Consider the following 141,622-nt stretch of genomic DNA (forward strand, 5'->3'; position numbering starts at 1 on the left):
GATACCCAGGAGTAAACCTAACCAAAGAGGTTAAAGACCTGTACTCTGAAAACTATAAAACATTGATGAAAGAAATTAAAAATGGCACAAACATTCCACTCATGGATTGGAAGAACAAATATTGTCAAAATGTCCATATTACCCAAATTTGGGCTTCAACTTGCCACTGGGTGGTAAGGGGCAACAATCCAGTTTATAATAGTCTCCACTGACTCTTGAACTAGGAGCACTACTTGTTACTGATGGAAGGGTATGGGAGTTCTGGTTCCCCCTGTACCTCCGTTGCTAATGTCCTGGATGTAAGGGGCAGGTAGGTCTCCTTACTGCTCCCCATATGGCCTCCATTTACACTAGACTATTCAGGATAGTGGTAACCTCTGGAGTGGAAAGAGGGGATACAATTTGGGAGGAGACAGAAGAGGCTTCAGGGAACTGGGGATTTTCAATTTTAGTTGGATAATAGGTATGCAGGTATTAATTTTGTTATTATTTAAACTATACATATATGTTATATAAGGCATACTCTTTTGTATATATGATATATTCTAAAATTTAAAAAGTAAAAAAATTGAAAAATCCCCACCCCCCCAAAATAGAATAACCCAACTACAATGAAACAGAAATATGGTTTCTTAGACTATTTATAAATGGATCTATTCAGGATCTGAATAATATTTTTCCAAAGAAGACATACAGATGGCCAACAGGTATATGAAGAGGTATTCAACATCACTGATTATCAGAGAAATGCAAATCAAAACCACCATGAGCTATCACTTCACATCTGTTAGAATGGCTGTTATCAAAAAGACAAGAAATAACAAGTGTTGACAATGATATGGAAAAAAGTGAACCCTCATGCCGTGTTGATGGGAATATAAATCGGTGTGGCCACAATGGAAAGCAGTATGGAGGTTCCTCAAAAAATTAAAAATAGAGCTACCATTTGTCCCAGAAATTCCACTTCTGGATACTTACCTGAAGAAAACAAAAACATTAATTCAAAAAGATATATGCAATCCCATGTGTATTGCAGAATTATTAGCAACAGCCAAGATGTGAAAGCAACCTAAATGTCCCTCAATGGATTAATAGATGAGGAAGATCTGGTATATATGTACAATGGAATATTATTTAGCCATCAAAAAGAATGAAATCTTTGCCATTTTCTACAATATGGCTGAAACTTGAGGCAATTTTCCTAAGTGAAATCAGTCAGGGGAAAACAAATACCATATGATCTCACTATATATGGAATCTAAAACAAAAACAAACAGAAACATCAAGCTCAGAGATATAGAGAACAGAGAGGTGGTTTCCAGAGGTGGGGACTGGGGGTGTGGACAATGGGTGAAGAGAGTCAAAAGGTATACAAACTTCCAGTTATAAATAAGACATGGTGGTGTCACGTAAAGCAGGGTGACTATAGTTAATAATACTGTCTTGTATATTTGAAAATTGCTAAAAGAGTAGATCTTAAGAGTTCTCATGAGAAAAAGAAAATTTGTAAGTGTGTATAGTGTTGGGTGTTAACTAGACTTATTGTGGTGATCATTTCACAATACATACAGATATTGGATCATTATGTTGCATACCCAAAACTAATATAATTTATTTCAATTATCTCCCAATTTTAAAAGGAATACTTACAGCAGAGCTCTTCAGAAATAACAATCTCACATCTGTGTTGTTAGTAGACATTTTTTATGTGCTAGGCAGTGTGCTAAGCACTTTACATACATCATCTTATTTATTCCTCACCACACTCTAGAAGGTAGATATTAAACCATTTTACAGATGAGTAAGTTCAGGCACAAAAAGGTTAAGTCACGTGTCTAGAATCACAGAGATGGGATTCAAGCCCAGGCCTGCCTGCAAAACCTGTATTCTTCAATCCCATAGCACACAGAGCAAGGTTAAAAACCAATTAATATCTTTGAGCATAATCACTACATGTCAGGCATCTGCCATAGCTTATAAGGTCTGACAGGGAATATTAGACTCCAGCAAGATAGATAATGACTCTTGGGAGTACAAGTGGGACCTGTACCCAAATTAGTCCAGGCTATGACCTGAAGTGGATCAGGATCCACCCAGATGAGCAAGGCTTGGGGCTGGGTGGACAAGAGCTGTGACTGAGGCCTGTCAACCCACATGGCCTTGAAAAGCAGAAGAATGGGGAGGAAAGGGAGCCAGCGATGGAGAACCATGAAAAATATCTCATTTCTTCTATCAGAGGGAGGGATCCCGACAGTGGGGCAGGAACAGCTGGACTTTGTAGGATGGAACGGTGTCCAAAGGAGGAAAATACACAGATCAGAGCTAACAGCTGAGGCAGAGGCTAGATCTAGAGCCACAGAGACCCAGATACAATGTAGCCTACCCTGTCCCATACCTTCTCTGAAGCATCGAAGAGGGATGTCACAGAAATCCAGCGATGATGTGCTAAGGTATATCAGTCATGAACTGTGGCCCTACTGGGGAGTTGCAGGTCCTGCCCTACACAGTCTGCACAAGTAGGTGGCAAAGACTTGCTTGTCCACGAGGGTGACGGAATAGCCTGAGCCACCAGTCAGGAGCACACATGGTCACTGTCCATGGGAACGGTGGCTAAGGCCAAAGAGATAGGATTTTCAATCCCCACTCTAAGGCTAAAGGTCCTGGGATGGACTGTAGCTCAGATCCAAGCTTGGAGTGTTTATGCACCCCAGATTCAGGCTGAGTCCCTAACAGAGGAGAGCCTGACTAGGATGAGGGAAACATATATGTGGGTACCATTTTAGACATCAAACATGGGATGGGTGGGAGCAAACCAGAGTGATCAGGGTGGCAAGTGGCCCATACCTTTCTACTCAGAGTTGCTGAGAGGGTAGTTCTCCCAGCCCCAGTACTTGGAACTTCTGTCTGGCTGTACAAATGGGCCAAATAGTCCCTTAGGAATTTTATTATTATGAAATATTCCTCTTCCCTTCATAATACTTCTTAAAGCCTATATTTCCTTTTCTTAAGATTTATTTATTTATGTGAGAGACAGCGAGCACTGGGCAGGGGTGGGGGCAGAGGGAGAGAGAGAAAATCCCAAGCAGACTCCCCACTGAGCATGGAGCCCAGTACAGGCCTTGATCCCACAATCCTGAGATCATGACCTGAACTGAAATCAAGAGTAGGATGCCCAACGAAATGAGCCACCCAGGCATCCGAAGTGTATATTTCTAATATTAATGTATCCATATCAGTTTTCTTTGGTTAATGGTTGCAGACATACTGCTCTATAACCTTTCACTTTGACTTTCTGTGTTTTTCTATTTAAAGTGAGCCTTTTGTCAACAGCAGGGATGAATTGTGTGTGTGTTTTTTTTTTAATCAACTCTAATAATCCTTCTCTTTTAATGGCATATTTATACTATTTACATTCATTGTAATTACTGATACAATTGGGTTTATTTTACTATTTGTTTACTACTTATTCTTGGTATTTTTATTCCTTTTTTCACTTTATTTTGGGTTAATCAAGTTATTATTGTTGTTGTTTTATTCCATTTTGTTAGACTATTGGCTTTTTAAATTTTTCAATTTTTTATTTATTTTTAATTTTTTTTTAGATTTTATTTATTTATTTAACAGAGAGACACGGCGAGAAAGGGAACACAAGCAGGGGGAGTGGGAGAGGGAGAAGCAGGCTTCCCACTGAGCAGAGAACCCAATGCAGGGCTCAATCCCAGGATCCTGGGATCGGGACCTGAGCCGAAGGCAGCTGCTTAATGACTGAGCCACCCAGGTGCCCCTACTGGCTTTTCTTAATTAAAAAAAAATTTTTTTTAAGTCAGCTCCATGCTCACCAGGTCTTAAACTCACAACCCTAAGATCAAGACCTGAGGGACTTAACTTACTGAGCCAAACAAGTGTCCTCTGACTATTAGCTTTTTAATTGTATCTTCTTCTATTGTCATTTTAGTGATCATCCCAGAGATTGCAATATACATTCTTATTTCAATTTATTTTTTTAACTTTTTAAAAGTTTATTTATTTATTTTTTTAAATAATCTCTACACCTGACATGGGGCTCAAACTCACAACCCCAAGATCAAGAGTTACACACTCCACCAACTGAGCCAGCCAGACATCCCCTTATTTCAATTTACTTTAAATTAATACTTTTTCAGTTAGTACTTAATGCAATAACCTTAGAACACTTAAGTCCATTTAGTCCCCTCCCATCTTTGGTACTATTGTTGTACATTTATTTTTATGTTTAATTATTATGAAATATTGTTATTTTAAATAGTCAATATTAACTTATAATCATATACATGCTTACCCTTTACCAAGCTCTTCATTCCTTTCTGCAATTCCATTAGCGATCATTTTCTTTCAGCCTGCAGAACTCCCTAAGAATTTCCTGTAGTACAGATGTCTATTATCGACAAGCCAAATTCTTTCAATTTTTTGTCATCCAAATACATTTATTTTGTTTTCATTTTTGAAAGATATTTTGCTGGGCATAGAATTCTAAGTTGACAGATTTTTTTTCTTTTAACTCTTTAAAGATGTCATTTTATTGTCTTCTGGCTTCCATAGTCAGCCATCAACTGTATTGTTTCTATTCTGTCTCTCTCTGCTTAAAAATGTGGTTGCTTTCAAGATTTTCTGGTGTCTGAGTTTTCAGAAGCTAACTATGATGGGTCTATGTATAGTTTTCTTTATACTTATCCTGCTTGGAGTTCACTGATATTCTTGAATCTGTGGCTTGATGCCCTTCATCATATTTGGAAAACTTTCAGTCATTAGGTCTTCAGATATTTCTTCTGTCCTATTCTTTTTCTTTCCTCCTTGTGAGATTCAAAACACATTAGACCTTTTGAACATGTCCTATACATCTCTTATGCTCAGTTCTGTATTCCTTTATTTTTGTTCATTCTGTGCTTCGATTTGGATAATTTCTATTGACTGGTCAGTCATCCTGTCTTCTGCTGTATACAGTCTCCTGTTAAACCCATCCAACGAGTTCTTTTTTTTTTACAGTAATTTTAAAATATTTATTTATTTATTTATATTTATTTATTTTTGAAGAGCGTGTACGTGAGCAGGGGGAGATGCAGAGGAAGAGGGAGAGAGAATCCTCAAGCAGATTCCCCACTGAGTGTGTTGTCTGACATGGGGCTTGACCCCAGGACCTGAGATCATGACCTGACCCAAAAACCAAGAGTCAACTGCTTAACCAACTGAGCCACGAGTGCCCCCCCACAGTGAGTTCTTAATTTCAGATATCCTATCTTGTACCTTGACCTCCAGTTTTTCATTTTTATAGATTCAGTGTTTCTGTTTACATTGTCTTGGGACACCTGGGTGGCTCAGTCAGTTAAGTGTCCAACTCTTGATTTCGGCTCAGGTCACGATCTCAGGGTCATGAAATTGAGCCCCTCATCAGGCTCCACACTAATTCTCTCAATTCCTCTGCCCCTCCCCCCTTAAAAAATACTCAGTCTTTTCACCCATTTTACCCATCTTTTGTTTTATTCTCTTCAATATATTAATCTTACTTATTTTAAAGCTGGGTTTTTTTTTTTTTTTTTGCTAAATTCAACATCTAGATCATCTCTCAATCTATTACCTCTTTTATCTTTTGATTTTGTGTAACTTTTTCCTGCTTTTTCATATATCTAGTAATTCTTTTTTTTTTTTTTTTAGATTTTTAAAATTTATTTTACAGACAGAGATCACAAGTAGGCAGAGAGGCAGGCGGCAGGGGGGCGGGGGAAGCAGGTTCCCTGCTGAGCAGAGAGCCTGATGTGGGGCTTAATCCCAGGACCCTGAGATCATGATCCAAGCAGAAGGCAGAGGCTCAACCCACTGAGCCACACAGGGCCCCCTATCTAGTGATTCTTGATTATAGTTGTTACACTTTAGAATCTGTGAATCTTATTACCTTCTTCTGACAAGTTTTAGGTTGTGTTCTTGTAAGCATTTAAATTACCAATGGGCCAGGGATGCCTGGGTGGCTCAGTTGTTTAAGCCTTCAGCTCAGGTCATGATCCCAGGGTCCTGGGATTAAGTCCCACATGTGACTCCTTGCTCAGCAGGGAGACTGCTTCTTCCTCTGCCTCTGCTACTCACCCTGCTTGTGCTCGCTCTCTCTTGCTCTCTCTCTCTCTCTCTCTGACAAATAAATAAATAAGATCTTTTAATAAAATAAAATACATTACCAGTTACATTACCACTATTCTGATGAAAACCTTCATCTCTAGAGACTTGGTTTTAGGCTTTCTTAAGGTGGTCATTTCAGTTTTGCCCTTTCTCCTAGAGTTTACCCTTTATTCCCAGGGTACATAGCTTTTCTGGAATCCTAATTGGAGCTCTGGTACATTCACCAAGATCTCCTCTTTGCCTGGGCCTGAATTTTAAAATCTCTCCGGGACTGTTTGGCCTCTGAAGTCTCCCCAGCTCTCTAGCTTCTCAATGGCTGTTCTCTGCTGAATCTTTTAAAGCCTCACTCCGAGCATGTGCAGGTTAAGAGTTGGCCAAGGAACCAAAGGTAATCTTTACAAAGATTTTTGTATCCTACAATCCAAATTCGATTACAGATAGATATTTTAAAATTATATATTATACATAAATATACATATATATACATTTTCCCCCCAGTGAGATACTCCCTGTATCTGAATATCTCAGATACAGTGAGATACTCACTTCCTGCTTGGTTCAACTCCCTGCACCTCATTTGGGGAAATAGCCACAGGGGGAAAGCTAGGTAAATATAGGGCTCACCTTGTGTGCATCAAAGCAGTGTCCATCAAACACTGGATGCTGTCAAGTGTCTGCAAACTCTTGTTATTTTTTGCTTAGGATTTATAGTTGTTTACCAAAGAAAATTCAACTCTAAAACCAATGACTGCTGCCATGGTAGGAAGTTCCTCTCTTTGGGATTTAAGAAGTTGGGGCTGAGTAAGTTGACAAGGTACGTATCAAAGAGGCCATGAAGCTATGTCTGAACTCAGAGGTCATGCCCAGCAAGCTAAAAGATGAAGTAGAAACAATGAATTTGTGGAAGCTATGAGGAAGAGACAGCTGAACATATGGGGGCTGTGACAGAAGAGGAAAAACCTTGAAGGAGGGCAGTAAGTGCCATAAGAACATAAGCCATGCCTCCCTCTCTTGACCCCATAGTGCCCTACACCCAGTGCCACACTTCGGTGCCAGAGTCCATGAAACAAGGAGAATGGAGTGTCAGGGCAGAGGCAAGAGCCTGGAGTATCAAGCCCTAGGATCCTGTGAGCCACTGTGGCCTCTATGGATGGCTGAAAGAGGGAGTAAGGAAGTGAGAACAAGCTTTGGGCCTGGGTCTCTCATCCAGAAGGGCCAAGGGGAGTCCCTGGAAGGAGGATGGGACAGCTTTCTTGGAACTATCCTCCACCAGAGGAACTTGGTATCTCTTGTCTACTAGAAACACCAGGGTCCTCACCACTGTCCTCATTTATTTGCACTTTTTGCTTGTCATTTGTCATTCATTTTCATGGGGTCTCATTTTGTGTCAAATTTATAGTTTCTACTTATTCTTTATTTGCATAAAAGAAGAAGTGGACCTTCAGCTAAATCCCCTTAGGGGAATTTCATTTTAATTCACAGTATACCATCAGGGGATTAGACCCAATTTTAATTTTTTTTTAATTTTTATTTTTTTCAAATTTTAATTTTTAAGTTTATTTTTTGATTTCTAATTATGCATAAGGATTGATATTTTATAACTTTTATTCTTTCACAGAGGTCTTCCAAAAACCAAAGTGAAACTTCAATTTTTTTTAATAGAATGAGCTTATTCTCTCTCATAATTACCATATCAATCCATTGGATCCTTGATAAATCTAAAACATATTGTCCTTTCATGAAGATGGCACTGAAGGCGAAGAAGGAAATCTCTGCCTCTCCCAAAGCTGAAGCCAAAGCAAAGGATTTGCAGGCCAAGAAAGTGATGCTGGAAGGTGTCCACAGTCACAAAAAAAAAAAAAAAAGATCCACTCATCACCTACCTTCTGATGGCCCAAGACACTAGGTCTGTGAAGGCAGCTCAAATATACTACAAAGAGCGCCCCCAGGAGAAACAAGCTTGACCACTATGCCATCAAATTCTCCCTGCCTACTGAGTCAGCTATGAAGAAAACAGAAGACAATACACTTGTGTTTGTTGAGGATGTCAAGGTCAACAAATATCAGGTCAAACAAGCTGGGAAGAAGCCGACATGGCCAAGGTCAACACCCTGATTTGGCCAGATGGAGAGAAGAAGGCATATGTTTGACTGGCTCCTGACTGATGCTTTGGATGTTGCCCAAAAAATTGCAATTATAGGGGCGCCTGGGTGGCTCCGTGGGTTAAGCTCACGGGTCCTGAGATCGAGGCCCGCATCGGGCTCTCTGCTCAGCGGGGAATCTGCCTCCCTCCCCCGCCGCCTGCCTCTCTGCCTGCTTGTGATCTCTCTTTCTCTGTCAAATAAATAAATAAAATCATTAAAGAAAAAATTGGGATTATCTAAACTGAGCCTAGCTGACTAAATCTAAATATAAATTTTATCACCATTAAAAAGGAAACAAAACATATTGAACTTGCTGATCTTATTTTTCCTAGATCTTTTTTTAAAGACTTTATTTATTTATTTGAGATAGAGAGTGAGAGAGAGAGCACAAGTGGAGGGCAGAGGGAGAAGGAAAAGCAGGCTCCCCACTGAGCAGGGAGCCCAAAGTGGGGCTCAATCCCAGGACCCTGGGATGATGACCTGAGCCAAAGGCAAGTGCTTAACCAACTGAGCACCCAGGTGCCCCTATTTTTCCTAAGTCTTAAAACATTTTGCTATTTCATCCTCCTAAGAACTATTTCATCACTCATCAATTATTCCCAATCATGCTCTAAAATAAGAGAAGGAGACACTAAAATAAGAAAACAGAAGAATGATGGAGGTGCCTGGAAGTTTGATTCAATAGTGATATGAATCATTACTATTCTACCATCCTTCAGTTTTCTTATTGCTTGGTCCAAAGCATTAGACCATCTTTTAAGAATGTGTAAAAGAAGTCTGGAGACATTATAGTTGTATTTTTTTTTTAGCTTCCATTGCACACAGATGAGAATTCAGAATATTTCATTTTCCTACAGATAAGAAGAAGAAGAAAATGGACAGAGGAAGACAATTCACAGTTATTACAGGAATCAGTAGATGAATGCAATGTGACAGACAGCAGCTCCCTAGACTGTAATGATGATGGTTAAATTATTGTATAAGCCAAGTCGCAGACTGTGAGTCTTCAGGTGAGGATATCCAAGATACATTTGCTCAAATTCAAGAATTGCCCCCGTTTTCCTGGGGGATCAGGGAGAAGGGGACCAGAGAGCTGTGGTTCTTTTCCCAGGGTCTTGTTCTTACTCTGTTACACAGAGATCTGTGACTGAGCCATTCTTTCTTAAGGCATACAATAGGTTCTGCCCTGCCAGATGGGACAGGGACGGTTCTTGAGGTGAGGAGACTGTCCAATTGCTCACTTCCTGTATGCTGGCTCTTGCCTAGCTCACCTGCCACCTCTCCTTAAGCCTTCGGGCTCTTGAAGCTGTGGTTTTCCTCTGGGTGGTGATTCGGTGGCCGGGGCTCACCCTGTGAGTGATCCTTCCTTCCCCTGGGCCTCACTGACCACCCTGAGGAGGAGGCAGCTGTGGTTTCCCCTGAAGCAACAAAACCACAAACTGCCAAGCCCACCCCACCTAGCCTCCATTCCCCTCCCCACCCCTCAGTGCCCTAGCCCTGACCTCACGGTGTCAACTGTTAAGAAGTGGCAGAACCTCATACATTCATGGGCTGTGGTGTTTTTAATGAGCTTTGCCTTTCACAGCATGAGTGTAGAAGATATACCCATTAAATAATGGACAGAATGAGGCTAAAATGCTTTAGGGGTTTCTTTCAAAGTAGTTCCTTCATTCACTCACTCATTCATTCATTCGTTCATTTAGCATTCCTCAAAAGTCTGCTAAAATCCAGGACAGTGGGCACAGAGTTGCAATGCCTATATTCCCCTTCAAGGAAAGATTTGGTGCCCAGGAGAGGTGGAGAGTCAGGGTGGGGCAATGGCAGATGCTGGGTCTGGTCTGGGCTACCTGGCAGGGAGAAGACAAGGGGTCAGCAGGGAACAAGCACAGGATCATGGTCTTAATATATCACTGAGTCATAAAATGTCAAGGCAGTCAGCAAGCTGTTAAGACTCTTCCCTGCCCCTGCACCAAAGTGAAAATAGTGAGGTCCCCAGCAGAAATACTTTCCTAAGATCCCACAGTGACCTAGGAGCAGAGTAGGTGCCCCCAAAGTGTGGATTCTTGGTGCTAAAGATCAGCCTTGGGCAGAGGGGCAGACCACAAGGCCCCCTGAGGCCAGCAGAGGACTCTTAGAGAAGGCCCAGGGAGACAGAAGGAAGGGGCAGAAAGAAGTCCTTCCTAATTATCTGACTTGTCCAGCTCTAGGACCTCTCCTGGGATCTCGGTCTTCTCTCCCAACTGACCCTAGCCAACTACCTAGAGGAGGGTGTCTGTCATTAAGAGCAGGGCAGCAACTGAAACAAGCCAGTCTTCTGGCAACTCCTGGAAATCATGTTGGAGAAATACTGACTTGGTGAGGGACAGAAGTGGAGAGTTCAAGGTGGGAAACAGCCAATTCAAGGTTGTACTTTAACATTTTGATTGGTGAGTTTACTCCCTTGCAGCAGAGAAGCCATAAAAAGTGCTTTCCATGCCAGACTTCTTTGTTTTGAGCAAGGATGACTCATCATGGAGAGCACCATGGGCCCCACAATCCTCCACCCGCACAAGGAGGAGCAGTGGGAGGGGACAGAAATGGACTGGACACAGATTGTGGCTTTGAGTCTAATCCAGGATGGAGGGAAACCACGTCAGAGAGTTTAGCCAGGCCACAGCTGCACCAGCTCTGCCCCTGAGACAGCACTGGAAAGGGATGGAACCCAGCCATCCTTGTCTTTTAGGCCAGGCCCAGCTCATGTTCAGTTGTAAACAATTATTAAGGAAGCTAGTAGCGAGCAGTGAGGGCTCGGTCTACAACCAGCATCAGGACTGTCTATGACTGGGATCGGGGCTCTGTCTGTGATGACATCAAGGCCCTCACATTAAGGATCACCCTCCGCAGAAGGTGTAGACAGTGTCTGAAGGCGAGGGGTTGCCAGTTGGGGGAGAGGGGAGAATTAGAAGCATGAGCACCAAGACATAGCTGGGCCTGATGCCAGCTGAGTGGAAACAGGACAGGGGGTCAGAACTTCAGCTCTGCCATCACCAGGATATGTGATTTGAGGAGTGGGAGGGTCTCTATTTTTGTGTGTGTAAAATGAGGATATTTCCTTCAGTCATGCCTGATATCAACCATCTAAACAACATGCAACTTCCTATCTTGCAAAGCACCCTCTCCTGGTCCTCACAAGAACCCCATCAAGGCCTGCCTCCCAGGAACACTTATGAGGATGAGAATGCACTTTATGGCACGATTGAAAAACTATAGAACTGTTAGCTTAGTTTTAGAAGGGGAATTGCTTCAGAGGACAGGAAACACTCAAAAGGGAAGACCCTTATTGTTGTCATGGTTTCTCCTCATACCTCTTTTAATTAATTCTTATTTTCCCAAAGTAATACATACAAAGCACTCACAGTCAAACTGTGCTAAAGGGCTATGACAAAAATAGCACTCTCCTACCCCACTCCCTTCTGCTCTCCAAAAGCAACCACTCCAATTCATTCGGTTATTTCCTCTGGTTTTTAGCTCTGCAATAAAGTACTTACCGCTATTATTGCTATCTCCAGAGTGGTCCGATTTAGATACTGTCTCTTTGGCCTTCCTACCATGACAAATGAAGTTCACTTACATGCTTTTTCCTCTCCTTTCAATGTCACAACACTACATTTCCTAGTTATAGTCTCAGTCAGTAAATAGTATTCATTGCTGTCAATGCAAAATGAACAAAGCTTTTCTTTTTTTTTTTAAGATTTTATTTATTTATCTGGGAGAGAGAGAGAGAGCATGAGAAGGAGGGACAGAGGAAAAGGGAGAAGCAGACTCCCCACTGACCAGAGAGCCCAACACAGGGCTCAATCTCAGGACCCTGAGATCATGACCTGAATGGAAGGCAGATGCTTAACCATCTGAGCTACCCAGGCACCCCATAAACAAGGCTTTTAGAATTTCTTAAAAAAAAAAAAAAAAAAAAAAAAAGGAAGGGATGCCTGGGTGGCTCGGTCCTGGGATCGAGTTCCATGTCAGGCTCCTTGCTCACCGGGGAGCCTGCGTCTCTCTCTGCCTCTTCTTGCCATTCTGCTTGCTTGTGCTTGATCTCTCTTTCTCTGACAAATAAATAAATAAATAGAATCTTTTTTTTTTTTAAAAAGGAAGAGAGTTTTATTGGAACCCAAGTTAGAACAGCTGCCCAGGTACACAATCTTCACAAAGCAGAGTGCTCCAGCAAAGGAAGATTTGGTGTGGGGTTATAATTTTTTACATGAAAAGACAAAGGACATTTCCAAAAGTTGCAGACCTTATCCTAAGTTTCTAGCATAAGCAGGGCTATATCAATTTAATCTTATGGGGACCAAGGTGATTGATTCTTTGTTCTTATTTTTCAAAATGCTCCTTTTTAGTTATTTTCTTTAATTAAGGAGATGTATAGAATGTGCTCAGGGCAGATACAGTGCCCATGCTTAGAGGTTTTCCCGAGTTATTTTTGACCTTGGTAAATGTTAAAGTACAGCTTCTCTGGGAGCCCAGGGGCAGTGCCCACAAGCACTAAATTTTGAAAATTTTCTTTATCACTGCTGAACCAACTAATATGCTATAACTACCTTTCCTTTCATTGTAAACTTCTTTTCCCCTACAGAGTTAATCATTGACTCATTTTGTTTTTGCTTTGCTTAAATATATATATTTCTGACCCATAGTTAAACCTTCTCACATCCTGCAAAAGCCCTACAAAATGACTGTCAATACACATTTTCACTATCAGTTCCAGTTCCTTTAAAATATATGTATATTTTCCTCTGAGACACCCCTCCTGGAGCCTTTGGTTCTCCTGCCTCCACCTGAACTAAAGGCTCTCTAGATCAGCTACACAACAGTCATCCTAAAATTTTTCTTTGCCATATCCTGAAACTTCTTTTTTTCTCTTTCCTTAATGGATCTCTGGGTTCTCTGGATTCCATTTCTTTTTCTTCATTTATGCCCTTCTATGCCATCCTCTAGTAGCTTCTTGAGGAAATTTGCTTGGAAAATAATTTTTTCAAACCTTGCATATCTGAAAATATCTGTATTCTACTTTCATGCTGTATTGATACTTTGGTTGGGTACAGAATTCTCAGTTGAAAATTATTTTCCCTCAGCATCTTTAAGACATTGTTTCAGACTTCCAGCTTCTATGTTGCTCTTGAGGGGTTTAATGTTGGTCTGATTCCTGATCATTTGTATAAGATCTGATGTCACTTTCTGGACTCTTTTAGGATCTACTTTCCATTTTTAAAAATAGCTTTATTTTTTTAAAGATGTTATTTATTTAATTTGAGGGATCACAAGCAGACAGAGAGACAGGCAGAGAGGCAGGCAGAGAGATGGGGGAAGCAGGCTCCCCGCTAAGCAGAGATTCCAAAGCGGGGCTTGATCAAAGGACCCTGGGACCATGACCTGAGCCAAAGACAGAGGCTTAACCCACTGACCCACCCAGGTGCCCCTAAAAATAGCTTTATTGAGAAGCAAGATGGCAGAGGAATAGGACACCTAAATTTCAGGGGGTCCAGGAATTCAGCTAGATAGTTATTAAACCATTCTGAACACCTACAAACTCAATAGGAGAGAGAAGAAAAGAATAGCAGCAACTCTATGAACAGACAAGCAACCACTTTCTGGAAGGCAGGACATGGGCAGAAGTGAATCTGAGGCGATATACACAGGAAGAGAGACCACAGTGGGAGGGGCCAGCCCCGGCAAGTGGTAGAGCAGCAGAGCACAAAACCAGAATTTTTAAAAGTCTGCTCCACTGAGGGACGTCCACGAGGGGTGGAGCCCTCGTGGGGACAGTGTGGTCTCAGGACCTGTGGGGTCACAGAAAGACCAGGGGTGCCTGAGTGTGGCAGAGCTCCCAGGTATCAGAGCAGGGAAGCCGGCTGCAGAGACGGAGCCGAGGAGTGAGCTCTCAGCTCAGGGTTACCTTAAACTGTGATCTGTGGCACATTCGGGCCACTACTCTTCGAGCAGGGACCCCACAAGTGGCAGATCCAGGGATACTCGCCTTCCTCCTCTGTGGGGAGCACCACAGGAGTGCACGGCAGGAATCTGCTGGGTTTGGAGACTCCAAACGGGGCCGTGCACCAGAGACAGAAACGCTCAGTCACAGGCTGGGTGAGCATGGAGTGTGGCCAGAGATCAAGGAGACGGGAGGGATTGACTGCTTTTCTCCAAGGGCACACTGAGGAGTGGGGCCCAGAGCTCTCGGCTCCTCCAGGCTGGAGATTGGGAGGCCACCATTTTCATTCCCACTCTCCAAAGCAGTACAGGAAAGCATTCAGGGAACAAAAGCTCCCAAGAATGAACTGAGCAGATTACTTAGCCAGGCCCCTGGAAGGGCGGTGCAATTCGCCTTGGGCAAAAACGTTTGCGAATCACTGCAACAGGCCCCTATGCCAGAAGGTCAGCAAGAACATCCAGCCAAGACTAAGTTCATCCATCAATGAGAACTGCAAAACTTCAGAGCTAGGAGAATACAACACAAAGAATTCATGGCTTTTTCCCCACGATTCTTTAGTCTTTCAAAGTTAAATTAAAAAAATTTTTTTTCTTACTCTATTTTTAAAATTTTTTCCTCTTTCCTATTTTAACCTTTTTAAACTATTTTATCTTCTCAATACCTTTTTAAAAATCTTTTAAAATTTTCATTGTTATAGTCATATTCTATCTCTTCATTGTATTTAACCTTATTTTTTGTATACATATAAGTTTTTCTTTCTTTAAAATTTTGGGGGGTGTCGGGTGGCTCAGTGGGTTAAGCCTCTGCCTTCAGCTTGGGTCATGATCTCAGGGTCCTGGGATAGAGCCCCACATTGGGCTCTGCTCAGCAGGGAGCCTGCTTCCCCCTTTCTCTGACTGCCTCTCTACCTACTTGTTGGTCTCTCTCTGTCAAATAAATAAAATCTCTTTAAAAATTTTGGGATACAGGGGTACCTGGGTGGCTCAGTGGGTTAAAGCCTCTGCCTTCAGCTCAGGTCATGATCCCAACGTCCTGGGATCAAGCCCTGCATTGGGCTCTCTGCTCAGTAGGGAGCCTACTTCTCCCTCTCTCTCTGCCTGCTTTCCTGCCTACTTGTGATCTCTTGTCTGTCAAATAAATAAATAAAACATTTAAAAAATTTTGGGATACACTTTTTTCTAACAGATCAAAATATACCCTAAATCTAGCATATGGCTTTCTTTTAGTCTCCAGCCTGATCACATTCTCTCCTTTTTTTTTCTTTTTTCAACCAACTTTTTATCTTATCAATTCCTTTTAAAAATCTTTTTTATTTTCATCTTTACAGCTATATTCCATCCATCCATCGTGTTTACCCTTATTTTTGTATATATATAAGTTTTTCTTTCTTTAAAATTTTGGGAGGCATTTTCTTCTAACAGACCAAAATATACCCGAAATCAAGTTTGTGGCTCTGTTTTATTCACCAGTCTAAATATATATATATATGTATATAGATACATATATATATTTAATAATATATATATATATATATATATTTTTTTTTCCTTTCTCCCCCCCAGCCCCACCCCCAGTTTGGGGCCTTTTCTGATTTGTTTAGTGTATCTTTTTCTGGGGTTGTTGCTACACTTTTAGTATTTTGTTATCTCATTCATCTATTCTTCTCTGGATAAAATGACAAGCAGAAAAATTCACCTCAAAAAAAAAAAAGAACAAGAAGCAGATTGTTAGGGAACTAATCAATAAAGATGTTAATTAGATGTCAGAACTAGAGTTCAGAATGACAATTATAAAGATGCTAGCTGAGTTTGAAAAAAAACCATAGAAGATACTAGAGAACCCCTTTCTGGAGAAATAAAATTCATTTCTGGAGAAATAGAAGAACTAAAATCTAACCAAGTTGAAATTTTAAAAGCTATTAATGAGGTATAATAAAAAATGGAGACTCTCACTGCTAGGATAAATGAAGCAGAAGAGAGAATGAATGATATAGAAGACCAAATATGGAGAATAAAGAAGCTGAGAAAAAAAGAGATAAACAACTACTGGACCAAGAGGGGAGAATTTTAGAGATAAGTGATACCAAAAGATGAAACAATATTAGAATAATTGGGATCCCAGAAAAAGAAGTAGGAGAGAAGCAGGCAGGGGGTATATTGGAACAAATTATAGCAGAGAACTTCCCTAATTTGGGGAAGGGAACAAGCATCAAAATCCAGGAAGCACAGAGAACTCTCCTCAAAATCAATAAAAGTAGGTCAGCACCACGTCATCTAATAGTAAAACTTACAAGTCTTAGTGACAAAAAGAAAATCTTGAAAACAGCTCAGGACAAGGGGCCTTTAACATACAATGGTAGAAATATTGGATTGGCAGCAGACCTATCCACAGAGACCTGGAAGGCCAGAAAGGACTGGCATAATATATTCAGAACACTAAATCTATAGATTGTCTTTGCACTTTCTTGACAGTGTATGTTATGTGTTGAATTACGGTCTCCAAAAAGATATGTTGAAATCCTAAACCCCCAGTATCTCAGAATGTGGTGACCTTATTTGGAAAGAGTCAGGGTAGTTGTAATTAGTTAAGCCAAGATCAGATTGGAAAGAGGGGGCCTTAATCCAATATGAATGGTGTCCTTATAAGATGATGTAAAGTCACACATGGAAAGTCTATATCCATTACCAGTCACTGTGATGTCAGAGAATACCAGGATATCACAGAGGCAGAGATTGGAATTCTACAGTTGCAAGCCAAGGAATGCAAAGAATTGACAACTAGAAGCTAGGAAATGACAAAGAAGGATTCTCTCTTACAGGTTTCAGAGGGAATGGCCCTGTGAACACCTTGATTTTGGACTTCCAGACTCCAGAACTACAAGAAAATAAATATCTCTTATTTTAAGCCACCTAGTTTGAGATACTTTTTAACGGCAGCCCTGGGAAATTAATGTAGTGTCCTTGTAGTGTAAATGCCTGACATTAAGCTTTTTGTTGTTGTTGTAATATAAGCCTGTGGTGTTAAGCTTTTGATGGCTGAGGCATCCATTTCAAAGACATCCATCTTGAATAAGCATACTGCCAGCTGTATGATGTAGCTACTAGCTAAACAACTAGATAAGGAGAGGCTCCTGGGTGGCTCAGTTGATTAAGTATAAGCCTTTAGCTCAGGTCATGATCCCAGAGACCTGGATTTGAGCCTCAAGTTAGACTCCCTCCCCAGTGGGAAGTCTGCTTCCCCCCTGATGGTTATTGCTGAGGTACATCTCGAAATCATAACAAGACCCACCAGGGCCAGTCCAGCCTCAAAACTTGCTCCAGAGAGAGAAATGTCGGGTGGGGGGCAGTACAGTAGTATGGGCTGAGGCAAGAACCTTGGGCCTTTCTAGTCAATAGTATCACTATTGACAGACTGAAACCAACAGAAAATGGCCCTTTGAAGCAGAAAGGATTTTAATTTTGATGGTCTAAGGCATCTATTTTTTGTTTTGTTGCTCATGTTTTTAGTGTCATATCTAACAATACTTTACCAAATTCATGGTCATGAAGATTTACCTTATATTTTCTTCTAAGAGTTTTTTAGGTTTAGCTCTTATATTTAGGTTTTTGATCCATTTTGAGTCAATTTTTGTATAAGGTGTGAGGTAAGTATTCAACTTCATTCTTCATATGTGGATACCAAGATTCTCAGAACCATTTGTTGAATAGACTATTCTTTCCCCATTTGATGGTCTTGGCACCTCTGTGGAAAATCAATTGATCATAGATATATGGGTTTATCACTGGACTGTCAATTCTATTGCATTTAACCATGTCTATTCTTGTATCAGTACCATGTTGTCTTGATTACCATTGACTTGTGGTAAGTTTTGAAATCAGGAAATGTGAGTCTCCCAAGTTTGCTCTTTTTTCAAGACTGGCTACTCTGGGTTCCTTGAATTTCTATATGAATTTTATAATCTACTTGTCAATTTCTTCAGAGATGCCAACTGTATTAAATCTGCAGATCAGTTTGGGGAATATTACTATCTTAATATTAAGTCTTTCATTCACAAACATAAGATGTTTTTCTATTTATTTATATCATCTTTATTTTTTAAAAGATTTTATTTTTAAGTCATCTCTACACTCAACATGGGGCTCAAATTCACAACCCCGAGATTAAGAGTTGCATGCTCCACTGACTGAGCCAGTCAGGTGCTCCTAAGATCATCTTTAATTTCTTTCAGCAATGTTTGAGTTTTCAGAGTAGAAAACTTATACTTCTTTTTAAAAATTTACTCTTAAAGTGGTGCCTGGGTGGCTAAGTCTGTTAGGCATCTGACTCTTGATTTCTGCTCAGGTTGTGATCTCAGGGTTGTGGGACCAAGACCCACACTGGACTCTATGCTCAGTGTGGAGTCTGCTTGTCCCTCTCCCTTTGCTCCTCCACCTTCTCTCTCTCCAAAATAAATAAAATTTTAAAATCTTAAATAATAATAATAATAATTTAAAAATCTATAAAAGTAAAAATTTACTCCTAAATATTTTACCCTTTTTAAAAATGTTATAGTAAATGGAATTGTTTTCTTAATTTCACTTTTACATTGTTCATTGCTAATGTGTAAAAAGACGGTTGATTTTTGTATATTTTTTAAAGCTTTCTTTTTTTTTTCTTTTTTTTTAAGATTTTATTTATTTATTTGAGAGAGGGAATGAAAGAGAGAGTATGAGAGGGGAGAGGGTTAGAGGGAGAAGGAGATTCCTCACTGAGCAGGGAATCCGATGTGGGGACTCAATCCTGGGACTCCAGGATCATGACCTGAGCTGAAGGCAATTGCTTTACCAACTGAGCCACCCAGGCACCCTGATTTTGTATATTTTTCTTATACTCTGGAAACTTACTGAACTTATTTATTAGATATAGCAGGTTTTTTAGTGGATTCATTAGAGTTTTCAATATTCAAGATCATGTCCTCTCCAAATAGAAATTCCTTTACAATTCAAAGTCTTATATATCCATTTTTTTGGTGAATTGCCCTGGGAAAACCTTCAATGCCATGTTGAATAGAAATGGTGAGAGTGAACATCCTTGTCTTGTTCCTAATCATAAGGCGAAGTTTTCAGACTTTTACCATTAAGTATGATCTTAGCATTCATAGATGCCCTATATCAGGTTGAGGCAGTTCCCTCTCCCAGTTTACTGAGTGTTTTTTTTTTTTTAAGATTTTATTTATTTATTTGACAGAGAAAGATCACAAGTAGACAGAGAGGCAGTCAGAGAGAGAGAGAGAGAGAGGGAAGCAGGCTCCTGCTGAGCAGAGAGCCCAATGTGGGACTCAATCCCAGGACCCCGAAATCATGACCTGAACCAAAGGCAGCGGCTTAACCCACTGAGCCACCCAGGTGCCCTACTGAGTGTTTTTTTAATCACGAAAGGATGTTGGATTTGGTCAAATGCTTTTTCTGCATCTGTTTAAATGATTGTGGGGTTTTTGTTATTTATTCTATTAATATGGTGTATTTTATTGTTTTTTATATGTTGAGCAAATCTTACATTCTGGGAAACATTCCACTTGGTCATGGTGTTTCTAGATTTTTTTAAAAAAGAATGTACAAAAGAATCTAGACTTTTTCCATGTTTCTAGATTTAGTTTGCTAGTATTTTGATGTTGATTTTTTGCATCTGTATTCAAAGAGATATTAGTTTGTAATTTTTATTTTCTCATGATATCTTTGGTTTTGGTATCAGGGTAGTACTGACTTCATAGAATGAGTTAGGAAGTATTCCCTCTTTTATCTTTTGTAAGAGTTTGGGAAGAACTGGTGTTAATTCTTCTTCAAATGCTTGGTAGAATTCACCAGTGAAATCTGGGCCTGGGCTCTTCTTGTAGGAAGTTTTAAAATTATTGATTCAAATCTATTCATATTTTCTATTTCTTCCTGAATTAGTTTCAATCATTTTTGTCTTTCTGAGAGTTTTTCCATTTCATCCAATTTATTGGCATACAGTTGTTCACAATATTCACTTATACTCCTTTTTATGTTTCCAAGGTCAGTAGTGAGGTTTTCTCTTTTATTCCCGATTTCAGAATTTTGAGCATTCTTTCTCTTTTCTTGGTCAGGCTAGCTAAAATTTCATTCAATTTTATTGGTCTTTTCAAAGAACTGACTTTTTTATTTCATTGGTTTTCTCTGTGTTTTTCTACTCTTTTTTCCATTAATTTCCACTCTATATTATTTCCTTCCATCTGCTCACTTTATGTTTAGTTTGTTCTCCTTTTTCTAGTGTCTTAAAGTAGAAAGTGGGGCTATGGATTTCTGATCTTTCATGTTGTTTATTTGCTTATTTTTAAAGAGTGCACAGTGGTGGTAGGGGAGAAGGGGAAGGAGAGAGAGAATCTTAACCAGGCTCCACACTCAGTGGCTTGAGCTCATGACCCTGAGATCATGACCTGAGCTGAAGTCAATAGTTGAACACTGAATTGACTGAGCTACCTAGATGTCCCTCTTGTTGTTTAATATAGGTATTTGAAACTATAAATTTCTCTTTAAAGCACTGCCTAGCTGCATCCCAGTTTTGGTATGTTATGTCTTAATTTTTTTTGCTTTAAAGTATTTTCTAATTTCCCTTGTGATTTCTTATTTAGTTCATAGGGGTTATTTATTTATTTATTTATTTTAAGATTTTATTTATTTGTCAGAGAGAGAGAGAGGGAGAGAGAGCAAGCACAGGCAGAAAGAATGGCAGGCAGAGGCAAAGGGAGAAACAGGCTCCCCGATGAGCAAGGAGCCCGATATGGGACTCGATCCCAGGACGCTGGGATCATGACCTGAGCCGAAGGCAGCTGCTCAACCAACTGAGCCACCCAGGCGTCCCCATAGGGGTTATTTAAAGAGTATGTTCTTCTTTTCCATATATTTGTGAAATGCTCAAATTTTTTTCTGCTATTGATTTCTAATTGTATTCCATCATGGTCAGAGAACACACATTTTATAATTTCAACCTTTTTACAATTATTGAGGCTTGTTTTATAGGCTAGCATATGGTTTGTATCAGAGAATGTTCCATGTGCATTTGAGAATATATATTCTGCTGTTTGGTGAAGAGTTCCCTAAACATCTCTTAGATCTATGGGGTTTATAATGTGTTCAACTCTTTCATTTCCTTGTTGATCTGCCTAATTGTTTTACCCATTATTTAGAGTGGGATATTGAAGTCTCCAACTATTATTGCTGAATATTCTATTTGTTCCTTCTGTTTTTGCTTAATGTATATTGGTGCTCTGTTTCAGGTGAATATATGTTTGTAACTTTTACATCTTCCCAACGTACTGGCTCTTTTATCACTATAAAATGTCTATTTTAAATAGAATAATAATAATAATAATAATAAAACATGTAATAAAAATTACATGTTTTGTTTTGAAGTCCATTGTGTCTATTAGCATGGCCACTCCAGATTTGTTTGTTGTTGTTTTACAAGAGATCTTTACCCATACTTTTACTTTCAATCTATTTGTACCTTTGATTCTGAAGTGTGTCTCTTATAAACAGCATAGAGTTAGGCAGGGCTTGCTTTTTTAGACCAGTATAACCATCTCTACCTTTTGATCAGATTGTATAATCCACTCACATTTAGTGTAATTTTTTAAAAAATCAGTTTAATGTCATGTAGTTTGCATACAGTAATAACCCCTTTTTAGATATACAGTAAAATTTAGTGATTTTTTAAAATTTTGGTTATAGCTGACACATTTAGTGTAATATTGACATATATTACACTTATGGACTTATGGTATTTATATTTATTTATATTATATTATTATATTTATATTACACTATATGGATTATATATTGATTTATGTCTATTTTACTTTTTTCTACACATTTAACAACATTTTTATTTCTCTCTTCCTCCTTTACATAAATGAATACTTTCTAGTGTAACATTTTAATTTCTTTAATAATTTTTCACTATATTTTTACTATATATTTTAGTTATTTTTCAGTAGTTGCTCTAGGATCTCCATATACATCTTTTTTTTTAAAGATTTTATTTATTTATTTGAAAGAGAGAGAGAGCATAAGAGGGGAGAAGGTCAGAGGGAGAAGCAGAATCCCCGCAGAGCCTGATATGAGACTCAATCCCAGGACTCCAGGATCATGATCTGCCAAAGGCAGTCACTTAACCAACTGAGCCACCCAGGGGCCCCTCCATATACATCTTAACTTACCAAAATCTATTTCAAATTTATTCTACCTTAATTACAGTGAGATATAAGAACATTACTCCTATACAGTCTTGTTCCCTTTTCCTTGTGCTATTATATATTATATATATTATTGTTATAAATATGTTAAAATGTTTATAAATTATGTGTTTATAAAAGTCTGTTATAAATTCAACACTACATTGTTGAAATTATTACATTTATATATTTGTATGTCTTTTAAAGCTGAGAGAAGGAGAACGAGTATATATATATATATATATATATATATATATATATATATATGTTTTTTTTTTTATTTGACAGACAGAGATCACAAGTAGGCAGAGAGGCAGGCAGAGAGAGAGGAGGGGAAGCAGGCTCCCTGACGAGCAGAGAGCCAATGCGGGGCTCGATCTCAGGACCCTGGGATCATGACCTGAGCTGAAGGCATAGGCATCAACCCACTGAGCCACCCAGGCGCCCCAACAAGTATATATATTTATAGAGTTTGTTATTTGCCAGTTTTGATCTCTTCCTTTGTTCCTGTGGATCCAAGTTGCAACCTGTTGTTATTTCCTTACTCCAGGACAGCTTTGTTTCCACCTACCTCCTTTCTACTCTTATTGTCAAATTTATTTCATTTCTATATGTTATAGACCCAATAATACAATTATAGACATATTGTTCTATACAATAGTTTTTAATTACTTAAGAGAAAGAAGAAGAAATATACACTTATATTGCCTTTTACAATTACATAATTACCTTCACGGGCACTCTGATTTTTCATATGGTTTCGAATTACTTTCTGGGTTCATTTGCTTTCAGGCTGAAGAACTTCCTTTTTAGTATATCTTATAAGATAGGTCTGTTAGTATCAAATTCTCTCAATTTTTATTTGGGAACGTCTTTATTTCACTTTCATTTTTGAAAGTTAGTTTTGCTAATATAAGATTCTTGGTTAACAGGTCTTTTTTTTTTTTTTCCTTTTAGCATCTTGAATATGTCATTCCTCCGCCTTCCAGCCTCTTTTGTATCTGATGAGAAGGCAGCTGATACTTTATTAGAGTTTCCTTGCACATGACAAGTCATTTTTCTCTTACTATTTTCAAGATTTTCTTTGTCCTTAATTTTCAAATGTTACTACAATGTGTGTGTGTTGGGGGGGGGGGGCGCCTGGGTGGCTCAGTTAGTTAAGCAACTGCCTTCAGCTCAGGTCATGATCCTGGAGTCCTGGGATCGAGTCCTGCATCGGGCTCCCTGCTCAGCAGGGAGTCTGCTTCTCCCTCTGACCCTCTCCCCTCTCATGCTCTCTCTCTCTCTCAAGTAAATAAATAAAATCTTTAAAACACACACACAATGTCTGTATGGACTTTTTCATGTTTATCCTACTTAGAGTTCATTAAGCATCTTAGATGTGTAGATTAATGTTTTTCATCAAATTTGGGAAGTTTTATTTCTTCAAATATTTTTTATGTTCTGTTCTTTTTCTCCCCTCTGATAGTCCTATTATGCTTATGTTGGTGCATTTAACAGTATCCCTCTTTTTCCTAAAACTCTGTTCATTTTTCTTAAATCTTTCTTCTCTATTTCAGATTGCATATTCTCCATCAATCTATCTTCAAGTTTGCTGATTCTTTCATCAGCTCACATCTACTATTGAGCCTTGCTAGCAGATTTTCCATTTCAGTTCTTATATTTTTCAACTTCAGAATGTTCTTTCTTATAATGTCTAGTCTATCTCTTTATCTATATTATCTATTTGATGAGATATTGTCATCATACCTTCTTTTACTTCCATATACAGGATTTCCTTTGGTTCTTTGAACATAATTTGTAATGACCCTTGTGAAGTCTTTGTTTGCTCTTTTTTTCTTGTGTATTAGTCTCACTTTCCTGTTTCTTTCCATGTCTCATAATTTCTGTTTAAAACCGTAGTTTATTTTTATTTACTATATAATAACATAAATGTATAATATATTAGCAATATAAAAATGCATTAACATTTTAGATAATATATTGCAGCAACTGGATACTAGCCTCTAATCCAGCACAGAGTTTCTTTCCTCTTGCAGTTTGCTTGTTTATTTATTTATGATTTGGCTGGACTATTTTGAAAAGTATTTCTTTTGCAGTGTGCATGGTCTGATGACACACCTAAAAGGCACAGCCTTGGACATGTGCACTGTCACCTTGGGATGAGAGTAGTTTTAAGAGGGCTTTGTCACTTTCCTTGACTTTTCAGTTAAGCTGTCTCTATTGGTATCCTGCCTTACTGTTAGTTTCCACTAATTGCTGACTGATTACTCTATCATTTTCAACAATGCCTATGGCATAAATTGCTTCACAGTCTAATCCAATTAAATTAAGCCCCTTTGCAGGGGCTGTCTTTTTTTTTTTTTTTTAAGATTTTATTTATTTATTTGACAGAGAGAGATCACAAGTAGGCAGAGAGGCAGGCAGAGAGAGAGGAAGGGAAGCAGGCTCCCTGCTGATCAGAGAGCCCGATGTGGAACTCGATCCCAGGACCCCGAGATCATGACCTGAGCTGAAGGCAGCAGCTTAACCCACTGAGCTACCCAGGCGCCCGCAGGGGCTATCTTTAAGGCTAGACATTGAGATTTGTTTTGAACCCAGAAGGGCTCTTCTCAAGGGTCTCTGCTTCTCTCTGACAAACTTCTACCTGGTTAAATAGTTTGTTTTTCTCATGGAGGTACCAGCTTTTTCTTCAGCTTACCACCAATATCTCCATTGTTTTTGACAGCATCCACAGGCTTGAATTTCTCCACTCTCTATTCCAAGTAAAGTCAATTTCCTTGGGGAGAGAATCAGAGTTCTGTTCTTAAGGTCTGCCTCCCTCCCTGTACAAAACCTCTGTGTCACTACTCTGAAGTGTGTGTCTTGGGGTGACACTCCTCCTTTATAAGGGTGCTGGGTTAGCCTCTAGTTTTCTAAGCTGCCGTCTCCTAGTGTGGAAACCCCATTCTATGAGTGAACTAGGGTGAAGATCAGGGCCTCCGTATTCTCAGCCTGCCATGCTTTGGGTAGAGCTTCCACCCTATGAGTTGAGGAAGTGTTGAGGTAGAAAGCCCCAGTCCCCTCAGCTACTGTTTTCTGGATTAGAACTTCTGCAACACAGGGGTAGGGGAAATGGAAATGCTGGTGGTCTGTCACCCCCGGGGACGATACAGTAGCCCTCAACTGGGAGCCAAAGCTAACAAGAACCCTGTGTTCTTGGCTGTCCCTGCCTAGGATGGAGCTTCTCATACAATGAGCTGGGAGGGGAGAGGAAGGAAGCAAGTCAGCTCAAATGCCACAGTTGCTTAGTCTTCTTACCAAGTTTTAGTAGATTTTCTTGAATAAATGTTTCTTTTTCGCTGTATGCCTTTAGAATAGTTTCTAAAGAATTTCATTTTCTGATTAAGTTTCATCAGTTATGGTTGTTTTATTAGGGAGAGGATCTGCAGAGTGCTTGTCACCATTCCAGAAATCATGTCCCTAAGATCTCTTAAATCCTGGTATTCTAAGATTGGTGAGAGGTTTAGCTTTGTTTTGTTTTCATCTACTGTGCTGGATAGTCAGTGGACTCTTTTTTTTTTTTTAAGATTTTATTTATTTGACAGAGAGAGACACAGTGAGAGAGGGAACACAAGCAGAAGGAGTGGAAGAGAGAGAAGCAGGCTTCCCACTGAGCAGGGAGCCCGATGTGGGGCTGGATCCCAGGACCCTGGGACCATGACCTGAGCCGAAGGCAGAGGCTTTAACCCACTGAGCCACCCAGTCACCCCAGTCAGTGGACTTTTGATCTGAAAATGTTTATTGTGGGTTTTGGTGGCACATAAATATAGATACATGGTATCTATCTATATATATAAGATATGTATCTATATGTATATATCTATCTTCCACCCCACAGTTGTCTCTGTCCTCTCTTTCAGGAAACGGAATCAGTCAGATAGTCAATCTCAGATTGAACTTATTTTCGTATCTCTTGTATTCTATTATCTATTGCTGTTTCTTTCTGTTTGACTTTCTGAAAGATTTCCTTGATTATCTTTTCTATCACTTAACTTTACTTCTCCTTCCCCTCCTTGTGGCATCTCATTCTTGTTTCAGGATGCAATATATATATAATTTATATATATATATATATATATATATATAGAGAGAGAGAGAGAGAGAGAGAGCGCAAGAGAGAGCGCTATATATATATAGCAATATATATATATATATAGAGAGAGAGAGAGAGAGCAAGAGTGGGAGGGGCAAAGGGGGAGAGAGAGAGAATCTCAAGCAGACTCCAAGCTGAGTGCAGAGCCTGACCCAGTGGCTCAATCCCAGGACCCTGAGATCATGCCCTGAGCTGAAACCTAGAGTCAGACACTTAACCGACTGCTCCCCCCAGGCACCTCAGGATGCCATATTTCTTCTGGTCTCTCTGAGATTATCGATAGTTTCTTTGAGGTTTTCTTCTGCCCTTTGCAGCATCTTCATTTCTGAAAGCTCTGTTTCTGAGTTTCTTTTTCCTGTTGTTTTGGCTTCTCTTACATGTTAAGGCTTCCCTCCAATGTCTGGAGATTATGGCTCTTTGTTTTGGGGCTAGACATCCCAACCTGATGGTGTGTTCATGGCACCTGAAGATCACTTTCCATGGAGGACAGAGTGAGCCAGTTTTGCAGTCAGTCACATCTCCACATCTTCCTGCTTCTTGACTCTGATTGAGTAAATCCCCTGAGCATCAGTTTCTCTTCTAGTAAAATAAGGATAATAATAAACCCTTACAGATCCCAGCCTTTCCCATTCACAAATTGATCTAGGATAGTTTAGTTAATCCTTACCATCTGCATTGAACACTGATGCGCAGTTCTCCTTATTTTCTCCCTCCTTTCCTATCTGACATCATATGCTCGTGATCACGCCTCTACCAATTATGGAGGGACAGGCCACCCCTGTTAATAAGACTTTGCCATCATGCTGCCTTAAGCAGAGTGGTTAATAAGACAAATTTCCTCCAGGAATTTTTCCCTGAAACCCCCCTTTCGCCTTCACAAAATTAGGCCCTCTCAGAGTGTTCTGTACTTTTCTTTCTAGGTGCTTATCAGAGGGTTTCCTCTTCCGTATCTGATAAAGGTCCATCTCTAGTGCTAGATAGCTAGCCCCTGAGGGCAGGGAGCACACCTGCTTCTGCTCCTCTCAGTAGCCCATCCCCAACACTGAGCACAGTGCCTGGCAGGAGGTGTCTGTACAATAAAGAGGGATGGAGGGAATGAATGAATGAGGCGCAGTGTTATTGATTAGGCCGAGCCCCTCTGTTGCCGCACTGCTCCATCCCGCCCAGCTGGCGCAAGAGGAAGTATTCCAGCATGGCCACCAACCAGATTATGCCTTCGGTGATCACTTCTCCTTTCTGAGCCTCAGTTTACTCACCAGTAAAATGGGGATGGTAACAGTATCCACCTCACAGGATGATAGATGAAATAGTCATGGGGGCAAAGAACCCAATACACGATGCTCAGAACACGAGTCTCCTTGCTGGGACACAGGTGAGAGGGGCGTGTGCACAGCCTCGGACCTCCAACAGGTAGGTCCTTGTCCCCCATGCAGGGGCCCCTCTGCTGCAGGCCCAAAGCAGTGGTGGAAGGGAAGAGGCTGTCCTCATGGAGAGAGCTGCTCTGGGAATTCTCTACTCTGGTTCAGGACTGTCTTCGCTGTCAGATGGCCTCAGAGCCTCTTTGTCCTCAGGATCACAGGGAAAGGGCACACTGGACTGTCTGCATTTGCTGAACAAGCAAGCAAGCAGAGGCTCTGAGCCCCAGCTACACGGGGCACCCTCACCTACCCTGGGCCTGGCCGATGCCCCTCGCAGAGGACTCTGGGAGCCAGGGGACTCTGGCTGTGCCTCAGGCTTGCTGGGGCGAGGGGTCCACGTCCTTGCCCTCTCTGTGCCTTGCCAGCTTGCTCTGTTAGAAAGGGGTTTTCTGGGGTGCCTGGGTGGCTCAGTGGGTTAAAGCCTCTGCCTTCGGCTCAGGTCATGATCCCAGGGTGCTGGGATTGAGCCCCGCGTCGGGCTCTCTGCTTAGGAGGGAGCCTGCTTCCCTTCCTCTCTCTCTGCCTGCCTCTCTGCCTTCGTGTGATCTCTGTCAAATAAATATATTAAAATCTTTTTTAAAAAAATAAAAAAGAATGGGGTTTTCCTTTTTCTCATGTCCCTTTCCTGGAAACACCACCAGGGATAAATAAATGGAGAAACACTGACATGAACCAGACTTGTGCCTGGCGGGTCTTAGCTCCCTCTCTGTGAGATGAGACTGTCAGCCAAGGCTATTTCTGGGTGGAAGGGAAGGGGGGCACTGGCCCGTGGGCCATCAGAAAAATGACTCTGTCCTCAAGGGGCTTGCACTTGAGGCATCAGTGAGAACGCCTGAAGCATCTTCAGGACACATTTAAAGCCACAAGTTGCACAACCCGGTAACTGAGTTTTCACAGACTCTTCCAAGGGCTGTACAGGTAAGCCCCTGCTGCCTGCTCCAGCCGCCCTGGACCATTCCTTCTCAAACTAAACCACTTTGCTTTAGGCTCTGCAGGATGGGATTCCTCCCGCCTCCACCCACCACATCCAATCTCGAAGCCAGATCCAGAGTCGGGGTCAGATGGGTCAGCCAGCCCCAGGCCTCTGCACATACTCTGCACCCCGCTCCTGCCCACCCCATTGGACCTCTTTGCTAATGCCTATCCTACTCTTAGAATCCGGCGCTGGAAAGCCTCCTTAAGAGCTCCTCACTCATCAGAGCGCCCCTGCAGGCTGGGGAGGTGGTCCAGTAAGAGCCCCCTTCGCACCCCAGGATTACTCGCTCCCACCCCTTACCCCTGCCCTGGGCTAGTCTATCTGCTCTTCTGTCTACTTCACTGAACTGGAAGTGTCTTGAGGTCAGGGCTGGGCCTTGGGCCAGGACAGTGTCTGGACACAAAGTTGGAAAGATGCATGAATGGGAGGAGGCTGGGCATGTGTTGGGGTTCAGGTACCCAGGAACTCACTATACTTTCCACTCAACTTTGCTGTGAACCTAAAAAGTAAAGCCTATTTGTTTGTTTGGTTTTTTGTCTTTTTCTTTTTAATTTTTAAATGAATGAAGAAACCCAATCGGCCTTTGATGACGCAACAGTGCCAGCCCTGCCCATCCACCTGTGATGCAACATGCCCAGGGGTCTGCAAAGGCCATCTGACCTTTGCCCTGGGCTCTCCATGTCTGCTGCTGACCCACTCCTGGGAGACCAGCCGGGTTGGTGGATATAGGAGGAACCAACCGCAAGGCTCACAAACCCTCCCCCCATGCATGATCGGACCCACCCTCTGCCCCATGACCTAAGTATTCCTGCATCCCAGACGACTGCAGTCTCTTTGGGAGTCCTAGAAGGACAGAGCTGGAGCCCGTAGCCCGGAGGGGCCAATCCTGGCTCCAGGAGACACACTAGGAGAGTTCTCAGCGTTCCTGTTCACCAATGGTAGAAATGGGGCAACTCAGTGAAGACTTTTTTCCCCCTCAGAAATTCCCTGCCTTGGCCACCGTTCCCCTGGAGGTCCAGGACAACCAGGGAATGCAACCGAAGCCTTTGGGGCCTCCGCCCTGTCCCAGCCCCCCACCACACCCTCACTCACCTGCTGTTCCTCCAGTGGGTCTCGTCGTCTGGTGGTCCTCCAAGGGCTCTAGGCCTGAGAGGCAGCAAGGGCTTGGAGCCAACCCATGCTCTCCCGCTTCAAAGCTGTGGATCCCTGAGGAAGTTAAGCCTCAGTGTGTTCATCTGCCAATTGGGCCATCCCACCCTAGGGATGGCCATGAGGATTACAGTAAAAATGGCAGCAGTCACTTCTGAGCAGTACTTCCTCCTGCGGCTCTGCGCAGAAGGTGACCACGCACCCTGGTTTACCCTGGCCAGCCCCTGTTGATGCCTGTGCTCCTGATGTGTTCATTGTCCCCTTTTACTCCCTCAGAAGAGCTCACTCTAGATGACAAAGTGAGCTTACTGGCCCCTCTTCACATTCCCAACACAGGCCCAGCCTGTGCACACAGTGCCCACTTGGCTCTCCCCTCTGAGAGGCCTTATCTTGGTTTGTAGTTCTCTCTGAGCCTCAGATTCTTGATTTTAATGGGAAAGCAATGCCTATCCTGAAGGATGGTGAGAAGGACGAAATAAGGAAGGCAAAGCACACACCAGGGGCCGGATAGAAGCATGAGTTCCCTCCAAGAGCCTTCTCTCCCCAGTTCCCGTCATGCCAATTTCCCAAGAGCAGAGCTCCAGAGCTCGACTTCTCCCCTGCCGAGAGAGTGATTTGTGGAAGTTACAGGTAACATATGAAATACCAAGCTGTGCTCTTTCCAAGAGTGCAAGAAATGATCTTCACCCCCACCCCCAAGCTCCCCTGCAGGCTCTGGGGGGCACCCCAGCCTCTCCTCCCTGCGTGCATGCCTGAGCTGGCTGCTTCCGAGCACTCACCCACAGGGAGTGAAGGCGCCTTTGAACTCTCCCCACTTTTTCAGGAATCCAGAGGCCCAAAAGGGAGTTTGTTGGGCCTCCAATCCCCGGGGACCTGCTATCTGGGTCAGCAGGCAAAGACTGTGTAACTTCAGCGGATAAAGCCACCATGAGACCAGCCGGTTGCACCAAGGGAATAACACGGTCTCAGATCATAGCTGGATTAGCAGCACGTCCTCCAAAGGCCCCGAAGCCCCAGTCTCCGTGCCTCTTGCCCTCACACCCACCCACTCCTGACATTCCTTTGCTGTTAGACCACTGGCAGCTCCGGCCCAATCCTTGCCTTGCCCCAGGTAGTACCAAACCCGCCTTGACGATCGTAGAAGGCTTGGTTCCACCAGGAAGCTTCTGGTGTAAACAACCTGTCAGTCACTGGGATCTGATTCCAGGCCTCTTTGTTCCGAGGCATCTGCGTGACATTTCAGATTTTTGTGCTGCCCCAGAAACCGCAATGTATGTCTGAGGGAAGCTATGGGAGGAAAAAGGTAATGAGGCAGCAGCTAAATTGAACTCAAAAAAACTAAAAACTAAAACTAAAACTAAAACAAACAAAAAAAAAACAGGTATCTGGTGGTAGTCGTGGTGTGTGGTAGACAGAGTGTTTCAAGGAACCCCGGCACCGTACAGGCTCACGAAGGGGGTAGCGCTGGTTCTGCGGCAACAGTCTCCACGGAGGTGGCTCCTGGGCAGAGAAACTGGCTGGGGGGACCCTCACCGTCCCATCTGTAAGGTGGGTTAGACTAGCTAGCTCCATCACGAAGCTGGGGCGTCAGGATGGTGGAATGAGATCAAGCAAATCTAACGGGACAGGGAACACGTAACCCACGTATGTAACCCGAATAGAATGAGGGCTCCAGGTGGTTCGGTCCTGCACAGTCCCACTCAGAATGCACACACACGGGCCAAGGAATTTAAAAGGAACCTCAATCCTTATACAGGTCTCTCTTTTTTTTTTTTTTAAAGATTTTATTTATTTATTTGACAGATGGAGATCACAAGTAGGCAGAGGCAGAGAGAGAGGAGGAAGCAGTCTCCCCGCTGAGCAGAGAGCCTGATGCGGGGCTCGATCCCAGGACCCCGGGATCATGACCCGAGCCAAAGGCAGAGGCCTCAACCCACTAAGCCACCCAGGCGCCCCGTTATACGGGTCTCTTGAAGAACTTTGACGTGTGTCCAACTCACCATCCTCAGCAACATTCCTCAAACCCTCCATCTTTTTTTTTTTTTTAAGATTTTATTTATTTATTTGACAGACAGAGATCACAAATGGGCAGAGAGTCAGGCAGAGAGAGAGGGGGAAGCAGGCTCCCTGTGGAGCAGAGAGCCCCATGCGGGGCTCGATCCCAGGACCCTGGGAATCAAGACCTGAGCCGAAGGCAGCGGCTTAACCCACTGAGCCACCCAGGTGCCCCACACCTCCATCTTTTTTAACACTCCCCAGCAGCTCGAAAACTGTGAAGCCAGCTCTCAAACTGTACCCCAACTCCCAGGCTCTGCTGCCACCCCCTCCACTCAGGCCTCTCTCCACTCTTCCTTACGGAGTTCATGGAGTCTCTGTTCTGGGCTTTAATTTCTCTCCCCCTTCGCCCAGTACCAGAATTTACCTCACAAAGGAGACACAACACAAAAAGCAAGACTCCCTGCCCCCTCTTCCCATCTCCTCAGTTCTGTTGGCTCCGTCTGTTTTTCCTACTTCCACACCACAGAATGCCCAGGAACCATGAGGGCAGACTAAACAATCCTGAGGGAAAAAAAACTGTGGTAAGCAAAGCAAAATTCTTTTTAGTGGGTGGCACAAGGGACTGGTAATAAATCTTGAGGCAACACACACACAGTTGTCATTAAGTGCCCCCCTCCAACCCAGCCCCACACCCTCCAGCCACAGGACAGTTGTTCTTACGCTTTCTAATCCTGGATTTTTGTCATATCGTCACTCACTTTTACACCCCCTTCCTCCCCAGGTCTGGCCAAGGCCTTCAGCACAGCCTCGCTTCCCCTGCTTAGTGTGGCTTCCTCCCCAACTCCAGCGTCTCAGTCCTCCAGTCTGTCCTGGGAACCACACAGCTGACCTCTGTCACACTCCCCATTCTCCTCGCTCCCCTTCTGAACCTCCCCAGGTCCTTAGCCCCTGAAGCCCAAGTTCCTATCCAGGTGTCCCACATCAAGCACAGGCAGCACGTCTCCAGCCTTCCTGTCCTCTTGTCCCTTCACTCGCCCTCCAGGAAGCATGGGCGTGAGCTCTGCACCCTTCAACAGGCCCAGCCTTCCTACTTCTCAATTCTGAGCCACACACTGAGTCTGTACCACACAGTCTCACGTTCAATTCTCATGGTAATTTGATTGTTTTAAGGCCTTGGGTTTTCTTCCCATAAGACCATAAGCTGCTTGAAATCAGGGGTCTCAGGATTCTAAGGAGCATCCAGGGTCCTCTATGAGCTCATGACAGGAAAAACAGACCCATTCTTACTCCAGATGCCCCTGCCAAGCCTTTTGCATTAACTCTCTGCCAAGTCATTTTTAGGAACTTCTGGATGAAGGACAAAAGGAACCCTTTTTAAAATGTGTGTATTTACTGCCTGTGTGGTTAATAGACTCATCTGCCTCACAACTTAAGATGGTCTCCCACCTCTCTCAACCTCCCACCTTTCTCCACCATTTGCTGCCAAGTGCCAAACAATGGACTGACTGGTTTCTTGTTTATTTTTCCATAGGTGTTCGATGCACCTGCAAGCCAATGGGAACACAGCCTCCTTTCCGCCCCTCACTTGTTTTGCACACAAGCTAACATGCAACAGACATTGTTCTGCGTCTCGCATTTTCTGTTTAGCAATGTTGTCTTGGACGGCATCCCATGGGGCACCTAGACGGCTTCCTCACTCTCATCTTGTGGCTGCCTGGTGTCCCTGTGTAGGGGCAACCGTAACTGATGCAACCGGTCTCCAGTTGTGAGATAGTGAGGGTGTTCCGAGCCTTTTACCAGCTTGTACGATGCTGTAATAAACAGCCTTATTCAGACATAATGTCCTATATGCCAGCCTTTTTGTGGGACTAATCCCTGGAAGTAGAATTGCTGGGTGAAAGAGCAAAGGACATACATGATTTTGATGGATATTTCCAGATTGTTCTCCAGCGAGGTTGTAGCAAACCTGCAGACCTGCTATTGAGGTAGCAGGTGCCAGTCCCCTGGCCCTCACCAATCTAACAGACAGAAACCTCCGCGGGGGTGCAGTCTGCTTTGCGTCACTCTCCCTGTGAATGTGGTTGAGTAGCTTTTCACGTTTAAGAGCCTTGTGGCGGGTGTGCATTTGTGTGTGTGCATGCGGATAAACACGTGGACTTGATCTTTTTATCCTCTGCTCACTTTTCTTTTGTATTCTTGGTCTTTTGGGAATCAACGTATAGCTCTTTATATCTTAGAGGAATTAGTCCTTTGTTACATGAGCTGCCGATAATTTCCCACTTATGTTTGTTTTTTGACCTTGCCTTTGGGCTATTGCTAGGTGGAATTGTTTATTTTTCTGTAGGCAAATTTATCAGTCTTTGCTTTTACAGCTCCTAGGTTGTGTGTCTTGCTCAGAAAGGAGGACTGCCCCTCCTCCCCCCACCACACACACACACACATCTTTTTTTTTGTCAGTTCAAGCTTGGAATGGCATACCAGGCTTTGTGAGGAACAGGCCAACTCCTGTCCTCCAGGAGATCCCTGTTTACAAAGCAAACAGGCAACTGCAATTCTGTGTTATAATAAAGAAGAGGGGGCACCATGGGAAACTGGGCAAGGACCACTCGATCTAGCCTGAGCCAGCCAGGAAAGGCTTTCCAAAAGAGGTGGCACCCAGGTATATCCGAGGCATGAGTACATAACCTGGAGTCAGCCAGATGAAGAACAGGGGTCAGCCAGGCCAAGCGGCAGCAGGTGCAAAGGTAAGAAGCAACAGGGCTCTGTCAAGGCTGCCCAGTCGGGCAAGGGGATGGGGAGCCTTGCATGGTGGCATGTAACAGGGGTGGAGCTGGAAAGGTAGGCAGGGGCCGGTTCATGGAGGGCCAAGTTGAGTACGGCCCAGGAGTCAGGGCCTTACCCTGAGGCAGTGGGGAGAAATCACAGGATCACAGAAGAGCTAGACGCAGCCCAGTGTGGGGCCAGGCCCTGGCTTGGAGACTTGCGCCTCTCACTCCGCAGTAGCCACAGCAGCCCAGAGAGGCTCCAGACTGCCGAACGAGAGAGAGTGTGAGTTTCAGACCCAAATGTTCAGTTTTGTCAAACTTCCAGAATTCAATAAAAGTAATGAGAGAAACTAGCATCTTCTCTGAGAAATACTTCTAACTTCTATGCCGACCACTTTCAGAGCTCTGACTCTTGGTGGGGCGAGCTGTGCCCCTCATTCCTCTGCAGCTAGGGCCAGGCAGGAGCAGCCTGACGCTGTTCTCTCAACTCCAGCGTCAGGGACTCAGGGGACACCCAGGCTCTTCAGGCCCAGCACCAGCCCATTCATCCAGACCCCAGTTCAAAATGTGCAACGGGGATACAGGATTGCTGTGACAGAGTGGCACACCCCAGGGATGGAGCCTCCAGCTGGCCCACATCCACGGGGGACATCTCTCCTTCCAGCCAACAACCTCCCTGGTCCCCCTCTGAGAAGCCACAGCTGCCTGCAGATGTGCCAGCGAGAGGCCTATCAGCCTCTCTGCTCCTATAGCCCTCAAGAACCGGCATCGTGCAGCAGGTCTGCTGGGCAGCTGTCTTCCCTGAAGTGCCCAGCACAAGGTTTTGCATACAGTAAGCACTCAGTAAATGGTAGCAGTTTGTTAAACCTGGAGAGCCTCAATACTCATTAATAGGTTGCTGAGGGAAAGAAAGGGCAATGTGGACACCAGGGATGCTGGGAACCACTGTAAGAACGACTTTGGGATTGTCTCTGGATTTCAGCTATCCAGGCCCTCCCCATCCCCCAACTTCAAACCTGCCAAAGAGGTTGGTGTGCGATGCTACGCTTTGAAGTGGATTTTCTTTATTGACCTCGGATTATTTTATCCCAAAGGGTCACCTGATTAAGTCAAAATAAAGGCTCGTGGAGGTTTGGAAGCCCTGGTCCCAGCCAGGAGGCTTACTGGTGCCCCTCAAAGGTTAATCTCTACCCTCAGGGGTTCAGGGGCATGCATGGAGTGCCCACACACCCCCCAGGCCTGGCAGGCAGGAAGCCAGCCCCAACCTCAGCTCCAAATAGGCACACAAGCCCCTCCCCGATGTAGCCACCGGGCAGCCGTGAGGTCAGAGACAGGGTGGTGGGGTTTTCTAGGGCAGAACATGTTTCTCTCTGGAGTCTACTTCCCACACTCCTGTGTGCCACAGGGTGGGGTTGAAGGGGAGGCACAAGACACCCAGGTCCCAGTCTCAGGTGCAGCAAAGCTGATGAGGACATCAGGAAGCAAGGACAGGTTCCAACCCTGCCGGCTGTGTGGCTGTCATTTGCATAAAGGCCCCGTCAGCTTAGGGCTGGGGATTTTACTTCTCCCAAAATGAGAGGATCTGTTTCAGTAAATGTTAAGCAAAGCTCACTGGTAAGATATGTATTTGGCTTTAACTTCCCTTTAGTTGACATTTACTATGTAAGAGGCAGGGAGGTGGGTATCTTGTACACATAACCTCGTTTAATCCTCTCAACTCCATGAGGGCAGGATAACCGAGATGCGGAAAGCCAGAGTCAGAAAGGCTGAGCCCTGAGCCATGGTCCCACTGCTAGCACATGGCAGAGCTGGGATTTCAACTAGGGTCTGTCGGGCTTCTGAGTCCTCAACCGCCCATATGAGCTTGGCAGGAAGACACGCCAGTCCGTTGTCAGCCCTGACCCTTCCCCAGCCACACCAAGCAATGCCCCTGATCTCCGAGACCACAGACAGAGGTAAAGGAAGGACACAGACTCCTAAAGGTCACTCTTTATTCCCCAGTCAGCAACCCCCTCGCCCCACCGATCTCACCGCATGGTTTATGGAGACTCTCAGTGTCTTACCAATCACAGGCTGCCCTGACTGCACAGTGCCCGGGCAGCCCACCAAGGAGCTGAAGCGGCTCCCAGGCACCAGGGAGAATCAAGGTTTCTCCGTCATCCCTCAGTCCCCCTCCCAGAGCACAGGGACGTACAGTAGCCTGCTGTGCCAATCCCAGGGAAAGGTAAGGAGGGTCTTAGAAAGCAGGCATCTCTCAGCTGGAAAGAAGTTGGGGCCTGGGCCTTTGGTCTCATTGAACCTGAGGCCAGTCAGGCCCCCAGGGAGGCTCTGGAGCAGGCCCAGGCCAGACCCCCCAGTAAACACAGGAGTCTTCACCATATTATGCCAATGTCCACCTTCTTCATAAATTTGGCCTGAAAACACGCTGGGTGCAGAGTGATACACATGACAGAAATCCTGGGTTCAACTCTGCTGAGAGCCACCATGCTGGAAGAGGACTTCTTTCACTTTGTCCACAATGGTGCCCACCTCGGCCATGGCCCCCAGACCTAGGGAGTAAGGTTCTGCTATGGCCTGCAGACTGAGGCAAGGGCCCAGCCCCCAGCCACCCTGCTCAATGCTCCCCTGAGTGCTCCACCCAAAGCCCAATGATTGAAGGCCAGGACCATGTCTGCAGGAGCCAGACCCATCTAATCCCTTCTAAGGCACCCCCAGGTCAGGCCCCAGGAAGAGTCGCAGGAGCCGTCCAGAATTGCACATGGGCTGTGTGCCAGGGACACCAGGCACCTGACATCTCATTTAATCCTCCCAAGTCTGAGAGGAATCATGACTTCCATTTCCCAGACAAGAAAACTGAGCCCAGAGAACAGTTCTGCCCGAGGTCACAACAGACTGCGATGCCGACCCAGATCTGACCCCGGAGCTGAGCCCTTCTGCGACCCAGGGCCACGGGGAGGGGCCATGAGCCTGGCCAGGTGCGCACCTTGGTCTCCGCACACCAACTGCTTGGCCACACAAGGTATCTCAACATAGCCGAAGGCCTTGAGCTGGCCCAGCTGCTGAGCAGTGATGGGATGCTCCCACATGACGGTGTTCATCGCAGGGCAGAAGAGCAGGGGTTTGCGGCAGTCCCAGGCTCGGATGACACAGGTCTGTGGAGAAGGGCCAGGGTGTGGCAGGCAGGTGCCTGCTGCTCTGCCTGCCACCCCTCCCCAGCACTCCCAATCCCACCCACCGTCCTCTGGGTAACAGCCAGCCATGGGCCGGGGATGACTAGGTGAGACTCGTCCGTGTCCCCCAATCTCGTGTCTCCTCAGCCTCTCCACACCCCCATGGGTGCTGGCACAGGGCATGACGCAGAGAAGGTCCTCCACCAACCCTCGCAGCAGCCCAGCCACCTCCACGCAGACCCCCGCTCCTATGCAGAACGCTCTCTCCGAGCCAAAGCACAAGGCTTCTCCACTGTGGGACACACCTCCCAGACAGAAGCCAGCCAGGGGAGCAGTTACCCCCAAAGCAAAGGCCCAGACTACTCACTGGCTGGGGCCCATCCACCCCAACACCAGTTCTACTTCGAGGCCGACTAAAGCTGGGCAGTGAGAACGCCTGAACGTGACAAAAATCCTCTCCTACGCAGTACCCCACGCACCTCACCATGACCCTGTAAGGAAGCTGCTCCGGGTCCCGGACGGGAAAGCGGCACTCCCCAAGGTCCCATGGAGATGATCCAGGGCATGGAGCTCTGCACGCCACCCCGTGGGATCTGCCACCATCCCACACAGCCTCACTACCTCCCGAGTTCCAGGCCATCCCACCAAGCCACACACCAGAGGAGCTGTGAGAGGGACCCGCCCGCTCAGTGGGTTGCCAAATCACACAGACCTGGGTTCAAATCCCGACTGTGCTATCTACTCCCACTTCAAGCCATGAGAACTTGGAGGAGTAATTTAAGGTTGGGAGTCGTAGCCTCCTCTCTGCAAAAGCCCCCCTCACTGCGTGGTTGTGAGGACAGAGGCTGGAAATGCTTAAAGCTCTTCATGCAGGGCCTGGCATCAAGGACAGACTCCCAAGACAGTAGCTCCTATTACTACTATAGGCAAAGGCTCCCTGGGCCAGGGGCTGCCTGGGGGAGAAATAAGCCTTAGGGCCCCCCAGGAGGGTGCTCCCCTGTGCCCTGACTGCTCTGGTACCCCCTCCCCAGCTGTGGGCCCCTTGGGGAGACAATGGTCAGCACACCCCTTCCCTTCCCTGAAGTGCAGCCCATGTGGGAAGGGGCAGGGGGAGTTCAGAAAACAATGCCATGAGCAGGACCGAGCTGATGCCTGCCCCTCTCGGCGCCCTGGACCTCTCCTAGGGACAGGAAGGAAGTGGGACGGCCCAGAGCCTCAGGACCTGGCTGCTTGTGTAGTCCAGATACCAGCATCTGTTTCCCACCGAGTCCTCTCAATGTGGCAACGAGGCTGAGTGGACAGTTTCAGTCCCACTTCCTCTTGGCCCTGTGCCACCTGCTGCTTCTATAAAACGAACTTACCTAGAGGAGCCCCTCTGCGTGTGGAGTGTGGTCAGGGCGGGCTTGGGGTTTCTAAGCGTCTTCAAAGCAAAGCACACCAACAACCAGAGGACAAACCCAATACCTCCATGCCTCTCTAGCTTTTCCCACCTCACCTCGCAGCTCAGCCCTTCCCGGACAAACCACAGCTCGTCTGAACCTCTGGCAGCAGGAGGGATGAGAGGAGGCAACAGTTCCCATGGTCACATATGTTTGGTCAGTGCTCTGCTCAATCAGTACCTCAAGCTCTGCCCCTGGGAAGCTGCCTGGGAGGAGAGAAGGCCTAGATCCCGATTGAGACAAGCACCCAGCTAGACTGGTGACCCAGGGAAGTCACTCCTCTTTCTGGTTCTGCTTGGCTATTTTTTTTTTTTTTAGTAATCTCCACACCCAATGTGGGGCTCAAACTCATGACTCTGACATCAGGAGCTGCACACTCTACCAGCTGAGCCAGCCAGGAAGCCCTCTGCTTGGCTATTTAGCACAAAGAAGGGGCTAGGGCCCGAGTAGGCCAGAGGGCTGGCTAGGGAGACACCTCACCCAGGCCAAGGGCCCAGAGGCCTGGCGCACAGGTTCACACCTAGCACGCTGCTCTAGCAGGACCCTGGGTTCTAGACACTGGAAAGAGGATCTGACAGAAGGGGGCAGCAGGGCGATGTTTTCAGGGATAAAAGGACAAAACATCTTTGATTGAGGACAGAGCCATAGAGCAAGGATGACAGTTTAAACTTTATGAGAGGAGCGCCTGGGGGGCTCAGTCGGTTAAGCATCTGCCTTCGGCGCAGGTCATGATCCTATGGTCCCGGGATCGAGCTCCACATTGGGCTCCCGTTCAGGGAGGAGTCTGCTTCTCCCTCACTCTCTGCCCCTCCCCTCGCTCCTGTTCTCTCTCACTCACTCTCTCTCAAATACATAAAATTTTTAAAAAATAAAATAAAATAAACCATGGGATTTGTAATTCCTTGAAATTTGTGTGCCTTCGAGTGAAACCTTTTGAAGCAAATGGCCTGGGGACTGGTCCTAGGAACATATAACACTGCTCAGCCAACTCGGGAAGAGGGAACCCTAAAGATTTCATGGAGCAGGGGCAGCTTTGAAGGCAAAAGGGAAGGAAAGCTTTGCAGGGGAAGAAAAGAGCCCTCCGAGAGCCAGTCCAGCCTGGGGCACACCTCCTAAAGGTCAGTGTACTTCATCACATCAGCCGCTGCTGACCGGCCGGTGGGAAGCCTGCAGACCTGCTGAATGGTGCAGGGCACACACCACTCAGGCCTACAAAGATGAAAGTGGCCAGGAGCCTCCCTGCTCCAACTGCCTGGTCAGCCATGCACCAGCCCCACTGGGAAGCCTTTTGAATAATACTGACCCTAGACTCACCCTTCTCTGTACTCCCCTACCCCTGCTCCTGGCTGCAGAATCTGTGTGTCACTCTTCTTCTGGCCACCCTGGGCTCTTATTCAAATGACGCTTTAATCACTAGCGGATTCTTCGACAAGTGCCTTACACACTCATCAATAAGCATTCAAGGAGACTAACCTCCTATCGGACCCCCCAACATTTTGACCCAGCTTCACTATTCACTTCTTTATCTACTGAACTCTGAAAATCTCCTTGCTCTTTGCCAAAACAGAGTGACTGATGACCTCCTACATACAGTAAATATTTACCGAACACTTACTATATGCCCAGCCGTGTCCACTGTCAAAGCACCACCTGGGGTCACTAAAGACTGTACCACACACCAGAGTATACTCCCTTCTCACCTGCGTGTGTAACCAAAAGCCTTCTTCTTCCAAACTGGGAGCCCCGTGTCCTGTGTGTCCCCGCTCATGGGGCCCGGTTCATGTTAGGGAACCGCTCAATGCATGAGGGAAGTGGGGTAATAATGGAGAGGAGGGAGGAGAGAGATCACACACCTAGTTCTTCCCAAGAGGATCATATAAACAGGCCTTTTAGGACAATGGCTTCCTGGAGGTCCCTCAGGCCGATGACAGTCCCCACTTTGTGCAGCTGGACTTCTGTTCCTCTCCACCACCAGCCATCGGCTGGCTCCTCTCATCCAGCTTTTCTTCTCCCTTCCCCTCTAAGCGTTCCCTAACACACAGGAAAACCACATTTCTGCCTTGTGGCCAATGCTACAGGAGAGGTAAGTGTGTACAAGAGATCCATGAGGAAGTAAACACTCTTATCAGATTCCCCATGTGGATATCCAGATCCTGGGGAGAAGACAGGGCCAAGTGGGACAGGCAGCAGGGCTGGGCAGGGAGACCAATGGAAGAGCACATCGAGGGCAGCCCGTGAATGAGGGACAAAGGGAGAAGAGCTGAGCACCAAGGGGCAGGTGAGAGGTAGACGCCCTCAGAGAGCACACACAAGCTGAGGCCATCCAACTGCCCACTGGCCGGAACACAGCTGACACCAGGTGGAGGGGAGAGAGTCCAGGGGGACAGGGTTCCGGGCAAATCAGCCCACCATAAAAAGAATTCCAAGGCAAGAACCCCATACAAAGGCAGTCTACAGCTCAGCAAACCAGCAGTGAGGCCCAGGGAGGGAGGAAGGCAGAGTCACTCACAAGCAAGTTGTCACATATGCCACTGGCCACCTTCCCCAGGGTGTTGGCATCAAGAGGAGCCACCAGCATGAGGTCGGCCCACCTCCGCAGGTCAATGTGGAGAACAGGGTCGGATCGGCACTTCCACATCTGGCAGAGGGAAGGAAATGGGGTCATTAAGCTGGCTACTCTCTCCGAGCAGAGGGAGAAAGATTGGCGGGGGTGGGGGGCAACGAGGCCGGGTAGAAACTTGAATGGGAAACCAAGGGAGACCACCTGGGCAAGCCCTGCCCAAGTCTACTGCTGTTCCCTCTCACAGCTATGCTGGGGAGCACTAGCTGTGGAGCCAACAGCCTGAGAGAAACCAGGCCCAAGGAAACAAACGTCCCTTGTCTCTCCAAGCTATTCCCTTTATGGTTTGGTTTTCAAGAGAACTGACATCTGGCAGGGAACTCCTGGCCTGTCTGCTTGAGGCGGATGCTTGGGTTGTCCAAGCCAGGGGAAGGGCTCTGGGGCGGCGAGAATGGAGGGGGTGGGGTGGAGAAGACAGGCCAGCCAGAAATGTTCTAGGCTGAGAATGTTTAAAAATGCCTGGCAGGGCACCCCTGTGAGGCCCACACTCAACGTCTGGTGAGCCGGCGGTGCCTGGCCCTCTGCGGGAGAGCAGAGGCAGAACCCTGCAGCCGTGGGAAGCAAGGCACTCTCGACAGCCCTGACACTGGGAGCCATGTGGACAAGGGTGGTGGGAACAGAGCTCCTCTGTGGTTTCATCAGCCCAGATAAGTACAAGGACACTCAACCTGAGGCCCAGGGCCAGGGCTGAACTCGGCCTGGGGTGGGAGGAGATGTTGGGCCTCCCGCAGGCCAGAAGCTAGACAGATGTTTTCCTCATCGCCTCTGCCCAGAGGGCCCTGACCACTGACGTGAGCCTGGCCCGTCTGCTCTGGCCTCCAGGACCACAGGCTGTGGGGAGGACCCTCCTGCCCTGTTGGTAGAAACACGAGAGAACTCGGCCCTGGGGCCCCCATGCACTGACCTCCCATTCATCAGCGTCGCTGTAGAGAGGGACAGGAATGTCCTGGGGGCTGTAGAAATGTTTGGCTCTCTCAGTTGTGACCACTGCTACTTCCAGCTGTCACCGAGAGAAAAATGGAGGCGGGGAGGGAAAGGGAAAGGAAACTGTTACCAGAGCCACGGGCCTGGAGGCCACACGGGGCGAGGCCAGGCAAGTGCTGTGGAAAAGACTTCTCCCTCCTCGGCAGTGAGCCCCATGTTTGCATAGCTACTTCCGATGTCACCCAAAGGTCAGCCCCCACCAGATGTGGCCGTTTCACTTCCCTATCTGAGGGGCTGCTGAGGAATGAGTCACCAACTGCCCAGTGCATATAAAGCTGCAGGCTCCTGCCACTCGGCACTAGAGGCAGAGGCAGACAGGAAGGAATGCAGGGCAAAGAAGGGCCACCCCCAAAAAGGCTTACAGGTCCTGAGCTCTAATCCACACGGCAACCCTGCCCTCTGCAGGCCGAGGCTCTGGGCAGCTGGGGCCTGGCACACAGTCTCTGCCGCAATGCCCCAGCGAGAACACAAGGCACAGTCCCTTCTCGGACTTCTAGGAACGAGGCCTCGTGGGCTCTACTTGCAGACAGACTCAAGGAAAACCAAACCCGTCCACCCTACACTCGTGGGGCAAGAATGACGTTTACTTTCACACTCCTCGGTCACAAGTAATTCATCATGCAAACAGGGGAATGGTTAAGGTGCCTGGGAGACTAGACGGCCGTGAGAAACAGCGCACCATAGTGCGGACGGCACTAACCAGTTGCCATCATTTGTAAAGTGCCGTGTTAATCCAACACGCTGGCAGACTAAAGAGCTCAGAAGAAGTGGCTGGGAGGGGAAAGGTGTAGAAAATCACATCCCGGGGCGCCTGGGTGGCTCAGTGGGTTGAGCCTCTGCCTTCGGCTCGGGTCATAGTCTCAGGGTCCTGGGATCGAATCCCTCATTGGCTCTCTGCTCCGCAGGGAGCCCGCTTCCTCCTCTCTCTCTCTGCTTGCCTCTCTGCCCGCTTGTGATCTCTCTCTGTCAAATAAATAAAATCTTAAAAAAAAAAAAAAAAGAAAAGAAAATCACGTCTCTAGGGGACATTTATCCAGGAGATGGAAGAGTCAAGGATGACAAAGAAAGACTCATCAGCTGGCTGGAACAGGAATCCCATGTGGCACGTAGGCCAGATCCAGCCTGCAGACATGATTCGTGGCCTACATGAGGTTATAAACATTTTTGAGCCAATATATACAGATCAGGAGATTTCACAAAGAAAATCCAATTTCCTGGCTTCTCTTGAAAAACTAAAACTCTGGCATTCTGGAGCCCGCATTCCTCCTTGATAATGGTGGTGTTGCGTCATGGCTACCTCTTGGAATGGGGCATGCCCATGCCAACTCCTAGTAGCCCCATCCCTCCCTATTGTCTCACTGAGGCCCCCCTCCTCATCTGTGTCCTGCCTGTCCTGCAACAATGAATGACAGCATTCCTCACAGCACGTAAGAGCGAAGCTGGGGCTCAGAAGCAGACGTCTCAGAGCAGCAAAATGTGGTACTTCAGAAGGTCTGCTATTCCTAGCTCCACTGGAGAGCTCTCAGACAGGTCCCCTCTCCCTCACTCTCCCTTAGAATCTACCATCCCCAGAACTTGCACAAAACCTCAGTGACCTTTTTAAAGGTCATTTAAACCAAACCCCCACTGAGCACTGGAGGCCCCTCCAGGACAGCTCTGAACAAGATGGCAGAAGAAGAGGGCTGCTTCTCTCCACAGAACCCAGGCCTGGAGATGACACAGGACCAGCACAGGCAGAGAAAGCAGAGGGAGGCAGGGTAGTCCTGAGACTCTCAAGATACAAAACAGTGACAAGGTAAGACGGGAACGGTAAGTTAGAGGTAACCAGAAGAACAGGTAACTCTCAAACCAGCAGAAAACTCAAGCTACATAATAAAGGATCGGAAAGGGAAAAAAGGAGCAGAGAGAACACATGACAAGTATGTGAGAGGCAGAAGCTAAGTCCTAACATAATAGTTATGACAGTAATATATAATGAGTTAAATTTCCTGATCAAAATTCAGACTCTCATACTGAATTTTTTAAAACCCTCAATTATATCAAAACGTGTCTAAAAAGACACATTTAAAACAAAAGGATATACTGGGGCACCTGGCTGGTCAGTCAGTGGAGCATGTGACTTGATCTTAGGGGTTATGAGTTCAAGCCCCACGTTAGATGTAGAGATTACTTAAAAATAAAACGTTAAGAAAAAATGGTGGGGCGCCAGGGTGGCTCAGTCATTAAGTGCCTCCCTTCAGCTCAGGTCATGATCCCAGGGTCCTGAGATCCACCCCTGCATCAGGCTCCCTGCTCAGCGGAAAGCCTGCTTTTCCCTCTCCCACTCCCCCTGCTTGTGTTCCCTCTCTCACTGTGTCTGTCAAATAAATACATAAAATCTTTAAAAAGAAAGACAAGAAATGGAATGGAATCTCCCAGAAATAAAGGTCAGAGACAGGAGCCATCTCTTCTGCCTCCCTAGTGCCATCTGGTCAGGATCAGGGGACCAGAGCGTCATGTCCCTGGTACCCGCTGAGTGTCTGTCTGTGGAACCTGGGCCCACAGCGCCTCTTCCGGAGGCCACACCCTCCTGCTGACATATACGGGGTCTGCAATCAGCAAGCTCGAAAGAGTTCCTCACCACATTGCTAAGCCACAAACCCCAGCCTGTACCTGCACAGCTACTTTTCTGGTCCCAACTGCAGTCTATCACACTTCCCTGGTAAATTCCGCCTTCTAGACATGGCCCACAGAGAGCTCCTAAGATCTCAGTCCCGCTCTTAGCCAGCACCACCATCAGGAGCCCTCCGCCCCCACCCTGAGACATGAACCAAATCATGAACAGAACAAAGACAAGAGCAGAGCTCTTCCCTAAGGTCCATGGGGGTAGGGGTGAGAGGTGGGAAGGAATCAAGAACAAACCCTCCGAAAATGGGATCTTTCAGGGCTTAACATGCTGACATCACCATCAGATGGTCCAGATCCTAAGACTCTATAAGGGCCTTACCTCAACCCTGAACTTTTTTTTTTTTTTTTAAGATTTTTATCAATTTGGCAGAGAAAGAGACAGCGAGAGAAGGAACACAAGCAGGAGGGAGAAGGAGAAGCAGGCTTCCCACTGAGCAGGGAGCCTGACTCGGGGCTCAATCCTAGGACCTTGGGATCATGACCTAAGCCGAAGGCAGATGCTTAACCAGTTGAGTCACCCAGGCGCCCCCCAGAAGTACTTTGATGTCCAAAAAAACAAAAAAAAAAAACCCTGAAATTGTTAGGCCTTGTTCCCAATGAGCCTGATGAAGCCCCAATGACTACCAGTTTCTAAGAGCTTTTCTAAGTGTTCGCAGACCCTGTATATGGTAATTTGCCTTTTTGATAAATGGAGATTTGTCATCTCTAGCTCCCAGGCCCTCTGCTGTTTCCCACCCATCCTGCAGGCCACCAACCAGACAGAAATTTGCCCAGGAGATGAGCCACCCAACTTGGGTTCAAGTCCCTTCTATCACCATTTGTCCTGCTTTTTCAAGCTCAAAAGACAGAAACAAAATGGGACATAACCCTTGTTCCTTTACCAAATGTATGTAATAGCCCTTGGTCATCCTGAGTTTCAGGGCAAGCTTCTGCTCACTCTGGGTTGCCTCTGGGCCATGCTCTTACCTCCATTTTTAGCTACATGTCCTCCTTTCCATTTAACTGTTTTCCAATCTCCTTCAACAGAGAGCTTTCCAGGTAGACACATCGGTCTCTGGATACTGCTTTCTCTCCTTCATGGGGACCACTATCTTTCGTCTCTAAGAGCTTCCCAACTACTCTGAACAAGAATATCTCAGTTCAAGGGCACCTGGGTGGTTCAGTAGGTTAAACGTCTGCCTTTGGCTCAGGTCATGATCCCAGGATCCTGGGATCAAGCCCCACATCGGGCTCTCTGCTCAGCAGGAAGCCTGCTTCTCCCTCTCCCACTTCTGCTTGTGTTCCCTCTCTCGCTGTCAAATAAATTAAAAAAAAAAAAAAAAAGAATATCCCAGTTCAGGGGCACTGGGTGGCTCAGTTGGTTAAGCAACCACCTTTGGCTCAGGTCATGATCCTACAGTCCCAGGACTGAGCCCCTAATCGGGCTCCCTGCTCAGTGGGAAGTCTGCTTCTCCCTCTGACCCTCCCCGCCTCAAGCTCTGTCTCTGTCTGTCTCTCTCTCAAATAAATAAATATATAATCTTTAAAAAAAAAAAAAAAAAAAAGAATATCCCAGTTCAGGGGTGCCTGGGTGGCTCAGTCAGTTAAGCGTCTGCTTCGGCTCCAGTCATGATCACAGGGTCCTGGAATCGAGTTCCACATCAGGCTTCCTGCTCAGCGGGGAGGCTGCTTCTCCCTCTCCTTGCTACTCCCCCTGCTTGTGCATGCTCTATCAAATAAATAAAATCTTAAAAAAAAAAAAAAGAATATTCCAGTTTGTTCTCTATTCTGAAATCTTAAAAGCTACTTCCTGAAGATCTAGTTCCCCTGCTTTCCCTAATTCCAAACTCCCTGTCAGTTCTCCAAAGGACTATGCCTAGGGCTAGTCAGAAATATTTCCAGTTTGGTAATGGCCCTCCTCCCTCTCACCTCTGCCTGCATCCCCCTCATGGCCTGAGCCTCCCCCAGCCCCAGAGAGTTCAAACCACAGATCCAGGTGAGCCTCCCACCTGGGGCCCCTGCTTGAACTCTTCCCTCTGAGCTTTTCCCCTCAGACTCTAAGTCCATCCTTCTCTGGCTACCTTCCCAGGTTACACAGTCATTGTCCGGGAGCTTCCTGGGGCCAACGTCTTTACCTCAAGAGTAATGTGAAGAGTATGTGATGAGCCAATCCTTCCTGATGCCCGTCCCGACCCCACTGAAGTAGCTACCTCTTCTTGGCAGTGACTTGACCCTCGTGCTGTCCAGCAGGCCCAAGCCCGTTTTTCTGGTTTTAGAGGGATGTCACTTGATCTAATTCATCAGCCCTATGGGCTTTGTTCTTTCATTTTCATTTACTCTGCCAAATGTCCTGGGAGCCAAGGACTAGGCCCTGGGTTTGCACACACTTTAAAAAAAAAACAACAAAAAAAAAAAAGAGGGCCCCCTTTGGTAGAACAAAAACTAAAAAAAAAAAAAAAAAAAAAAAAAAAAGAGTGCTCGCTTTGGCAGCACACATACTTAAAAAGAAAAAAAAAAAAAAGGACATGTTGTGTTACCTTCTGAAATACTAAATAATTCAGACTACTTATTCATTTATCCTGACCCTTTCCCTAGCAAATGCCAAGGGGCTCTGTCAGGGCAGAAAACTCTAAGGGCAGGAACCCGCCTTGGCTTTCTTATACTCCTCAAGGGTCCTGAGAGAAACAGGGCTGGGATTAAAACAAGCTCCCACACACTGGAGAGTTCCTGAAAGGCAGCTCTGTGCTTGGTCCCCTGGTGAGACCCCTGCCAAGAGCTTTTAATATCTAATACTTAAACCTGAACTTCTTTGTGTGACATGACCAAGGCTTGGCCAGACCTTATCATATAAGCTGTCTGCATTTGGCCTGGCATTTATAGACTTTCCTTCCAGAAACCAGCTGGCAAGTCTCATTTCCTTTTCTCTGCTGAAGGTACATTAGCAATCCCATCTGCGGTTCCTGGAGAGTCAGGGAGGGGGAAATGGAAACAAATTTGGGAGTGATACCTCCACATCTACTGTCAGGCCTAGTCTGGCCCAGGCTGCTTCTGGGGCAGACAACTAAAGGGACTTGGGGAGAAGCACTTTCATAGCCATCAGATGAGACAAAGCCCATGACCTGAACTTCCCCCTCCCCTATCTCTGGCCTCTAACTACTATCACCAGGACCCAGTAGCACCCCTGCCCAAGTATGACAACCAAAAACGTTCCTGAACATAGTCCAATGTCCCCTGGGACACAAAGCTGCCCGAGGTGAGAACCAGTTCTCTATAGGACTATCCACCAGAACTCTGCAGTGACAGAAACATGTCACATCTGTGCCGCTCAGTACAGCAGCCACCTGCCCACATGTGGCTACTGAACACCTGAGGTGTGGCTAATGTGACTGAGGGACTGAAGTTTTGGTTTAATTTAATTTTAATAATTTAAATTTAAATGTGGCTAATGACTACTATGTTAGATAGCACAGTTCTAGCATATATAAGGAAAGGAGAGACACAGCTGGAACCTCCATCTGAGTGGCCCAAAAAGAGCAGGTGTTTCTAGTACGGCAGGAGATGACAGCATCACAGGGGGCTGCAGAGGATTCCAAAGAGGAAGCACCCACCGTGCTTTGCACTGCCACAGGGCAAGGAACCTGGAGCTCTGGTGACTCAGGCCTCTGGGCTAGCATACACAGCAGAGACCTCTGACACTAAGCTGACCAGTGTTGACAGTGGCCGTGCCCAGAGCCTGGGAACCAGCCCAGACGCTGGCACGAACCTGAGCTTGGGGGTGGTGGGTATACTCTAGGAAAAAGGACTCTTGGTGCCCAGGAGTCAGCACATAGGGTGGGGAGCTGTGGAGGAGGAGGCCTCATTAACGAATTCCTGAGGGGTTCTGGTTGACTGAGTGGGTGTCCCAACTCATAATGTTCCAGCTCATAATGTTTTTTAAATTTTTATTTCTTTTTTTGAGAGAGAGAGAGACAGCAAAAGGGGGCCACAGGGGGGAGTGGCAGAGGGAAGGGGAGAAGCAGACATCCTGCTGAGCAGGAGTCCCCACAGGACTCGATCCCAGGACCCTGAGACCATGACCTCAGCTGAAGGCAGATGCTTAACTGACTAAGCCATCCAGATGCCCCATGTCTTGACTTGTCAAACATTTACTGAGCCTACATGTACGTGGGGATCGCAGCTGGTAAGATACAAGCGCTCCCCTCAGCAAGGACTCAGTCTGACAAGTAGGTGCGGTATATATGACCTTGACCGTGAAGCAAGGTGGACCAAGTAAGAGTCCACAGTGTCCTGGGAATTCTCATCCTCACAGCCATGGTGAGCTTGAGCACAGAATGCCTATGCTCCAGATCCCAGCTCCTCGAGTTCACTTGCTGACAGGAGTCAAGAAACCTGGCCCCAAGCACCAGTTCCGCCAGCTCACTGGCTAGGGGAGGGAGAGTGGCAGGTCTTGGGCAAATCCCTCTTCCTCTTTGGCCCTGGTTTCCTCATCTGAGCCATGAGACATTTAAACCACGAGGCCTTCAAGGGGCCCATCCAGCTCACTATGCCGTCCCAGCCCTCTTGCCCTTTCCCACCAGGCTCTGTGGGGAAAACCATTCTCCATCAGCCTCCCAGTGGGCCTCCTGGGGGAGCTAGAGTTCTGGTCTCAACAGTCCTTCCTGCCATTCAAGCAGGACTGAGCTGCCAATCCCTCAGTGCCCTTCCCCAGCTAGAGAAAATTCTCAAGAATGGAACTCGAAAGGCAGAATACAGAGCTCACTCCCTGGAGGGGCTGGCCAGGGACCGAAGGGGCTGGCCAAACCAGCAGAAACCTAAGTAAATGCCTCAGAGCAGCACTGCTGAACAGACCAGTTTCCACAACAGGACCACAGGGCAGGCAGGTAGCCCCTGCCCAGAAAGAGAGGAAAACCTCAAACCAGGCCTTGTTTCTCCTGCTTCCTTTTCTCAGTGAGCATTAAAAAATAGAAAAAAAAAAAAAAAAAAGCATAAAGTTACAAGGAATGTTCTATAATTTTCCCACCAAGAGTCCCACTGACTTTAAAAATAAATATACACAGAGGTTAAAAAACAAAGATTGAACAGAATGATACAAAATCCAAGTCTCCCTTCTCACCCTCCTTTCCCATGCAAAGGTGACTACCTCCAGAGGAAAATGTACAGGCAGTAACTCAGATAATGCGAACATATAAAAGGAACCATTCAATATGCCAGCGGTCAGCATACTTTTTCTCTAAAGGACCAGATACTATTTTCAGCTTTGACACAACTAATCGACTCTGTAGTAGCGAGACCGCAGTCCTAGGCAACACTTAGATAAACATGGGGCTGTGTTCCAGCAAAAACGTTATGGACACTGAAATTTGAATTTCACATAATTTTATGTGTCTCCAAATACTGTTTTTAATTTTTCAACCACTTAAAAATGTAAAAAGCATTCTTAGCTCACAGACCATACAAAAGCACAAAAGCAGGTAACGAGACCAGAGTTGGCCTGTGGGCCCCGGTTTGCCAACTCCTGTCCCAGGCCCATTTCATCTCTGTCTTGAGGACTGTACCACATCAACACCAAGATCCAGGCCTTCTGAATCGCTGCCTTAACCCTTCACAAAGCTGGACCCAAACTGCACCAGAGTGCTCTTTATCCTTGGACATTTTATTTCCAGTTTTGGTTTTGTTTTGAAATGCTAAGCAATGCTATCATGAACCTCCCCATACACACAGTGAATCTCTGTGCCCTACAGGGGTCAAACCTGTGGGTGAATCAAGGGCTAGGAACACTTTCTCTCTCTCTAGAAATTACCAAATGGTCCTCCAGAGAAGCCGAATTTACTTTATACTGCATATGAGTGGGGCCTTCTTTCCCTCACCCTTGACCGCGGTGAATGTCCTGACAGGCATTCTAGAAATTAACCTTTGGGGCGCGTCGGTGGCTCAGTTGGTTAAGTGTCTGTCTTCCGCTCAGGTCACGATCTCAAGGTCCTGGGATCGAGCACCCCCCACAACCTGCTCATCAGGGAATTTGTTTCTCCTTCACCCTCTGTTCCTCCCCCTGCTCCTGCTCTCTCTCCCTATCTCCAACAAATAAACAAAATCTTTTAAAAAAAAGAAAGAAGGAAAGAAAAAAGGAAGAAACTTAACCTTGTCCTGCCAGCTCCCCAGATGGGAGACTCTCTCCACCTTTAGAAATCCCCGGCGGGCTGTACCCCGCCGACGCAAAAGCTAGCAAGGCATCTTCTTCCCCAAAGTGAGAGGTTGCCCAGACGGAACTGCCCCCCAGTGCCATGACAACTGTGGAACTGCAAATGCCCTGACGCTCCTGCATCCCAGGACCTTCTCTCAGGATGCCTTCAGGATCTATTCCTTTTGGCCTCGCATCTAGAATCTTTGACCACTAGTGCCAGAATAGGCCTTGGAGAAGGGTAATTTTAGTACCCTCCCCACCCCCACCCCCACCCCCACTTCCCTGCAGGGCTAAGACCAATGCCATAAAAATGACCTGAGTCGCCCAGAATCGCGGAATGAGAAATCCTCTATGCTCGGATGCCTCTCTGAGGTACAGCAGGCCCCCACTAGCAAACTCCCCCCACTACAGAAAGCATCCCAGGATTCTTGGCGGTGGCCTCTCTGCCCACCCGCTGGCATTTGAGTCCCAAGGACACATCCACCCCTCTCCTCCACCCCTCCACAGTCTTCCCAGCCTGGCTCCAGCCAGCGGCTACCCTGGGATGCCTGGACACACCGGTGAGTGAGGAAGAGAGGCCTACCTTGGGACACTGTGAGTCTGGTTCCAGACCACTGCAATGAAACACATATCACAATAAAACTAGCGACGTAAGTTCTTCGGTTTCCCAGCACATATCAAAGTCATACCAGGGGCACCTGGGTGGCTCAGTGGGTTAAAGCCTCTGCCTTCGCCTCGGGTCATGATCCCAGGGTCCTGGGATCGAGCCCCACATCGGGCTCTCTGCTCAGCAGGGAGCCTGCTTCTTCCTCTCTCTCTCTGCCTGCCTCTCTGCCTACTTGTGATCTCTGTCGAATAAATAAAATCTTTAAAAAAAAAAAGTCAGGGGCGCCTGGGTGGCTCAGCGGGTTCAGCCACTGCCTTCGGCTCAGGTCATGATCTCAGGGTCCTGGGATCGAGCCCCGCATCAGGCTCTCTGCTCAGCAGAGAACCTGCTTCCTCCTCTCTCTCTGCCTGCCTCTCTGCCTGCTTGTGATCTCTCCCTGTCAAATAAATAAATAAAAAATCTTTAAAAAAAATAAAAAATAATAAAAAATAAAAAAATAAAAAAATAAAAAAAAAAGTCATACTGCACCATACTGTAGTGTCTCACATGCGCAAGAGCATTCTGTCTGAAGAAAGCAGCACGCGTACCTGGAGGGGTGCCGACAACACCAACCCCATAGCGGACTCTCCACCGTGTTCGTGCCCGAGCAGTGCCCTCCCTCCAGACAGCGTGTTTCAGGCCCTGTGGTGGGTAAAGTCTGCCTCACCAGAATGCAGGAACGTTTGTTCTGACCTTCCCTGAAGGGATGCACAGACGGCGCCACACTAGAGAAGGACTCGTTGACCTCCCCATGCCCATCACTCCATAAAAGCTGCAGACTGAGGTCCCGACTTGGCAGAGAAGAGCCGCCCGGCGCCTGCACCACCAACCAGTCATCCAGCCAGCCCGCCTGCCCTCCCGCTCCTCAGCAAGCTCCCCTGAGTAAATCCCTGTAACGGTATGGAGCGGCTCACTTTTCAGTCTCAAAGTGCCTTCTCAGGCTGGAGAACTCCTCACTCTCCCTCCCCCCCTTCTGACCATACCTTAATAATTAAAAGTGGTTGGGACGCCTGGGTGGCTCAGTTGGTTAAGCGGCTGCCTTTGGCTCAGGTCATGATCCCAGCATCCTGGGATCGAGGCCCACATCGGGCTCCTTGCTCGGCAGGGAGCCTGCTTCTCCCTCTGCCTCTGCCTGCCACTCTGTCTGCCTGTGCTTGCTCTCTCCCCCTCTCTCTCTCTAATAAAAAAAAAAAAAAAATCTTAAAAAAAAAATAATTAAAAGTGGTTTACTGTAGGGCGCCTCAGTGGTGCAGTCCATTGAACATCCCACTCTGGGTCGCGATCTCAGATCTCAGGGTCGTGAGATCCAGCCCCCAGGTCCTGAGATTCTCTCTACCTCTGCCTCTCCCCCACCTCTCTAAAATAAACAAAAATAAGTAAAAATAAAAATAGTTTATTGCTAAAAAAAAAAAAAAGGATAACCATCATCTGAACCTTCAGCAAGTTGTAATCGCTGATCACAGATCGCCATAACAAATAATCAAATAGTTTGAAATATTAGGAGAATGACCAAAAAATGACACAAAGTGAGCAAATGCTGTTGGAAAAATGGCACCAAGAGACTTGTTTGATGCAGGGCTGGCACAAATCTTGGATGTGTAAGAAACCTCAGTATCTGCAGAGCATGGTAAGATGAGGTACACCTGCAGTTATGGTCCAGATCTGTGGCATCACCCAGCTCCCCGGGGCCCAGCCTTCAGCTGCACATCTGCGGGTCCAAATCTAGAAATGCCTCGGGAGCTCAGAAAAGCCCTGAGCGTGTAATTCCATGATGGAGGCAAACAGCTGAGAAGGACCGTTCCAAGGGACAAAGACTGCTCCTGCGGGTGACCCAGAAAGAGAAGGCAATGGGGAAATCAGTACCATCAGGGAGTGTGGGGAGGCCATGACATCGGGCCAAGCAAGGACCCCCCTCTGGTTGCCAACACCTCACAAGACTCTACCAAGCAAACCCAGGCTCCTTGGAGAACCATTCTACCTGAGGGATGAGCCGGCCAAGAAGTGAGAGGGCAGCGGGCTCCTCCACAGGAGCAGATGGACTGTGGCTCCCACAGCTCTCCTAACATGGGCTGTCTCGCCAACCCCAACAACCCCTTCCCCTCCCCATGTGGCTGGCCCAAAGGACATAAGGGGAAAGGAGAGGGTGAAGGACAGGAAACAAACACTGGCAAGTGTTTTTGTGTGCCAGGAGCTGTGCCTAGCTACTGGCACAGAATGACAAACTTTGTGTCCCCTCCCCAAGCCTGGACTAGAGCCTGAGGAGATGGGTGGCAGTAATCACCTTTATTTTAAATTAGAAAAGCAGGCTCCAAGTCCTCCCTCCTAGGTCAGTGCCCTTCTGGCTGCCTGACTTTCAGCTTGACTCTAGCCAGAGAGGGAGAGCCAAGTTCCTATTCCAGACAAGGCCTGTCCCCCTCAGAAGGCCAGAGCCTGAGGTGGGCTGGAGAGCCTCTTCACCCCCCTGTAAATGCTGCCTGCATGGGATGCAGGAAATGGGGGAGCTGCCATTTCCCCCAGCTCTGAGGCTGCCCATCTGTTTCCTGGGATAGGACGCCCTGCCCCCACCCGCCCCCAGTCCGGAAATTCACTTGCTCTGGGGCTATGGGAAAAGGGAACTGCATGGCTCCCTCCCTCCCAAGGGGGCAGAGGCTGTCACTGCTGCAACAAGCCCTCCCAGGCCTCCAGGCCTCCCGCTCTCACGGGTCTAGGGAGCCAGCTCCTACCAACAGTTCTGGGCCTGCGGGGGAGAGGGACCAGGCCACAGAGGGTGCTGCCCAGCAGCACGAGACTCACCTCCTTCCCACCTTCTGGCCTGGTGGCATCCCTGGCTGCCCGCTTCATTGCTTGTGGCAGTATGAGGGGTAAGGTGAAAGGGTGTCTTTCTCACTATAAGTTTGGGGAAAGTAAGAGGAGGGGAAAAAAAGATTGCTCACCCCTGCCTTCAGCCCTGACATGGTCATCAGCAAGGGAGCACTGCCCCCTGCTGGACACACTGGTACAAGCACCGGGCAACCACATGAGGCGGCACAGATAACAAGGAAAAGCGCAGTCTGGGCCCAGCAGTGCACTCCACAAAAGTAATGTGCAACAGCACGAGCAATGTCAAAGCCAACCTAAGATTCCCCACACCCTGTTCAAGATTCTCTCCTAGACCAAACTCTACTCAGGCTCCTCTGCACCATTTTTTTGATTAGGCTCATCCTGGGGCCTGATCCTTAAGAGCAAGATTCCTGTTAAGCAGGTTTGGCCAGAATCCCCCACTCTCGCTATCTGATCAGCCTGGGTATCTCATGGGGCTCCTCAACCCTCAACAACCCCCACGTGATGACGGGTCACCTTGGCCTGCCTGCACCAAGAATCCTGTCAGGACAGTTAGCCAGAACCCTCCTTACTCCTGATACTTCCTCTTAGTAACTTTCCATCCACTGCCCTCCACCTGCTCCTTGCCTATAAACCCCCACTTTTCCCTGTTGTATTTGGAATCAAGCCCAGTTCTCTGCTGAGGTCTCTTTCCCTTATTGTGATAGTTTTTCTGAATAAACCCTGTTTTTACCACCTTACAGCCCATCTCAGGTTTTTCTTTAATACATCAAATGAGGGTGACTGGGTGGCTCGGTGGGTTAAGCCTCTGCCGTTGGCTCAGGTCATGATCTCAGCATCCTGGGAGCTCTGGGATGGAGCCCTAATTCGGCCTCTCTACTCAGCAGGGAGTCTGCTTCTCCTTCTCACTCTCCCTCTGAGCTCTCTCTCACACAAATACATAAAATCTTTAAAAAAAAAAAATCAAATGAGTTGGGTTTTTTTTTTAAGTATTTTATTTATTTAAGTAAATTCTATGTGCAATGTGGGGCTCGAACTCACAACCTGGAGCTTAAGAGTCGCATGCTCTACTGAGACAGGCAGGTGCCCCTCATCAAATGAGTTTTAAAACGAAGGGAACAATGCCACATGGGCCGAAGCAAGCCAGGAAGGTTTTCCTGTAAAGTGTTTGTGCAGAATTTAGAGAGGCAGAGGAATAGGACAACAGCACAGCCTGGCAGGGGCCATGCCAAAGCAAGGGCCATTAGAGTGGAGTGTAGGCAGTGGGAGTTCAACAAACCTTGGAGACCAGACAAGGAAATGAGGTCAGTACCTGCTGGCTTTCACATTGTTTAAAGCCTTAAACTTTTGGGGCGCCTGGGTGGCTCAGTGGGTTAAAGCCTCTGCCTTCGGATCAGGTCACGGTCTCAGGGTCACGGTCTCAGGGTCCTGGGATCGAGCCCCGCATCGGGCTCTCTGCTCAGCGGGGAGCCTGCTTCCCTTCCTCTCTCTCTGCCTGCCTCTCTGCCTGCCTCTCTGCCTACATGTGATCTCTGTCTGTCAAATAAATAAATAAAATCTTTAAAAAAAAAAAAAAAAAGCCTTGAACTTTTCCCGAAGAAAAATCTGCCCCAGGACCTCAATATATAAAAATATACATAGGGGCACCTGGGTGGCTCAGTGGGTTGGGCCTCTGCCTTCAGCTCAGGTCAGGATCCCAGTGTCCTGGATCAAGACCTGCATCGGGCTCTCTGCTCAGCGGGGAACCTGCTTCCTCCCCCTCTCTCTCTGCCTGCCTCTCTGCCTACTCATGATCTCTCTCTGTCAAATAAATAAAATCTTTAAAAAAAAAAAATATATATATATATATATATATAAAACTGATCAAAATGGAGGTTTCCCTCACCCCCAATACACTGTGGTGCCCCTAGCATCTCTGAACACCTGAAGCAGTCTGAAACCAGAGCTGCAGGCAACAGGGTACCCCCGACATTCCAGTGCATCTAGGCAGACAGGACAGCCATGGTATCTAACAAGGAGGGAGAACAGAGCCACAGTGTTCAAGATGAAGTGGGGGTGAGGCACCCTAGACAGCAAGGGGACACTGCAAATGTGCTCCATGTCTCCAGCCAGCCTCTTCCCACACCAGCATCTCAGGGAACCAGGGTCAGCATATGGGAACCCAAACCCTCCATTCAGCACAGTGTTCCTTTCCAAGTCTCCCCTCACACTGTCCACACCCTCTCATCTAGCTCCCAGTTATACTGGACTGTCTCCTGCTGCCTCCCCTACTACACATTAATGCACATGGAGGGCTTCCAAAAACACCATCATTAACAAAAAAAAACCCGTGCACTGCATAAAAATGGCCTGGCCCCAGGAGCAGAAGCTCTCCACCATCAGACTGCCATACTGGCTAAGAAGCATACTCACGCCAGGAATGTCCAAAAGCCTAGACACCAGAAGAGGCAATTTCAGGGCTGCAACGCTCCCAGTGACACCCACGAGAACATGGAACTGCTTCTTCACCAAGGGTGCAGCAGCTGGACACGAGGCACTGGATTCCATGTGGGGTCTAACGGCTTCGAATCCCAGGAGCCTGCCAGGACGGGCCTCCACAAGGCTCTGTCAGGACTTAAAATCTAAAAGCAGAGTAAGGGGCACCCACTTCACTCATACGTTCAACCAAACTGTCTTGAGGACCCTGGGCCAGATGCTGGGGTTACTGAGGGGTGAGCAGCCCCAGTGGCTGGGAGCACACGATTTGATGAGGTCAGGTACCGTGTAATTCGGCCCAGTGTTGTGAGGAAGGTCTTTACTGGGGGCTGTGGCTGCCCAGGATTAACCATCTGAGGAAGTCAGAGATCCGAACAAGGACAGCTTGGGTCCTGAAGGACCGGTACGTTTCCCAGAGAAAGAAGGAAAGAACCATGCAAGAAGGAAAAATCTCACAAAGGTGAAGAGGTCTAAGGAAGGTGGCAAGTTTGGGGAACAAGGAACGGCTTAGGAGTGAGGCTAAAGTTTGATGGGAGGTAGGGGGTGGCAGGAGGTAAGGTTGCAATCAGGTCAAGGGCAGTGTGAAGGGTGGTGAGGGCCAAGGTGAGTTTTCATTTTAGAAAGGTAGTGCTGGTGCCAAGTGTGGAGGGGGCCCTAAGGTGGAGACAGGAGGATGCTGGACTGACTGAAGGGAGTAGCACAATGACATGGGTTCAGGAGTCTGAGAGGTGGGAAACCCGAAGCAACAGAAGACTCAGATGATGCGGGGAGTGGAGACATTTGCCTCTTTTTCCCTGTCCCTGGAGATCAAACTGGACACCCCTCTACAAACCTAAGCCAGGACGAAACAAGCATGAAGGGGATGTTGGCCACTCCCGTGGGACCAGCTGCTTGGTTTTTTTTCCCTCTGGCCCTCAGATGTTGCTAGGAGTGAGTGCCCCAGATAATACAGCTGATGGACACACCAAAACCTACACTCTGCAATCTGGGCCAGCAAAACGTGCCCCCTCCATCAGCAACAATCACTGAGGGCCAGTGACATCTAGCGCTGGGCAAAGGAATTGTTCAAGACACACCACTGCCTTTGGGGAATCTGTAGATGAGTTGAGAAGACAGGAGTCACACCCGAAATCATTTGAGATAGGCTTTTCTCTGGGATGCACCTGCCTGGTAATAATTAGTGATTCCATTTTTTCCGTGTTTCCTTGCCTCTCCCTCTCCACTTCCCCACCACCAACACTGCCACCAACAAGCTCCCTGAATATGTGACCAGGTCTAATCATCAACAGCCAGGCACCTGGTAGGTCCTGAACCACTGCTGGAGAAATAATGAACTGTACCTTCTGAAGCAGGGTGGGCGTGGGGCACAGGACACTGGCACAGAAGCCCAGCTGGTACATCAGGAGCCCTGGACCCCATCCATCGTTGTGCTCCTGATCTGGTGTGTGACCTTGGCCCACGGTACTTCCCTCCCTGGACCTGTCTCTTCATCTGAAAAATACAGAGGTAAGACCAGGTGATCTCTGAAGCTCCTTCAGTAGAAACTTCTGAGTCAATGTATGAAAGTCAATGTATGTAAGGGCTCTCTGTACAAGAGTCCTGCGAGATGACTCAAAATGGGCAGAATCAGCAGTAGGAGGGGAAACCAAGGCAAACATCAAGGAGGAAGTTATCTCAATCACCCAATGGCTACCTCCGAGGCTGCACACCCACAGGGGCTTCCTCTTCACTCCAGGGGCTCCTTGGTTCCTGAGGGCCTCTTTGCCCAGTATCTGCCTTCAAGCCTCAGGCACACACCTACATGAGCCCCTGCCCACAGAGATCTCCCAGAGGCCCAGACCCAGGGATTAATCAGCAGGAGTTAAGCACAGATCAGTTCCCTAGAGCAAGACTCCCCCGAAGTTCCATTTGCTAGCTCTGTTTCAGTATCTGCTCTAAATCAGGGCCTCAGCCAGGGCCTTGCTTGCCCAAACCAGAAACAAGTCTACTCCAGAGCTTGGGGAGCCTGTTTCAGCACATGGCAAAGTCTAGAGGGCCTATCAGCCAGCGCCTTCCCAGATCAGCATACTGATGAGCACCCTCAGTAGGCCATGGAGGCATTCTTGACTCTCTGGGGAAACCTACCTGCTAAAGCTCAAACCCCAACCCCTTCCAACCCAGCTCACTGGTGCCAGGACAGGGAGACTCCTGCCAAACCAGAGGCTGAACTTCATCTCTGCAGCCCACAAACCTCCTCTACACCAAGCTGGTATCATTCCTAAGAAACAGGTTACTGAAAGCCATCAGTTAAATCGAGGGAACAGGGCGCCTGGGTGGCTCAGTTTGTTCAGCGGCCAATTCTTGATTTCAGCTCAGGGCATGACCTCAGGGTCCTAGGATTGAGCCCTGAGTAGGGGCTCCACACTCAGCAGGGTGTCTGCTTGAGGATTCTCTCTCTTCCTCTCCCTCTGCTCCTCCCTGTTTATACTCTCTCTAATAAATAAATCTTAAAAAAAAAAAATTCTGGCATGAAGCCATGTTGGGGATTTCAATTACTTCCCCACACACTGGGTGGTATAGCCCAAGATTTACCACTTAGCCTGCTGAGCAAGACTTGCTAAGGACCAATAAGGACCAAAGCCTACCTACCTTCAGAGAAAAGTGTGTGTGGGTTGGGTGTTGGGAGTAGGGAAGAAGTACTTGAGTAACAGAAAGTGGATAATTTAACCAACATTTGAAAGCAAGGTCAAATTGGTTCAACCTAACAGTCTCATGAAGTGTGATAGCTAGCAGTCTTTATGTTCATTCTCAAAAAAGATCAAATCCCAAACTAGTAAGTCTGTTACTCTAGCCAGTTCCTGTTAGAACCACCTACTTGCACAGCCAAGGTAGCTGTAGACAGTGCCTGATTTTTTCTGGGCTTTGCTAGACTCCTAAGAAATCTTGAGCAGAAAGAGTTATCACAGAGAGGTTATAAGGGCTGAAGGCTCTGATTACTGAGCCTCAAGCTCCTAGGACATCAGTCATGTTGGTAAGCCACAACCAGAAAAATGGCAGGTTCTCTATCCCTTAGAAAGACAGGACCAGACAGTGGTACCTGGGTGGCTCAGAAGGTTAAGTGTGGGACTCTTGGTTTCAGCTCAGGTCACGATCCCAGGGTCATAAGATCGAGCCCCACGTCGAGCCCTGCATCAGGCTACACACAGAGCGTATAGTCTCCTTAAGATTCTCTCTCTGCCCCTCCCCCTGCTGCTCATGCACTGTCTTGCTCTCTTACTCAAAAAAAAAAAAAAAAAAAAAAAAAGGCAGAGCCAGAGCTTGCTTGTGGCAAGCTTGTGATGTGTAAGTCTCCTCTGCTGACTTTAATTAGGGCAGGCAGAGTTAAGTAAAGGTTTCAAGAATACCTGCCAGTCACAATAGGGGAATATGTGGAGCCTCACATAACTAGGGCTAAAAAACAGCCAGACAGAACACTGCCCAACACAAGAACAGTGAGAGGCTGGGGCCTAGAACAAAGCAGAACTAAACATGGAAGACTGGGGGAACAGGGATCCAGGATCCATTAAGAGATTATAATCTTCAACTTAATGTCAAAGCCCCTCACTCCCGGCCCTAGGCTTTTGCTCTGGCCCTATCTCCCAACAGTCAATGCACTCTACTCTGCCCCCCTAATAATGAGCAACTTCTAGTTCCCCAAAATGTCACCCTGCTCCCCAATCCAAAGATATTAAAAGGCCATAGGGCACTTTAAATCCGTGTCCCCAAGGTAAGGCAACGAACTCAGGAGAGCTCAAGCCGTTGGAATTCTGCTAAAACTGCTCTTCTCTGTCACTAGAGGCAGGCATGTTTGACTCTGCAGCTTCTGTAATCCCATTTAGGCACTCCTCAAGTCCACATGTTGAGGATATATACATATACTATAGGGTATATGATATATTTTTATTATATATATTATATATTTCTGTATCACATTAATATACGTTGTATAACACATTATATAGTAATATATTGTTATATTGCTATATATCGTATATTAACTAAGTATCACAGTCACACACATAGCCTACTAGCAAGCTAGTTACAGCCACTGCCAGAGATGTGGGGAAAAAACCCTGCTCCCAAGACATTCACCAGTTCCCCAACTATAGCAATCTCTCCTGCTTATCATCCAGTACAGGCCTTTAAAGGACAGTAGGAAGTTTTTCTTTGGCAAAATTTAGCCTCATTCTAATTTTAAAAACCATCAGCACTTTTAGGCGGATCTAGGGGATATAATTCCAACATACCAAGGCTTTCCTTTTTCTATTTTACCAATTTTAAAAATAAGGGGAACTGATGGGGCCACCTTTTAAACTAGTTTAAACGGCACTGAACAGTCGCAGTGCAGCACAAAGCAGGGGTGGGAACACAGGTACAAATCCCCCACTCCAAACTCGAGCCAGGAAGAGGTCCCAAATGCGCCGGCAGGCAGGTAAGTACAGTCCCAAAGGCTCGACACTACCCACACAGACACAGCCGCCAACCCACAGTGGCGAGCTGAGCTTCACGGGCAGAGATAGGAAACTGAGGTCAGACACCCCCGCGGACCCACAGCCTTCACACACATACACGCGCGCGCGCGGGCCAAAGGAAGGTCACGCACAAACAGTCGCGGACCGACAGTCAGCGAAGTTCCCAGCGTCTCCCCACAGCCGGGCGGAAAGGACAGCCTCCGAATGCCCTTAGGTTCCTCACCCACGCCTGACGCGTCTCGGGCGGCCGCAAACATCGCGATATCTCAGCCGCCCTTCCCACTGTTTCCGCCTACCACGTAGTTTCGTGAGGGCGCCCGACTGCCTACGTGTCGCGCAGCCTTCTGGGAGCTGTAGTCTATTTCTCTGTCTCTGGTCGTTTTAGTCCAGTCAAGAGAATCCTGCCGCGAACATCCGGTTGCTGTTCTTAGCAGTGCTTGTGCCCTCTTCGGGGTCTGGACTAACTGCCTGACCTCCTCACCCCACACCCTCATCCCACACAGACACACTGCTCATCATTGGGGCACTTTATACTGAACATTTGCGGAACCTCTCCTGTTTTAAATGCACAGAATACGGAGCTAAATCAGTGTCCCTGCTGTTCAGACAAGCAGGGGGACAGGAAATTACAGAATAAGATCCTCCATGAACAATCAGAAGGACCAAAAAACTAGAGGCAGGGAAGCCCTCTCAGAGGAGTCAATCAAGGTGAATCTTGAAGTATGGCCATAAGCTTAGCTGAAGTGTCTCCAAATGGAGGGCACAGCGTTGGCAAAGGAAAAGCGGCAGGAGAAAGCATACTGGGTACACCTCACTGCCTTCTTCATTATCCAGCATCAAGACCCCCACAAGCTCTGTGTGCTGAGGCTGCTCAATCCGCTGCCATTCTCCATCAGTGAGAGCTGGGGGGGGGGTGCCCTCTGTGTTCTACCCTTGCCCTTGTCTGCATCTGGACCAAACCGGACCAAACCACCTCTCCCCTATGAATCCAGCCTTCTACCTCCTCCTCAGGCAATTCAGAACTCCTTCCAACAGGCAGGAGGCCTTTGTGATGATTTCAAGGCCTACTCAAGGCTGCCTCAGAATCACACAGAAGTGTGTGACTTTTGGCCCCCCGGGAATGACAGGCCACAGACCCATCTGACCCACCCTACCTCCATGCCCCACAGCCCACAGTGAGGCTCCACACAGGCCCACATGAAGACACATGACGCAGCAGGACACACAGGGCCAAATGTTCCCCTTTATTATGGTTCACTCAATTACCACAGACAGACAGCTCAGGCAGGTCAACTGCCAGGTGGACAATGGTCTGTGTCTCCCAGAAACAAGGAGGAGCAGTAGGCACCAGCAAAATGCAAAAGCAGGTCACTGGCTGGCCAGACCTGAGGATTTCCAGAAGTGACCTGGGCCTTCCTCCATCACATCCCCAAGACAGACCATCCAGCGGAGATGAATTCATGCCCAGCCCCCAATTCTCATACTGGTTCCCTCCCCAGGAAAGTGCATAGTTGCCTAGAGATGCAGCATCCCAGGGCCTGGACAAGCTGGGTCACACACAGGTAGCGGGCCTTCCCAAGAGCAGAGCCAGGGCATGGCCATATAGGTCTGGGCCAGGAAAGAAGAGAGGCAAGGAGGACAGGAAATTGACTGCAGGTAGCATCCAACAGGAATGAGCACTACCACACAGGCCTCCTGGAGCTACCAGATACACTAAGAGAAAGGGAGCCAGAGGTCTAGGGTAGGGGAAAGGAAAAGGGAAGAAAACCTAGACCTAGAGTCTCTTTTTAGGTATAGAGGCTGGGACAACTGCTTTCTGGAGAGAAAATGGTAGAGCAGAGAGTCAATCATACTCTGGCCCAAGCATCAGGGACCATTAGGAAGAGAACTTTTCAGAAGACTTGGCTCCCCTTATAGGAAAAATGAAGTGCCTGGAGCTCAAAGCTCAGGATGGCACCTGGAAGCACAGGTGTTGGGTTCCCAGCTGGAGCCAACCCAGAGTGACCAAGCTGGGCTGGCCAAAATTTTCAGGCCAAATAGCCTGAAATCTCCTCCAGACAGGAGAAGGGAGGATAGAAAACAGGCAGCTGCTCTTTGGGTAAAAAAGTCCACTCCCTCTAGGCCTCAGAAAGAGCTAGGACCTCTACCAGCAACATTTTCACAATGCTTGGAACAGAACAGCCCCAAGTAGCCCCAGGTAGCCTTAAATCACTACACCCTGCAAGGGAAAGCGGGTTCTGACGGGGTGAGAAAGGTCCAAAGACCAAGTCTAATAGGCAGAAGGGGGTAGGTGATCTTGATTTGGGGGAAAAAAAAAATGTCAGAAGGCATCCCCTCCCACCCCGCCTAATCTGAAACCCCATTCCAGCCACTGTGCTCAGGGATAGGACTGAGCATGAGCTTCTTCCTGGGCCCTGAGTTCAAGCGCCCAGAACTGCTCTGTGACCAAAAGCAAGCTGGGGTGGGAGGAGGCAGGCTCTCCTCTCCCTGGGTCCTGGCTGCCTTCTCCTCCCATCTTCCCTCCAGGCCCAGCCCTCTGAGCCCGCCCCTCTACCAGACCCAAGCAGAACAGCTATCTGCTCCCAGGAATCCAATGGTCATTCAGAGATACCTCGTACCTGCCCAGTGGCCTTGGGCCAGTCAGAACTCACTCAGGGACCAATAATTATTTACATACCCTCTGCTCCAGCTGTACCTTTATACCTGAAAATTATTTGGATACCACCCAGCTCTTCAGAGAAGGCAATGGAATTGGCCCTCACAGATGACAGATGCCACCTAGCATGGGATGGGGGTAGGCTAGCAGCCGGGGGCACGGGAAGGGACATAGGCAGAGGGTCTCAAGGGGGCTCTGGGAAGAGGAGGGGAAGCAGGGCAGAGAAGAGAGGAGCCCCCCCCTTGCAGGCCAAGCTCTGAGATGACCCAGCATTTCCACTCCCTGGGAGTGAGGTACCCAGGTGGGCTGTGCATCTCCAGCCGTGTACCCTCCCACATCACGCCTAAGGCTCACTCCTGTCTTCTTCCTTGATCTGGGAATGGGCTGTCTCAGGAGCATATACCACTGGGACACCTGGCCTTGGGAAAGACAAAGAAAAGCCACATGGGAATGGGAGAGGCCCTGGGCAAGAAAAAGAAGCCACAGGGAATCTGACACCAGGAGGAGGGAAAGGAAGGGGAGGAGACCAGATCCGAAGGAGCAAAGGAAGATCCCTGGCCTGTCCCCACCCTACTACCTACCCACCCCCATAAGTGCTAAATACTGTTGCTTCCCAGTGAGACCGAAAGTGGAGACAGTTTTAGCTCATAACCCTGGGGAGGGGGCCAGGCTTTCTGCTATTCCTCCCCCTGGTCCATAAGGGGTCTCTAGGGCAAGGTCAGAGGGGGCAGCCTGGTGGAGGGTGGGGGCTGGTTTAGTTCTAAACATACATCTAGCACCACAACAACAGAGACCTCCACTGCATACTACTTCACAAGGGGACACGGACATAGCTACCACCGCACGGGACAGCTCCACGTGCAGCCCACAGCTCTCAGAGTACTGAGAACAGAATCCAAAGGAGCAGGGGAAGGGGGGAGACACATACATACATACATATATATATATATATATATACATATATATATATATATATATATATAACTCTGATTCTTTGTACAAAGTTGGGGAGGAGAAAAGGGAGGGGGGAACCCTGCTTGGTCACCACAACCGACAATGTGGCTTGAGTCCCCGTCCCATGGACCCCCAGCCCTGCCCTCCTGGTTGGCTCGGCTGGCTCACATCTCATTGGAGTACGTGTAGTTGGGGGTGGCGGAATACTGAGTCTGCGGCTGATTCATGGCACCCTGGGCCGCCCCCATGGCTGCATTCTGGGCCGCCTGCTGCACGTGTGGGTTCTTCCATGCCCCCGTGGTCCACTCCTCCTGAGCTTTGCTGAAACTCCCCCCACTGCCCCGGTAGAATTTATGAACCTGTAGGAGGAGGAGCACAAGGAAGGATTAATCGAAGGGAAGGGGCAGCCCATCCAGGAAAAACCTGGAAGCCAGAGACAAGTCCCTGTAAGAGCCAATCCTCCCTCCCATACCCGCCCTGTGTACTAGGAGCAAAGTCCGCCAAGCCATTCTAGAGTGAGTCCCTTGGAAGACCTCCAGGTCCTCCTGTAATTTGGAGGAGGGTTTGTCCCAGATCACAGCCCCTTTCCAAAGCCACCCTCTCAGCCTTGAGGTGACCACGTACCATGCTGAGGGCAATGAAGGAAAACACAGCCACAACCGTGAACATGATGGTGGGAATGAGCATCACCACTGCTGAGCCAACATTTGTTCCGAAGAAGGAGATGGTAGCGATCCAGCCACTGCAGGAAGAGGCCAGCTGTGGGGCTGCCGGCATGTTGAGGGGTAACCGGGAGCCCCACCATCACAGCCAGGAGCCATCTCATTGTCACAGGGAGGGGCCATATCATCGGATGCAAAAAGACCAGGCACAGGGCCTGTGGCAGTGTTTCAAAAGAATCTTTTCCCATGGCTCAGGAGACAAACTCCTCAGACATAAGGCTTCCTTCCCTTGGGTTCTTCCATGATGCCTACCATCCCTGGGAACTCCCAAAAACCACTCCTCTGCTGCTGTGCCTGCGTCTACTACACTACACTGAATCCTCTCGCAGGCCAAGCAGCTAACACACAGGCATAAACAAAGGACACACGCAAGGTGCCACCCATGCCAGCCCTGGGGCCATCCCACCCATCCCAATGTCTTACCAGACGCCCCAGCCTGGGATGCCGACGGCTTGGATGATGCTGATGACCAGCTGGGCCATGAAGGTGAAGAAGAACGCCATGAAGCTGAAGGAGCTGTCAGTCCTGCAGCAGAGAAGAGGACTCTCATTACCTGGGCAGAGGGCGAAGCCTTCCCCTGTCTTCAAGAGCCCCCAGAACTTCCAAGTTTAAATGAGTACGCAATGGACAGAAGACACTTAAAGGCCTTGAGAGGCAAACATGGAACAGTGTTTACATGAATCTTTGCAAGTTTCCATGTGTTAGTCTTGTGTGAGCAACATTACATAGGGAGAGATCTCCTTAAAAATGGACCACTCATATGGACAGTACAGGGATAGTTGGCCCCACTGGCATAAAAGTAGATGGGTCAATTAGGGCAAGAATAAATGACCCCATTGTCAAGGTGATAGACAGCCTTACTGGCACCAATATATCTAGATCCACCGGTACATGGATGGATAAGCTCAGAGACAGAAAGCCCCACTGATATAAGAATGGAACCCAACCAGCTCCAAACAGTAGCCTAATTGGCATACAGATGGATTGGCAAAGATATTGAGGCCCCGTTAGCACTGAGATGGATTCTCCATTGGCACCAAAACAGATAGCCTTGTTGGTACCTGGATGAACAGTCCCATTGGCACCAAGATTGAAAATCCCTTTTATAAAGGTAGACACCCATTGGCACCAAGACAGTTAGCCCCACTTGTACATGGATGAATGGTCCCTTTAGCACAGAGTTGGATGACATCATTAGCACATAGTGTCCGTAGTACAGGGATGACTAATTCCGTTAGCACATGGACAGATATCCACTTGGTACCAAATCAGCTAGCCCCACAGATGCCAAGATAAGCAGCTCCACCAACACAGGTGGCCCCATTGGCAAATCTGACATACAGCTGCCTGGGGAAGGCAAAGCTAAGAGGGGCCTAACTTCTATGTGATGCCCACCCAAGGAAGTGAGGAATGAGAAAAGAGGAAACCAAGGCTCTGACTCCCAGCTCCCTCATCCCCAGCACTGAATTCTCAGGAAGCCCACATCCTACTGGGCAGTCTGAGCTGAGGGTTAACAAGTGAAAGTGAGTTTCGGGGGGGCTGTCAAACGAAAGTGAGAAAATATACAGAGAAGAAGAAATAGGGGAGATGGGCAAAGAGACAAGGTTAGGAGCTGAGGTCAGTACCAACCACTTACTTGAAGGCCTTGTAAATGGGCCGAAACCAGCAGACGTAGGAGCAGGGTGTGAAGAGGATGAGCCAGAGAAAGGCGAGGCCAAAGTTGGTGGCTCCCCCGCCTCCGATCAGCCACGCGAGACAGCCCACCAGGTTCACGGCCAGCGTGACGCTGTTCACTGCAGACCCAGGAGCACATGCATGCACACAGACACCCCGGCACATGCAGAGACACGTGAGCACCCAGACATGGACACACACACACCCATAATTCAACAGACCCACAATCAAACACATGGAAACAGCATAATGCACAGAGAGGGAGATACACACAAACGTACATGAAAACCACATTTACAGAGATTCGTACCCACAACCCACATCAGTGAATACACACACATACACACAGATACATGAGACGTACATACATACACACACAGAAAGAGTAGACTGTAAGAAAGAAAGCTGGGAGCTTAGACCAATTCCCCTCCCCAAACCCATTCCTAGGGAGCTGAGAAATCCAAAGAACAGAGTCTCCACAGCAGGAACCCAGAACCTCAGTCCAACAAGCCCCACTGAAGGGCCCCAAAGGCTCCAGGTGGTAGAAATGTTCTTCTCCTTATAAGAATGGCCTCAGCCCCTGGCCCTCCCAGACTCACAGTAGTCACCAAGACCAAGGCACAGGAAACCTCAACATCTCCTCTTGCAAGGGGCACAAAAAGTGGAAAGTAAAAGTCCTTGCAGAAACCTCTCTTCAAGCCGTTTGTACCATTTGCCCTGCTCTTACACGGGGCAGGCAGCAGTGGCTGGGGATCTTAGTCTTTATCTAATTCATCTCTCAGACCATGCCACCTCCTCCACAGAACCTTCCTTCATTACTGCAGTCTTATTCATGTCCCATCCCTCTGACCTCTTGCAGACCTGGGCTGCTCTCACGCACAGTTCCCCAAATACAAATTCCAGCCCATCAACCACACCAGAAGCTCCCCAGGGGCAGAACGCAGGCTCCTACCCCTCTGTGCCCATATTCTCTAGTTGAACTCAGAATCACAGGATCACCAAGTCACAGTCAGCAGAAACCTCAAAGACTCGTGCTGGCACTACCACACACCCAGGGCTTCTGACAGCAGGATACTCCCTTCCTCAAACATTAGGCTGAGTCCCTTTAAGGCTCCACAAAGACCTGCTGAATAAACAAAGGCTGGGGGGGCCCTCCATCTTGGCCTCCAACAACCAGGCAACCGGTAGTGGCTTCTGAATAGAGCCCTTAAGCATCTCAAGGATCATTTGCATTTCCCTGGGAGCAAAGAATCGGGCAGGTGCCTAGTGAGGACTTAGGAAGATATTTATAGCCCTTAAATCCAGCTCCTGGATGAGATCTTCTCAGGCGCAGAGTTCCCAGATCCCAGGGCCAAGTGGGGTGCTCCCCAAGTCTGGCGGGACAATGCTGTCACCTGTGTAGGTACACCCGCCTCAGGGTCCCTCACAAGGGTGAGCATTTCTTCTTCTGCACTTCAGCTGCATTTCCTCCATCTCTGTTCATTGCACCCCAATTTCCCGGAACTCCGGAACTCCCAGAAGTGATTTTATTTGCTCTTTACATAGAACAGACATTAACCTGTCTCTATATTGGTTAACACCTCTCTTCCCAGTCCCATCCCTCTCTCTCTAGCTAGAGGCAGGGAGGTTCTAGCTAGAGGTTCTAGTTCCTCTATTGTAATTATTGTACCCCCTGTTTGGAACAGACATCCATTAACGTGGCCACTCAGCTTTTTTCATCTCTATTTCTCTCCCTGTCCCACTTAGATTCCATAGTTCATTACATGTTTCCTAATGCTCTCCCCTGCCTTGTCTTTTGGTCACCCTCCCCCCGGATGAACACAACTCCCATCTGTACCAGAGCTTAACGTTGCTAGGAAAGGAGCCTACAGAGAAGCCTGGTGGGACTATAAATTCACATCAGCCAACCTCAAATGAACCCTGCGCATGGCCCAGAAATCTTAGGGGTCATGTGTCTTTGGATAGCTTCCTCACCTTCTGTCCACAAAGGTGCTCTCATTCTAATCCCACTTTCCTCAAAGTTCCCATCCCCACTTCTACATCACATTTGATGGGAAAAAATAGAAGCCATCAGAGGTGACCTCTTCATTCTCTTCCCAACATCTACAGACCTACCTCCACCTGCCCCCATCTCTTCCTTCCCTCACGTTACACAGAGAAGAAGCCTTCTCCACTAAAGGCCAAGCCAGGACTTGAAACAGAGTCTATCTCCGCACTCCTTCTACCACCCCATGAAGAACCTGCAAAGATAGCATTCTTTACCTCTTCTGGGCACAAGCAATCACTTCCTCAGGTTGGCAGCTAAGTGTGGGCTGACTCAAGGCAACATCACATGTGACAGACCTTGACTGTGGTCACACTGCAGGTTTAAGCTTCCCTGAGGCCAGTACCTAGCATGGGAAAGTCAGCCTGCCTTCCTTGTACACGCCTAAAGGTACCTTTGACTAGCCTGGGCACAGCCAAGTGCCATCCCTCTAAGATGACACTTTCCCACCAACCTGCCACCAACCATCAGCAACGAGGACTTTGACACTTTGGACCTCAACACTGTAGAACATTAGAACTCTACATTCTTAGAAAAGTACAGACCACACAACGCAGAACTCCTTGGAACCATAGTGATCACTGAGCCAACACCCTCTTTCTATAAGTGAGGAACCTGTTGCTTGGGGAGTAGGACAACCAGCCCAGTTGAATCCCGTATCTCCCGACTCCCAGTTAATGCTATTTTCTCTGAGCAGTTTTCCAAAGAAAGCAAGACAAATGTGGCTTCAAGACAAGGATTCCTCTCTGCATCCAGAACCCGAGGTCCTGGCAGCCACCACTGGCTCCCTGGAAAACTACCCCAGTGGGAAAGGGAAGGGAGAAAAGGAAAAGAGAAATGATCCTGTGGACAGAGACCCTCATCCAGATGCTCTGTGAATGGGAAGTGGAGGGTGGGGGGAATGAGGGAAACTGGGGTCCATATGGGGGTTGGCCCACGTGAAGAGGCTGCTGGGAGATGGCCCATGCAGATACTGCAAGTGGGGCTGATGGACAGCCGGGCCTGCAGCACCCCACCCCACCTGGTGCCCAGCACCCTCCAGCCTCCTTCCCTCCTCCCCCCGCCCTCCACGGCCCACCCCCATCCCACAGCACTCACACATCCAGAGGTAGTAGAGGCGCTTGGTCATGCTGAGATGCTGGGGAGGAATGTCTGCCTCAAAGTCTTGGTAGAAACATGGCTTCAGGGGGATGAATTTGGGCAATGGTGGGAAGTTGTTCACTTTTTCTGTGGGTGAAGCATATGGCACAGCATCACCTTGAATGGTCCCCTCCCCGATAACCCAATATGAGCCTCCTGCCCTAGTTTCAGCGGTCCCCCACCCCTGGCCCCTGAGGTCCCAGGCTACACTGCTAACCCCTCCCAGCCATCCCCACTTCCTCTGCTAGGAGGTTCCCAAAGTAATCAAAGGCCCTGAGCCAGTGTTGCTGTCTCTCAGAAAGAAAACAATAAATGCTGTCCAGATCCAGGCAGATGAAGCAGGATGGGTGAGCCTGGAGAAGGGGTTCCCGTGTCCATTCCAATATCCATGTTCTCGTTTTATCCAGGGGGGTGGGTGGGGCTTGAGCCAGATTGTCTCTAAAGGTCCCTCCAGCTCCCGCATTCTGTACCTGAGCCTTTGGAAGCCAACAATTCAGAAATCTGAAGGAAAGGGTCTCAGAGTATTAAAGAGCAGTGATGACAGAGGGGACAGGGACTGAGCCACCTCTGCTGCTTATCAGTCAGATGGCCGGCAGGACTAGAGCCTCAGGGTTCTCAGTCTCGGGTTCCCACGGTCAGAGAGCTAGACAGTGTCAGGCTGATGGTGTCAGACAGACACGCCTCAGAGGGGAGCCAGGGAAAGCCCAGGGATGGGAGGACAGAAAGAACGTGACCTCCAAAAACTAAAGGGGATAAGGAGACTAGGAAGGGGACCACCCACCCTCTGCTCATTTGCATGTCCTGTCTACATGACCCTGTCCTTACCTGCCATGATGGCAAGGATGGCACCAGCAGGCCCAGCGGCCTGCCCACGCCTCTTTGTCTTGACCTGGAAGGAAAGCAAAACCAGAGCAGGATGAGGTCCTACATCACCCAGACCCCGTCTCAGCCCCTGCAGGGCTGGAAGCTCCCTGGGGCAGAACGGGCTCCCACATCCCACAGGAGCCCAGCAGGGGCAGCACCACCAGCTACCTCCTTCCAGGCACTCCTGCCCTTTGCCTCAAGGCATTGGGTTTATCTTCAGAAAACCCTATCCAAGGGTAGGAAAGGAACCTGGGAAGGGACCCCATGAGGCAGAGGCAAGTGACAGAGAAGGCCTGAGGAGACTAGAGACCTCTGTAAGAGAGAATTTTATTCCTTGACCCTGAACATGACACACCTGGCAAGAGTCACAGGCTGGCCTCCCCTCTCTCCAGCCTTTGCCTTCAGTCGTTTGTTAGGGATGGCAGGGGAGGCAGCGAGATTAAGACAGATGGGGTTTCTGCCCTCTGCAGGAGATAGTCAATAACCTGTGTGATGCAGCCTCTAAAAGGGAAGGGTGGCTAACAAAAAAATATGCATAACACAGAGCAAGGCATTAAAAGTCAAGGCTTGTGGGGAGGGGGCAAAAAAAAAATTGAAGTCAAGATAGTGTTAACCTTGAGGAAGGGAGCATAAGCTGAGGTACTGGGACTGGTCTGTTCCTGGGTCTGGGAGAAGGTTACACAGTGTCAATTTGGTGCAAATTCATCCAGCATGAGATTACAATTTGTGCACTTTGTTGTGTGTTATACTTCAATTAAAAGTTTGCTTTAAGGGCACCTGGGTGGCTCGCGGGCTCTCTCTCTTTCTCTCCCTTACACCACAAAATAAATAAATAAAATCTTTGTTTTTTTAAAGTTTGCATTAAAACAAAACAAAACACTCCTAGAGCTCCAGTCAAATTTCCCTGGATCCAACTAAAGAAACGGGCAGTTGTAATCTTTTATGGCCCCTTTGTGATTTGAAATCAAATACAGATTTAAAATAAAAACCAACAACACTGGGGCACCTGGGTGGCTCAGTCGGTTGAACGACTGCCTTCAGCTCTGGTTATGATTCTGGAGTCTGGGGATCGAGTCCGCATCAAGCTCCCTTCTCAGCGGGGGGTGGGGGGTCTGCATCTCCCTCTGACCTTCCCCCTCTCATGCTTGCTTTCTAAATAAAATCTTAGAAAAAAAGAAAAAACCAACAACATCTACCACAAAAGGGAAAAAGACAGGCAGGGTAGAAACCTGCGTGAAATGATCCCCTCGCACAGCTGCATTAATTGTAGCATTGTTTGTAACACCAAAAGACTGTAAAGAATCTACACAGCAATAGGGGATAAGGAAATAAACAGTACACTCATACAATGGGCTGTTCTGCCGTTTTTTTTAAATGCTCTGCAGCTCTTTAAAAGAAAATACTGCTATGAAAAGATCTCCACAATTACTAGTCATTGAAAAAAAACCGACATAGATATAGAATAGTCTAGACAATGGGAAACAAAAGACACAGAACAGTCGAATCAATATGCTAACTTTCATAATAAAAAAAAAAAAAAAAGGAGGGGAGAGGAGAATAAAAATTTTTTCCTTTTGACCCAACAATCCTACTTCTGCTTTTTTACCCACAAATAAGAAACAATAAATACATGTCATTCAAAATGACACTATTTTGCAATAGGAAAATGTTGGAAGTGACCTAAATGCAATTGTTTGAATAAACTACGGTATATCATTCAATGGAGTACTATATTATGGAGGGCATGTATTGCATGGAGCACCAGGTGTGGTGCATAAAAAATGAAGTTTGGGGGCACCTGGGTGGCTCAGTGGGTTAAGCCTCTGCCTTCGACTCAGGTCATGGTCTCAGGGTCCTGGGATCCAGCCCCACATTGGCTCTCTGCTCAGCAGGGGGCCTGCTTCCCTGTCTCTCTACCTGCCTCTCTACCTACTTGTGATTTCTGTCTGTCAAATAAATAAATAAAATCTTTAAAAAAAATGAATTTTGGAACACTGAAAAAAATTTAATTTAAAAAAAGAATGAAGAGGATCTCTAGTAATTGTTGTGGAATGATTAAATGAAAAAAAAAGCAAAGCACAGACAAGTACAAGAAAAGTATGCTACTTTTTATGTAAAAGGGGGGGATAAGAACACACATACAAATTTGCTTATTTTTGCAAAAGAAACACAGGAAAAGTAAGCCACGCACTATAAAAATGGTCACCTACAGGATGGAAGGGCTAGGATGACTAGTGAGATTTCCTTGGGTAAAGATTTACACATACTTTTTGTATATATAATCTCTTACACATTCAAGAACTTACACCAGAAAGAAAAGCAAACCCTAAAATTGAAATAAACAAAAGCAAATGACGCTAACTGTACAGGAAATTGATAACACGACCACATAGAAAAAAGAACTGGCCAAGTAACTTGGTCAGAGCACTCTGTTCTCTTAAAAGGATATATCTCCAGGATAAAAATAACTGGAAAGAAAGCTTCAGTATAAGAAGGTTTATATAGTGTGGTGATGCTGAAGCTCTGTCATGTGTCCCAGAGGAGAGGACATACAAGTGTACGGGTTGTTGTAGGACCTGGGTTCTCACTGTTAAAATATGGAGAGAGAATATGCAAGGTGGGACAGTAAGAGGCCTGTGTTGTTGGATTTGAAATGAGGAATCAGTATGAACTCACGGCTTAAAAAACATATGGCTGGTCTCAAGCCAGGACAAGGAAATACCACGATAGCCTAGAATATCGTGAGGTACCAGAGACAAGCAGGTATACAACAAATGGATGCAGGTCAAAAGGACACAAGTTTAGGGGTGCCTGGGTGGCTCAGTGGGTTAAGCCTTTGCCTTCGGCTCAGGTCATGATCTCAGGGTCCTGGGATCAAGGCCCGCATCGGGCTCTCTGCTCAGCGGGGAGCCTGCTTCCCCCCGCCCACCACCACCACCTGCCTGCTGCTCTATTTGTGATCTATGTCAAATAAATACATAAATAAAAAGATTAAAAAAAAAAAGACACAAGTTTAAAAGAGCTACCACCAACCAAATCTGAGACAATCAAGAGTCTCAAAAATAAGAATGACAGTGACATATGACTTCCTGAATGTTAAACAATAATCCATGATACACCAAAATGCTCTCAGGAATTTTCATCTGATGGTGGGGATCACAGATGATTTTAATCTTTTCCTTTATTCCCCTATGTATTTTCCAAATTCTCTACAACGAATATACACAACTTTCTTAATAAGATGAATAATAAGTGCTATTTTAGATGTAAAAGTCACGGACCCCTGGGTGGCTCAGTATTAAGCCTCTGCCTTCGCCTCAGGTTATGATCCCAGGGTCCTGGGATCGAGCCCCACATTGGGCTCCCTGCTCAGCAGGAGACCTGCTTCTCCTCTGTCACTCCCCTGCTTGTGTTCCTTCTCTTGCTGTGCCTCTCTCTGTCAAATAAATAAATAAAAATCTTTAAAAAAATTAAAATATAGAAGTCAAAAATAAGTACCACCACTTTGTGAAAAAAAATAATCCATGAGTCCAAAGGGACACTCTCATTTTTAAAAAAGAGAGGGAAGAGCTCTTCTTTGTAGAAGAAGCTAGCCATAAACATAGGAGTGGCAGAATTAGAAGATCTCCCAGTGCCACAATCACTATAATTGCTGATTTGAACGACGGCTGCCAAAACCACTGGACCAGAGACTGTGGGGAGGACAGTCACAGTCTCCAAGTACCAGCCCAAAGATGACGTGCTACTTACAAAGGGGAACTGGCACTTTTAGCATGAAGAAGGCTGGCAGAAACAACCTTAACTGAGTGATCAAACTTAATGTCACCAATAACAGGACAGACAGACACTACGGCCTCCCAGTATGATGCACCAATAAGGACACAATATCGCCTACCTAGTATTCCTGCCCCAAAATGTTTAACTTGAATCCAATCATGAGAAATAAGCAGACAAATGCAAGTTGTGGAGCATTCTAAAAACTAAACTGGCCTGGGAGTGCTTGGGGGCTCAGTCAGTTAAGCCTCCAACTCTTGATTTCAGCTCAAGTCATGCTCTCAGGGTCCAAGGATCAAGCCCTGTGACAGGCTCCCCACTCAGCAGGGAGTCTGCTTGTATTCCTCTCCCTCTGCCCCTCCCCCTGTTCATGTGTGCACCTGCTCTAAAATAAACAAATAAATCTATAAATAAATAAAATGAGTGCCTATTAAAATATAATAATAATAACTAATAAAAATAAAAACTAAACTGACCTGGACTGTTAAAAAATGCCATCATCTAGAGGCACCTGGCTGGCTCAGTTGATGGAGCAACTCTTGATTTTGGGATTGTGAGTTCGAGCCCCGCATTGGCGATAGAGACGACTTAAAAATAAATCTTAAAATATAAATAAATAGGGGTGCCTGGGTGGCTCAGTGGGTTAAAGCCTCTGCCTTCAGCTCAGGTCATAACCTCAGGGTCCTGGGATCAAGCCCCACATCGAGCTCTCTGCTAAGGAGGGAGCCTGCTTCCCCCTCTCTCTCTGCCTGCCTCTCTGCCTACTTGTGATCTCTCTGTCAAATAAACAAATAAAATCTTTAAAATACATATATATAAATAAATAAGCAAATAAATAAAATCTTTTTAAAAATCCTAAACTATTTTTAAAAGTACAAAATAAAATAAGGGATCATCTAAACCAACGGAGACTAAAGATATATGGCAACCAGAGCCAATGTGTAAGCCTTGACTGGAGTATTCATGGGGGAAACACCACAAGGGTCATCACTGGGATAACAAAGGAAACTAGATAATATGATTGTGTAGATGTTACATCTCTTGGGTGTGATAAGGGAATTGAGGTTTCATAGGAGAATGCCCTTGTTCTTAGAAAATGTGTTCATGGGCTTAGGAATAATGTGTCTTATGTCTACAACTTGCTTCAAATAGCTCAGAAAATTAAAAATGATGGATGGATAGATACAGAATCAAAGCAAATGTGGCAAATGTGAACAAGGTATGAATCCGGGTGAAGCAATATAAATGTCCCTTCAACTTTAGTTTGGGGTAAAAGTTTTCCAAATACAAAGCTGGAGCAGAATATGAATAATGTCAGTAATGGATTACAACACAATAAATGAAAAGAACGCAGTCTACGGAGACACACAAAAGAAAAGGAAGGAGAGGGAATGTTCTTCTAATAAATATAAACAAAATGACAATTTTTAAAAGTCACTATCTGATATAGACTGGGGTCATCGATGGCTGTGCTAAAAACACGGGGCGGGGTGCAGGGGGGGCGCGGTGAGGAGAAGCATCTCTCCGTTTGTCGCCCCTCCCATTACTTATCAATCACAATAGAGGAAAGGTACTTCTACAAAGAGAGCAACCGGCAGAACAAGTGACACTGGGACAAAAGGACACGTTGCCTCTTGACGTGATACACTTAGAAGTACACAAGATCATCTATATAGTATTGCTGCCCAAATGTTTAATTTGAAATTAGGAAAAAAACAAACTGACAAAACCAGACTGTGGGAAATTCTTTAAGACAAATATTAATGTCAGAAAGGACAAAAATTGGTAGGGGAGCATCTAAATTAAAGGAGACTAAAGACACATGAGAGATCAGACAGTGGATCCTAGGTTTTTAAATCACAGCTCTCAAGAACATTTTTAGGAGATATGTGCTGAAGTATTTAAAGATCACCATCTTGTCTGCAACTTACTTTCAAAGGGTCCTGCAAAAAAATTAGATAGTTCAATAGATGACAGATAAAGCAAATGTTGCAAAATATTAGCAGCTGGCGGGATGCCTGGGTGGCTCAGTTGGTTGGGCATCTGCTTCGGCTCAGGTCATGATTCCAGGGTCCTGGGATCAGGTCCCAGATTGGGCTCCCTGCTCAGCAGGGAGCCTGCTTCTCCCTCCGCCTGACGCTCCCCCTGCTTGTGCTCTCTATCTCTCTGACAAATAAGTAAATAAATAAAACCTTAAAAAAATATATTAGCAATTAGTGAATCTAGGTGAAATATCCTAGTACAGATGTTCTTTGCATTGTTCTTTTTTTAAGATTTTATTTATTTGACAGAGAACAAGCACAAGCAAGAGGGAGCAGCAGAGGGAGAAGAAGCAGTCTCCCCACCGAGAAGAGGGTCCAATGTGGGGCTCAAACCCAGGGCCCTGGGATCACGACCTGAGCCGAAGGCAGATGCTTAACCAACTGAGCCACCCAGACACCCCTTTGCACTGTTCTTTAAATTTCTCTGTACCTTTGAAATTTTCCAAAATAAAAAGTTGGGGGGCGAAATATATTTTTATTTGATAATAGATATTCAAAGATTGTCTAATAGGATACTTAAGAAACAGTAATTGTGGCTCCCCAACGGATATGGAGCAGGAGGGAAGAATAATTTTTACTTTGTATCTTTGTACCAGCTAATCCAAGACACCATCAATTTTAAGATAAATCATTATTTTACTTACAAAAAGAAAGAAAATACACTGCCAACTTGGAATTGTTCAGATGCCGAAAATTTTTTAAGATACAGATATTAAAATGTTTTCAGAAATATCAAAATGGTGATCTTGAACTCATGAAACTTGGAACATCTTTCTGAATTAAGAATCATGTAAATGTATTACCTGTTCAAAAATACAAAAACAGAGGCGCCTGGGTGGCTCAGTGGATTAAGCAAGCCTCTGCCTTCGGCTCAGGTCATGGCCCCAGGGTCCTGGGATCGAGCTCCGCATTGGACTCTCTGCTCAACAGGGAGCCTGCTTCCCCCTCTCTCTCTGCCTACTTGTGATCTCTGTCTGTCAAATAAATAAATAAAATCTTTAAAAATTAAAAAAAAATACAAAAACAGGGGCGCCTGGGTGGCTCAGTGGGTTAAAGCCTCTGCCTTCAGCTCAGGTCATGATCCCAGGGTCCTGGGATCGAGCCCCGCATCGGGCTCTCTGCTCAGCAGGGAGCCTGCTTCCTCCTCTCTCTCTCTCTCTGCCTGCCTCTCTGCCTGCTTGTGATCTCTGTCTGTCGAATAAATAAATAAAATCTTAAAAAAAAAAACAAACCACAAACAAGAACAAAAAAACAGTCTGAAGAGGATGAGCTGGCAAAGGATGAGAAGGAGCAGCCAGTGAGGCAGGAGGAAAACCGGGAGAGCGTGAAGTCTCCAAAGCCAGGTGCAGACAGAGGACACATGAAGCTCACGGTGAAGGGAGGGAAGCAAAGTCAAAAATAGTGTTGAAAGGTAGAATGGGCTGGGTCATCTTAGTCTTGAAGGCCCTGGGCAGAATTGGGGCTTTATCCTCAAGAGTCTTAAACAAGCCACTGAAATATTCCATTCCTCTTCCTTTTTTTTTTTTTTTTTTTTTTTTTAAATATATAGCCTCATGGGGCACTTGGGTGCTTCAGTGGGTTAAGCATCCAATTCTTGATTTTGACTCAGGTCATGATCTCAGGGTTGTGTGAGCTCAAGCCCCGAGTTAGGCTCTGAGCTGGGTGTGGAGCCTGCTTAAGATTCTCTCTCTCCGGGCCGCCTGGGTGGCTCAGTGGGTTAAGCCTCTGCCTTCAGCTCAGGTCATGATCCCAGGGTCCTGGGATGGAGCCCTGAGTCCTTGTCCTTTGTCCGGCTCTCTGCTCAGCGGGGAGCCTGCTTCATCCACTCTGGCTGCCTCTCTGCCTACTTGTGATCTGTCTGTCAAATAAAACCTTAAAAATAAAATCTTAAAAAAAAAAAGATTCTCTCCCTCTGCCTCTCCCCCTTCTAAAACAATAAAAGCAAACAAAAAAGAAAGAGCGCCTTGTATGTTAACTGTAATTTAAGTAAAAACTAAATATATATATATATCCTCATATATAGTTTTTATAGTTTTTTCATAAAATGAAAATGTGTTGCTTTTTAGCTTTGTATAAAAATATTTACAAGTTTTAAAAAAAAGTACATAAAGTTGAAAATAAAAGTTCTTCTAAATGACCTTCTCAGAGGCCACCTCTTTAACAGATTGACCTCTAGGTTTTTGTTTTTAATGTATATACTAGCATATATGACAAAAACGAGATCATTTCTTTAAAAGATTTTATTTATTTATTTATTTATTTGAGAAAGTCAGAGAGAGCATAAGCAGGGGGCGCAGCAGAGGGAGAGGGAGAAGCAGACTCACCACCAAGCAGGGAGCCCGATTTGGCGCTCGATCCCACGACCCTGGGACCTGAGCTGAAGGCAGATGTTAAAACTGACGGAGCCACCCGGGTGCCCTCAAAACAAGATCATTTTATACATGCTCTTTAATAACCTGTTTTTTTCCACTCAACAATATCTCTCGAAAATTTTTCATGTCAGTGATTCAGATTATCTCAATATTTTTAATGACTGATTAACTGGATCAACACCACCGTGGCCATGAAGCAGTCAGGTGTGTCACGGGCTAATCGGGCAATTCGAAGGTCACAGCTTCAGGAAGTGGTGGGGTAAAGGCCAGCTGCCACGAAATGAAAACAGGAGGGAGAGGAAGAAGGGACCAGTCTAGCAGACTCGTCTTTCAAAAACATTGGCTTAGGGGTGCCTGGGTGGCTCAGTGGGTTAAAGTCTCTGCCTTCGGCTCAGGTCATGATCCCAGGGTCCTGGGATTGAGCCCCTCATGAGCTCTCTGCTCAGCAGGGAGCCTGCTTCCCTCTCTCTCTCTGCCTGCCTCTCTGCCTACGTGTGATCTCTGTCAAATAAATAAATAAAATTTTTAAGAAAAAAAAAATGGCTTAAATTTTAATACACACACACACACACAGAATATCAATGACTACACTGAGAGACCTTGTACTGAAGGATGAATAGTAGTCATCTCTGGATAATGAGATTGTAAGTTATTTGTTTCCTTTCCTTTTATCTTTATTTTCTAAAATTTCTACAATGGTCTCATACCACTTTTGCATTAGGTTTAAAACACCAGCAGCTGGAGGAGGACATAGGGTTAGAAAAGTTTATCGAGATAGAATATGTGAATATATATACTTAGAAACAGGAGGAAGGCATTAAAGAAAACTGTGGAGAGTGAAGATACAACAGAGGGGAAACAGCTGATGGACACCAAGACCCCAGGAGATAGGAAGGGCCAGGATCCATACCACAGAGCGGGCACATTAGACTAGAGCCCTCCTTCCACTGGGATTCGAGAAATCAAATTCAAGAAATGGGGAAACATGGGTGCGATTCCACCTCCCATACACCCACCCAACCCCCTTTCCTGGGGGCTTTGGGAGAGTAGGCCAGCTTGGGATACTTCTCCCACAAAATGGAATGGGGGGCTGATGGGAAGAGGGGAAGGGTTTCTACAAGTAACAGAGAAACAGCTGGGGCTGGAGACTGGGCGTAGAACCAGATTGCCCTGGTATCGGATAGCCCCCAGAAACTTCTGCATTTTGAGTACAGAATCCAAAAATGAGGAGGAGTCTGTTGCTGGAGTGGGACACACAGGCAAAATGATGTGGTTGTTGAGGGCACAAGCCAGAGAATGGTTAAAGTCTTGGACCATGGGGTCCAGGAAGGACATGGAAAGTGTCACGCTCATGGGACAGAGGAAATGGAGGTACCAGAGAACTAGAGGTCTCCCTGAGGTCACAAAGCATATAAAACAGAAGCTGGACTGTGCTCAGAGGTTACTGGAGTTTAAGAGTTCAGAGGTAGCAACATGCCAAGTGGCTGGGAGAAAGGGTGGTAGAGGGAGGCAATGGAGTCAAAGACTGGTCCAGCACTAAAATCCTCCATGAAAATAAGGAGGGGGTGCAGATAATAACTTAGATTGTGTAAGACTCAAAGGAGGAGACTCTAATCCTGCTCCAGCCTGACCCCCATCTTGCTCCCATGCTGTTTCCATGTGCCCATGGCTCTAAAGTCAGTGTAGCAAAGTCTGGATGACTCAGTGCAGGAGAAGCCAGAGCACAGAGCAAGGCTCCTAAGAGGGAAGTTCCCCACTCTTGCTCTACCTCTGGTCCCCTTATCCCAACCCAAGCTGCACATCCCCAGCCCTGAAGTCCCAGAACTATGAATTATCCTCAGAAAACAGCACTCTCCTGGCATTGCTATCACTGTCCTATGATGACTCTTCATGACCACTGCTGATCCTGAGCCTGGCATTCAAGGCCTTGTGTCAATCAGCTACAAACATCCCAAACCACTACCTTTGCTTCTCTATCACAGGATGATCTGCTTCCCCCACAACCCAGTTTCATGCAGGAGATCATGTCTAGCCACCCCCTCGATTTCCAGTGCCTCTAGACCCTGTTAACTCTAAGTCCGACTATTTTCTCACATCCCACCTCTTCTGGGAAGCCTTTCCAGATAACCCTACCAATCCCACTGCTTAAATTCTGAACCAGTTGTTGGGCAGCAAGTGCGCACTCATTCTCATCCAATCTTCTCCTCACTCCCTGATGGATGAGACTTCCAGGAGGCACCCAGCACAGGGCAGGGGACAGAGCACAGTCAACCCCTGTTCTTCCTTAGACTTGAAAACCCTCCCAAAGGGGTGGGAGTGGAACACCTGCTGCCCTTTCCAGTCAGGCTAAGCCCACAACTTCTGTCAACCCTGTGTGTATGCTACTTCCTCCGGGCAGCCTTCAGAGATTCCAGGCTATTGGCAGGGAAGGAAGGGCAGCCTTCAGAGATTCCAGGCTATCCACAGGGAAGGAAGGGCAGGCCGAGAGGAAATGCTGTGGGGAAGGGGCAGGGACTGGGAGGGAGGCAGAGGAAGGAGAGAGAAAAGGAAAATGGAGAACTGGGAGAGACACTCTATAAACTAGATCAAGCAGCTTCCTCAAGGGAGGACAGTACTTAGTCCTATTATTTTGTCCCCAGAGGAAGGTGCTGGCAAAGAGTGGCCCAAGAGGGGAATCAACTTGTTCAGAGGCAGCTAGTCAGCCAGGGAAAGAGTTAAAGAAACAGCCCCAGACCCCAAGGCCCCTATCCAGAGCTTTCCTCACAGGACCCCACTAACTCTCCACAGGGTTTGCTACACCTAAGACACTCTTTCTGTGACCCATTCACCAGAGACATCCTCTCTCAGCTCTAGGGACTTTGCCTTCAGGCTCATCAAGTAAGCCCAGGTCAGATCTAAGCTAGCAAGATTTGTGTAGCCCCAAGCAAGATTTCCCATCAGTCCCTGTGCCTGTACAAGTAGAACAGGAAAAGCACAGGCTGCAAAATTCTCTAGATTTCCCCTACCCCATGGGCACAGTCACATGGCTGGGGTCACAGGAGGGCATCCCCAACAGCTGTGTTTAATTCCCCCCTCTTTGCCCATACCACTTGCCGGGAATGCCCTCTCTTGACTCTACCCCATCCAAATCTCCCCTCCCCCAGCAAGTCTATTCACTGGCTCTTGCCTCGGTTTCTCCTTGTCTCTGTAGGAAAGCCTGCCAGGCCCTAGCTGATCTCCCCATCCCGCAGCTGGGGCATTACCGGTTTGAACCGCCAAAGATGATGAATTCTCAGTAGGAGTCTCTACTTGATTTCCCCAACCCCCAGGCCAGGAGCTACACGAGGCGGGGACAGGAATGGATTCCCAAACACCTCACCTCCATCCTCATAGCCAACTCCTGCCAATTTTGGAATGAGCTACATCCGGCACTCCCAACTCACCACCCCAAAACCCTAGTGGAGCCTAGGCTCCGTCAAGCCACTGCGCCCATCCCCCGCCGACTAAAGGTTGGCAAACCAAAGGAAGCGACGGGGGACAGAGCCTGGGTCCACCTGCAGTCACCTCTTGTGAGGAAGGACCCAAAGGAGGCCACAGTCACCCCGCCACCAGTCGCGTGAGCCATCCCCAGGAAGAGGAGGAGGCTGGTTTCCAGGGAACACCAGGTGGGGCTGGGGCGAAGGAGGGCCCAAGGCCCAGGCTCCAGAATCCAGGGGTCTGACGTCACCCGAGACCTGGGTTCCCTCTGTGGGAGCCGGGAATGGGGACGGTGGGGGTTGGGGGCCTGGGGGCACCTGCGACGATCTTCTCCTGCCCCAAACTGGGAAGGTCACCTCGACTCCCCACCTCTCCAGCAGCTTGGCCTGCCCCTGCATGCAAAGGTGAAGCGTAGGGGGCACAAAGCTGGAGAGTAAGTGACCACATCTCGCCCTGCGCCCAGCTTCCCTGGAAAGCCCCTCTCCCGGCCTTCAGGCCCGGGACTCACCCGCCGCTGCCGCTCGGTTGCGGAGAGGCCGCCGCGCTGCGCTGCGCTGCGCTTCACCCAGCGTTGCAGCGCGGAGCCTGCCGCTAGCCGCTCCGGGGCTGGGGACGGGGAGCGCGCGCGCGCTCCTCGGGCCGGCTCCTCACGCGCCCGCGCCACCCGCGCCCGCAGCAGCAGCCGCTCTCGCGAGACTCCCGCGCCACCTCTAGGGCCGCTCCTCCTACTCTCGCGAGAAGCAAGGCCTGGCCACCCCCTCACCTTGCAGGAACTGTCCGAGGTGCTAAGTTCCCGGGCACGCCCGGATCAGGTGGTCGGTGGGCACGGACAGGCCAAGAGTACACAGAGAACTAGAACGTGGAGAAAGAGACCCAGAGATGGAAGCCAGGTACCAGTAGCCAGAGCCTCAGCTTCCAAATCTGTAAACTGGGGAGAATAACTTCTATGCCGATCCTAGGGGCTGCTGGGACCACACCAGAAAGGAGGAGAGAAAAGAGCTTTGTGAGCAGAGTACCTGATAAAGGTCCTTAAGACCCACAGGCCCGAAGTGACAGATAGAGGATGCAGGACGGAAAATCACAGATGAAACAGAGATAGGATGTAGAAGAATGGACACATAGATCCATGGAAAGATGGACATAGAAAGATGAGAGGAAAGCCACGAACAACGAACACAGAGACATAGAAACATGGAGAGACAGAGAAACATGGAGAGACGTGGTGAGATCACGATTTGGAAAGAAAAAAAAAAAAAGACATGGGAAGATAGGAGAGACAGAGAAAACATGATGAAGTGAGAAAGAGACCAGAAATAGGGACAGGCAAGCTACACCAAAGGAATAGAAAGACAGAAGTTTAAAGAGACACAGAAAAAAGAATGAAAGAGACTGTGATTGGCAGAGATGAACATGTAAAGAGAGTAGAGACCAGGGTAAATATTTAAAAACCCAGAACTAATGACAGTTAAGAGACCCACTTGGAGAGATGGGGCTGGGAGTGAAAGAAGCTTTTATTGAGAACAGTGTTTATGTTGCAAACCTCCTATGGGATCTCGACAACCAAGGCCACCCTCTGTCCTCCCAGCCAATGGCTCCTGCCCTTCACAGTGCCCTCCACTCACACCATCCTGCGCCTGGAAGGGGGCCTCCGTGGGTGGGAGACACTGAGGGGATTCTTTGCCCAGAATAAGGGCCCATTGTCTGGCTCTAGCCTGCTGGGAGTGGGACCACACTCCCACAGCTGGGATGGAAAGAGGGTGGGAGGGAAGAAAGGCAGACAAGAAATAGCCAGGGAGAGGGAAGAGAAGGGAGGGAGTTTAAGGGGCTATGGAGGGTTGAGTAGGAAGTACAGTCTGGCTACCAGGCCAATCATGTGCTACAGGGCAGGACACTGAGTTCTGCTGTTAGTCCTGTCCCTGGTTCATTCACATAGTCACTGTTCTCTGTCCCTGCTATAATGCAAGCTTTAGCTGATTTACAGAGCTATGGGGAGGACTCAATAAGATAAGGAATGGGAACTTGAGGACGTTGTCAAACATGGCTCCTGGGGTGCCTGGGTGGCTCAGTGGGTTAAGCCTCTGCCTTCGGCTCAGGTCATGATCTCAGGGTCCTGCAATTGAGCCCTGCATCAGCTCTCTGCTCAGCAGGGAACCTGCTTCCCCCTCTCTCTCTGCCTGCCTCTCTGCCTACTTGTGATCTCTCTCTCTGTGTCAAATAAATAAATAAAATCTTTTAAAAAAATGACTCCTAACAGGAGAGATGTAGGGAGTCCATGTGAGCCTAGGGAAAGATATAGGGGTTTACATAAGCCTTTAGGAGAGGGGCCTGAGGTCCACATTGAAGTTTATAGGTTATCTGTCTGGGCTCCACACAGTATTCACAGGAGATATCTTGTGGTTCATGTGGGTCCTACTGGAGAAATGTCAGAGGATTTTTTCCCAGTCAGGAGAATCAGAAGGACCTCTTAGTTGTCCAAAAAATAAGACAGGAAAATATCCAGGTCCAGAGTCATAAGCCCATCTTTGTCCCAGTGGATTACATCTTCAGAGCGTGGGTAAATGCAAAGGAACAATGTTGTCAGTGATGACAATCATTTAAACAAACTTTTAGTCAACAAACATGCTGATCACCTACAATGAGAAGGAGCACAATGAAGTGGTTAAGAATATGGACCTAGAAAGCAGACTGCCTGCCTTTCCCCAGCTTGGTGGTTTGATCAAGGTATTCGTTCTTACTGAACCTTAGTTTTCCACATATATAAAACAAGGGTGGTGAGAACAGGACCTGTATCTAGGTTTTCTGTGACAATGAAATGCATTAACACATGTAGACACATGTAACACAAGGACTGTTACACAGTTAATAACTGTTTGTTTATACTGTGTGCTGGGAACATGTGGGGAACATGTCTTTCTCATGGTTGAGGGCAGGAATGAAAAAGCCTGAGCCAAATCATGCAAATCATTTAAAGCTTCTTCTCACATGTGGCAAATGTCACATGCCACTCACCAAAGCATGTCATATGGCTAATGCATGAGAGACAGAAGACATGCTCTCTCTAGACGATGCAAGGCATAACAAACAGTGGGGATGTCAATTGCAGGGAGGGAGTAAGTAACTGGGAGCAAGAATCCAGTCACTCATAGGGCCAGCTCCAGGCCACTTGTCTTCTCTTGCCTCGCTATGGTTGAATGAGGCATGTCCACCAAAGGGTGTCTGGGATAGTATCTATGTTATAGGCCAGTAAGCAACTGAAAATAATAGAGGATTTGTCTAAACCTGAAAATTTGTCTAAAACTGAAAATAAAAGAGGATTTGCTAAACGCTTAATATGTCTGAGTGAGATGCTAAGCCTCATGACTATTCCGATAAGTTGTGCTTATCCCCAATTTGTGTCTGAGCAAAGTGAGGCTTAAAGAGGTGAAGTGATCTGCCCAAGGAAATAAAATTGATTTCTAAGAAATGGAAGAACTAGTATTTTTTAGTATTTTTAGGGGTTTCTGGGAAACCCCAGAAACAGACAATGGGATAAGGATGTGAGTACAAATAACCCTTTTGAGAGATGATACCCAGGAAACACTGGTAGAGTTGTGGAGGAAGCAGAAACAAAGAAATGAATGGAAACCAATTCAGGGTGCAATAATGAGCAGGTTACCACCGTGGGTAATGTTTGCATTGGGGGTGGTTGGCGGGCATCTTTATGGGGGACCTCTGGGACACAGTGCAGAATGCAACACAGCTGTCCCACCAAACAAGTGAGGAAACTAAGGGTTGAGAGCTGCTCCTGGCATTTTCAGACTTTCCAGTGTGCCTTCTGAGCAGAAAGTCCTTGGGCAGAAAATCCTTGGCTTGCAGTAAGAAGTCATCAGAAATGGTTAAGGAAGAAGGGAGAGAACACAATGTAGTAGCATCTACTACAACCAAGATCTAAACCCAAGTCCATCAGACTCTCAAGTCACATCATGCTGCCTCCAAGGTAAACCAGTAGTCTTGTGGAAGATTGCAATATGGAATCTCCTTTCTTAAGAAAGACCCTCCTGCCCACCCCCATCCCACTCCATGCTCCTGGTCTTGTGAGATGTCAGGTCCCTACACTTAGCATATATGTCTGATCCCATGGCACTGTGTATACAATGACCCACCTTCTTACCTGCAGAACCACAGCAATGTCAGAGCAGCTCATTCAGTCCACTAACTAGTCAGGTGGTCAACCCTGCAACTCAGACAGTTCATCCTAGGCCTCCCCATACAGTTCCTCTCCCCTCCACACCTTCTCCCTACTACCCAGTCCCTGTGTATGTCTTCTCTCCCCAACCAGACTGGAAACCATCAAGGAAACCCACAGAATGGGAGAAAGTATTGACAAACCACATATCTGATAGAAGACTTGCAGGTAAAATATATGAAGAATTCACAAAACTCAATAATACAATGAAAAATAAACCCCTTTTTAAATGGGCGAAGGAGGAACACCTGGGTGGCTCAGTTGGTTAAGCATCTGCCTCCGGCTCTGGTCATGATCCTGAGGTCCTGGGATCCAGTCCACATCAGGCTCCCTGCTCAGCAGGGAACCTGCTTCTCCCTCTGCCTGCTCTGCCTGCAGCTCTCCCTGCTTCTGCTCTCTCTCTCTGACAAATAAATAAATAAAATCTTTTTTTAATTAATTAATTAATTAATTAATGAAAATAGGCAAAGGATCTGAATAGAAATTTCTCCAAAGAAGGGATGTCTGGTTGGCTCAGTCGGTAAAGCATACGACTCTTGATCTTGGGGTGGTGAGTTAAAGCCCCACATTGGGCCTAGAGTTTACCTGGAAAGAAGGAAGGAAGGAAGGAAAATTTCTCCTAAAAAGATATACAGATGGCTGATAAGCACATGAAAACATGCTCACCATCATTAGTCATCAGAGAAATGCAAATCAAATCCACAATTAAACACCATTACACAAGCACTAGATGGTTATAGTCAAGAAGACAGATACTCAGTATTGACAGGAGAAACTGGAACCCTCATATTCTGCTGATAGGATTGTAAAATAGTGTAGCCACTTTGGAAAACAGCCTGGCAGTTCTTCAAAAAGTTAAACATAGAGTTACCGTTTGACCTAGCAAGGTCTAAACCCAAGAGAAATAAAAACATAGGTTCACCAAAGAGCAAATTTATTTATTTGTAGTAGCTAAAAACTGGAAATAGCCATCAATAATAGAAAGGATAAACACATTATTATATATTCATACAATGTAATATGACTCAAGGAGTAAAATGAATGAGCAGTGACTTCATCCAACAATATGGGTGAATCTAAAATATATTAAGCAAAATAGGCCAGACAAAACAAAACAAAAAACACTCCATACTATATGATTTCACTTATATGAAGTTTAACAACAGGAAAATTTACATGATACAAACGAGGATAGGGGTTGCTGACTTGGGGGGGGTGGCGGGAGGGTGGGTAGACTCAGTTCAAAGAGACAGAATAAAACATTTCTGGGGTGATAGAAATACTCTAGATCTTGTTTTGGGTAGTAGTTACAAGTTATATAAAATTATCAAAACGTATTAAACTGAAAACTTCAGATCTGTGTCCTCTATTGTTTATAAGTTATAACTCAGTATTGTTAGCTTAAAAAGATGGGGATCACTGGAACAGCCTGAGTCTGGGAAACAAATATGATTCCCAACCTCCACGTCTTGCCTGTGTAGCAAGCCCTAGGCCATGACCACTCCACATTGCTTCCTTTCTATCAGCAGTGCCTCCAATAAACCACTTGGGGGCAGCCACGCCTGCAGTGACTAATACCAGCAAGTGCTAGTATTCCACTAGCTAGGTTGTTCTGACAGCTGCTGAAGAGCTGGGCGCTGCCCCGTAGCCTATTGGCCTATGCAGCTCAAGTCTTCATCACCACCACCCCTTATAGCCTAGCCAGCAGCTGCAAACATGCAACACCCACCGCTTACTTGTCAAGTTAGAACAGACATGTCCAGCAAAATCTACTCCCACTAACTGCAGTCACCGTACACCCTGGGCCCCTCAACTTCCCATCCTCTGTTCCTATTGTTCCTATCAACAGCTGGGTATTGTTCATGGTATTCCTTTGGCGAGCTGATTCCCACTCATACTTCAAGTGCCCACATGAGTCTCAGATCCTCTGGACAGGTCCATGGACCAGATGCCTCTGCCCCTTCCTTTCCTGCCACCCTATGCTGTGTTGTTAACTAGGTATTGGACTCCCCATCAGATTGAGTTCAGGGCCAAGGGTGATGGAGCAGGCCCACATCTGTGTTGCACACCATCGCCCCACTGCCAGTCACAGGGACAAGGAAACTTGGTTGAATAGTGTGTTTGGTGAATGTTAAACAACCAGGTCTTCACAGGAAAAATGTGTATATATATACTTATTGCAAGAGTTACTGATAGAATGTGTAACACACAATGTATACATAATAAAATACACAATACAGTTTATTAGCAATTCCTTATAGCCAACTGATTCTCATTTCATCAGTTTTTCCTTTACACTTGCCTCCATAGCCTACAGTTACAACTGATGAATGAGCATAGATAATTAAAAAATAAATAACAATAAATCAATTCTGTATCTGTAGTGTTTGCTAATTTCTGTGATGAAAGTACTTCCACTGTGGCTGATTTCAAGCTACCAGTATGATGTTCCCTGAATGCTGTGTCAGGCAAAGATGTCCCACAGCACACCGTTACACAGTATTACCACCTCACAGACACAAGAAGCCTAAATTAATTCAAGAGCATGAATAGTAAAATGTCCTAAAGTTACTAGAATGTGGTAACTTTTGAATGAGTTGAATATTTATTACTTTTCTTTTAATGCAGCTACTTAATTATAAGCTGATATAATTAAACTTTTTTTAAAAGATTTTATTTATTTATTTGACAGAGAGAGATCACAAGTAGGCAGAGCAGCAGGCAGAGAGAGAGGCAGAAGCAGGCTCCCTGCTGAGCAGAGAGCCCGATACAGGGCTCCATCCCAGGACCCTGAGATCATGACCTGAGCCGAAGGCAGAGGCTTAACCCACTGGGCCACCCAGGCATACCTAATTAAACATTTTTTTAAATATTTTATTTATTTATTTGAGAGAGAGACAGTGAGAGAGAGCATAAGAGGGGAGAAGGTCAGAGGGAAAAGCAGACCCCCCATGGAGCAGGGAGCCGGATGCAGGACTCAATTCCAGGATTCCGGGATCATGACCTGAGCTGAAGGCAGTCACTTAACCAACTGAGCCACCCAGGCGCCCATGATATAATTCAACTTTTAATAGTGGTTGTAGTTTAACAACCAGACTACAAAATGAAAAACTTAACATTTGGCTCTCATGGGCTAGTATGAGCTGCTTCTAGGTGCCCTATTCTTTTGTTTTTATATGCAACTTACTGTGAAAATAAAAACATGGTTAAGCATAACCATAAAAAAATAAATTTCTGGACCAATTAAAACAGTAAGTAGTTAATGTCATACATGACTGTCCCAGGGCACCTGGATGGCTCTGTTGGTTAAGCGTCCACTCTTGATTTTGGCTCAGGTCATGATCTCAAGGCTGTGAGATCCAGTGCTGCGCTGGGCTTCGTGCTCAGTGTAGAGTCTGTTGAGATCCTCCTCTCCCTCGCCCTCTGCCTCTCCCCCCATTTGCACTCTCTCTCCCTCTCAATACATAAATAAAATCTTTAACAACAACAAAAAATATCATACATGGTGCCTGGGTGGCTCAGTGGGTTAAGCCTCTGCCTTCGGCTCGGGTCATGATCTCAGGGCCTGGGATCGAGCCCTGCATCAGGCTCTCTGCTCAGCGGGGAGCCTGCTTCCCTTTCTCTCTCTCCCTCTCTCTCTGCCTGCTGCTCTGCCTACTTGTGATCTCTGTCAACTAAATAAATAAAATCTTTTAAATAATAAAATAATATCATACATGACTGTCTCTAGAACATTTTTGGTTATCACCAAACTCAGAGACTTACTGCCCTGGACTTGTCTTCCAGCAGCACATGGGCCACTGTGATGCTGGGCTGCTCTGCATATACTTCAACTCTTCCCTGGGTCCTCGCCTCTTCCCAGCCCTCATCTCTCTCTGGAACTGCTGATGATCAGCTCCAAAACCCCCAATTCCGTAGCAGGAAGGTTGGTTTAGCCTCCATCCTTTTTTTTTTTTTTTTAAGATTCTATTTATTTGACAGAGAGGGAGACAGGGAGGGAACACACGCAGGGGGAGCGGGAGAGGGAGAACCAGGCTCCCTGCCGAGCAGAAGCCTGATGTGGGGCTCATCCCAGGACCCTAGGATCATGATCTGAGCCGAAGGCAGATGCTTAACCAACTGAGCTACCCAGATGCCCCAGCCATGACATTTTAAGGTGATTTGTTACCCAGCAGTAGGGACCTGAAGCAGGTTGACAACATTTTAAAACATGAAACTGTCAAGTATAACCATGAAGTGTTTTAGCTTGTTTTCTTGAAAACATCTGGAATTCAGGGCAGATTCTGGAAGGTGTGCACCCTCAACCCACAGGGAAGACATATGGACACAAAAGACAACTACTGGGGCACCATGGTGGCTCAGTTGGTTGGGTGTCTGCCTCCGGCTCAGATCATGATCCCAGGATCCTGCGATCTTGGCCCCCATCTGGCTCCATGCTCATTGGAGAGTTGGCTTCTCCCTCTGCCTGCTGCTTCCCCTGCTTGTGCTCTCTCTCTTTCGCTCTGTCAAATAAAATCTAAAAAATTTAAAAAGAAGAAGAAGGAGGAGGAGGAGGAGGAGGAGGAGGAGGAGGAGGAGAAAAAGAAGAAGAAGGAGGAGGAGGAGAAGAAGAAAAGACAACAACTTCAGAGATCTGCCAGTCTCCATGACTTCTCCTGGAGGCAGGAATGATGAGGCTTGGTGACATCCACTCTTAACTCTATTATCTCTTCCAAGGCAGGTTCCCCAGGAAGATCATTAATCAGCAAACACACATAATTTCTAGGCAGAGGGAGTTCTCCCAGAAATTCTGCAAACAACATACGTTCTTTCCCTTGCTGAAATATATACAATTTATCTTCTGGGACAGTATGTACAGGGCACCTTGTGACTTATTTTGGAACAATAGATGGCAGGCAGATTTGATTAACTTCATCTTTTGCTGGAGAGAAGGAAGGACATAATTAATTAACTGGTAGTAACAGGGAATCCTCATGGCCTTAAAGAGGATTTGACCAAGTAACAATCTTGAACTGGAAGGAGCCCCAATTCATCCAGCTTGATTTGGGGGCTCTTCTCTGGACCGGCAGGAAGAGGGATAGGGTGGCAGGAGTGTCATGTGGAAAGTCATGTTTCTATTCTCACCACCATAGAGAGGCATGGAAGGGGCAACTGCCAGGAAGAGAGGTGACCCAGGGAACACAGAACTGTTTCCTGGTTTCTTCCCAGTGCTCCAGACCCTACGTGCCTCTACAGCAACAAAATGACACACTTCTCCATAAGCCTGACTCTGACAGGATGCGATGGGAGAAGGGCTCTCTATATACGCAGCATTCAGGAAAGCTGATACAGCCATTCCCCACTGAAATGAAGCCAAAAATGTTAAATCACACACAAGCAAAATAAAACCACTGGGCCTGCATTCCTGCCTGTCCACAAACAGCTGGGGCCCAACAGCTCTGGCTGCCTCTTAGAGGTTAATATTCTGTTTCGCCTTTTTTTTTTCACCCCACCCTCTGTTTGCCCACAAGCTTGACTGTTCAGTAGCTAAGTGGGCAAGGACAAGCTTGTCTCTGAAATGTGGGAGTGGTGATCCCATGGCGGTACTGGGGGGATAACCTGAGACAGTTCCAGGAGGTAAGCACTTACATCGTCATTTCCATTTAACAGGAGAGGAAACTGAGGCACAGAGAAGTTCCAAGGGCACAGTTAGCAAGAGGCAGAGCTAGGATGCATACTCAGGCCATGGGCTCCAGAGTCCATATTATTTTTGTTTTAAGATTTTATTTATTTATTTGACAGAGAGATACAGCAAGAGAGAACACAAGCAGGGGGAGTGAGAGAGGGAGAAGCAGGCTTCCGGCTGAGCAGGAAGCCCAATCTGGGGCTTCAACCCAGGACCCTGGGATCATGCCCTGAGCTGAAGGCAGATGCTTAACGACTGAGCCACCCAGGCACCCCCAGGGTCCATATTCTTAATCACTCCACTAGCTGCTTCTGGGTGTTGGGTGGGCAAGCATTTTCTAACTTGTCAAAAAACTCAGTGCACCCCTAAAGGATAGTTTTAATTCTGGGAAGGCACAAACTAAGCACCCTAGCTCTGCCCCAAGTCAGAGCTGGAGAAGGAAGAGCAGCCCTGGTGCCCCTCATCCCAGGCAAGCCCTGGCAGAGCAGACGTCTACCCTGGAGTCCCAGGACCTTTGTTCTGGATGACTACAGAGACCCATAGCTGATGGCTTTCACCCTGCTGCCTCTCCCTCCTCTAGGGGGTCTAGTTCCAGGATTAAGAACACATTTGGGGGGCACCTTGGTGGCTCATTTGGTTGAGCATCCAAATCTTGACTCAGCTCAGGTCATGATCTCAGGGTTGTGAGATGGAGCCCTACATCAGGCTCGTGCTGACCATGGAAACTGCTTAAGATTCTTTCTCTCCCTCTGCATCTTCCATGCTTCCACGCTCTCTCTCTTAAAGAAAAAAAAAAAATTAATAGATGCTGGAGCCAGGCTATCTGACTTTGGATCTGGCTCTACCTTACTTACGAAATGGGTAGCAGCTCCTAAATAGTGCTTGTATGAGATGAGCTAGTACGTGATGAGTGTAATGCCTGGTACACAGTAAATGCTCAGTAAATCTCAGCTGTAATTGGTAAATATTCCCTCACCTTATCAGCTCTATACTTTCCTCCCCCCCTCCCCTACCAAGGTTCTCAAACATCCTGTTTCTTTGGTTTTAGGTCAATCTCCACCATTAGATTTAGAAGTATAACCTTATCTTCTCAGGGAAAAGCTGATTCAAAGGTGGAAGCAATCATGGGGAATTTCAGGCATCACAACAGGCTCTTGGGAAGTGTTTTGGGGCCCAGCACACTCCTGGGAACTCTAACTGTGCCCAGGTGAGTAGCTTTTTACTACACTTGTCTTTCCTTTACTTCCTCTTGGGACTCAGGTGACTTGGCCTGATGCTAGGAAAGCAATCGAATCTCAGGCAAGGTTGCTGGGCTCACTGGGTCTATACCGCAAACTCCTATTTTCCATCTCTGAGGCCAGAGCCAGCAAAGGAGAACGAAGCAGCCTGAAGGCAGAGGCTTGGCAGGTGTTAGGACTCATGGGTCCTGTCCTGGCTGGCCCATGGGCAAAAGCAATAACTGGAGGTGAGACATGGTGAGGAGAATGGGCTGGGGTGGGGATAGAGCTGAGGAGCTAGAATCAGAGCATTTCCCTAGGGTCTGGGGACTCAGTCTGTGAGAAGTTATCAGGCCTGGACAGGGACTTCTCCATGGCTGAGCTCTTGGTCTCTCCCAGGCCAAGTTCCCCCTCCAGGCTTCATTGCCTAGCAGTGTTAAATTTACAAGGAGCTCTGATAGCTATAGTCCCACTCAGCCTTCAAGAAAGCCCTGTAGGGGCACCTGGGTGGCTCGGAGAGTTAAGCCTCTGCCTTCGACTCAGGTCGTGATCTCAGGGTCCTGGGATTGAGCCCCGAATCGTGCTCTCTGCTCAGCGGGGAGCCTTCCCCCTCTCTCTCTCTCTGCCTGCCTCTCTGCCTACTTGTGATCTCTCTCTCTCTCTCTCTCTGTGTCAACAAATAAATAAATAAAATATTAAAAAAAAAAAGAGAGAGAGAGAGAGCCCTGTAAAGTGGTGAGTGAGCTTATGCCCAATGACCAAGGACTTGAAAACAATCTTAGAAAAGTTGTCACACTTGGGGCTCCTGGGTGGCTCATATGGTTAAGCATCTGCCTTCGGCTGAGGTCATGATCCTGGGGTCCTGGGATAGAGCCACGCATCGGGCTCCCTGCTCAGTGGGAAGCCTGCTTCTCCCTCTCCTTCTCCTGATGCTTGTGTTCCCTCTCTCACTGTGTCTCTCTCTGTCATATAAATAAATAAAATCTTTTAAAAAAGAAAAACAGTAAACACCAATGCTTTAAAAAAGAAAAGTTGTCACTCATGCAACTGTTTAGCAAACATTTATTGGTGCTCCTGGGTAGCTCAGTGGGTTAAGCGTCTGACTCCGGGTTTCAGCTCAGGTCATGATCTTAGGGTCTTGAAATAGAGCCCTGCTTTGGGCCCTGTGCTCAGAGCAGAGTTGCCTTGGGATTCTCCCTCTCTGCCCCTCCCCTCTCCCCCAACCTCACACCCTAGCATGCACTCTCTCTCAAATAAATAAATAATCTTTAAAAAAAAATTAAGAGCTTTCCATACACCAGGAAATACATTTGGCTTTCCTGATTCAAAGTCTTTCCACATATTTGCTTCAATATGTTGATTCCCGATTGTCTCTCCTCCTAAGTTTGCCTCCCAAATACTCCCCTTCTGCTGTGGCTTTGAAATGTCTACAGATTTTTTGACACTGCTCCCTTCATGAAGTAGAACCTCCTCTTCAGAAGAACCTGGGCTACAAAATGTACTGTGGCTTCCTGCTCATTTTTTTGTTTTTGTTTTCGTTTTTTTGGTCTCTCTCTTTCTCATCACTTGCTCTGGGGAAGTCCACGGTTATGAACACATCTATGGAAAGATCCAGTGTGATAAGGAACTGAGGCCTCAAACCAACATGTGAGACCAACATGCGAGTAAGCAGGGGAGCAGATCTGCCAGATCCAGCCAACATCTTGCCTACACCCTCAGGAAAGACCCTGACCTAGAACCACCCTTCGAAGCTGCTCTTGGGTCTGTAGCCCTCAGAAACCTGCTGAGATTTGTTTTTGTTTTTTGTTCCAATCTGCTGAGTTTTGTTTTTGTTTCAGTCTGCTGAGTTTTGGGGATAATTTTTTCTTATTTTTTTTAAAGATTTTATTTATTTATTTGACAGAGACCACAAGTAGGCAGAGAGGCAGGCAGAGAGAGAGGAGGAAGCAGGCTCCCCCCTGAGCAGAGAGCCTGATGTGGGGCTCCATCCCAGAACCCTGGGATCATGACCTGAGCTGAAGGCAGAGGCCCAACCCACTGAGCCATCCAGGTGCCCCTAGGGATAATTTTTTATGCAGCAATAGATAAGCAATATATCTTCCCCATTGTAGAAACATCTGCTCTCCCCAAAGTCAACTCAGAGCTTTATTTTTTTTTTAAGATTTTATTTATTTATTTGACAGACAGAGATCACAAGTAGGCAGAGAGGCAGGCAGGGGCAGAGGGGAAGCAGGCTCCCGGCTGAGCAAAGAGTCCGATGTGGGGCTCGATCCCAGGACCCTGAGATCATGACTTGAGCCGAAGGCAGAGGCTCAACCCAATGAGCCACCCAGGTGCTCCAACTCATACCTTTAATAGGCAGCTCAGATCATTTGAGTTTCCTTTTCTCTTATAATCACTCAGGTGAGGTAGTAAAGTGAGTCAGAGCACCTGCATTCAAACACGTGTGGTCACTGCTTTCTAGCTGTGATGACTGGGCAAGTTACTAGCTGTGATGACTGGGCAAGTTACTTAACCTCTCTGTGCCACAGTTTCCAAACGATGAAAAGGAAGATTATGAAAATTGCATTGGGGAATATATCTGTTAAGAGTACCTGACCCAAAAAAAAAAAAAAAAAAAGAGTATCTGACCCAGGAACGCCTGGGTGGCTCAGTGGGTTAAAGCCTCTGCCTTCAGCTCAGGTCATCATCCCAGGATCCTGGGATCAAGCCCCACATGAGGCTCTCTGCTCAGTGGGGAGCCTGCTTTCCCCTCTCTCTCTGCCTGCCGCTCCGCCTACTTGTGATCTGTCAAATAATAATAATAAATCTTTAAAATTAAATCTTTAAAAATTAAAAAAAAAAAAAAAAACTTAAAAAAAAAAAGTACCTGACCCAATGCTGGGCATTTTGTAGTGAGCTCCCTTGGGCCCCCTTCTCAATTTCTAATTCCTAACTCCTTTGCATGCTCCCAAGTCCTTGCCCAGAGGGGCTAGGACTAGGAGCAGCTTCTTCAGGATCATGTCCTCCTGTTTGCTCTTCCTGCCATTGGAGACAGAGGAGGAGGAGACCTGCTCTGTGCCTGGGGATTTCTCCCAGTTTTGGGGTGAGAAGAGACTTGTCCACAGAGGCAGGGTGCACTGCTGCAGGAAAGGTCCTCTTGCAGAGCAGGGAGCTGTCGCTGCAGGGGGTAAGCCCGGGCTCCAGTCTAGCCACCCTACCACCTCCTCTGAGGGTGAAAGGATTTCAAGCTGCCACTAAGTAGTCCCTAACATATCAGGAAAACTGCTCTTGCCAAGGCTTTGCCCATTTTCCTTTCCTTTCACCAGCTTTCTTTTCCCCTCACCTCCCTTTAAAATTTTTTTAAAATTTATTTAAATCTCCAATCATATGTGAAAAATACTAGCCAACATTTCCCGAGAATCTACCAGCCAAGTTTCTAAGACTGCGATGTGTCTCACAGCCCGTTTAGGAGACCGGTTCCTATGTCAGCCCCGTTTCACAGCTGAGAAAAGCAAGGCACAGAAATTAAGTAAATTGCCCAAGGTCACATAGAGGCAAAAAGGAGGTAATGAAGCTCGGGCTCCAAGGTCAGTACCTCCCGTACACAGGCTGTTCCAGGGTTCTGTGCTAAATTCTGTATTCAGTAGCTCTTTTCTTCAAGAGGCTCACAAAAACTGAATGCTGCCTCCGAGGTAACAGATGCAGTGTGCTCTTTTCTTAAAGATATTTTAAAAATACATTTACATCTACAAACGCACACATATGGAAATAGATCCCCCCCCCCCCCCCCACCCCCCCCCCCTTAAAAAAAAAAAAATACTCCCGGCCCTACCCAGCTCTTTAACAGCCTTGACTGTCTTTCCATGTTTCCAACCGTCGCGGGGTCTGCGCCACCCATACGCAAATTTACTTGCCCACCTTCCGAGTTGAGCCCTCTACTCCCCTCCCAACCGTGTTCGCCCCTTCTCCGGGGTTCCTGGCCGCCTCCCCGCGTATTCTCCCTTCGTCCGGCTCCCAGGCCCTGTTTGCTCTCTAACCTCGCCCCTCCTCTCCCCTCCCCAGCCCTCCCCCGCGCGTATCCTCTCCACTTCTCTGTCCCCAATCCTAGCCGCCAGCGCATTTCTCCCCTCTTCCTGCCTCGCCCCGGTACATCACCGCCCACCCATTTTTTCATCCCCACGGCCCCTCTTCCGCCCCCGCTTCCTCCCGGCCAATCTCCTCACCCTTACTCACAGTTCCCCCACTCCTTGAACCTTCCCACCCCCCCACCCCCCACCGCCCAGCTGGAGCGCACAGCCGGCAGGCTAGGACGCGCGCTGACAGGGTAATGAATGGCTTCAGCGGTAATTAGCGACCCGGCGGCTAATCACGGTGTACATTTACATTTTAAGTGCTGCAGAGGGAGCGGGGAAGGGGAAGGGACCCGGAGGGAAAGCGGGCCTTTTCCGCGCTCTCGCTTCCCGGGGGAGCGAAGTGAATCCGTGTGTTCTACAGCTGGAGGTGGGAGAAGGGGGAGGGGGAGCTTTCGAGGGCCATCCCCGGCGGCCGCAGAACAGCCGCGTGCTAACCCGACGCAAACCGGGAGCTCCCAGGCCCGGTCCACCAAACTGCAGATTCGGCCTGGGCTTGCATACCCCTGCGGATGGAGAGCTCGCTTCTTCCCTAACCAACCCCTTCTACCGTAGATCCCACCGGTTCCAGGACTTTTCCCCAGGCCTAGCAGAAACTGCTGCCCTTTAAGTCCCACAGCTACCTCGGTCTTACGGAATGTGAGGTTCCCTGCGCCCGCCGCCAAGCGCTGCAGTCTTTGTGTTCTCAAGGCTGCTGTGCCTCCGCGACTGTGGCGGATCCTAGTGGGGCCCGCGGGAGCCGGGCTGAGCCGAAGTCCAGGCTCCAAGCGGGACCCCGAGGGCCCCTGAGCCTAGCGTGCGACCAGGATATCCCGGACGGAGTCGGTCACTCGGACGTTGGGGCGCAAAGTCCACCAGCTCCAGCCATTCCCCCAAAGGGCGGTAATGGGGTCAGCCTGGGTTCTGAACAGCAGAGGCCGAGAGCTAGGACAAACAAGAGGCCGAGGAGGCGACAACAGCTTGAGAAGGCAGAAGGCCACCCGGCAGCCCCGTTACGGGGCTGGGACTCAGCTCCCCACAGGCACTGTCAGGCCGCTCGCACTTTTGAGGTTTCCCGCCCGCTGCAGCTCTCCCTGCGCCTCTCCGCCACCGCGGTGCTAAGCTACCCCACCTGGATCAGGTCTGCACCACTCCCTCGCTTGCACCAGGGGCGTGGAAGGGTGAGGGGCGAAGTCCTAGAGCAATTCTGGGGGCGGGGGTCCAGCTCCTTCTAACTTCCCTCCTATCATCATCCCTTCAGCCCCCAGCCTCACCCTCACTGTCCACCTCTCCTGGCAGGATGTCGGGGTTACTCTCCCAGCCCTGTGGTGTTCCCGGTAGCTTCCTAATGCCCCTGAGGCTTCAACTTCTCCACCTTCCTCTCTTCTCCCAACACCTGCCTTCATCCAGCCTCCTTTTTGAAAAAGGACCCCACTGAGTCTCAGGGGGCCAAGGCTGGCTGACGAGTTCCACCTGGGAAGAAGGGGATCCACATTACCAGGGAACTGTGCCTGGCTTACCCTAAAGCATGCAGCTCTCATAGCGGACGCTCCATGGGTGCGGGGAGCTTAACTCCCCTTGAGAAGGGCTCTCCTTGTTCTCTTCCTTTTCGCCTCAGGGACAGCCTGGCCCAGCGCCTCACCCCTCAGCCCAGGCGTACGGGGGTCCCGGAGCCTCCGGTCAGGCGCAGCGAGCTGAGACCTCAGTCTCCCGCCGCCCTGCGAAGACCACGCCGCGACGTAGTCGTCCGAGGGCAGCGCGGGGCGCAGCTGCAGCCAGCGCCTCCGCACTCTGCTGACCGTGCACAGGCTGTCCTTGAGGCGACAAGAGCGGCTCCGGCGCGGGAGGGACGGAGTGGGAGTGTTCCCTGAGGAGTGGGGGAAAGAGGCGCCAGCAGGCCTCTCGGAAAACCCTCCTTGAGAGGTGACAGAGGCGGCCAACGTGCAAGGCTCGGGGACCCGGCTTGAAGCAGCTTTTGTACCGCAAACAGTTTTTATTTAGGTCGCCCATTTATGATGGTTGGCTCAGGGAGGGCAGATGGCGACTGTAGGGGAACATCGCCCGGCAGGTCACCCCCTGGCTGCCACTACACCTCTCGGAGCGCGAGGCACCCTGGCCCCGGTGGCTAGACTCGGGCGGGACTGGATCCCGGAGACAGCAGAGGCTAGGACGGGGGCGGGCCAAGCCGAGTTAGGGGCGGAGCCTGACGGTAGGGGCGGGGGCTCCCAGGCTCCCAGGCTGGGCCTCCGCTAAAGGCGCGGAGCACCCGGCGCCGAGAGCGCAGCGTAGAGCAGCGGCCGCTGGAGTGAAGTCGGAGACGAAGATCGCGCCGTCCCAGCCCGCCCGCCAGCGTCCACGCCGCTCCCGTACCCTTACCCCTGCCGGCCCTTGCCGGCGCGACCGGCGGCCATGCAGCCCCAGGGCTGAGGCGGCCCCATGGCGAAGCCAGCGTCCCCGCGGTCCGGGCAACGACGGCGCATGGAGAACTTCCGTAAGGTGCGCTCGGAGGAGGCGCCGGTAGGGGGTGGGGCTGAGGGGGGCGGCCCGGGCTCCAGCCCCTTCGCGGACCTGGCGCCTGGTGCTGTGCACATGCGGGTCAAAGAGGGCAGCAAGATCCGGAACCTGCTGGCTTTCGCCACTGCCAGCATGGCGCAGCCAGCCACGCGCGCCATCGTCTTCAGCGGCTGCGGTCGGGCCACCACCAAGACCGTCACGTGCGCTGAGATCCTCAAGCGCCGCCTGGCGGGCCTACATCAGGTCACGCGGCTGCGCTACCGGAGCGTGCGCGAGGTGTGGCAGAGCCTCCCGCCGGGGCCCACTCCCGGTCAGAAGCCTGGCGAGCCGGTTGCCAGTCTCAGTGTACTTAAGAATGTGCCCAGCCTCGCCATCCTACTTTCCAAGGATGCACTGGATCCGTGCCAACCCGGCTACCAGCCCCCGAGCTCCCATCCTGGACCCTCGTCCCAGCCAGCTACACCAACGTCCAAGAGGAGCCTAGGGGAACCTGCGGCTGGAGAAGGCTCTTCGAAGCGGTTGCAGCCTGAGCCAAGCGCTGCGGAAGAGGACCAGACGGCCTGAGAGCTTGTGGGTCTGGTCCACGTAGACGCGCTGGATCTCACCCCCAGGGCCTCGACCTTGAGACGCATCTCCAACCTTTCACGCCTCGGTGCTCTGGACATAGCTCCTCAGACGGTCAGCATGGACCCCAAGGCAACGAGAGGGACCCCAGGGAAGCTTCGTTCCACCACTTGTGTTGTCTGAAGACGCAGAACTCCACCTTCAGCTTTTCTGAGCCACCCTGGAACCTTCTTCAGGGAGGGAATGGTGGACCATGGGAATCCTGAGCCTTGCTCAGGACCCCCAAGGGTTAAAGGCATGCAGTAGTCATGAACCCCCCCCCCCCCCCGCCCCGGGTGTAACCTAAGGAGAGCTCTTGGAATCACCTCCACCATTGACTGGTTGAGGGCAGGGGATGAGAAAAGGACTGCTTGAAGGCAAGGGAGTCTGAATTGATGGGGGTCTGTTCTGCCCCTCACCTGGGGAGACTGCTACCTTACCCTGCTATCAAGGAGCATCCTGAGACGAGGTGCAGGGCCACCTCTATGGGCTCTAGCCCTTTTAAAACCCCCCCTTTCCCACTGGCCCAGAAGGAGAGACCCAGGACAAAACTCTTTGCCTTCTCCCCTGAGTCTCAGAGCTGAAGTCGTGCTTCTAATAAAACAAACACAAAAATGGCTCTGGCCCTAGGTTTTTTCTTTAGCACTTAACCTATATGGAAACTGCTTTGGCCTGCCCCGCTATGTCTCAGTCCCCTCCAGCCTGGAGACTTTGGGTTTTGGAGTCTTCACAGTTGGACACAGAGACTGGACAGCTTCAAACTGGAACGAGAGGCACACTGCCCGTTCCCTGGCTTCTCCCTCTCCCAGCCTTCCCTGTCTGGCGCTAGTCTCAGGGGCTTGGGGCCAGAAGGGGGGCCTTTGTCCCCTGGTGCATTACCACTGAGGGAAAAGGAGGAGCACATTGCCTTTCTGGGAAGGAAGAAAGAAAGGCAAGCACCAGTGAACTCTCCTGGCGGGGGGGGGGGTGTCACTGCCAAGGGAGGCACACCCCACTGGGCTCCCTAAACCTGCAGCCTCCTGCCAATTGACAGCCATATCCAGAAAGCTGGCACAAAACCTCTCATCACCATCCGTAGGATCTCCCCTTCACTGCTCTCTCTCTCAGAAAGGACAACACACCCTTGGGAGAGGGGGAGGAGAGAGACAGAGCACAAATCCACTGCTGGAAATTACTATTCAGCAGAGAAGCTGGAACTTGGGCTGTGAATCACTGCAGGCTCCCTGATAAGCTGCTGCCTCCAGCCCTGCACAGCTGTCTGTTAAGAGATAACAGCCTCAGAAGCCTCTCCATCCAAGCCGAAGTCAGCCGGGGCTGGGGGTGGGGGAGGAGTGTTGTGTGCTGGAAGGACTCTAGTTGGTAAGGGTGGGGGGTGGCATCTAATCCCAGGATGTCAGAAACACACCCTACCACATGCAACTCAACGGCACCTCTGGAAAGGAGATGGGGGAGGATGTAAGTCACTTTGCTGGCAGAACTCTGAAATAAATCCAGCGACAAGAGGTGAGTTTCGGCCGCTGACAAGAGGGGCTCTTTAGGGAGTTCTCCCCTTGAGCTTTGGATTAGTGAGCCCTGTCATCCAGACTCCAGCATGGTTTGCTTTCCCTAATTTCTTGTTCTTGAATCCCTGCGAAGGGCAAGGGGGTTTATGTGCGCTTGTTCGACTCTCATTGGTGGTCCAAGAAGGTTGGAAAAAATGCACTATCCTGACAGCTAAGGTTCCCTGGGCTGGTCCTGGGCGTGTGCATCTGAAAAAAATGATAAAACTCTTGGAAGAGGTCCTGCATGATAGATGCTTATAGAAGACTGGTCTTGGTGCTAGAAAAGGGCCACCTTTCCAAAACCAGAATCTGAAATCCTGAGTGCCCGGTCACAGGACCATGCAAGCAGAGGCTTGTCAGGGAGGGAAGGCTGCAGAGGCTTTCTTCTCTTGACGGTGGGGATCAGATTAAGTCCCTTTCCTGCCTAGAAATTCATCCTGCAGTATGGGGAGGAGAGGGCCTTGCTTCCCTACCTTCAGAGCATTAACCTGCCCTGATGGTGGGCTGAGCTCCTGCCTCCCATGCCAGAAGGCAGGTTATGAAACACTTTCCTTTCTGCACCCCCCACTCCACCACGGCGGGTTCCGTTCCCAGGCTTTTGATAGGTGCTCATGGTGCCAACACCCATGGGCACCCTATCCCTGCCTTACAGATCCTCCGGCCCTGCTGATCCAGGAGTAGGCTCCAAAGGAAGGACCCATATCCCTACACACCCCCACCCCCAGGACTGAGGTGGGAACCTGAGAAGTGCTGGAATAAGGCAGTGAGGGTGGGGGGTGGGGTAGTTGGCTACAGAAGCACCTCAGGGATGGCTCCCTGACTGCAGGGCAGAGCAGGAGGGAGGGGAAGCTGCTCTGTGAGACCCCATCTTTCCAATAGTGACCTCTATCCAGGAGCTTTCTGGGCCCTGCCTGGGGGCACTTGCAGGCTAGGGGTGGCAGTGAAGACTCACATCCACGAAATTGTCAGGTCACGCCATCAATTTGGGAGCATATACGTGTATATATAATCCAAGACTGGAGCGCGGGTTAGATGGGAGGTGGATCTTCAGCAGGTCCTTAAGGGACTTCATTGTTGTTGTGCCAGATCCTAGTCTAGGCACACGGTGGGGCTGGGAAGCAGGGATGCTGATGGAGGTGGTTCCCTGAGTATCAGAAGGAGGTAGCCAGCAGAACAGGACTGGACAGGCAGTCCCAAGCAGAGCATAGAGAAGGGATACTGTGTCTGGTGTTGCGGCAGCCACAGTGTCTGAAGGATACCTGGCAAGAGGCAGGTGGGGTTGGAGTACCAAGTCGGAGCCAGGTCACTGAGAGCCTCCCTGAAGTAAGTGGGAGGCTGGTGGGAGCCATGGAGTGCCCCAGTTTGATTGGCATTTGAGAAGTATCCCTCTGACACTTGTGTAGGTGGGCGGTGGATTGGAAGGAGCCTGACTGGATCCCCAAGGACACAAGGAGGTAAGAGATGGTGTTACAGGATTTCTTCTCCTTTGGGGCCTGTGGTTCTTGGCCATGCCACTTCCAAGAATGGAGAGGTAGATCAGGCAGAGTAGTGGGCAGTAGAGCAGGTTTATTGAAAGACAGCACATTGGGGCGCCTGGGTGGCTCAGTGGGTTGGGCCTCTGTCTTCGTTCGGTTCAGGTCATGATCCCAGGGTCCTGGGATGGAGCCCTGCGTCCTCGGTTGGTCCGGCGTTCTGCTCAGCGGGGAGCCTGCTTCCCCGCCTCTCTCTCTGCCTGCCTCTCTGCCTACTTGTGATCTCTGTCTGTCAAATAAATAAATAAAATCTTAAAAAAAAAAAGATGAATATAAAATAAAAAGAAAAAAAAGAAAGACCGCACAAAGCTGCCAAGGAGGAAGGGGACCCAAGAGGGTTGCCAACGGGGTTTCTAAGTCTAGGGGGTTTTATGGGCTTGTTCGCAGGCTGTTTTCATCTGATTAACCCACCCTGCGCCTGTCATCCAAACATGGGAAAGGGTGGAGGGCTCCTTCCAGGGTGGTGTAATCCTTTCAAGGAGTTCCCTCTTAGGGCCGGGGGCCTTTGTGCCTGCCTGCCTTCCAACTATCCTTCATCCATGGGACCGTGGTACTAGGGAAGGAGATGGAGACAGATTTGAGAGCTACCCAGGCTAAGTAGGATTTCACAGCCATTATTGCCAGATCAGAGCGGGGCTTCTTGTGGCATTAACCCTACCCTGGCCAGGGCCTGGCCTGCTTTCTTGGCATCCCAGGGGACACACTATGTAAGGTTGAAACAATAAAGCCTTTGGAGGGGAGGAGATCCACAGTTTCAAATTGGTAGAAGCTTTAGGAGCTGTTGTCCATTGGCCATGAGTCTGCCAGGGCACGTTCACTGTGCAGTACGGGGAAACCCTGGGTAAGACCTTCTCCCACCCTTATCCCTCAACAGGAACCTCCCCATCCCTCCATCTCCCAGCCTCTACCCCATTAGTCCTGTACTTTGGGGCTGTTACTGTGCCCACACTGCTAGGGGTGCTCTAGTCCCCTCTATTCCACTAAGATGTTGCAACACCTCCAGGTCTCACAAGAGAAGGATAATGATAAAAGGGAGGGAGGGAGGAAGAAAGGAAGGACGAGAGAGAGGGAGGAGAAGTGAAGAAGGAAGGAAAGAAAGGAGAAAATACAGCCATAGGAGCGTCTCCTTGGTGACATCAGGTTTTTCTTAGAGCACAAATCTTAGTTTGTAATTGTGCCCTCATTAGAGTGTTCCTCTGGTTATCAGTAACCCCAAAAACCAGAAGCCATGTTTGAATGGATCCTGCCTGCCTTACTTCCCCACCCAATTCTTGGCACACAGGAAGCCCACAGAGCTATTGACTTAATGAATAAAGTCTGGTTGAGCCAGATTTATGAACTATTCTAATGCCACATCAAAGTCCTTACCTGCCAAGGACGGTGGCCAGATCTTCCCCTGTGCCCACCAAGCTTCTCTTCCCATCTGGACCCTTAGGTTCTACCTGCTTTTAGAAATGAATCATCACCATAGTGATTGGATTTGTATGCCTGGCATGAGGATTCTGGTTTTGTGTGACACCTGCTGATTATCATAGATATTATCATAGATATGGTGGGTTGACGTGTGTACCTGTGAATGTGACCTTATTTTGAAACAGGGTCTTTGCAGATGTAAGAAGAGATCATACTGAAGTAGGGTGGGTCCTTAACCTAGTATGACTGTGTCCTTATAAAAAGAGGAGAAGAGACAAACACACAGAGAGATGAACAACACGAGAGGATGGAGACAGATTGGACTTAAACAGCTGCAAACCAAGGAATGCCAAGGATTGCCAGCAAACAGCAGAAGCTAGGAAAAATGCATGGTCCTGCCGATATCTTGCTTTTGGATTTTGAACTTCCACACCTGTGAAAAAATAAATTTCTGTTGCTTTAAGTCACCCAGCCTGTGGTATTTTGTTTATAAACAGCCTTAGGAATCAAATACAATATGCATTCTCACCACATTCAGTGGAAGTAGGGAAGAGGACTGTAGGGTGTTTACCAAGGTCCTTGTTATCAGAATTTCAGTCCTGCCAGAATTTCCAGTCCCCCAGTAGAGACACAGGCTCTCTACTCTGCAGGCCTATACTACCAAATATAATGCCTGGCGTCATATAGAACCTATAGGCTTTGGAGAAAGTCAGGCCGTGATTTGGGGCAAGTTAATTCTCTGAGCCTCAGCTTTCTCATCTGCAGAATGGCCTAGATTACTGTGGGATAAAGGATATAATAGCTTGCTTCCCAACCATGGTTCATCAGCAGAATCAGCCTAGGGGACTTGTTAAAACTGCAGATTGCCTGGTCTGAACTCCAAAACCAACAGGATCAGAATCACCTAAGAAGGACCTGAAAATAGGTATTTTAATAAGACCCTCATGAGGGGGATAAGTGTCTGCCTTGACTCAGGTCACCATCCCAGGGGCTGGGATAGAGGCCCCTGTGGGGCTCCTTGCTCAGCAGGGAGCCTGCTTCTCCCTCTCCCTCTGCCTGTGCTCCCCCTGCTTGTGTGCTCTCTCTGTAAGATAAATAATATTTTAAAATATTTAAAATAATGTTTTCAATATTTAAAAATAAAAAAGACTATCTCTAATTATTTAAAAAATTTCAAAAATAAGATCCTCATGATTTTTTTGTTTAAAGATTTTATTTATTTATTTGAGGGGGGGGGGCAAGCTGAGGGAGGGGCAGAGGGAGAAGCAGACTCCCTGCTGAGCAGGGAGCCCAACACTGGGCTGGATTCCATGATCCCAGGATCATGACCTGAGCCAAAGGCAGATGCTTTAACTGACTCAGCCATCCAAGCACCCCTAGATCCTCATATGATTTTTGATAGTTAATCAGGGTTGACTATTCCCTGAGCTTAAATATAAGAACAGCACTCACACTGGTAGGGGAGACATGAAATTAAATCCCCTTCTCTTTCCCTTTGCGTTCAGCCAGTTTGAACCTTTTCTGGAGAAAACCTAACTGTTAAAGAACTGTTATGAGCTGCCCCCTAGAGGTGGTTCTGGGAAAGAGAAACTGGCTGCAGGACTTGGGAGGCGGAGGGAAATGGGCAGCTAATAGACTCAGAGCCCACAGCGTCCCTGCCCTGGGTCCTGTTTCGAGAAAGGAAACTGAGGGTGTGGGGTCCAGATCAATCAGCTACAAAGACTTCACTTTCTTTGTTTAAAAAAGAAAAAGTGTAAGGGTGTGGGAAAACTGAATGTGAAACAGTAGAAGCTGCTTTGGAATAAGGCAAGTCTTCAAAGACTTAAAACACAGAGTTACCATTTGGCCCATATGATACTCCTACAGGCACACCCAAAAGAACTGAAAATAAAATTAAAAAAAAAAAAACATCCTGAAAATATACGTCCATAGGAAAACATGGACACAATGTTCATAGCCGCCTTATCCCTAATAGCCAAAACATGGAAACAACTCCAATGTCCATTAACTGATGAGTGGGTATCCAAAATGTGGTCTATCCACATAACGGAGTATAATTCTGCCCCAAGAAAGAATGAGGTACTGATCCATGCTATAACAATGAAAACATTATGCTAAGTGAAAGATAACAGACACACAAAAAAACCACATATTGTATGATTCTATTCATATGACATGTCCAGAATAAGCAAATCCACAGAGACAGAAGATAAACTAGTAGTTGCTTAAAATAGGGTTGGTGGGTGTCATTGGGTAGAGAGATTCTTTTGGGGGCAATGAAAATGTTCTGGAATTAGTGATCGTGATTACACGTGAGAGTACGTATATTGCAACTGAACTGTGCGCTTCAAAAGGGTGGACCTTATAGTATGTAAGTCGTATCTCAAAAATTATATCCTTTAATGATTTTTTAAAAGATTTTATATATTTATTTGACAGAGAGAGACACAGCGAGAGAGGGCACTCAAGCAGGGGAAGTGGAAGAGGGAGAAGCAGGCTTCCCGCTGAGCAGGTAGCCCGATTCGGGGCTCGATCCCAGGACCCTGGGATCATGACCTGAGCTGAAGGCAGACGCTTAATGACTGAGCCACACAGGCACCCCTCCTTTAATGATTTTCTAATTAAAAAGTAATATTTTGGGGGGCGCCTAGGTGGCTCAGTGGGTTAAGCCGCTGCCTTCGGCTCAGGTCATGATCCCAGCGTCCTGGGATCGAGTCCCAGGTCGGGCTCGCTGCTCAGCAGGGAGCCTGCTTCCCTTCCTCTCTCTCTGCCTGCCTCTCTGCCTACTTGTGATCTCTCTCTGTCAAATAAATAAATAAAATCTTTAAAAAAAAAAGTAATATTTTGGGAAATTACATACTAGAAATAAGTAAGTACAGTGTGAAAAAGGACCATTAAAGCCTCCTACTGGGGGTGTCTGGATGGCTCAGTCAGTTAAGCATCTGCCTTCGGTTCAAGTCACAATTCCAGGGTCCTGAGATCCAGTCCTGCACTGGGTTCCTGCGTTCCTCAGCAGGGAGTCTGCTTCTCCCTCGGCCTGCCGCTCTCCCTGCTTGTGCTCATCTGTCTCTCCCTCTCTCTCTCCCTGACAAATAAATAAAATCTAAATAAAGCAAGCCAGCCTCCAAACGGCAGCCCCACAAGACTTTTTTTGAAGGCTGCTTCCTTTTACCACCCCTTCTCCCTGATTCTCAGGCAACCAAGATGGTATGTTTATCCACATTATCTCCATACCTTATCCCCCATATCGCAAGCTGCCCTGCCCTAGGAAAAGAACTATAATTTTACAACAGCAAAATACTTTTTTAAAGAAGATTTTATTTATTTGAGAGAAAGAGAGCACAAGCAGGGGGAGCAGCAGAGGGAAAGGGAGAAGCAGTCTCCCCACTGAGCAGGCAGCCGAATGTGGGGCTGGATCCTAGGACCTTGGGATCATGACCTGAGCCCAAGGCAGATGCTTAACTGACTGAGCCACCCAGGCAGCCAAGGAAAATGCTTTCTCTCATCACCATTTATTGAGACATGACCGTGTGCCTGCCATGACCATGGTTTCCATGCACAACATACACTACATCTTATGAAATCTGCCCGATAACCTATTGGGTAGGTTCCATTATTATTACCATTTTACAAAGGAGGGAAGTGGTTCAAGAAAGTGAAGTAACACGTCTAAGGGCATGTGGCAGAGCAATAATACAGTAGCAACAAGCATGTCATTTCTCCCAGGTGCCTTCTCTCATTCATCCCCACCCCCCTAGCAGTGGGATCCTCATCATTGGAGGTGCTCCAGGAGGGCCTGAGGAAGGGGAAGCAATGTAGGATCAGTCAGACTACTGGCCTCAAGGGTGACTTCCAGCCTTGACAGGCAGCATTCACTTTTTCCCAGTATACTTCATGCTCACCAGGGAAAAATAAGAGCTTTTCTGGACAGTGATCTTCCTTTTACTAGAAATTCCCAGGGTGGAACAGTGCCTTTATCCTCACAAGTTCTTCAATGCCATCATCTGTCTCCTCTGCACACATCAGAAGGGCCTTGTTACAACCCCTCCAGGAGGAAGGCTGAAGCTGATGTGGTCATCAACTGATGGCCAAGACATCCATCAAGCATCGGAAGCCCAGCAGCTGCTCTTCCAGAGGGACAGAAAATGATTTCAGGGCAGATGATGATAGGAAGAGACCAAAGACCCTGACAGCCTTGGGCAAGAGCCAGGATGTCTGGCCTCAACCCTTCTGGGAAGGAACACCCACCAGAAGCAACAGAATGGACTGGGGTCTGGGGGCCCAGCTGGGGGCAAACTTGGGAAGGAGCACCCCCGCACACACACCTAAGTGGTGTGGTTGGCTGAATTCAAAGAAGGCCCCTAAGATTTGTCCCTGCTGGTATACAGACCTTGTATAATTGGGGCAGAATCTGTGAATTTGATGGGATATCATTTCCAAGATTAGGCTACTTGGAGTGTAATTAAAAGAAGGGTCTCGTGGGGCACCTGGGTGGCTCAGTTGTTAAGCGTCTGCCTTCGGCTCAGGTCATGATCCCAGGGTCCTGGGATTGAGCCCCACACTGGGCTCCCTGCTCAGCGGGGAGTCTGCTTCTCCTTCTCCCACTCCCCCTGCTTTTGTTCCCTCTTTCCCTGAGTCTCTCTGTCAAATAAATAAAATGTTTAAAAAAAAAGAAAGAAAGAAAGAAAGAAAGGAAAAAAAGAAAGGTCTCCCTGGATATGCCTGACCTAATTAGATGAGGTCTTTAAAAGAGGTAAGCTGGGGTGCCTGGGTGGCTCAGTGGGTTGGGCCTCTGCCTTCGGCTCACGTCATGATCTTGGGATCCTGGGATCAAGCCCACATTGGGCTCTCTGCTCAGCAGGGAGCCTGCTTCCCCCTCTCTCTCTGCCTGCCTCTCTGCCTACTATGTGATCTCTCTCTGTCAAATAAAAATAAAATCTTTAAAAAAAAAATAACAAAAAAAAAAAAACAACCAAAAGAAAACCTTTAAAAGAGGTAAGCTGCAGTACTGTGAGAGGGCCTAGGGAGGGCCCATGTGGTAAGAGCTGAGAAGGGCTCTCTGCTACCAGCAAGAAAAAATGGGCACTCAGTCCTACAACTGTGAGGAACCAAATTTTGCCAACCACTTGAACGAGCAGGGGAGAGGACTCTGATTTCCAGATGAGACCTCAGACCAGACTAACGTCTTGATTTCAGTTTTCTGAGACCCTGAACAGAGAACCAATCATGCCATGCCTGGACTTCTGACCTACAGAAATGGGGAAATAATAAATGGGAATTGTTTTAAACTGCTTAGTTTGTGGTAACTTGTTATGCAGCAATAGAAAATGAATACTGGTGATGAGGGCTGAGAACTGCCCCCCCCCCCAAGATAGCAGGAGCTTTGGAATTCACTGAGAAGCTATCAAAGCCTATCTTTGGGGGTGGTGGGGCAAAATCCCACAATTTCTAGAATCAGACAAACCTGCTCTCAAATACAAAAATTACTATTTATTAGCTGTGTGATTCTTGGACAAGTGCCCTTTGAGTCTATTCCTTTAACCATAAAACAGATAAATTCTTATCTCACAAGGCTGTTATGAGTATTAGATGGGATAATAGTTTGTAAGGGTGCCTGGCTGGCTCAGTTGGTAGAGCATATGACTCTTGATCTTGGAGTTGTGAGTTCGAGCCCCACGTTGGGGGTAGAATTTATTTAAAAAAATAATTTGCAGCATTCAGTGACACATAATAAATTATAGCCATAATTGTATTAAATAACACTCTAGTAGCCAATCTAAGGCACCGTAGGCAAAACAGCGAGACCAGTTGGGATTCAGGGCCTGAATTCCAATATACCCCATTTAGTACTTTCTTAATTATGGGAGCCCTGACCTCATCCTGAGCTTCCAGCTCTTGATTTGATAAATATTAATTGAAATGCAATGAGGTTAAAGCTTTTCCAAGTGTTCTGTGGTTTGGCTGGTGGGAGAAGGTGAGGGCAGGTGCTTTGAAAAGAAAAGCTTTTTTATCCTTTTGCCAGCCAGGATCATACAGCCTAGAACCACACTGCTAGGGAGGGAAAACAGAAAGGCAGATGCCACACCCAGGAGAAAGGGCCTGGAGTGAGGAAAAGGAAGCTGAACGTCCATTTTTTCTTTCCTCAGTGAGTTCAGGGATAGAGAATGAAGGACACCAAGACAAGAGACTGTCTCATTAACTCCTGTGGCATAGTGGTAATTCAGGCCTGGGGAAGCGGCCCCACTGCCCAAGAGCTCAAAGTCAGGATATAGTTAATAAGGCCAGACTAGTTGTTAAGAGCCTTGGAATGTGATCAACCCCATGTCACAGCAGCCTGCTACAGGAGCCCTCCTGTAGATATTGGGGGCAGGCCTCTGGCCAGAAATACTGTTTTATTTGAGACAAATGATGCTCAGAGACTGAAATTGTCTTTGCCAATAATTTGCTTAACACAGGTTCACTGGCTTAATTATAACTTATAACAACATTTCACAAGCCAATAGCATAGAGGATAATGTCTCTTATGGAGAAATTTTAAAATAACATATTCCAAACCAATGACCAATTAAATACATTACTGTTCCGGACAAAGTGGAGATGAAAGAAATAAAGTCCAAATTTAGAAAAAAAAAAATTCCAAATTTAATTGAGGTGCATCTTTCTGTGAGTTGGTTCTTGGTAGAGTCAGTCCTTCAACTAAAAGCTGGATATCAGCTGCCTGCCTAGACCCCTCACTATTGGGGCACATAGCAAGCAGGCCAAGGCACTGGTGTTGGTAAGCAAAGTAGGCTGCTTTAAAGGTTATTACTCCAGGAACCATCACAAGCTTACAAGGAGTAGCCTTGCCAACCGGTAACAGATGTCCCTTATTTAATGGGACTGCTGTATGGTTTATTACCACTGACAACCAAAAGCAGCCAGCCTGGCCATGGCAGGAGAAAGTGTCTCAAGTACCCAGCAAAGGGCAGTCTTGTCCAGGCAGGATGCTCTTGGTAAGTCCTCACAAATTCTTTATAATAAAGTTTGAAAGTCCATCAGGTGATTGACACCACTGCCCTTACTATGCTGCGAACGACCTAGGGGTCTTTTGTGCTCCAGGTGCAACTGTTCCATTAGAAAGTCCTAATATCCAACTTCAAAGCAATTTCATTAAAATAAGTCATTCTAAACAAATTCAAGCCACGAACAACTTTGTCCAAAACAAGATTTCAAAACATGGGTTTGAAATCGTAAGTCGGTATACAACAAATATCCAGGTAAGTCCTGAGAACTGGGGATTTGAGAGCCTTGATTGCCAACAAGCAACCTGACTTATGAGTTTGTTACATGTAGAGTGAAGTGGTTGAGCTCACTTTTTAATGCTTGCAGGTTTGTGATCTAAGAAGGGTTACTAATAAAATCCCTTACAAGTACGCAGTTGTGTTTTTCCCCATTTTCTTATTTTAGGCTCCAAAAGGGAAGGGAAGAGGTTAAACAAAGAGGGTATTTTTATTATAACTTGTCCTTGCTATTCTTGTTAACACTCCCGTTTAAATCTCTTTATTTCCTTAAATAATCTCTAAGACCAACGTGGGGCTCCATCTCACGACCCCGAGATCAACAGTCGCATGCTTTACCGACTGAGCCCGCCAAAAGCCCCCTTATTGCTCCCATTTGGGGTTGATGGAATCGCTTCCGGACGTGAACTACGGTACCGTCCCCCGCCCGGCAGTTCACCGACCTTACATCCCGGCTCCACCAAGGGCGAGACTGAGACTGGGTGGGGCGGGGCTGGGCCGGCACAGCGTGAAAATGTTTTGTCCTTAGCGCGCCGCCGTAGCCCGCCGACGTCCGCTGTCGGCCCGCCGAGGCGCGAGCGCCGCAGTGGGCGGGGACTCACGCTCCACCCACCGTACGTCGGTGCGTGAGTCCGGCCCCCGCGAGCTCCGGAGCGGCCCGTGAGTTCACACCCGGCTTCTCTTCAGCCTCGGATCGAGCGCCGCCATCGCAGTCATGCTCGGCGCCGCTCTCCGCCGTTGCGCTGTAGCCGCAGCCGCAGCCGCCCGTGCCAGCCCTCGAGGCCTCCAGTACTCAAGCCCGGTCCCCGGCCCCGCCGCCGGTAAGGCCCTCGCCGTCACTGCTAGCGCCCGCGTGTCCTTGCGGTGACCTGGTCCCCCGCCGTCACTCGAGGGCAGGCCTGCCCCGCGGCCTAGCCCCTGCCCTGCGGGCGGGCGGACGAACCTGGTGGCCGCTGGCCTCTCTCCCCGCCGCCTCCACTTAAATGGGGGACTCGAAGACGCGGCCCCCGGGGCCTTCCCCAGCGCGACTTCCTGGTGCGGGCACCGCGGACCGATCAGGTGTGGACCTGCTGTGGGCTCCAGGGAAGGGGCGCAGCGCGCCTCCCGCGCCCACGGAACTTCTTCGGTCCCCGGGCCGTGACCGTGCCCCGGCGCTGACCCCTGCAGCCACCTGACTGGGAGTGTCCGCCGCCGGCTTACTGCGCGTCGGCGAAGGTGACATTGAGCCGCCCGGCGCGTCGCGATCCGTGTAGGGGCAGGGGTGGCCCTTCTGGAGACGCGGGCACGGACACCGATAGCGTCTCCTGGGGACACCAAATGCTTCCTTGTGGGACACAATAGACTTTTTTTTTTAATCAGGCCTTTTCAGTTAGCGTTTTCTGTGTCACCTTCGAAGACCGTTCTGTCGTTTTAGAGACTGTTGTGCCACGTTCCAACTCTTCCATTCTTAAGATCTATCTTAAGAAAAACCATGTATGGTTGTTTCCTGAAATCTGGAACAGAGCCTGAATATTGATAGGTCTTAGGCAAAGTATATACATATATCTTTCGAAAATTGGGCCCCACACGCTCAGAAATACTGAGTTCTACAGACAAAATGGAAGCTTTCTTTTTTTTTTTTCTTTTTTCTTTTTTCTTTTTTTGCTTCCAGTCGAAAATATGATTGCTGGGATATGAATTGTGCTGCTGATTCCTCTCTCTTGACTGTGCCTTCCCCCTATATGTGTTTGCGGACATTTTGTTTCCAGCACTGTACTTTTAATTAGCGTAACTGCACTTTGGTCTTGGTCCATGATGGTAGTAGTATATGTGGGGTGTGAAAATTAGGCCCTAAGCATGCAAATTTACGCCTATGAACTCAAAAGAAATAAGGTTGTTCTCTTGACTCTTGAGTGTTAATAACTAGATCCTTCAGAACCTAAGAAATGTGTTTTCTCTTCGTTTATCATAGAACAGTAAAACTGGCATGCACTTCACGAAGACTGTCTTATTTTATAGAAAGCAGGAAATTGAGGCGCATCTTGGGAAACTGATTTCCTTTACTAGCGGTGGAACTATTTTCAGTTTCTTGGCTGTAGTTATTTTTGGTCCATCCTGATGTTTGTCAAATTTTATGATTTTTGTTTTGTTTTATTTTGCATTTTCCTTATCTAAATGCTAAAGTACTACAATATTTTCATATAGATACCTTTTGGGGAGTTTTCTTGTCACCTCTTCAAAAAAATTGCTCCATTTTGTGGCAGGCTAGGGAAAAGGCAGAGATTTTTAGCAGACTGTAGAGTAAGGGGATTCTTCTCCTTTGTTTATCTTCTAGGAGTTCTATTCCCATTCTTGGGTATAATTTATAAACAAAAATCTTTATTTTAGGCGTTTGTGTTGGTTACATTTACGTCAGCTACTTTCTAATTGTGTGACCTTGGGCATGTTAATTAACATTAAAGCTCAGTTACCTCATCTCTAAAATCAGGATCTTTGGTAGTTGTGAGGCTTAAATGAAATAATGTAACTCGTAGCATCTTGCCTGGCACAAATGCTTAAATATATATTTGCTTTATTATAGCAGATTCCATTTTTGCAAATTATATGTTAGGCTTTGTTATGCATATAAAACTGAACAGTTTTTATAATTTGAAAGTCAAAGAGAATAAAATTTTTTTGGATGAGGCTGTTAAGGCCAAATCAGGGTACACTTGAAAGAGAGCTCTGAGGGGTGCCTAGGTGATTTAGTCAGTTAAGCATCTGCCTTTAGCTCAGGGTCCTGTGATTGAGTCTGGCATCTGTGGGGCTCCCTGCTCAGTGGGCACCCTGCTGCTCCCCCTGCTTGTGCGCTCTCTCTCTCTCTCTCTCTCTCTGTCTCTGTCAAATAAATAAAATCTTTAAAAAGAGAGAGCTCTGGAGGGGTTAACCTGAGGGACCTCAAGTTTGCTCTAGTTAAGTGGCAACCCAAATTCCAGAAGCCTCCAGCTTGAAACATTGTTTTCCGAAAACTGCTGAATTAAAATATTTTAAAATAGTAGTTAGGTTCATTAGTCAGCCCTTAAGACTTTAACAGTCCTGGCTACTACATCCTGACTCTGATAACTCAGAAGAGTGGGAGTTTTCTCTTCCTTTTCTTGCCAAGGGCTGAATTTAGGTAGCGCTTTCTGATAACCGTCCAACCCGTCCAACCTTCTTTTCTGCACTACTCCTACACTTCTGGATTTCCAGCCTTCAGGCTCCAAAGTCCATGGAAGCTCTTCAGGCTTGCACCTCAGCAGTCCTGCCTTTGAGGTTGTTTATGTGCCCTCTGCATTATTCATTTCTTTCCCTTTCTCCTAGAATTACCAACACCAAAATGACCATTTGGGGAGACTTTATCTGAGCTGATTAGTTATTAAGTGGAAAGGAAAGCTCTCTGATTTAATTAAATTTAAACTAAAGGGATTAATTCTTCTAAGTATGTTAGGTTTTTGGTTGGTTGTTGTTATTGTTGATTTTAAACATTTTATGTATTTGAGAGTGAGAGGAAGGATGAGGGGCTCAATCCCAGGACCCTGGGATCATGACCTGAGCCCAAGCCAGACCCTTAACCAACTGAGCAAGCCAGGCACCCCTTTTGTTTTTTGTTTTTTTAACTGAATGCCAAAAAGTAGTGTTAGAAATAGCTTTTTAGATTGAGTTTGTAGAAATGTTCATTTTCAGACACTTCTCTTTTCGTACTCTGGAATCTTCAGGTTGTATAAAAGCACTGAGCAGTTGTTTTCAAAGGACTTTGCATACCTCAAACCTAAGTGAAAATGCTCTACATAAGTTGGATTGGTAGCGGGGAGAGAATGCCTGTGTAGTTCACCTAAAAATCAAAATGTTAAATATATGATGGGCATGTGCACATCTAGGAGAGTAGATTCTACTCCTACCCTTACTGAAGTACTGAAGTTAGTAATACAATTTGAACCATGTGGGAGAGTCTGATTTTGCCATGTTGGAAGGGGGATGTATGTTCCCAGATCATGCTTGGTATTATAAACAGTTGTTTCATAACAGCTTTTTTGCTAACAATTAGTTTGTAATTTGGGACTTACAGAAGGAAAGTGCACAGATTATTAAAGGTTACCCATCATTCTCCTTGCTTAGGATTTGTAGTTGCTGGTCATCTTTATCTTTGGTTAGAAACAAAACAAAGCTGCTAGTCATCTAGTGAAATCATACCCAGCAGTAAGCTAAAGGAAATGGGTATTAAACACTTTTCTGAGTGGTAGGAAAGGTACATGTAAATACCTCTGGGGAAGGAATACGTACGTATTATTTAATTTTTCTTGGGAAAACAATTAGAAGTGGATTTATTGAGCAGTATGGTAGGGTGTGTGTTTAATTTGCGGTGCCTGGGTGGCTTAGTGGGTTAAGCCTCTGCCTTCGGCTGGGGTCATGATCTCAGGGTCCTGGGATTGAGCCCCACATTGGGCTCTCTGCTTAGCTGGGAGCCTGTGTCCCCCCTCTCTCTGCCTTCCTCTCTGCTACTTGTGGTCTCTGTCAAATAAATGAATGAATGAATGAATGAATGAATGAATGAATGGAATAATCTTAAAAAGTAAAAAAAGAAGAAAAAAAGAAGGCAGTAAAGGATGACCTGGGTGACTCAGTGGATTAAGCATCTGCCTTCCAGTCAGGTCATGATCTCAGGGTCCTGGAATGGAGCCCCCGTAGGAGCTTGCTTCTCCCTCTGCCTGTTGCTCCCCCTGCTTTTATGCGCACGTGCGCTCTCTCTCTCTCTCTCTCTCTCTCTCTCACACACACACACACACACAAATAAACAAACAAAAAGTCTTCGGGAAAAAAAGAAAAAGCACTAAACAGTCTTCCAAAGTGATTATAACATTTTTTACTGTGCTTTAAGTATTCAGCTAAGGATATATATTTTTTAAGATTTTACTTATTTGACAGATAGAGATTACAAGTAGGCAGCGAGGCAGGCAGAGAGTTTAACTGAATGCCAAAAAGTAGTGTTAGAAATAGTTTTTTAGATTGAGTTTATAGAAATGTTCATTTCCAGACACTTCTCTTTTCCTACTCTGGAACTTATGTACCAGATACATTTAAGTCTAGAGATACATTATTTTTTCTTGTAATAGAAATTAAAGCATGGGCATTTCCAGTGGCATGTTTTTCTTCATTCTGAGCTTGGATAAGGAGGTAACTTATGTCTATGGGAAGATGGGAACTTACTTGTATTGTGGTCCTCTGTGCCATTAGGCAGAATTTGGCTCTGGGCTCAAATGGTAATTTAAATGAGACTCTTCACTTGATGTAGCAGTAACGGTCCATTTCCAGAACTGGCTAGTCGTTCCACCTATTCATCTTTCTGTTTTCTTTTTTCTCTGCTCTTTCTCCTGACAGATATTACATTAAGGATGTGTAGGATAGGGGCCCCTGGCTGACACAGTCCATAGAGCATGTGACTCCTTCTCCTCCTCCTCCCCCCACCTTTTCCTCCCCAACACCTTTTCCTTCCCAGGGTCCTGGGATGGAGTCCTGCGTCAGGGCTCCTTGCTCAGCGGGGAGTCTGGTTCTCCCTCTCCCTCTCCCTCTCCCTCTGCCTGCCTCTTCTCCTGCTTGTGCTTTCTCTCTCTGTCTCTCTCTCTCTGACAAATAAATAAAATCTTAAAACTTTTTTTTTTTCCAAAAAAAAAAAAAGATTTCTTTATTTGAGAGAGAGCACGAGTTGGGAAGGGGCAGAGGGAGAGAATCTCAAGCAGACTCCTGCTGAGTGGGGAGCCTGACATGGGTGGCGAGGCTTGAGGCTTGATCCCAGGACCCTGAGCTGAAATCCTGAGTCAGATGTTCAACCAACTGAGCCGACCAGCTGCCTCATATAGGAAGGAGAATTCTAAATGTTTGTTCTACAGTTTTTCTGGTTTTTTTAATCCCTGTATGTGCCCATCACCTCCATGCTCCTTTCCCTCTGGCAATCACCAGATTGTTCTCTGTATCTGAGTCTCTTTGTTTTGTTTATCTTTTAGATCCATATGCAAGTGAAATCCGTATGCTATTTTTCTTTCTCTGGCTCATTTCCCTTTCCATAATACTCTAGGTCCATCCATGTTGTCATAAATGGCAAGATTTCGTTCTTTTTATGGCTAAGTAGTATTCCATTGTAAATATAAATACCACATCTTCTTTATCCATTTATCTATTTATGGACACTTAAGTTGGTTCCATCCATGTTTTGTCTACTGTAGATAGTGCTGCAGTGAACATAGAGGTGCATGTATGTATCTTTCTGAAGTATTTTTGTTTTCTTGAGATAAATACCCAGAAGTGAAATTGTTGGATCATATGGAATTCTGTTTATAATATTTTGAGGAACCTCCATACTGTTTTGCATAGTAGGTGCACCAGTTTGCATTCCCACCAACAGTGCACAAGGGTTCCCTTTTCTCCACATCCTCACCAACACTTGTTATTTCTTGCCTTTTGGTAATAGCCATTCTGACAGGTATAATGTAATATCTTATAGTGATTACAATTTGCATTTCCTTGATGGGTAGTGATGTTGAGCATCTTTTCATGTGTCTGTTGGCCATTTGTCTCTCTTCTTTGGAGAAATGTCTATTCAGGCCCTCAGCCCATTTTTAATTGGATTGCTCTTTTGATATTGAGTTGTGTGATTTTTTAATATATTTTGGATATTAAACCCTTACCACTTTTATCATTTGCAGATCTTTTCCCCCATTCAGTACATTGCCTTTTCCTTTTGTTGATGGTTTCCTTCACTCTGCAAACGCTTTTTAGTTTTATATAGTCCCATTTGTTTATTTTTGCTTTTGTTGCCTTTCCTTAGGAGACAGATCCAAAAAAATACTGTTCAGATTGATGTCCAAGAACTTAACTGCCTATGTTTTCTTAGGAATTTTATGGTTTCCAGTCTTACATTCACATCTTTAATCCATTTGAGTTTATTTTTGTGTGTGATGTAAAAAAGTGGTACCATTTCATTCTTCTGCATGTAATTGTCCAGTTTTCCCAACACCATTTATTAAAGAGACTATCTTTTCCCCAATGTGTCCTGTATTGTTGTTGTTTTTTACATATGTTACATATATATATATTTTTAAAGATTTTATTTATTTGACAGAGATCACAAGTAGGCAGAGAGGAAAACAGTGGGGTGTGGGGGAGCAGGCCTCCTGCCGAGCAGAGAGACAGATTTGGGGCTCGATCCCAGGACCCTGAGATCATGACCTGAGCTGAAAGCAGAGGCTTAAGCCACTGAGCCACCCAGGCGCTCCTACATATGTTATATTTAAAACTCTCACTTCTTAGATATCTCACAGAGCAGTTTTTTTTCATGGGGTGTAAGTGAGAGAGTATGTTCCCTCTTAGGGGTTTATCAGAATTTGCCAGGAGGGGACTGTAGTTTGATAAAATAATTTTTTAAATTACTATTGTTTTGTCAGGTTGTGTGATTTATTTTGGAATATAATTTAATGGAGAATATATTTCTTTTTAATGTATTAAAAATACAAATTATAAATTTGCTTAAGAACTGGAATGGGGGGGCACCTGGGTGGCTCAGTGGGCTGGACCTCTGCCTTGGGTTCAGGTCATGGTCTCAGGGCCCTGGGATGGAGCCCCGCATGGGGGCTCTCTGCTCAGCAGGGAGCCTGCTTCCTGCCCCCCGCCCCCCCCCCCCCGCCCCCCGACCTTCTGCCTGCCTCTCTGCCTACTTGTGATCTCTGTCTGTCAAATAAATAAAATCTTTGAAAAAATAAAACTAGAATGGGCATTTTTTTAAAACTAGGAATTAATACTGTGCTTATCATAAAAATTCACATATTTCGGAAGTATGTAGAGAAATAGTTTTTCCTTCCAAGGATGACCACTTTTAACAATTTGAAGCTATATTACACATTAGGGGGGAAAAAGTATAAACGTACATACATAGTACTTTTTGTTCTACTTGCTTTTCTTTGCTTAGTTTTTAAGATGTTTTTTTCGTATCAATACATAAGATTTGTTTTATTCAACCTGCTGAGTAATCTTCCTACCATGATATATATAGTTGATTCAGAATTTAATGCCTTGGATATAGTTTACTTCCTTGGGCTGTACAATTAAAGGTGGTTAAGATGGTAAACCTGGTGTATATATTTTAACACAGTTTTACTATTATTTTTTAATATTTTTAAAAGATTTTTATTTATTTATTTATTTGACAGAGAAATCACAAGTAGGCAGAGAGGCAGGCAGAGGAAGATGGGGAAGCAGGCTCCCTGCTGCTGAGGTCATGACCCAGGCTGAAGGCAGAGGTTAACCCACTGAGCCACCCAGGCACTTCTTTTAACACAATTTTAAAAAAGAAAACAAATAACCTTAATGTATTGACAGGGTATGTCAAGTATTATTTCTTTCTGTATATTGAAGTCATTGTTCTTTCTTCATTATAGCTGTCCAGTCTCTTCGCTGCTACTCCCATGGGTCACATGAGACAGATGAGGAGTTTGATGCTCGCTGGGTGACGTACTTCAACAAGCCAGATATTGATGCCTGGGAATTGCGTAAAGGTAATTGGAACGTAGGCATTTTTGTCTGCTTTGGCATAGAATTGGCAAGTACTTTATAGTCTTTCACTACTCTGTTGAAAGCCACTATTTTGAAAATATGCCTCATGTAAACTAGGTATTGTCATGCAACTTGCAGTTGGCAAAGTTTATAGCCTTCGTAGTATTTCTTGTAAAGCAGGCACAATTGACTTTTTGGGCCAGATGATTCTTCGTTGTGGGCCTGTCCTTTGCATTGTAGGATGTTTGACTGCATCCTTGGCTTCAGCCTACTAGGTGCCAACCACCATCTCACCCCCACCACCCGGCAGTGTGACAACCAAAAATGTTTGCTGGGGGACAAAATCACCCCTGATTGAAAACCATTGCTATGATGATAGATCAGGATGAGCAAGAATTAACAATTTTGTACCTTTTAGATAAGTTAAGCAAGTAGGCATTTGGTTCTCCCCACCCCCCACTCTTGGTAATGGTTTGGGTCTTTTGTTACTTTTATTCTGACTTATAATTTGTCTTGCCCTGAATTACCGTTCAGTTTAAGTAACCTAGAAGTTGTTTTTCCTAATTTGCAGATGTGCATCGAACATGAGTAGGTAACATTTATGATGACTAGTCTAAGAGTCAAGTAGAAAACTAATTTCAAGTGTACGTAATTTATCTCGTACAAAGAGTTCAGTCTCTGTGACTATATTCTAGCATTGTAGTCACTGTGTCTTTTGTTTACATATATTAAAATAACTAAAAGCAGGACACCTAAGTGCTTCAGACTTATCTGCAGTAATGTAATAATGACTCTTACTTTGCTGCAACCAGGAAAATTCTTACTGAGTAATCTTGAATAGCAGTAATGAAAAGAACAGTAATTCTGCATTCCCATTAAGAGAATTTTAAATTTTATGATATGTCATTTTGTGCAGAGCTGAAAGTAATCATGCCCAGTCATTTTCTGGTTGAATGTGCACTAATGCTTCTCTAGATCTCCATAATGTCCTCATTTGGGCTTCATTAACTCTCCTTAAGCATTTCTCGGGTGGTTTTTAGATTATTTTCCAATCAAATCTATTTTAAAGCAACCAAAGTATATACATTGTGCTAAGAGTTAAGGCTATGAGTTGAAAATGACCCTCTTGTTTGAAAGAGAGCCAGCTAATTATTATAAAAACCGTATTAGCATTTAAGAAAACTCTGGTTTCTTTTTTCTTTTTCTTTTTCTTTTTTTAATCTTCAGCCTGCATGTGGCTGCATAGTCTGTTCTGTCCACTACTTCACTGTGGAAGATCCATTATGATCTTACTATCTAGAACTTGTTAAAAGTAGAGTCTCATAATTTATTTTATAGACAAGAGACTAGAGGTCCAAACAGACAAGATCACATGTCTATGATTCAGTAAAAATGTAGATAATTAAATTGTAGTTTATATGAGGATATTCCAGGTTGATATGGATCCTTTTTTTTTAATTTGACAGGGATGAACACACTCGTTGGCTATGATCTGGTTCCAGAACCCAAAATCATTGATGCTGCTTTACGGGCATGCAGACGGTTAAATGATTTTGCTAGTGCAGTTCGCATCCTAGAGGTTGTTAAGGTCAGTGAAATAACAATGCTAAAGTTGTTGGATATGGGTGGGCTGTTGTTAGGTATCAGTGTATCCTCTGTTTTTGAATTTGTTAAAATCCCTAAAATTAATTCTTATACCTATAGGAAATGTGCATTGCAATTGCAATCTTTCCGGAGGGCAATTTGGCAGAATTTATGCAAAGTTTAAAAAATCGTGCTTGAGGGGTGCCTCAAGTCCATGGACCAGTAGCTCAGCTGGTTAAGCATCTGCCTTTGGCTTGGGTCATGACCTTAGGGTCCTGGGATTGAGCCCCTTGCTTAGTAAGGAGACTGCTTCTTCCTCTCCCTCTGCCCCTCCCCTTGCTTATGCTTGCTCTCTCCCTTTCTGTGTCAAATAAATAAAATCTTAAAAAGATTTCTGCTTGATAACCCTTTTGTTCAGCAATTCCATTTGAGAATTTATCTTAAGGAAATAATTAAGGATGTACAAAGGTTATTTGTGCTATTTGTGGTATGAAATTAAATGTTGTTAGTCGTTTCTTAAGATGGGACTTCGCAGAAGAGGTTATCTATTAATGTTGTGGAAATGTGTTCAACAGTAGTGTATTCTCCTTCTTACTATTATTTTTTTTTATTATTTTAATTAGGCTCCATACCCAATGTGGAGCTTGAATTCAGAACCCTGTGATCAAGAATCACACACTCTACCAACTGAACCAGCAGGTGCCCAACAATTTATTTTACATATACACACACACACACACACATACACAAGTGTGTGTGTGTGTGTGTGTGTATGTGTATGTATACTTTTTTTAAAAGATTTTATTTATTTGAGAAGGAGAGAGAGCAAGAGAGAAGAGAGGTCAGCAGGAGAAGCAGACTCCCTGCTGAGCAGGGAGCCCGATGTGGGATTCGGGATTCGATCCTGGGCCTCCAGGATCATGACCAGAGAAGGCAGTCGCTTAACCAACTGAGCCACTCAGGCGCCCTAACAATTTATAGTATATTAACTGAAGAAAATTATGAAACAATTTTTATGGTGTGACCCCATTTTATTTTTAAAAAATACTTAGATGAAAATGTAGGAGGATATATACTTGCCCTCCTCTCTCTTGATTATAGCTCCTGATTTTTCTGTAATGAAAAATGAATACATTGCATTTTAAACAAGAATTTTATAATTTAAAACGATTAAGGGATGCCTGGTGGCTCAGTTGGTTGAGCTTCTAACTCTTGATTTCTGCTTGGGTCATGATCTCAGGGTCATGGGACCAAGCTCTGCCTCAGGCTTCTTGCATGGTGGGAAGCCTGCTTGAGGTTCTCTCCTTCCCTCTCCCCTTTCCCCTGCTTGAGCACTGCACTCTCTCTTAAATAAAGAAATACATCTTTTTTTTTTAAGACTATTATTTGTATGTCAGAGAGAGAGAGTGAGTACAAGCACGGGGAGCAACCGGCAGAGGGAGAACCAGGCTACCTGCTGAGCAAGGAGACTGATGCAGGACTTGATCTCAGGACCTGAGCCGAAGGCATATGCCCAACTGACTGAGCCACCCAGGCATGCCAGAAATTAATCAATCTTTCTTTATTTCTAAAGATTTTGTTTATTTATTTGACAGAGACACAGCAAGAGAGGGAACTCAAGCAAGGGGAGTGGGAGATGGAGAAGCAGGAGTCCTGCTGAGCAGGGTTGATCCCAGGACTCTGGGGTCATGACCTGAGCTGAAGGCAGATGCTTAATGACTGAGCTACCCAGGCACCCCAAAATGAATCTTTTTAGAAAAATACAATTATGGAGACTTAGAATTTGTTAAAGGCAGATGAATAGCAGCGTGGCACTCTCTTAGTCCATTTGACTTTTTTTTTTTTTTTTAAGATTTTACTTATTTATTTGAGAAAGATTGAGAGAACACAAGTGGGGGTGGGAGGAGCAGAGGGAGAGGAAGAAGCAGACTTTTAGCTGAGCAGGGAGCCTGACCCAAAACTCTGGGTTTGCGACCTGAGCCAAAGGTAGCTGGCTGAGCCATCCAGGGGGTGAACTCTCCAGGGGGGCCCCAGTTGACTTTTTAATATTTGTCCCTGAGGAAGCGTGTGAAAATATAGGTATAATTACATTTTATGGTGTTTGTCAAAGACAAAGACAAAGAGTGTTTGTCAAAACTCTCTTGCCCTGGGAATAAGTATAGCTCTCCACGAAGGGACATGGTCCACAAGAAAGAAATGCAAGTCTGTAAGAGGGAAAGTGTGACATGACTTTATCTACAGTGGGTAGATAATTAAGGGTTCTGTAGGCTATCAATCCATTCAGCACCAGTACTTAATTCAGTTAAGATCTCAGATTGGAAGCAAATTCAAAAACTTTTCTTGTGTTAACTTAATTATTCCTATTGCCTGCTGGGCATGTTTAATTATCTTCACAAAATTCTGTCATCACCACCTTTTCTAGTAACTTGAGGCTTTAAAATGTTCTGTTTCGGGGCACCTGGGTGACTCAGTTGGTAGGCGTCTGCCTTTGGCTCAGGTGGTGATCCCAGGGTCCTGGGATCGAGCCCCATTTTGGGCTTCCTGCTCAGCGGGAAGCCTGCTTCTCCCTCCCCACTCCCCTTGCTTGTGTTCCCTCTCTCGCTGTGCCTCTCTCTGTCAAATAAATCTTTTTTAAAAACCTGTTTTATTTTGTTTCTTTTTTTCTGGATTTAATCTAATGGTCTTAGTTATTCTTGAGGTGCTTATAAACCTACTTTGAATAGTGCCTGCATTAGTTGTTCTATGTTAAAAATAGGTGACATGTATTCTCTGCTACTAGCCTCTGCATATGTGATTAAAAGCATTCTCAAGTTCATTTTTTTAATAGAGACAGCTTTTCAGAGAGCTAAATGTAAGTTATTTTCTTTGCCATCAGGACAAAGCAGGACCTCATAAGGAAATCTACCCCTATGTCATCCAAGAACTTAGACCAACTTTAAATGAACTGGGAATCTCCACTCCAGAGGAACTGGGCCTTGACAAAGTGTAAACCCCATGGGTAAGCAACACACCATTGAATAAGGCAAGAAATGAATCCAAGGAGTGGGGAGTGACATTTCAATTTCTCAGCGTAAGATCTTTTATTGGCCTCCTTAGAGGCCATGAACAGAAAGATTTAGGGAGTACTAATGATGGTAAGTTTAAGGAGCTAGAATTGTCATTTTTAGTTGTTATATTCTCTTACTAGTGTAAAGGCAAGAGGAAGCCTCCATTAAAAATCTATATAAAATATTTAAAACATAAATTTCATTCCTTTTACCTCCCCCAAACTAAAGGTAGCAATCCACTGCATACAAGGTGTTCATCACACATGCTTTTTATGCATCTCTTTATTTTTAACAGAGTTTTATTAATTTGATGCATTCGTTTTTGTGTGCCCACATTAGAATTTTAACAGTCAAGTAAATATTTACTGATAATAAAAACTTACTTGATACCTTGTTCTCTTCGGGAAGGCAGGTAATAGAACCAGCCACAAGATTTTTTAGATAGTGAGAGTGTGCAGAAAATACATAAGCAGTGACTTGTTTTTATTTTATTTAAACACATACAGTGTATATGACTCTTATGTCAGGCACTGTTTTAAGTGCTCTATAAATATTAACTCATTTAACCCTCATAAACCATCCCTTGAGGTAGTTACTATTATTATTATTATTCCCGTTTTACTCTTTTATTAATGAGGAAACTGAGGCACCTTGTCCAAGGTCATATAGCTAGTACTGGAACCCACACTTAAAGCCACCCAGTCCAGCCCAAGTCCATTGCTCTCACTGTGCCACACACCCTGTGTAGGCATTTACTGAGGCTATATTCATTTCTCAGTGGTAAACAGTGAGGCTTAGAGGATTTGCTTCCTAAGAATAGGAGGACGTTGATTTTTAAAATAGTGGAAGTAAACTGCCTAATAAAAGTTTCAATAAAAGTGAACCCAAAATTCTTGAAGGAGCTAAATCAGCTCCCTCACAGGATAAAGGTCCAGTGAGCCTGGTTAGAGATTGCTGTGGAGCAGGAGTCTTGATTTTATCTTTGTCCATCCCCTGACCACCACCACCTCCCTGAAGTCCTTTAGCTCATCTTTGTAATACATGAAAGGCTTTATTTTTTAAAGGTGTGTACTAATAATGATTTTTGTGAGAAAACTAGGCATTCAGAATAGATTTCCTCCTTACATTTTTAAAGCTCTTGTGTGTGGTTCATATTCCATAGTGGACTCTTATAAGGATATTTAAACACTTTAGCTTAATTTTTATTTTATCAAGTAGTTCCCAGGAGTCCAGAAGATTTTTGTTACATAGAATCTATTCTGGCTACGATGACATATTTCTTAAAAAAAAAAAAAAAAAAAAATTTATAGGGCAACTCCCCAACACTTTATGATTGGAAAAGAGGACCACCCCAGTAAGTATTAGGTGTATAAACACAAAAAAGCCACAGAGCTAGTCCCTTGTGAATTAGCTCTAGGCAGTGAGAACAGAAAAGGCTACACAAAGCCAGTGATTTCCCTGGACTGTTGCTCTAAAGAAGGTTATTTTTAGTAAGATTTCTACCTTTCCTTTATTTTTTGGCTAATTCTTCGTGTTTTTTCTTACAGATGGGCTTCTCAAGGATTTATTCATAATGCTACTTGATTGTAAACAATCACCTGGAAATACTGATGATAACATATTATCTTATTTGAACAAGTTTTCCTTTATTGAGTACCAAACCATGTAATGGTAACTTGGACTTTAATAAAAGGGAAATGAGTTTGAACTGAAATTAGGTATCGTTCCATGTGTTTGCTTTGAAAAGCAGAAAATGAGCCATCATAGAGCCATTGATTCCATGGTTTTGTTGCCAGTATGTGCTGAGAGAACTGCCTTAATTCTCTGGAAACCATCTGACATGAAATAAATTTAAAACTGGTTATCGAGATAGTCTTGAGAATATGCTGTGTGGTAGCCAGCTTCTCTCTTAGTGGCCTTTTCCTTCCCTACCTGTTCTTCTCTCACAGTGCAGTATTAGCCTTGGACATCAAATACTAATATATTTGATATGTGAAAATCTATATGATAGATTTTTACTTAAGAACTAAATAAATGGGTTTACTTCTTGAGAGAATAAAGTACACAAATCCCGTCTTAGTTTAGAAGGCCCATGTTATTGGAGACTAGCTCTTGGAGAAAGATTTTAGGTCTAAGTGACTTCTAGTATAGCCATTCTGACTGCAGTGCCAGGGAAACAGGATTAATATTAGGTTGAGGTTTAGATATCTTTCCTCTCTCTCTCTCTCTCTCTCTCTTTTTTTTTTTAAGATTTTATTTATTTATTTGACAGACACAGCGAGAGAGGGAACATAAGCAGAGGCAGAGGGAAAGGGAGAGCCAGGCTTCCCACTGCTGAGCAGGGAGCCGGATGTGGGGTTAGATCCCAGGACTATGGGATCATGACCAGAGCCAAAGGCAGACGCTTAACGACTGAGCCACCCAGGCATCCCCACATAGGTTTATTTAATTGTGTAGTTGGTAGGTATGGTTCTTAGGTTTGACCCCTCCGTAGGCAGCTCTTCCCCTCCTCATTCCATGTAGTATAATGTCCCAGTCACACTGCTTGGTTTTTCCTCCAGATTCTTGTCAGGTTGCTTCCCACTAGGGATGACATCATCATAGGTCTACCTCCCAAATCCTAGAGAGAGGGGTCGAGAGAGGTCGTAAACAGAACAGTCACCTATATAAAGACATCATGGCAGAGATTATCTTAAACACCTGAGAACGTACATATGGGTACTGTTCTGATTATACATAATGGGTACATATGGATACTGTCCTGAAGAGGAAATGACATTTTAAGTTGAAGCCTAAAGGATTGGAGGTGCTTTGTTTATTCACAGCTTTATCTAAAAGGTAATTTTATTTATTATATGACATGTTTGGCCTTTGCACCATTGGGGAGGAGGGATTTTTTTTTTTTTTTTTTTTTTTTTGACAGTTTCCCTATGTGCATAAATAATCACCTTTAAATCTCCCTTTTTCAGGGGCGCCTGGGTGGCTCAGTGGGTTAAAGCCTCTGCCTTCGGCTCAGGTCATGATCTCAGGGTCCTGGGATCAAGCCCCGCATCGGGCTCTCTGCTCCGTGGGGAGCCTGCTTCCCTCTCTCTCTCTCTGCCTGCCTCTCTGCCTACTTGTGATCTCTCTCTCTCTGTCAAATAAATAAAATCTTTAAAAAAAAAAAAAAATCTCCTTTTTTCAGTTCACCAGATCTAAAGGATTTACTATAACTAGCTGGAAAAAGACCATATCAATATCATGGGCCCTTACCTTATAGGAGGAATGCAAAATGATAGAAATGGTTTCTGCTTTTAAGATTGTAGGAGAGGCCTGAGGAGGGAACATAGGTTTACAACTATCTGCAAGGGTAAGAAATGAGTATTAACGGCAGCTTTCACACCACGTTTATTGAATACCTACTATATACCAAGCATTGTGCCAGGTATTTAATAATAGAGCATTAAATAGGAGAAATAGATTTGGAGTCTGGAGAAACTGATGTTAAGATTACAATTCAGGGGATGCCTGGGTGGCTCAGTGGGTTAAGCCTCTGCCTTCGGCTCAGGTTGTGATCTCAGGATCCTGAGATGGAGCCCCGAATCTGGCTCTCTCTGCTCAGCAGGGAGCCTGCTCCCCGTACCCCTGCCTGCATCTCTGCCTACTTGTGATCTCTCTCTCTGTCAAATGAATAAATATAATCTTCAAAAAAAAAAGCACGGGGCGCCTGGTTGGCTCAGTGTAACCCAGGACCCTGGGATTATGACCTGAGCTGAAGGCAGACACTTAATGACTGAGCCCCCCCAGGCACCCAGAGATGACTTAAAATTCTTTTAAAAAAAATATATTTGATTTTGGACCTGTCAAATTACAGGCATCAGTGGGTAGGATAGGCCTGGAGTTCTGAAAAAAAACCTAAAACTAAAGAATTTAAGGTTTGAAACAGCAAAAAGGGAAATTTCTGTGGAAGACCATTTGGATGCAAACATAAAGTAGGCTAATGGCTGAAATTGCAGGAGCAGGTACATTGAGCGGGAAAGAGAGGAGTAACTTAGAGAAAATGTCAAACATTACAAAGATAAAAGTATTATTATAAGTTTCCAGGTACTCCTCAGTCTGCTTCAGCAATTATCAGTACATGGCCACACTTTTCATCTATATCATTTACCCCCGCTAAATATTTTGAAGATTATTTATTTGTTAGAGAGTGACAGTGGGTGGGGGAGCAGAGGGAGAAAGAAACTTGAAGCATGCTCCCTGCTGAGTGCAGAGCCCAATCCAGGGCCCAGTTTCACAAACCTGAGATCATGACCTCAGCCAAAATCAAGAGTCAGCAGCTTAACCATCTGAGCCACTCATGCGCCCCCCAAATATTTTGAATTGGATCTCGGGTATGTTATTTCATTGTAAATAAATATTTTGAAATATCTTCAAAGTATATTTAAGCACATCTGCAATAAAGACTTAAACTTTTTTTTTTTTTTTCTTAGAGATTTTATTTATTTATTTGACAGAAACACAGTGAGAGAGGGAACACAAGCAGGGGGAGTGAGAGAAGAAGAATCAGGCTTTCCGTTGAGCAGAGAGCCCGATGTGGGGCCCAATCCCAGGTGGGATCATGACCTGAGCCAAAGGCAGATGCTTAACGACTGACCCACCCAGGTGCCCCTAAACTTTTTTTTTTAAGGAATTTTTGGTGGTGGTCTTTTTTCTTAAAATAAAAATATCTTTACTGGATTTTCTCTCTTTTTTTTTTTGAGACGGGGAGAGCATGAGAGAGAACACACAAGTGGCGTGTGAGGAAGAGAGACTCTCAGGCAGGCTCTACCCCCAGCACTGAGCCGACACGGGGCTCGATCCCACAACCCTGAGATTATGAACCAAGCTGAAATTAAGAGTTGGATGCTTAACTGACTGAGCCACCCAGGCACTCCTGGGTTTTCTCATTTTAAAGATGATACATGTTCATGAAACAATAAAAGTACAAGAATAAAACATACCTGAAATTCCCCACCCAGTTACAGCCACCACTAGTATTCTGATGACCATCTTTCCAGATGTTTCTCCTTTGTGCATGTGTATATACTTTTTGCATGCTGTTTTACAAACTTGTTTATCTCCCCTTTGCTAGGTCAAGACTACTATTGTAAACCATTTTCTATATCAGTTAACACATGTCTGTCTCCTGCTTTTTAATGGGACATAATATTCCATGGTTTGGAATTTTCAGCTTGGGTGATGGCTTTTATAATGAGCTTGTGGCTGAGTTAGAGGTGGTGAAAAAAGTGATTCTAGGCAGTGAGGCAGGAGAGAGGAGTCCTGAAAAATGATTAAGTCCTGGGACACCTGAGTGGCTCAGTTGGTTAAGTATCTGCCTTAGAATCAGGTCGTGATCCAGGTTCCTGGAATTGAGTCCTGCATTGGGCTCCTTGCTTGGCGGGGAGCCTGCTTCTCCCTCTGCCTGCTTCTGCCTGCTGATCCCCCTGCTTGTGCTTGATCGCTTGCTCACTCTCTCTGATGGACAAAATCTTAAAAGAAAAAAGAATAATTAAGTCCCAAGAGGATAATTGGAAAGATGGTGTTAGTTAAAAAAAAGTATTGGTACTTCTTAACGTGCTGGAGATTTTGTATGGAGCTGGAAAGAATTGGTAGCTAGTTGGAAGTCTTCTTTGCATAGTAAGTTCTGTTGAGATTTCTAAATTTTGTTTTTGCCTAAGTAAGTCATTTGTGCTACTAGAAACAGATGGGTACTCTAAATTTATTGTAAATGCTAACTTTTAGGCCCCTTAATGTTTGTTACAACAGTACCTTAGACTGTAGAAATAAGCACTGCGTTTTAAATTGCTCTCATTGGGACCCTGGGTGGCTCAGTTGGTTAAATGTCTGCCTTCAGCTCAGGTCATGATCTCAGGGTCCTGGGATCCAGCCCTGCATCAGGTTCCCTGATTCCCCCTCTCCCTGTGCTGTTCTCCCTGCTTGTGCCCTGTCTCTCTGTCAAATAAATAAAATCTTTCTTAAAAAATTAAATTGCTCTCATTGTGTATCTCCTTTGTCTTCAAGATAAGTGTGGCAAAGTATAGCCCTCAGGCCAGATCAGGCCATCACCTGTCTTTCTACTGCCCACAAGCTAAGAATTGTTTTTTACATTTTTAAATGGATGAAAATCAATACATTAAGATTTTGTGACAAAGGTATATGAAATTCAGAATTCATTGCCCATAAGCAGGGAACACTGCCACGTAGTCATTTGCATATCATGTATGGCTGCTTTTTTGAGTTTTTATGTATTTTAAGTGTTGTGGGTTTTTTTTTAAGATTTTATTTATTTGTTTGACACAGAGAGATCACGAGTAGGCAGTGCAGCAGGCGCAGAGAAAGGGGGAAGCAGGCTCCCTGCTGAGCAGAGAGCCTGATGTGGGGATCCTGACCTGAGCCGAAGGCAGAGGCTTTGACCCACTGAGCCACCCAGGTGCCCCTTAAGTGTTTTGTTGTTGTTGTTGTTGTTTTCAGGATTTTTATTTATTTCTTCAGAGAGAGAGCACAAGCAGGGGGAGCAGCAGGCAGAGGGAGAGGGAAAAACAGGCTCCCCGCTGAGCAGAGAGCCCGTCGTGGGGCTCAATCCCAGGACCCTGGGATCATGACCTGAGCAGAAGCAGCCACCTAACTGACTCAGACCCTCAAATATTTATTTATTTCTTTGTGTGAGAGAGTGCAAGGCACAAGCAGGGGGAGTGGCAGGCAGAAGGAGAAACAGGCCTCGACTGGACAGGGAATCTAATGCTGGACTTGATCCCAGGACTCTGGGATCCTGATCTCAGCTGGAGGCAGACGCTTAACCAGCTAAGCCACCCAGGTGTCCCATTAAGTTTTGTTTTTGTTTTATTGTTCTGTTTTTTAAGATTGATTTATTTGAGAGAGATTGAAGTTCTTGTGCACATGCACGTGCATCCAGAGGAGCAGAGGGAGTCTTAAGGCAGACTCCACACTGACTACGCTGCTTGATCTCAGGGTTCTGACCTGAGCTGAAATCAGAAGTCAAGATTTTTTAAGTGTGCAGTTCAGTGGCATTAATTACATGTGTATTGTGCAGTCTCCTTCCTTCCTTCTTCCTTCCTTCCTTCCTTCCTTCCTTGAGATTTTCTTTATTTATTTGACAGAGAAAGCACAAGCAGGGGGAGCTAGAAGCAGAGGGAGAATTAGGCTCCCTGCTGAGCAAGGAGCCTGATGGGGGACTGGGATCACAACCCCCGCCAAGGCAGGCACTCAACAGACACAGCACCCAGGCGCCTGCAGTTTCTGTGGCTGCTTTTGCACTACGATGGCAGAGCTGATAGACACTGTGTGCTATCCACAAGTTCACAAAGTCAAAAATGTTTTCTATCTGACAATTTATAGAAAAAGTTTGTCAACCCCTAATAATGGAAATTATTTTCAAAGCAAGCAAATTTCTAAATCCTAGTCCTATTACTAAGCAACAAAGGTGACTCGGTAAATTAAGTCTACTGATAAATCTCTTGGCTCCTATCAAATGCCCATTTGCCAGGTCAATTCCCTCATTATTATAAGTCAAATTTGATTGACTCCTTTACTATGCTGGAGAAAACAGGTTATCTTTTAGCTTAATGGACTCTAGTTCTGCCTAAAAGAAGTAGACAATAAGTAACGTTCACAATTTAAAGAAAAAGTATGCTTCCACAGCTTGATGTAAAGGGCTTTTACCCTAACAGAATGGGGTTTTGAACTTGCTCTTTCCTTATTCTTTATTTTGAAAAATTAAAAACTAATAGTTTGCTACATTTATTTTATTCCTACTATATATACAATTTTTTCCTCAATCATTTGAAAGTAAATTGCAGTCATGGCATTTTACCCCTAAATACTTAAGCAGCTATCTAGAAATAAGGGTTTTTCTCTTCCTACGTTACCACAATACTGTTAATATACTTAAAGAAGTTTGGGGCACCTGGGTGACTCAGTCGTTGAGCATCTCCCTTCAGCTTGAGTCATGATCCCAGAGTCCTGGGATCGAGCTCTGCAGGAAGCCTGCTTCTCCCTCTCCCACTCCCTCTGCTTGTGTTCCTCTCTCGCTGTGTCTCTCTCTGTCAAATAAATAAGTAAATAAATAAAATCTTTAAAAAAAAAAAAACTTTGCCATAAAATGCATACAGTCCATTTTTCTGGAGAGTCCAGGCAGTGGTGGTTTAGAATGCCCTACATTCTGCTTTCTGTTTGCTTCCTCGTTATTAAAATCCAGTTAAACAATTTTTGGCAAGAATACTACACAGATGAGGGGCGCCTGGCTGGCGCAGTCAGTAGTGTGTGACTCTTGATCTCAGGGTTGTGAGTTTGAGCCCCATGTTGGGTGTAGAGGTTCCTTTAAAAAAATTAAAAATTGAGGCACCTGGGTGGCTCAGTTGTCAAGTGTCTGCCTTTTGCTCAGGTCATGATCCCAGGGTCCTGGGATTGAGCCCCACATCAGGCTCCCTGCTCAGTGGGAAGCCTGCTTATCCCTCTCCCACTCCCCCTGCTCCTGTTACCTCTCTCTCTGTGTCTGTCTCTATCAAATAAATAAACAAAAACTTTAAAAATGATTAAAAATTAAGGGCGCCTGGGTGGCTCAGTTGGTAAAACATCTGTCTTCAGCCCAGGTCATGATCTCAGTGTCCTGGGATCCAGCCCCACCTTGGGCTCCACACTCAGTGCAGAGTCTGGTTTTCCCTCTCCATTTTCCCTTCCCTTGCTCATGCTTTCTGTCTCTCTCTCTCAAATAAAATCTTTTTTAAAAAATAAAAATTATAAAGAATACTGCACAGGTGATGTGAGATTCAGTTAGATCTCCTCAAGACAGATGTGATATTATGTCCTAGCATCTTTGTATATTTACCCATCAGCTGATGGGAGATAATAATGTAATAATATAATGAAGAAATGGGGCTTTCTTTTTTCTCTGTTCACAATCCCTGGTGTCTCTTCCTTTTCTTGTAAGGATACCGCCCTAGGGTGCTTGGGTAGTTCAATCATTGAGCATCTGCCTTTGGCTCAGGTCATGATCCCAGAGTCCCGAGATGGACCCCCACATCGGGCTCCCTGCTCTGCCAGCCTGTTTCTCCCTCTCCCTTTGCTTGCTGCTCCCCCTGCTGTGCTGTCTCTCAAATAAATAAAAACTTAAAAAAAAAAAAAAAGGATACCGGTCCTATTGGATTAGGGTCCCACCCTTTTGACTTCATTTAATCACTTCCTTAAAGGCTTTATTTCCCAAGAACTGTTACGCTGGGGGTTTGGAGTTTCAACATAAGAATGGGGGTAGGGGGTGGATAAAAGTCAGTCTGTAACATAAAGGCACACATGTGACTGGTAGAAAAAGAGGACAGGCATTTGAAGCAGATAAGGATTCAACCCCCACCTCCACAACTTGGTGATCTTTGGCAGATCAGTTAATCCCTGTGACCCTCACTTCACTTTCCTTATACATATGTGAAGTGGGTATGATAGTGCCACAAAAGAATGTTGTGAGGAGGGGCACCTGGGTGGCTGAGTGGGTTAAAGCCTCTGCCTTGGCTCAGGTGGGATCAAGCCCAGCATCGGGCCGCGGAGCAGAGAGCCTGCTTCCTCCTCTCTGCCTGCCTCTCTGCCTACTTGTGATCCTTGTCTGTCATATAAATAAAGAAAGTCTTGTTGAAAAAAGAATGTTGAGAGGACTGGGAAATATATCTTCCCTGGAAGGAGGTGACAATGTGTGGGGATGAAAGTGGAGCTGGTGGGCGCCTTGGTGGCTCAGATGGTTGTGTCTGCCTTTGGCTGGGGTCATGGTCCCAGGGTCCTGGGATTGAATCTCTCGCTGGGCGTCTTCAGCAGACAGTCTGCTTCTCCCTCCTCTCCTCTTCTCCCCATGCTTGTGCTGTCTCTCGCTCTCTCTCTCTCAAATAAATAAAATCTTTAAAAAAAAAGTAAAGCTGGTGACCTGGGACCTGACAAAGACCTGCAGATTCATGCAGTTATCTGGTCTACCAGTAATGGGAGCCATCGAAGGTTAGAGTCTGAATCCTGTGAGATGGGAAAAAGAGTTTAAGAGGGAGGTAGCAGGATGAAAAGCTAACTCTTAATGAACAAGATGTAGAAATCCGCCACAAATATTAGCAAATTGAATTTAACAGTACATTAAAAGGATCATATTCCATGGTCAAGTGAGATTTATTCCAGGGATGCAAGGAGGTTTGAGGTCTGCAAATCAAAATCAGTGTGATACACCACAGTAACAAATTCAGAATAAAAACTGTGATCATTTCAATAGATGAAGGAAAAGCATCTGACAAAACTCAAGATCTATATATGATAAAACCTGGACAAAGTGTGTATAGAGTGAACGTACCTCAATATAATAAAGGCCATATAAGACAAGCCTGTAGCTAACATCACATTCAAAAGTGAAAAGCTGGAAGATCAGGAACAAGACAAGGATGCCCACTCTCACTACTTTTATTGAACACAGTATTGGAAGTCCTAGCCAGACTAATAATAAAAAGCATCCATATTGGAAAGTAGAAGTAAAACTGTCACTATTTGCATATAACCTGTTATATATAGATAACCCTGAAGACTCCCAAGGAAAAAATGGTAGAACTAATAAATGAGTTTGGTAAAGTTGCAGGGTACAAAGTCGATATACAAAAATTTGTTGTTTCTATATACTAACAACTATCAGAAAGAAATTTAAGAAAACAATCCCATTTACAATGGCCTCAAAAAGGGACGCCTGGGTGGCTCAGTTGCTTAAGCGTCTGACTTCCACTCGGGTTATAATCCGAGGGTCTCGGGATCAAAAAAACAAAAACAAAAAAAAAAAAAAAAAACACTTTTAAAAAAAGCTGGACAGCAAAGAAAACCATCAACAAAATGAAAAGGGAACCTATTGAATGAGGGAAATCTTAGCAAATAATTTATCTGACAATGGGTGAATAGCCAAAATATATGAAGAATTCATACAACTCAATAGCAAAGGGAAAAAAAAAAGGAAAGAAAGAAAAACAAAATCTCTGATTTAAAAGTGGGCATTCGGTTAAGTGTTTTGCTTTCAGCACAGGTCATGATCTCAGGGTTGTGGGATCAAGCCCTCTGTTGGGCTCCACGTTGAGCTGGGGGCCTGCTTGAGATTCTTTCTTGCCCTCTCCCTCTGATTCTCCCTCCCATTCACACTCTCTATTCAAAAAAAAAGGGGGGGGCCCTAATAGACCCTAATAGACCTAATAGAAGAAGAATGAGGCAGGAATAAGTCAGCTTCAAGAGAAGAGGGAGCAGGGGACGACAGCTGGAAGGACTGTCACCCCAACTCCTCAATTCCTTATTGGTTAGATACAAGATAGCAACAAAGGAGAAGAAAATAAAGTTATACAATAGCCAAACAAGAAGGAATGTGAGTCATATGGTGAACCAGGTAAATAAGAAGAGTAAGGTGTGTCTGTCCAGCTGCATGGATTTGTAGTGTTGGAAGCGCACTTAAAGGGATTACCTTAACCCGAGGCTTTCTCTGGAGCAGGGGAGACCACGAAAAAGGGAAGCAGGGCCGCATTCCACCCTGAGCAGGCCGGGCATCCCCAGCTGCTTGGCTTCAAGGACGTGTATCGTCCCTTCCACCAGAGGCCTGCTGCTAGTACATGTTTTTCTCAAGGTCATCTTTAAGGAAGCTTGCATGACCAATTCAACTCATTAAAGTTTTATATATAAATATATATATACATATATATTTAAAAATTGCTACATATATAAGTAGGTATATGTATATATACATATACATCGGGATCCCAGGACCCCGAGATCATTTAGATATATATATACACACATATATATATGTATATATACATATATAATTTATTTGAGAGAGAGAGTATGAGAGGAGAGAGCTCAGTGGGAGAAACAGACTCCCTGGCGAGCAAAGAACCTGATGTGGGACTCAATCCCAGGACCCCGAGATCAAGACCTGAGCCGAAGGCAGAGGCTCAACCTACTGACCCACCCAGGCGCCCTTTAAAAAAAAAAAATCTTTTTAAAAAAATAAATGAAAACAGCAAAACAGTCCCAATGTGGGACTCGATCCTGGGACTCTGGGATCATGACCAGAGCCAAAGGCAGTCGCTTAACCAACTGAGCGACCCAGGTGCCCTAAAGTTATATTTTGAGCAGTATATTATTCTGAGGGATATATATATATATATATATTGCATACTATTCAGTCATAAAAAGAATGAAATCTTGCCATTTGCAACAACATGGATGGAGCCTGAGAGGGCAGTATGCTAAGTGAAATAAGTTGGACAGAGGAAGACAAATGCTGTATGATCTCACTAGTATGTATAATCTAAAAAACAAACAGGCACCTGGCTGGCTTAGTTGGTAGAGCATATAACTTGATCTCGGGGTTCTATGTTTGAGCCCCACATTGGGTGCAGAGAGATTACTTTTAAAAAAAGTATTTAAAGTATTTAAAAGTATTTAAAGATTACTTAAAAAAAAAAAAAAATCCTGGGTGGCTCAGTGGGTTGAACCTCTGCCTTCGGCTCGGGTCATGATCTCAGGGTGCTGGGATCGAGTCCCACATCGGACTCTCTGGTCAGCGGAGAGCCTGCTTCCCCCCTCTCTCTCTGCCTGCCTCTCTGCCTACTTGTGATTTCTCCCTCTGTGTGTCAAATAAATAAAAATCTTTTTAAAAATAAAATAAAAATGTTTTTTAAAAAAAATAGGGGCATCTGAGTGGCTCAGTCGGTTAAGGGTCTGCCTTCGGCTCAGGTCATGATCCCAGAGTCCTGCTTGGCAGAAAGCCTGCTTTTCCCTCTCCCACTACCCCCTGCTTGTGTTCCCACTCTTGCTTTTGTCTCTCTCTGTCAAATAAATAAATAAAATCTTTTTTTAAAGAAAGATTTTATTTATTTGACAGAGAGAGAGATCACAAGTAGGCAGAGAGGCAGGTAGAGAGAGAGAGAGGGAAGCAGGCTCCCCGCTGAGCAGGGAGCCCGACGTGGGACTCGATCCCAGGACCCCGAGATCATGACCCAAACCGAAGGCAGAGGCTCAACCCACTGAGCCACTCAGGTGCCCCTAAAACAAAAAAACAAAACAAAACAAAAAAAGAATCTTTTAAAAAATAAATAAAAACAGCAAAACACCAAGCTCAAGCTCATCGATACAGACAACAGATTGGTGGTTGCCAGGGTGTGGCAAATAGGTGAAAGGGATCAAAACAAGAGTTACAAAATAAATAAGGCAGTCTCCCTTGGGGAGTGTAAAGCCAAGTGAGAATAAACACTAAGTTCCTAGAACACTAAGTTTTCTAAGTTTACTTTTTTCCTTTTTAAGATTTTATTTTTAAGTAATCTCTGCACCCACCCAGGGGCTTGAATTTACAACCCTGAAAGTAAGAGTTGCATATTCCCCCTTAGGTTACATATCTTGAACTCTTACATGCGAGGTGCCACTCAGAGTACTTCACAATTTAACGTCACAATTCTGTTGGATAGGTAATATTATCCCCATTCCTCTGCGAAAGAAATGGAGATATAAAGAAATTAAACACCTGGCCAGTAAGTGGCAGAACATGTTCAATCACATAACAAGTAACTGAGCATTAATGATGGGAGATCCAGGAGGGACATAAATGAGGGCATTCACAGTCTTGCTACAAAGTTCCCAGAGATTTTGTGACATCATGTGGGTTCTGGTCACGTTTTCTTTGGCCCCTGGTGAAGTCCCCATCAGTTTAACAGGCAGCATAGCCATGAGAAAAACATGTCTTCGGAGTCCACAGGGAGCTGGGTTTAAATCCCCGGATTCCCACTTAACTGGTGAATTTGACCAAGTCTCAGCCTCGTTTGACTAATAGGACTCAGAACTGGCTACATCGTTAAGTCACGAGAATTCAATACAAAGTTGAGCCATATGGGGGCGCCTGGGTGGCTCAGTCCATTAAGAGGTGGAGTCTTGATTTTAGTTCAAGTCTTCATCTCAGCTCAGGTCGTAGTCTAGAGGTCCTGAGTTCAACTCGGTAAAAGCACTCCACACTAGGCCTGGAGCTTACTTTTAAGTTGAGCTATATGAAATTGCTGTTTCTGGACGTCTAAAACAGGGGTCCGGGCGCCTGGGTGGCACAGTCCATTAGACAAAGGACTCTTGGTTTCCGCTTGGTCATGATCTCAGGGTTGTGGGATAGGCCCCACTTCTCACTTTGTGCTCAGCAGGGAGTCTGCTTGGGGTTCTCTCTCCCTCTCGCTCTGCTCCTCCTGCTCATGCTTTTTCTCTAAAATAAGTAA

At 46.4% G+C, this 141,622-nt stretch overlaps 4 protein-coding genes across 8 annotated transcripts; 2 read left to right on the forward strand and 2 right to left on the reverse strand.

Annotated features, from left to right (window-relative positions):
- Positions 1–32,426: 32,426 nt before the first annotated feature.
- LOC111153280 (phosphopantothenoylcysteine decarboxylase) lies at positions 32,427–62,646 on the reverse strand. 4 transcript variants are annotated; one of them, XM_022512205.1, is made up of 7 exons: positions 62,533–62,646; positions 59,252–59,402; positions 57,849–58,057; positions 43,064–43,159; positions 42,049–42,177; positions 37,914–38,082; positions 32,427–37,479 (listed from the first exon to the last, which is right to left on the reverse strand). In XM_022512205.1, exons 3-7 carry the CDS (start codon positions 57,981–57,983, stop codon positions 37,394–37,396), a joined length of 615 nt encoding a protein of 204 aa, XP_022367913.1. In that variant the 5' UTR covers positions 57,984–58,057; positions 59,252–59,402; positions 62,533–62,646; the 3' UTR covers positions 32,427–37,393. The 4 variants fall into 4 exon arrangements, with proteins under 4 accessions (XP_022367913.1, XP_022367915.1, XP_022367911.1 ...); XM_022512207.1 differs by lacking the exon at positions 43,064–43,159 and having other exon boundaries at positions 62,533–62,580; XM_022512203.1 differs by having other exon boundaries at positions 37,413–38,082; positions 62,533–62,580.
- A 978-nt stretch (positions 62,647–63,624) lies between these two features.
- On the reverse strand, positions 63,625–100,013 carry LOC111153222 (secretory carrier membrane protein 5). The gene is made up of 7 exons (XM_022512112.1): positions 99,942–100,013; positions 72,417–72,480; positions 71,550–71,678; positions 68,370–68,526; positions 67,157–67,258; positions 66,636–66,753; positions 63,625–66,370 (listed from the first exon to the last, which is right to left on the reverse strand). The coding sequence occupies exons 2-7, from the start codon at positions 72,421–72,423 to the stop codon at positions 66,176–66,178; spliced, it is 708 nt and encodes a 235-aa protein (XP_022367820.1). The 5' UTR covers positions 72,424–72,480; positions 99,942–100,013; the 3' UTR covers positions 63,625–66,175.
- Positions 100,014–101,613: 1,600 nt separating this feature from the next.
- On the forward strand, positions 101,614–102,638 carry LOC111153336 (ribonuclease P and MRP subunit p25). Its single transcript, XM_022512312.1, has one exon. The coding sequence runs from the start codon at positions 101,734–101,736 to the stop codon at positions 102,373–102,375; it is 642 nt and encodes a 213-aa protein (XP_022368020.1). The 5' UTR covers positions 101,614–101,733; the 3' UTR covers positions 102,376–102,638.
- A 12,131-nt stretch (positions 102,639–114,769) lies between these two features.
- LOC111153215 (cytochrome c oxidase subunit 5A, mitochondrial) lies at positions 114,770–129,214 on the forward strand. 2 transcript variants are annotated; one of them, XM_022512101.1, is made up of 5 exons: positions 114,770–114,998; positions 122,601–122,717; positions 124,182–124,303; positions 127,175–127,297; positions 128,894–129,214. In XM_022512101.1, the coding sequence occupies exons 1-4, from the start codon at positions 114,893–114,895 to the stop codon at positions 127,286–127,288; spliced, it is 459 nt and encodes a 152-aa protein (XP_022367809.1). In that variant the 5' UTR covers positions 114,770–114,892; the 3' UTR covers positions 127,289–127,297; positions 128,894–129,214. The 2 variants fall into 2 exon arrangements, 1 of the variants encoding a protein (XP_022367809.1); XR_002640989.1 differs by lacking the exon at positions 114,770–114,998 and adding an exon at positions 115,193–115,392.
- Positions 129,215–141,622: the final 12,408 nt, after the last annotated feature.

This window comes from Enhydra lutris, unplaced genomic scaffold (assembly GCF_002288905.1).
Source record: "Enhydra lutris kenyoni isolate GAN:26980312 unplaced genomic scaffold, ASM228890v2 scaffoldscaffold31, whole genome shotgun sequence".
In the NCBI taxonomy this organism is placed as follows: Eukaryota; Metazoa; Chordata; class Mammalia; order Carnivora; family Mustelidae; genus Enhydra; species Enhydra lutris.

What these genes read in the sequence shown, in the direction of transcription:
- LOC111153336 (XM_022512312.1), top strand. Translation starts at nt 101,734, where the DNA reads ATGGCGAAGCCAGCGTCCCCGCGGTCCGGGCAACGACGGCGCATGGAG.
- LOC111153215 (XM_022512101.1), top strand. Translation starts at nt 114,893, where the DNA reads ATGCTCGGCGCCGCTCTCCGCCGTTGCGCTGTAGCCGCAGCCGCAGCC. An exon ending in GGTCCCCGGCCCCGCCGCCG is followed by an intron (nt 114,999 to 122,600) that starts GTAAGGCCCTCG and finishes TCTTCATTATAG; the next exon opens with CTGTCCAGTCTCTTCGCTGC. An exon ending in GCATCCTAGAGGTTGTTAAG is followed by an intron (nt 124,304 to 127,174) that starts GTCAGTGAAATA and finishes CTTTGCCATCAG; the next exon opens with GACAAAGCAGGACCTCATAA.
- LOC111153222 (XM_022512112.1), bottom strand. An exon ending in ATCCCAGGCTGGGGCGTCTG is followed by an intron (nt 66,754 to 67,156) that starts GTAAGACATTGG and finishes CTCTTCCTGCAG; the next exon opens with TGGCTGGATCGCTACCATCT. An exon ending in CCTTCATTGCCCTCAGCATG is followed by an intron (nt 66,371 to 66,635) that starts GTACGTGGTCAC and finishes CTCCTCCTACAG; the next exon opens with GTTCATAAATTCTACCGGGG.
- LOC111153280 (XM_022512203.1), bottom strand. Translation starts at nt 57,983, where the DNA reads ATGGAATCCAGTGCCTCGTGTCCAGCTGCTGCACCCTTGGTGAAGAAG. An exon ending in GCGACGCTGATGAATGGGAG is followed by an intron (nt 42,178 to 43,063) that starts GTCAGTGCATGG and finishes TCCCTCTGCCAG; the next exon opens with ATGTGGAAGTGCCGATCCGA. An exon ending in GCATATGTGACAACTTGCTT is followed by an intron (nt 38,083 to 42,048) that starts GTGAGTGACTCT and finishes CCTTCTCCACAG; the next exon opens with ACCTGTGTCATCCGAGCCTG.